The sequence below is a fragment of the Lissotriton vulgaris genome, unplaced genomic scaffold (assembly GCF_964263255.1).
Source record: "Lissotriton vulgaris unplaced genomic scaffold, aLisVul1.2 SCAFFOLD_797, whole genome shotgun sequence".
Lineage (NCBI taxonomy): Eukaryota > Metazoa > Chordata > Amphibia > Caudata > Salamandridae > Lissotriton > Lissotriton vulgaris.
In genome coordinates, this window is record NW_028255715.1 from 1 (window position 1) to 144,179 (window position 144,179).

The following is a 144,179-nucleotide window of genomic DNA, read 5'->3' on the forward strand; positions in this document are numbered from 1 at the left end:
AGGGATGAGGACTTGACGGGCAGGAGAGTTGTAGGGTGATGGGCACAGAGGTCCCACCAAGCATATGGATACCTCTGAACCACCACACCACCGCCAGGGAACAGCGGTTCTCTGGCGGAGTTAGCGGTCCCAGGGCGGCACGACCACTAGGGTCGTAATCTGCTGGTTATCAGAGGACCACCAGACTCGTAATTATGCCCAGGATGTTAAGGTGATGCTGAGACTCAAACCTGGTTCCCTACCCCCAAAGCATCTCGGATAGGAAGAAGTGTTGAGGGTGATTTAAAAGGGAGTGGAGGCAAATGCCTGGGAGGAGCGGGAGAAAGAGAGATCTGCAAGGTTGCAAAATTAACAAAAAAGAACTAGGATTTGGCTTGCATTGGGGCGCATGATCTGGAGGATGAAGGAGAGAGAGAGACAGATAAGGAGAGATGGATAAGAAACCCAAGGATTGTGGGGAATGAAGCACGAGAAATAATGAGAGGCAGAGATACACCGTGGGAGAGAAGGTGGGCAGCGAGCATGTGGGAGCGAGGTTTGGCAGAGAGGCAAAAAAAATATGGGAGAAGCCAGACAGAAGGGGAAAGGAGGGTAGAGGAGAAGGAAGAAGTGTATGAAGGAAAGGGCTGGAGCCGTGGGATGTGGAGCAGTGCCACAGAGCAGCCGGTGCTGCCTTTGTGCGGCATGGCCCTGGCTGTGCTTGCTCTGGCACCACATAACCCTGCCAGTGTTTGCCCGCCGTGCCCAGAATGCTAAAGAGCCCCTGGGCCATTGTGTGATGACGGATCTTGGGCAAGTGTCAGCCCTCTTCGCTAAGGAGTGGGGAGCTTAGCAGTGGGGCTTGGGAAGAAAGAATGAGTCTCGAGGACACATCTAGTACAGCCTCGGCCTGAGCAAGGCCGAGTGTGGCACCGATGCTAAGAGTTACTGTGCCCATGTAAGGGCCTGGGCCTCTCTGAGGATTGCACCACGTGACCACTCCCAACTCTTTCCAGTGACGTTTTTCTGCCTCAAGTCTTTACCGAGTGTGGAGCCATCACTGCCACTACCAGTTCCCTTGCCTTGTTTTTAGAGCACTTCATAGGTAGATTTTAACAGATTATACCTTTGATAACATAGACCATGGAGATGTGAATGCCCTATTTAACAAGGAAGCTTGAAAACCAGGTGTCACAACATCAAGAAGAGAAAATAAAAAGATGTTATTCAAATGGATGTAAATGAATAGACATCAGAATAAAAATATTCTGAATTTCAGACAGATCAATTACTTTTGCAAAGGTAGGAAGGAGGGTTAGAATACAGCTATCTACAGTATGGCCAAAGGTTTAACACAGAGCCAGCATTGCAACATCCGTTCTAAGCCTCCCACTTATCTGAACGCTTCACTGCGTTTGCATGTTCCTTTTGGGGTCCAGCCTGCTCTCATTTATTATAATGGCCACCCTCAGGCGTTCTGCATTTATAAAGACACACACTGTCTCCCTCTTTCCATGGTCTACCTGAAGCCTCCAGTATTTCTGAGTGGCACTGCTCATGTCTAGTGTCGTGGCCGTACCCTGGCATGCGGGTCGCCCTGGGCAACCCTTTGGCCATGGCCGCTCCGGGTCCTTCCACCCACAGCGAGGCTGTGCTGCATTCATGTGCTGCCGCAGCCATCCTGAGGCGTTCCACTTCACTGTTTTCCTCCAGACAGTTTCAGTACCTGTCCTCAGACCTCGCAATTCTTTAAGGGACTCGTGGCCATCCCTAGGCCTCCTGGGTCTCTGAGGGCCACTGTCGCATGGACCGCTCCCAGGCCTCTGGCTTCTGGGAGGGTGCTCCGCTCCGGTCAGCTTCCAGGACTGTCCAAGGCCTCCCGCCTCTGAGGACCGTCCTGCTCTGTGGTCTCCATGAGTATCAGAGGGTTGAACGGCTCCCATCTGTTGCCCTGGCTGGCCTGGGGTCTTAGCCCCCTCCTCCCTGATGTTGCAATCCTCTCAGCCCTGCGCCCCTCTGTGGTAATAGCTGCCTGCCTTCTGGCCTCAGCCTCCCTGTCCCTCCGAGTGAGCGCTGTTCGCACCTGCCTTGGACTCACCTTAACTTTTGCTCTGGGCGTCCTTTGAGGGCCTAATTAATGACTCGCTTGCAATGGGTGCCCTCTGGCCTCAGCCCCCCTCTCTGACGTCACTTGGGAGTACTCCGAGCACGTGCTACAGTTGGCGCCCCCTGGCCTCGGGCCCACCTTCCTTCTCGGCTCCCTTACCTGTCCCCACAGGCGTCCGCGGGCCGCCGTCCTCACGGGGCTCCCCGCTCCGGCCTGTTGCCAGGGCCTCCGCCCGTTCCAGGGGGGGATTCATCCTTTGTGGCAGCCCGGCTGTGCCTGCCGGAGCAGTCATTTGAAATGTACTTTCTCTTGGGCGTCTTTTCAGTGGTTTAATCCAGTGCAAACAACCTCTCGCTGGTGCAGGAAAGGGACGTCCGGTTTAGACAAGGGAATGAGAGCTTAGAGAGCTCAATCTCAGTGGCGGCTGGTGACATTTGAAAGTGGTAGGGCGGAAAATGCGAGCGAGCGCAGCGAGCAAGCCCGAACCAAACTGTCACCCCATAAGCATAAAAAGAGCTTTTGTCACCTCTTGTGCCCAGCTATAATTTTCTACTTGTTCTTGCTAAGGTGTTTTGGGGCATTGATTGCCACATCTTGCACATGACTACTGACTTTTTCCAAGGAAAATACTCTTTAGGGAGGAATGGGAAAACAGAAAGTTGTAGCTGGAATGCATGAATTCATCCCAGCCCTTGGTAATTACTCTTAGTTGAATTCCAGTCCATTATTTTTCTTAGTCTCTGTGTCACTAGAGACAAGGTCCCACTCTATGAAAATCGGTCCAAGTCTTATTAAAAAAGGGACAGCCCGAACTACTGGACTCTGTCCCTTCTGATTGGGAACTGAAGACCAAACAACCTCACAGATGTTCCAGTTTTATTTGGCTTAATCATGTTGGCACACCTGACCCACTTAGGATGACTCACTGAGAGTTAATCTCTGGCACTTTCCAGAGTTTTTTTCTTTTTACTCACTGTGTCACAAAGATAGGGACACCACACCACATGCAAATCATTTTTGTACACATGCTATGTGTGTGAACACAAGAGACCCCAAACTTGTTTCAGCCTTGTTCGGCTTGATCAGTGTGGTGCAGCTAGAGACCTGTTCTAGGCCCAGTTTAGTCAGAACCCCTATATCCGCCTATTTACAGTTCCGCATTGAAAATATCTGAAGTGTAGTGTGCAATTATTGAATTAATCTCAGCCAAATGTAACTACCCAGGGACGAATTCTAGTCTATTGCTTACTGTTCCAATACACACAGCAAGCCCCCTATGCAAATCAGTATAGGCCACACCACAAAAGGGACCACTACAACGAGGCCTACTATGTATTTCTGTGGTGTGCATATGCCGTCTGCCCTCTGTTCCACTTCGAAACATAGCACCTGACCACACCCCAAATGGCAGTTTAAGTATACTCACTGTCCAGAATGTGAATCGGAAACGCAACCTGTGAGAATAGACGAATGAGACAGTCTGCATCAAAACACAAGGCTAGCGCTGAGTAGCAGCTCCCCCCTGTCCCTGGAATAACATGTATCCTTGGGAAGCTAACCATATTCCACTAAACAGCCTGGTGATAGGCACACAAGTACATTAAATGGCTAGGTGTCACGTCACAACAAATGAATCACCATCCTGAGATTGTAAAGCAACCACCTTTCCCATCAATCATGCCTCATGGTAGATGCTGCACTTTGCCGTTGCGAGTTCGCACGCCAGTGCGCCACGACCCCTACGGAGCATAGAACATATAGAATTCACTGCCAAAGCCTGAATTGCCCTGCATGTATGAGGCACAACACAAGAGAATACATCATGTTACATATAAGTTTGTGAATGTGTCAGGCCTGGGTAGCTTAAGCACAGACGGCAGACCTGTAATCTGCCAGTGTGCCAAAACCTGAGCTGACTCTACCAGATGTCCCACTGTGACCCCCGCTCAACCAGAAGGTTGGCTCCCACCTTCATCAACAATTTTATCTCTTGGTTTACACACTGCCTGCCAACAGATGTCACGTCCAGAACAGACAACAACTTTTGTATGCAATGAGAAGGCTTAAACGATATAAAAAGCAGTATCAGCTCAAAATAGAAACAAAAAGCAGACATATTACAACCTCTCAGACCAATTTCAAGATGAAAAAAGTTTGTTTGTGCAGCTTACTTTCGAGACTGGTAAATCAAAATACCTGCTTGCACATCATATTTTTGAAAACAGAAGACAGCGACGCTACATTAGAATGCAAGTAGTAAGGACTCCAGTGAAGATTACATGTAAACAGCATGCAACACAATTGCCACTGCAAAAACACCATACTTACAGCTTTCTGATGAAACAACACACCAGAAGGAAAATCATAAGGAAACGTTGTTAGTTTTACAAAAACCCCAACAACTGCCACATTTTCTTTTTTCGGACATCAGCTGCCTTAGAATCAACTTATAATTTCCTGACATTATTGGCAAAGCACAACCTGCAAGAGGGTAGCCTGCTTGCAAGGACTAAGAATGTTCCACAACAAGCGCACATTAGAGAGGAGGGGTTTGTGCAAATTATCATAGCGTAAACGCCGTAAAGGAGACCAAAGAGGAGACAGCTTTGTTAACACTGAAGTATATTTAGTCAATTTTTTTCTCTAGTAAACCATGGGCAGGATGACAGAAATCCTACAAGATAAGACGCAAATACTAGCTCTTGTTTCCCTCTACCTCACACCTCTACCACCACGGCTATCTATGCCTGATGCTGCGGTGCCACTTCACAAAATTCTGTGTCACTCTCTTCTGTGGTGAAGGAGGGGGGTGAGGGGGTGGTGGGTGAGGAAAGGATTTTCCTGTGCCGTCTGTCCACAGTGGATTATGTTCCTGAGTGGGTATGTGTCGCAGGACTGCTGTCAGGACATCTTAAACATTGGCATGCGAGGGCGAAATGACAGCAGCGAGTAGAACGTGTCACTAGATCTCACCCGAGGTAAGGGGTTACCCAGTGGCCAGGGCAGGGGCAACGCAGGCCGGAACCGGCCCAGTAGACAGTCTGAATAGTATCTATGATTAAACTATAACTCGCGATATCACGGGCCACGCTCTCTTGTTGTGCACAAATTCCCTGCGCCGAGTATTGGATGTAAGATGAGAGGCCTTAAAGGGGGCAAGGGAGGCCTCCTTATTGGCACGTATTCTGGACGCGAGGTTTGGTGTTGTGATAGGCCTGTTGCGAGAGGACTCTTTTGTCGCTGTTATTACGGGCAGGCGTGGTCAATGCGCACGCTGTGAGCAGACAATAGTATTGTGGTACGTGCCGGTTTTTACTTGAAATGCAGTCTAGCAGCATAACGATTCACCTCTCCCCAAATAGGTTGTATGTAATTATAAGAAGCATAAGCATCACACATGATGCTCTAATTTCTTACATATCAGTGGAATGTTGTTTCTCGTCACAATCCCCAGACTACCCAGTTTGTCAATTTTCGAATATTGATCGATATGCTGTATTGTAGTGCTGGGTCCCTAAACCAGGCCTCCTGTTGACACTCGGAAGTCGGCACCAAGTCACAAAACAAAGAGCTGAGCTACACGAACCCACACGACAGGCGCTGCTGAATGAAACTAAGCAAAAGGGTAATTTACCTACCTGACCGCCGTCCGTCCGTCAGCTCCGCATCCTGGGACCTCCGACCTTGGCGCCTTCATGGAAACCGTTACCCCGCCCTCCGTCCTCAGCCAATCCTGGTGCTGGAGCAGCACCAGGATTGACACAGGGCATGGTTGCTTTCTGCCCTCCTGCCCATTAGGAGAGCGAGGTTTCGCTCTTCTAATGGGCATGCAAGCAGGCACAAGTACGCATGCGTGGGCAAGGATGAAAAACGTGCCTCCGTCCCCATTCATGCGCACCTGTTTGCTGCTGCCTGCCCCAGACAATGCCTTATGCCTGTCAGTCAGCATGTCACAGGACCGCCCACCCCCTTCAGACTCTGAAGGGGGTGGGCGGTCCTGATTCATGCTGACTGACAGGCATTGTCCCTCGGCGTTTTGAACTTAAGTAAACTGAGAGTTTACTTAAGTTCAGAGCAGTACGCAGAGGGAGCTGCGGGTGCGGGCGGGGGGGCAACGCCCCAACGCCCCTAATGGACGCACCGCCACTGCTCAATCTTTCTTCACTATCTATCGCCCTGTCACCCCTCACCAGTACCGCTGCCTCTGCAGGGTCAAACGGCTGGGCCCACATTCTGTGACCGCTCTTCAGACACCCGGGTCTTCTGTGCACTTCTTGTTTGCTTTTGGCGTTATTGTGGCGCTCTGCCGACCGCGTCAGAGGGTCCTGGCCTCGTGCCTGACGGTAGTTCTGTTCCCTGCTGTGTTGGGCCATCAGCTGAGCGGCAGTGCTGTGACCGTCTCCCGGTGGCCCAGTGATAGTATTATTCTCCTTTTTCCATCTTAGTTGCAATGCCGTCGCCATGGCTCACTTGTCGTTTTTTGGTGGCCCACAGTGGTGTAATGGTGTGTCAGTGGTTCAGTAGTAGAGTTATGTCTACTGGTCACACGGTTCGTGAGTTGTGCAGCTGTAGGACTTCCCAGTCCTACAGCTGCTCGGTGATTGTTTAGTTTACTCTAACAATTATATAGTGCTATCTGCCACTAGTGAAGCCCCAAAGCGCTAACCAGTACGGTTCTAACAAGCATGGTATGTATGTTTTGCAGAGTCAATGTTTATAGCATGACCTGAGTGCTAAGCATTGGGTGCCATGAGGGCTGGGGTGGACTCCAGTCATGCCACTGCGAACTTGGCGCTGCACTTGTATATGTTGGTGAAACAGAAGGATGCACCAAGCATTGAATTCACAGGGCGGTGTCTTGTCTGCTGTGTCTGGTTGGGTGTGCTTATAACCAGACTGATGGAGGATTCATTGAGTGTGGTGCGTGAGGGATCGAAGTGTGCTCCGCTGCGCTTGTCTCGACCATGTCGCACTGGCCTCCAGGATGAACCGGCTCAGTTTCTGTTTCTTGATGGACTATGCTTGTGGGTGCAGTGCGGCTGCTGGGGTTAGACCGTGATGGGCCGTAAGAGTTGGTACACAAACTGAGCCAGACACTTGCAGTGGGCGAGGGCTCTGCCTCTGCTCGAGGGTTTCTTGGAACCTCCAGCCCCAAACTTCTAGCCAAGTCTTCAGGTGACTTCTGGTTTCCACTGACGCTGTAACCTCATGCCCCAAAAATGAAAGACAAAGCAGTGACCTTTATGTAAAACCAGCGCTTGAAATGAAAACACAGAAGTGAGGTACCCTGTACCAGAGGACCTGCTCATTTCTGAGAGGGCCGGTGCTATCCAATTAAAAGTATTACGTCTCCCTTAAGAAGTGCAGGTACTCTCTCTCCTCCTAAATAAAAAGTGCCAGTACTCCGTACTGGACAGTACCGGCCCATTTAAAGCACTGTGTAAAACAGGAAAGGGAAAGTGAAACCCATCTCGTGGCTTAATTGCACAATGTGAAATAGGAAAACCCGTAGTCCAATCCCAGATTCCCTTTCTGACCAAATTGGATACAACTAGGCAATATTTTATTTCACTGTTCCTCCCTTTTCTTCATTCCCCCGCCTCGAAAAACAGGAGTTGAAGTAGTGTGCTGTACAAAAACTTTGGTAGATTGATGTAACAGAATATACTCACTGGTGATCATGCATAATAACATAGGGCCCTGTGAGGGGTTAAATAATTGACGTGGCTGTTGTTTTGATAATGGCATCTGCATCAGGTGCGGGGAGAGGACAGCAGATGTTTCTAAGTTCATGTTTAAAAATTATCTCTTCTGGGAAATGCCACTCTCAGCAATATAATCTGATGTACAAAGATATAATGTTTCTACATGTTAAAAGAACACTCTTTTGAACTTTTAAGAGATGTTATCATGTTTGTATGTGATGTTTACTGCATGATTTACATGCCCAAAAATGTTTGTAGCTCGAATCGTGCAGTATCTGATTAGAATTACTCTTGGAGGAGTAGTGTTATGTGCTCTCCCAGTGGCTGCAAGCCCAGGCTGGCTGTACCAGGCACCAGGCGTCTTCCCTGTAGGCTGGCTGGGTGGGGCTGGGCCCGCCCGCTGCACCTCAACACTTTACAAACTATAAAACCATTTGTTTTGCATTGAGTGTCTAGCAAATCAGCTCCCTTCAAAACATTTGCCTTTGCATTTAGTATGTTCCTGCCTCCTGCAGCCTCTTCACAGCAGGGAGGGGGGAGGAGGGAGATCTGCTGCTGCTTGGCTCTGAGAGTATATACATATATGGTTAAGACTCTTTAGAATGGTATATTTCTTTATAGTGTAACAGTTGGAAATCATTTCATTTTTGTATATTAAATTATATCATTGCATTGAGTGAAAATTGTTAGAAGTGATTCTTACCATGACCATAGAAGTATTCATGCCCCCCCCCCCCCGCCCTTTTCTGAAGGCAACGCTGATAGTGAGCCAGGAGGGCAGTTAGTTGTGTTTTGCCTTCGTAAGTCGCCTAGGGTAGTTACTGTAAATGGAGTACCATTACAGTCATGAGTTTTTGTGCAGCGCACTCCCTGAACTGATGTATTTAAGGGTGCTTTCATGTGAGGATGAATTAAAATTAGGCACTGTGAAAAAAAGGTGATTGCCTTGTATCACACAATGTTGTCAAGCGGAAGCTGGAACTGATGCAAGGTTTCGTGGTTTCATGTTGTGTAGTTCGCCCACTACATGGTTATCTCTTTCTCTCTCCTGTTTTAGATTTGTGTTTAATTAATGTTAGGATTCTCGGACACATTTTTATAACAAAGCCTGAACTGGTTTGGACATGTTCTCTTACATATGATATGTTTTTAATTGTGTATTAAATGTCTTTTGATTATGATGTTGAATTGTGAAACAGTCATCCTTTTGATGTGCTTTATGAAGTAATTTTTAAGATTTTGTGCCACAATAAATGTTTGGTCTTATGTATATCAGCTGATTATATCTTACTGGATAGTAAATAGTAGAAAAACATTTTTTTAAATTGCATTTACTTGGTGAATAAAACATTTATATACTTCTCTTTGGCATTTTCAATAATTTGACATATGAGTTTGGTGTGAATGAGGTTTGAGTTCCACTGTATGCTATTGAGGAGTCCCAAAGGGAATTTTCTTTGACTTGGTGTGAGGCTATATTGACACCAGAACACCCACCCTCAATCAGTGCATCGAGACCATTTGTTCCACGTAGCTTAACGTCTGTATTCAGTGTCATCCATTGTTGAATTCATTCATTCACCCACTCCTCACCCATTCAATGATTCATTAATTGAGCCATGCAGCCACATCTCCAATCTCCAGCAATCAATTCCAATGATTGTACAAGGTTCTATAATACAAAATGTGTTGTAAAATGCAACATATTTGCATTTTTTTTTCAAAAATGTATTCGGAGAGAACCCCCCAAACCTAATTTGCAGCGGGCGGGCTTGCTTCCTGTGCTTGCTCGCTGTGTGGTGTTTGAGCACAGCTCTGACAAAACTTACTAGGCCTGCTTTTGGTTCCCAGTCCAGCTCTGTGTGGCTGAGTGACAGTACTATGCATACTGCCTCTGTTGCTTGGTGGTGACACTGTGTGTTGCAGCCACTATTGCTCAGCAGTCTTGTTTAGTTTGCCAACTCAGATGAAGTTCTGTGCTTCTTAGCACTGTTGCTCTGTTGAAGTATTGTTCATGTTGCGACTGAGGCTCGGTAGTAGGGAGGCATTCCCTGTGAATGATACAGACACACTTTCACCCCTGTGCACCCCTCTCTTGCTTTCCTGCTCCTCTTCATGCTTCCTTTCATCCCCTGTTCTGCTCTTACTTTTCAGCCAATCATTGGGAAGTCTGGTATTCCCCAAGGCCCATCTGACCAAAAGGTGGCTGTTGTGACGGTGGATGATTGCGACACAGCGGTGGCCCTGCGCTTCGGAGATGAGTTGGGGAACTATTCTTGTTCAGCACAGGGGACTCAGTCTGGAACTAAGAAGTGAGTATCTTATCCAACATAGAGCAACCTCTTTGTCAGTCCTCTTTTTGAATTTGAGGCACTCGCTCCATAAACAAGATTGGCGTTCACGAATACACAAGTTCCCTGAAATTATGCTACAAAGGAGCGCAACATTATTCCTCAAGAAAATGAAGTTTTGTCTTGCATGGTGTTAGATAAATCCCTTTTTATGTTTAACACTGTCCTTCATAAAATGGTACAGGTACACCACACAGGCTCCAACATAAACTGGGTGCCTGCAAATCACCATTTCGAACAGAAAGGCAACATGTTAAAACTTCCTGTCTGCTCCAAAGTCCCTTTTCGTGCTGACAATTCATTATTTTCCAAAAAGTGGATACTCTCACAATCACATAAGTATTTTGACAAATCCGACACTGTTATTATTATCATAATTGTTGTTGTTTTATTGGTGTGGTGTGCAAAAAAAATGGATTGAACTCAGATCTGTGACTGGGGGTAAATGTTTGATTTGTTCAGTATTCCGTTCGTCATCTGTTCTTTTTGCGTTTGTCGCCCTCAGTGCGCCAGTAATGCCCAGATTTAGGTCACGTGTTCACTATGCCACCAGATTCAAGGTAACCTAGCTGATGAGGGGTGATACCCCGAAACCAGTCCCAGGATGCTTGTTTCTGGTCCAGGGAGGGCCTGGCCTGGCTGTTCCGGCTGAACTGTTCCCCTGGGGCGCAGGGTCAAGACTGATTTGCATATGGCTGGGTCTATACAGGAATGGCGGGCGTGCAAAAAAAACAATGGATTTAACCCAGATTTGTGACTGGGGATAAATGTTTGATTTGTTCAGTATTCCGCCCTCAGTGCGCCAGTAATGTCTAGATTTAGGTCATGTGCTCACTATGCCACCAGATTCAAGGTTACCTGGCTGATGAGGGGTGATACCCCGAAACCAGTCCCAGGATGCTTGTTTCTGGTCCAGGGAGGGCCTGGCCTGGCTGTTCCGGCTGAACTGTTCCCCTGGGGCGCAGGGTCAAGACTGATTTGCATATGGCTGGGTCTATACAGGAATGGCGGGCGTGCAAAAAAACCAATGGATTTAACCCAGATCTGTGACTGGGGGTGAATGGTTGATTTCTTCAGTGTTCCGTTCATCATTTGTTCTTTTTGATTTATTTTATTAGCAGAGCCTTTCATGCTCGTTTACCCGTTATTTGTTGTATGGTTACGTAGAAATGACACACTCCTGGTAAAATAAATATACATTCCCAGCAATGCAATTTTACTCCTGCATTTGTTCAGATTAATAGACCCTCTTGTTTATCTAGGGCGTTAAACTAACAGCAGAGTAAGTCCTTGCGTGGCACTGGAAAGGTTCTGCTTGGCTGTGGAAGGCCTTTGTTGGGCATTGGAAGGCAGCATAAGAGAGTGCTTGGAGTAGGTCACCACTGGGTATTGCCAAGCACTGAAAATAGAGGGCCTACATCAGGCATAGGAAGATGAGTGCTGGCCAGGAGAAGGCCTTTGAGTGACAGGACCAGGCCTTCGCCGGCATGCGATTGTCCTAGGTGGACAGAAAAGAGGTGCTCCTCTGCCGTGATGCAATGGAAGTATTTTTAATTAATCAGGTGAATTTAGCTTCCTGGTTAAATCTATAGTTTGCTGTTTATCCAGTCTTCATATTTACTTTAGGTCCAATTCTGAGGCCATTTCTACAATACAGCGCCGGCAGTGCTGAAAAGCGCATCAAGACTCCTGTGGTGAACCTGCCAAGAGGCAGAATGAAGCCCACTGGTACAAGGAGAGCAGTTTACTGAGTGTAAAATGGACATACGTTTGTGTGACTTGACACAAGTATCTTCTGGGTCGTCACAGGTTTTGGTGGTGATTCTCATCATAAGGTGGAGGTGTAGAGCATTATTATTGCTACTAGGATATTAGATGACTCTTGTCTCCACACACCAACATTTTTTGTTGGGTTCTTTTAAGCAGTATAAGCGCATTTGCCTGGTCAGTTTATGTCTTTCCCATACGTTACAGGAGGATGAATAGGTTCTTCTTCAACATTATAATTTCATATCCTACACTTAGTCCTGGTTACTGCGCTTCACAGCTCATATTTTGACAAATGCTGTAGTTCCAAACATCCAGAGGATGAGGAAAGACTGTCTTTCCTCTGGAAAGGGGCACAGTCCTGTGTGACCATTGCACACTGGACTGTGTCCCTACCTTAGGCTGGTGGTCCTGGAGTGAGCTAAACCTGATGTGTTTGTACAGTCCCGCACGGAGAGAGTTGTATTTTGAAGTCTCCTCCTAATTGGAAACAAGAGGCAGATCCACAGCTAAAGGCCTCTACCGTAGCACCAGCTCTTGTTTTGCAACTAACCTGGTAGTTCATAAATGTAGACTGTTTTCGTGGTAGGCCTATGGAAAGTGACAGAATCAGTCTCAATATTCTGAGAGAGCATATAGGGTGCCCAGTATAAAATGCAGGGGTGCGAAACGGAGTTCCTAAACTCTGGGAGGGATTAATCCCCACTCCCTGAGTCATCTCTGCTTGTGTCCCTGGAATCATAGGTCTTGAATCACCAGCAACTCCTAAGATTTAGGCTGTGGAATCAACACTTTGTTTGCAAGCACACAACCACTGTCCAGAGGAAGACCTATTGTTGCACGACACCACCCTGGGGCTTAAAGTAATCTTCCCAGCCTTGAAGCAGGGCTCGTGGTCAGGGGCATGGTTTTTTACCCACTGCAAGAAGAGCCCATTTCCACTCAGAAGGAAAGCGTGGTTTTCTGTCCTTTCTCTCATTTGCTCCTTGAAGCTCTGACATATACCCACATGACAGCTTTGTCTGATGACATGGCCCTTATAATTCAGAGAGTTAGAGCTGTTGTGTCAAAGTGTAAGTTTGAATGGACTTGTTCTGTTTTTCAGACCTTACATGGTGTGTATCCTCCATCTGTTCTCGCTGTCTGTCTAGTTTGATTCCTTCCAGATGTACATCTTTAATAAGCAGATGTGCAGAAATACTCAAATCGAATTTAACTGCAGTTCCAAGGAGAGTTTATTTCTTTTGTGATGCAATTAGACTTCATTTTGATGAGGCACATCAACATTTCCTCCCTGTAGTAGAATCCCATATGTAGTGAGATTTAAACTGTGTTTTCTAATTCCCCTTTTAAACAACTGTGCGCCAAATGGTCAGTGCGAAGGCTGCTTAATGAGCTTGCTGGTTCCATGTTCCCATCAAATTGATTTGTTTAGCACCTTTAGGTCTACCCCACTTGCATTCTGCCATTAATATTCCCCAGACAGAAAGATTATGCAGATACTTAGTGGACACATGCTGTTCTCAGTCTTTTTTGGTGGGATTCTTTTTTTGCTGTTAATATTGGTGGTCCACTTGATCTACTTTCCACTCATTGGCAATGGAGAACGATGGGCTCCATCATGAGGAAACAATATGCAACCATGTATTATGGTTTGTGCTGCTTATCCGAAGGTTTCAGGAAACCTTTGGACAGCCACTCACTGGACTTGAAGCTCTGTTTAATGACAACCACCGATTGCCCCATGTTAAGAACCTGAGAGCTATGGTACTTAGGAGGACAGCTTTTAGTGCATGTGTGTTATTGGCCTTAGTGCTTGTATATTTTGCACATTTTTTCAGCAACACTTCCCTTATTGTGTGTATTGGAGCCACAGACCAAGGAGCTCAAATGTGACCACACAAGTGGCCCTATCACTGCAGGTAATGTTTCTTATTTCATCACATACAACCTTCGGATTCATGAAAATGTATGTCATTGAAGGTGGTGGATCTGTTGACTTGCCTGTCGCGCAATTGTTGAAATCCATGAAACTACCCCCTGTAGAGGGTGTGGCTTCCCTAATCAGCCTGCAGCAGAGGTGGTGTGCCAGTAGTTTGGCTACCTGTAGAAGTGCTAAATCCATGGCTTGATCTCCAGCAAAGATGATAGATCCCTTTTATGGCGTTCAGCGGAGCTTTGTGGTTTCATGGATTGGACTTCAGCGGGGCTGGTGGATCCATGCATGTCCCTAGCAGAGGATATGGATCATTGTATCACATGAGTATACGACATGGACCAATGTATTGGCTTCCTATAGAACTAATGCAATAGCTTCTAGGAGGGGTTCAGACGTTTTGTTGCCTCATTTAGATCTATCCGTTCCCCTATTGTGGAGTTTGCAATGAGGCCTCACTGAAACTGATAATTTCTCGCATAAGGAAAGTTGTGCCTGCGCGTCGAGTCGTGTGACTGGCTAGGTAGCCTTCTTCTAAGTGTGGGCGTACTCTTGAGCCTTCTAATGGGATTGACAGGGCAGGTTAGAGAACTAAGCCTGAAAGAAGAGGGGGAAGCAGAATTTTTTAATGAGTAGGGCATTATGGACGGACAGTGGCCGCCACCTTGTTTAATTTTCCCTCCCTGGTAAAATTTTCTTCCTCCTTTTCCTGAGTGAGAATCTTCTCTATTGCCATGAGGCTGTTATGTGAGATTATTCTAAGGTATTGTTCATAAAAGAGCTGTGCATTCGAAAACAAAGCACAGCCAGATCACTAAATAATTTAGGCTCAGGTTGATACTACAGTGGCGTCACAGGTACAATTTCATGGAACCACAGGAAGGAACGATAATGTCTTTCCCCGGGCCCATCCAGTTATGACTGATGCACACATCCTACTCTTTTTGACGGATTGTGCCGGAGACCAGGGCTGCGTAGGAGAGGATGCACATCTAGCTGGCATTTGCCAAGGTGTACCCAGTGCCCGCCCTGGCGCTTCATGATGCCCTTGTCTGTTTACTAGCGCATTGCACACACATTTTCCATGCATGTTTTCTAACGTGTAGTTCTATTGCCTTTCACATTCTATAAGTTCCCAGCTGGGGTCCCATGTGAGTACCCCCTTTTTTTTATCTTCACTTCTCTTGGGATCACTATTATCACTTGGACAGTCTAATCCTCCCTCGGGTATATGCTAATTCTGCTCAGTTGTATATCATCCCAGCGACATTGCTTGTTCTGGCCCCACATGATTTATTATAATGTATTACTATCCACAGATGTCCCTGCATTGATAGGTCCTGAAGAGACCACTGACAGCTAACTGGATTGAAACGCTGTTGACAGTATTGAAAGCGAACCATTTACCAGTCTCTATTATTATGTCAGATGGCTGGGTTCATCTTGTACTAAATCAATGGTCGACTTTGTCATTATGGAAGCTTTTTTTCTATGTCACAAAATGTCATGCACAGTGTTATGAGTTCCATGTTCACTTGGGGACACTATGCACCTATATGGAATACTACTATACATATTAATGTACATAAACATTCTGAACTTACTGGTATTACGCTGTATTTGGTCTCCCTTCTCTTTTTGACATCCTCCGCTACCCCTATTCTATTGCTATTGTGCATTGCAATATTGTGTATTGTCTACAATTGTTTCCACAGTAACCACTGTTTCTGGTTGTAGTTTATGTACCCGGGTCTTTGTGAGTCGGGTGTCCCTTGTTGTCCTTACTTGCCTCCTCCGTCAGCAGGGATGATCTGTGGTGCTGCTGTGAAAGGTCACCGCTCAGGCATGTGTGCCCCCTGGTCGGGTGCCGTGAAGATGCAGCGCCTCGTGCCTCCAGGGTGGTGCTGAAGTTCAACTACTTGTTTTCCCTCTCTGATGCTCACCTCAGCAGGCTCCCTCGCGTGCGGGCGAGCTGCGCGTCTTACATTCCGCCCGGGAACCTAAGGGGGCCTCTTGATGGACGGGCGAATTATCCTTTCATAAATGTTTACCAGGAATGGTTGTGAAAGGAAACCGAACGGCGATGACCTGACAGGGAACCTAAGCGACCGGTTCAGCCTCAGAGCCTCACGTGCGAAGTCCGTGGCTGCTCTGTGTGTTTTGTGACTTCACTGTTTTGAGAAGGATTTAATGCATATTGTCAATCTTCTGGCAGTTCATTCGCAGAAAAGGTGTGTGTTTTATTACATGCTTAGTTATTTGATTGATTTAAAAAGTCCCTGTCAAAACCAACTGGCACCAAATTCTTTTTTCCACTTGTCTACGTTGTTTGCGGCTGTATTTATGGGCGAATTAATTCCTTGTGTACTTGTGCAGGGGTTGATACAGAGAAATCCAGCTTGTCTACCACCTCATGGGCTAAGGGCCGAGAAACTGAATTGTCACCTTCAGCAGCAAAGGTTTCCCTGTGAGCAGGTGGTATTCATGCCCACCTGGAAACATTCACACTTGAACCACGCTGAGATGTGTTGTGAATGAAGCACAACTGGAGTTGTGGATGAATGTGGACTTGACTGGGCAAGGGTAATGGCCGAATCACCTTCCCATACTGTTTATTTACACCACAAAATGCGCACCTCCTGGTAAAGTGTAGGACATCCACTGATGTTAAGATTATCAAATACATTGGAACTGGTTCCACAAGCACTGGCAAGGCCAATAGGTCTGATTTGTGTTTGAGTCTTGACTGAAATATTAAAAACTGCTTACTGCAGGGGGAAAAACCTAAACTCTCATTACTTTCTTTATACAATGCGTCTATAGGATACATTGGATTTAGTATTCAGAGTATTTGTGAGATGCCAAAGTATCATGCATTGCAGAGCAAGAACTCCGTAGGAATGACACACCAACCTGCCAATAGGATGAGCTGAAAGAGAAATACTCCTCTGGGTGGAGATGGAGCCCAGTCTGTGTATGTTTGTGGTCTGATGTGACAGCGCAGCTGTTGCTAAACAATTATGTGAGCATTACTAAGAGGGACTGTGGCTCTGCCCTCATGTTGGGAGCCAGGAGTACAGGTTTTGATTGGGCAGAAGTTGTGCGTTTCCACAAAAAAGTGCTTGCCCTCCACACACCTGTGATCAATTTGTTTATTTATCCAGCTGCCTGAGCTCGATCTTCAGGAACACACACATGACATTGTAAAGCTATTAACGTGTTTTAGCGCCTTAACCGTAGCGGCAATTCCGCCGCGGTACAGACGTTATAATGAGTGGGCGGGGCTGCGAAGGTCGTTGGCTGTTCACAGCACCAGGCCGACGGGAGCACGGAAGAGGTTAGATAACTAGATAATTTATTTTGTTTTTCTCTAGCAGCAGCACAGATGGGAAGAGGGCAGTCTTTAACCTATATAGATTTTTTAAGTCTGGCTTGACAGTGCAACTGTCACCTAACTTTTTAACCTACACCAATATTATTCTACAGCTCTTTGCTTCCACACAATTACACATCCATTCCATGTTATATACTTGTCATACTTCACATTACATCACCATACATTTCTTTAAAGCGAGACCTATTGGCATTGCTAATGCTTGACTTGTTTATTTATCTAGCGGCCTAAGTTTGAACTTTAAGGAGAACACACATGACATTGGAATGCAAGTGAAGTGTCTTAGATAACTGGCTAATTTATGGTGTTTTTCTCTGGCAGCAGCACAGATGGGAGGAGGACAGTCATTAATGTACATGGATTTTAGGTCAGGCTTTACAGTGCAATTATAGTGTGACCTTTTAACCTACACCAATATTATTTTCCAGTACTTTGCTTCCACACAAAATACATATTTATTCCCATGCTAGTTACTTGTAATGCTTCACATTACCTTACAACGTCCCTTTTAAGCCAGACATATTGGCATTGACAATGATTGTTTAAATTGTATTGGTAACAGTAGGTCTTGTAGATCGGTTCTGTCGAGCAGGTCTAAAACTAAGCAATAAACGTCGGAGAAAATACGAACGTGGAAGAAAAGCTGAGTCTGAAAGAGCAAGACCTTTGTGGGCAGAAGGATAGCGTATTATTAAGGACAGAGTTCTTGTGGGTAGTGGTGTAGTAGAGAGCAGGATGTGAAGGAGAATGGCTTGGAAAAACACAGGAGAGGGCGAAGTAGTGAGGAGGGGAGCAGTGGGTGCAGAGTAGAAGTTATGTGGCAAAGTTAGAGTTTCAGAAGCAGGAACTGCATCATATGCAAGCTGCAAGTGCAGCCAACAGGTGGACTCTTTTTTTGGCCTCTACTTTAGACCTTTTGAGTCCCTCACCCTCCAGTTTATAACTTATTTTGCCTCCAATTTTAATGATTTCCAACTCTTTTTCCATCCTCAGGTCTCTGGATCTGACCGGGCCTCTGCTGCTTGGTGGCGTCCCCAACTTGCCTGAGAGCTTCCCTGTTCAGAACCGGCAGTTTGTGGGCTGCATGAAGAACCTATTGATTGATAACCGACCGGTGGACATGGCCGACTTCATCGCCAACAATGGGACCGTGCCGGGTATGTAGCAATGAGAGAGCAGGGAGATGGATGCGAAGTAATTGTATAGCAAAGCAAATGGCTTTAACTTAATAAAAGGGGAGACCTATTGCAGGTTTAATTCTTGCTTTTAAGCCACGCCCTTAATTACATTGGCCACGCCGCTTTGAGAGACCCCCAGTTTTTTCATCCCACTTAAAGCCTTGCCCTTGAACAGAACTACTAACCATCACACTGCTACAAGCGTGACAATACTGACCTTTTCAGGTCTCCGAAGCTATAGGAATGACTAGGGCCGCAGGTAATAGTCATTTTTAATGTACAGTGAATTAATAATTCACTGTTGTGGTCATCTCTAAATTAGCCAGACAGCGCCACCTTGTCACAAACACTGGTGCTCACAATTAAGTGCTGTGTAGCACCAGAAATCACCGGCTCAAATTAAGCAATGCTGTGGTAGTCAAACCAACTAAAACACCAAGCACAGATGTTTGTATAAGAGTAGGTTTATTAGCCACTGCCTCCGACAGCCTCCAGCAACAACTGCCAGAGGTAGAACATTTGTCAATACAACCATCACCCACATCCCAGACTCCTGGGCACTAGAGGCTGGAATGTGGAAGCCATGGAAGCAATCCCCTTCATATTGACTGAGTATTATGAATTTACCTAAGACCATCTTCAACCCATCATCTTGTGGCTACCATCACATGGTCCCCAGAAAGGGTACCTTGTCTATGTGTGTGCAAATAAATCTTACATTCATAACACTCAGGGTGATTTAGGGGTCTTAGTTATGAGAGACGGGACACATTTTAACCACAAGTAAACTGTAGTTTCCTTTCACTAGGGACACCTGGCAAAGAAAAACAGTACAAAATCATTAATTCGGCAGCACAGAGGTGCAGTGAAGGTAGAGGTGGGCGGAATTTGCGTAGTCGTGCTATGCAAAGCTCAGCGAAACATTAAAAAATCTCTGCAAGCACGCAAAAGTTCCCTGGACCCGCGGAATTGCTTGTTCTGCCCGTTCGCAATGCTTTTTTCCTGTTCGCGAACGCTGTTTGCTTGCTCGGGGAGAAATATATCACAAACACGCATTTTGAAGGAGCGAACAAGCAAAAAATACCCCGAAGCCACGGATCGCAGAATTTTTGGCAATTCTATATTCTCTGCGGAACGCAAAATTACCCAAATTCTGCAAGCGGTACGGAATTTACCGCCCAGGCCTAAGTGAAGGGGTCCTCCAATTCTATACATGCACACAGCATATCATGGGCGGTGTGCTGAAAAATAAAAGATTTTTGTTTCTAATTTTGGAATATGCTTCCAAACCACCAACTTGATTGTTCACTATACAAAAAACGTATTTGCCTCGCAATTTGAACTGACTATATTAATGGCAGATGCTGTGTCCAATGTACTACTGCAAAACTTTCACTCTTTCTGTAAGTTAATAAAAGTATAACATTATATTAAATAGCAACATATTTGGGTCCAGCATAAAGAGCACTCTAAACAGGCTTTAAGAGTGAGACAGCACACAATGATCCAATGGTAATTACTAGTTGAAGGCAAATCGCATATAGAGCATTAGGAACTATACACTGCAGTTGTTTACATTGATTCAGAAGGCCCTTGGCTGCATTCAGCACATTAATATCATAATTCAGTCTCTTTTGTGAGAAGTAATACCTTACATCCTAAACAGCTGTTTTATCAGAATGTTCCCGACTTTAAAAAAAGAGATGCCTAAAATGTTGGCTGGGAGGCAGCATCCTGAATCAGGCTGTATGAATGTCACTTGATTGTTTAACTTAAAGAAACAAGCTCAACTATAATCAACTCCTAGCCAACGCTGCAACAACATTCTGCCAGCTAAGCAAGCTGAGCAAGAAGGGATGCAACTACTGCAAATCCATAAAAAAATAAAGCATACCCTAAAGTGTACCATCTGTACAGTACAGAAGGACACAGAACTGAAATGCGGTTGCTTTATGTAACAAAAAACGTTTTATTGCAGTAATGCACAGTAAACGCACATAACATTCAAAAGTCAACAGCAACTTTAAATAAGGCAGGGTCTGCCTTTATTCCGACATTTCAGTATTTGGCACAGCATGTAAAAATAGGAGTCAGATATAAAGATACCTGTTAGAAAAGCCTTTAGACTCGAACACAAACTCAATGATGTGTTATTATAATAATGCCCCACTTTGCACCTAGTCACTGATCGATACAAGCAAATTCCTCCAACACAACGTATTTCAGCTTTCTTGTAATGCAATCTTGTTATTTAGATTAACAAGTGGGACATTCTGGTATTAAACATTATTAGTGAACAAGGTGTTGTTGAAATGAGGTGCTTCTATTAAAACAAGCAATGAGATCCGGCCAGATTCACCATAAATGTACGTAGAAATGTATATAGGCTATAGCTAGTTAGGGATATATTGTAGACCTGATTTAATGATTTTTAACTGCACTCCCCACTCCCCCCCCCCCCCATAGTGCAGCACAGGATACAGCATGCAGCAAGCAGTATGGTTGTTTATACAGAAGAGCACATTAAACTAGATATTGACCTTTCATGCACTATCCCTACAGTCAACCACTAATTTGGATGGAATACAAAACCTGCCTAGGCAGGTTTCCAGCAATATTCGGTTATGTACAGTAGTCTAGATCTACACCCTCACTATTAGGCGGAATGAATGTCTGCCATAAGTCTTAACATACAGACCACTTAAAACAAACTGTTAATGCCGCTCTGGTTGCAGCGGAGCAGGTAATAGCGCGCAGAAATGGATCTAGTACTGTGAGTTTAGTTACTGCAAAATACGTATCGTCGCTATCACTTAAATATCTTGTATGGAGAAGTCGATAATTCTAGTGCACATTGAGCAGGCTAAACTTACAGCTACTGCTCCAGGACTTGAGCAAAGACTTTATGCTCATCTAAAAAAACAGAGAATCCCGGAGGCTCAACATGATGCTTCTGGCAGCCACAGCGGTGGCAGCAGGGGCCCCTGCTTGGTGTGGTGGGAATGCCTCGTCACACGATGGCCTCTCCTCACAGGCGTCAGAAGCAGAGCTTTAGCTTCCGGCGTCGCTGCTTCATTGTCATGCAGTAGCAGAGTGACGCACAATTAGAGTAAAAACGCTACTGAATGCAGATGAAGTCCCAAGTACAAAAACTCTTACAAGTTTACAGAGAGCGGCCTGAAGGGCAGCGTCACCTTTACTCGTGCTGTGACGCAGCGGGGGCAAGGCTCGGGATGCGGTGGTGAGATCGGGCACTGAAATGCAGTACGCAAGGCTGATTTTGTAGGTAATTGTGTTCGTAAGCGGCCCTGTGCTGTCCTGAACTGCAACCTTCAACTTGTTCCTGTAACTTGGCGGAATCAAAATGGATTAAGGAAATGACACCGGATCCACATGAATCCTTTCGAAAGCAACTGGCGAAAACAGTTACAATCCATTCCGCACTGCTCCCAGCACGAACAAAAAACAAGCATCAATCTCTTGAATTTGTGGGGCCCTGTGTTTCTAATTAGAAACACATGGCCCCATAAAGATAAGAAAGTGCTTTGTGACAGCAGTAAAGCAGGCGACCCAGTCCGATCGGAGGCGGAAGGGCGTCAACAAAAAACCCTCATTTCCAATGGCAGGCCTCCGTTTAGCATAAACGGTGACGCAAGCCCATGTAAAAATAAGGGGTGGGCCATAGTGTCCCTTTCTGAAAACCCCTCATCCACAAAATCTCCTGCCGAGTGAGCAGCGCTTTGCGCTACAACACCATGCGAGACCTAAAAATGTAACTGCAATGTGCACGGTTTATTTACAGTGCAATAATCCTACATTAGCAATGCGGACATGTTAAGGAAACAGCTCACATGTAGACTCATGTCATGACTGGCCTTACCCTCACCGCATACTTAGTACCTTGGGCGAAAGAGGACCCATGCCAAATAATTATACACTGCTTCTCTGCGATGCAGTAAGGCCTGTTCTTATACAGACCTAACAGCCATTTCAGAGATGTCCCATGGAATTTGATGCAGGATGCAAATTGTGACAACTTGCATCTGTTCCAGTCATGAGCCTGCACTGCCCTAATATGCCAGAAACAAAGATCTTTAAAAAGCTAAGAAAACGAAAGACTAAAGGCAAGTTTCCCATAAAAAGGGGGTTAGGAAAACAGCATGTTGCCACAAATCACTGAGGGCTAAAGGTGGCTGTGTGGTCAACAAACACAAAGATCTGAGCTGAGCTCAGCTGAGATCTTAAAAGTCTATTTAGACCCATTCTCCCCAGCAACCCTTCGCCCAGAAGTCAGGCAGTAGTGGCTGTTGTAACCCCAGCACTAAAATGTTATTGTTTAGCATTAATGATGCCTTCGTAGGTTTCTAAAATCTCTCTCCTCTTACTGAAATAATATGAACCAGACACTATAAGGTACATTGGCTAATCAAGCGGTGTCTCTAGCACAGCTGTACCCCCAAAACTGCACTGAACACATACAACGGGGGACCCGGCGTGAGACCCCAAGTCAGAGAAGTCCCACCCAGCCAAACCCAGAGTTACTCCATTCCCCAAGCACTAATTGTCTGTTTTGTCTGATTCCTCCTAGGGTGCGCCGCCAAGAAGAATTTCTGTGACAGCAACACCTGCCTAAACGGTGGCACCTGTGTGAACCGCTGGGGCAGCTTCAGCTGTGAGTGCCCCCTAGGGTTTGGAGGTCAGCACTGCGAACAAGGTAAGAGATGGCAAGGAGGCGGGCACTGGTTGGACTGTGATGCTAATGTATAGCGTTCTTGTCATCCAATCAAAGCGTGTGCTTGGGGGATTCTAAATACCGCAGTGGAAGGGTTGAAATAACTTGTGCTACTTGTGTTCAAGAGTTGCATGGAAAAAAGAGAAACCTTTTAATATCCGGTGATTGTCATACTACTTGCCAATTGCATGACTTCTGCCTGCCAATTGCATGACTTGTGCCATCTTAGTGCAAAACAATACATTTAGCACAAGTACAGTATGGTGGTTTAGTTGGTTTGACATTGTATTAGTATTCATATTGTGCTTTGACACAGCATTTGTGATTATTTTGTGCATGTTATATTTATGTATGCCCTGTGATCCCAATGTGTAATTCTCAAGGGAATTGTTTCGTACTGTGGGCAATAGCATAATTGTAATATGTAGACAGACTCAGTTTCTATTGAGATTTTATTTATGCATTGTTCCCATAATGACAAGTATTCAAACTCCAGCGTTTGTTTTTTAACGAAACACGGGGAATCACCCATTCTGTGGGATTTGTGGTTGGACATGTTTGAAGCATATATGGAAGTACTGGAAGAGGATGAATGTTTGGATGAAAGACATTTGTCTTTATTGTAACACAGATATGGGGCTTTTGGGTTGGGCGAGTTCTAACATTTGCCTCCTGTGGCGAATGCAGGCCATATTGATGTTTACCAGCATGCAATTAAACAAATGCAGGAAAGAGTTGTCAGGAAGATCAATGTGGTCATGGAGTGTTGCAAATTTTATTCAAGGGTACAGAAAAAAGATGAAACCATTGATCAGTTTGTCGCTGCTTTAAGGGGTTTTGTAGTAACTTGTGAATTTGAACATATATCAAATGGCCGAGTGTTGAGGGACTAAATTCTCCTGAAGATTACGTCAAGAGAAGTTATTGTTGTGTGGGGAGATTACATTGAAGGCGGCAGTGGATGCAGCCAGAAGCATTGAGGTATCGAGAAATGTATACAAACAGTAAGAAGTGAAAGTAGCAGTGTGCCCTCATGTAAGTGCTATTAGTGGAGAAAAGGACACCAAAAATAAAGGTAGACCTGGAGAGGTGAAGACAAATGAAGGGGGACATACACCTGGTAAAGGGTTGTTGTGTTTCAGATACAGTTATAATAGCCATATGGCTAATTCTAAAATGTGTCTGGCATTAAACAAAGTATGTTGCACCGGCAAGAAAAAGGACCATTTTATCAGATTGTGTAAAAATAGGAGTAAAAAGGTGAATCAGATTGTGTATAAGATAATGAGTTTGGGATGAATGAGAGTATGTGGTGGGGTGCAAGATTGAGGAAACCACTCGCACAATTTGATGATTATCAGTTAGGATAATACCTTCTTGTATTATTTTATGATTGTGGAATTATATCTCAGTATGCTTGGGTTCTTTTTGGTAATTCAAATTTAGTTATATTGTAGTGTGTTACATTTTATATTGTTAATGGGAGAGGTGTGTGGGATAGAGGTAGGTAGAACAAATAGAAGTAGAATGTTCTTGTGGGATAGAATGTAGAACATGGAATGAGGGGACAATGGTTCTAAGGAAGGCGGTTAGCAGGGACAGTTAAAGAGTTGCCTGCTATGTAATGCCACAGGCTGGCACCCCTCCTTGTGAGGATCTTATACATAAATAAATAAATCTGCCTGAATCCTCAGCTGCGTTGAAGACTTATTTTTTTCCCCAACACAAAACCAAACATGCTCAAGGCTTGTTTTGCAAACAGAAGGTGTGCATGTTATGGCAAACGTTTTCACAAGCATGAAGCAGTCAGCTCCGCAAGACATATGTTCAATTCAGATTGGCTGTTTATGTATGTGCCAGGACACGCAGGCATGAAAGGGACAACTGGTGTACGTCACTAGCTCTGGACATGTCTCGCCACAGGAGTAGTGTCTTAGATGACCTGAGACTATCCTTTTAACACCATGCGCGCTAGCGGAATTCCGCTCTCATGCTGTGATTTGCGAAAACGCATGTTACGTGACGAGCTGGGCTCGTCATCAGCGTGCGAGGAGGCTACGCCATGACGAGCCCAGCTCGTCATCAGCGTGGAAGGGGTTAAATTACCTCCACCAAGGATGTCATCTCGATACTACATATGGTTAGCAAAGCATCAGAATTCCATGGATGGCACCTCAACAACACACAACTGCCTATTGGAATGCTGGTATGGTTAACAACGCTCATGCTGTAAGAACATAATCTGCCCAACCTGCATAAGCAGAATCCCCAGCAAACCTAAATACTGAGATGGCAGCAGTCTTCGGCACCCTATCCAGAAATGAAGTTCAGCGTACTCACATGGTCACCTACATTACAGGATACCTACTACACCACTGACCACTCCGTAACACAGACATACTCTTCTTTCTGCACTACAGCACAACACAAGTCATCCAAACCACATCACAGAAAAATACACCCATGTCCACATCAGATACACCGTGGCACAACATTGCACCCATCACAACACATAGCACCATATTATATTACAATATAAAACATGGCTTCCACCGCATCACAATTCACACACCACTGTCAAAACACACCAAAAATACAAATACAATGACACACAATTCAGAATCACACCACAACGTGCTACATCTCACCATGCCTCACCAAACCCCAATATACCATAATATGTCATATCATTCTAGAGTCACTGAATATAATTTATCACAGGGCCCTATACCACACCATCCGTTATTGCAATGCACCATAGCACACATCAATAATCTGCTCCAACCAGCATCACACCATACTGCACCATACTACTTAATGTCAATCTAGACACCACACCTCCTCAGTATACCACAGACATCCATCTCAACAGACTTGAGCACACTCAACACAAGGTAGACCCGACTAGACAGATGATTTCGCCTCCCATTATACAACCCAATAGCACACCTGCATCAAGGTACACCATGACACACATCAACGCAACACCAACAGAAGAATTCGCCATATCATAACGTACCAAACTAAACTAAACCACAGTACTCCAGAACGTGCAATCCACACCTCACCACACACACCCAGTCCTCACTTCACCCTGCCCCATATTCTACCATCTAACACCAGAACATATCAAGCCACAGAGCACCATCATCGCATCACATACTCAACAAACAAGTAAATGTTACACTACACTTTTGGTACATTAAATGGCCTGACCATAAAACAACAAAGCACACAATCCCATCCCACCACACACTATTCCACTCAATATAATACCATGCCATCATACAATCACACCTCTTCACACAACACACAGAACAAACAAAGCATACTATCACAATACCAGACAATACCCTGACACAATATTACTAATAAGGACCACACCATTCCAATATGTCAAGGCAGGCCACAACTCTACAAGACTGCATCACACAACTCAATGTGACACTACTTTACACAGTATAATATCATATCACAAGATATCACTATAGACCTTAAAAGAACTGCTACCACACACAACTTGTTAAACTTCCCAAAAGTATTGTGAACAATATATCTACATGCTTCTGCACGTCACACTTATCAAAACACCTACTAAACATCTACTATAGATGATCACATTGACTTGACTTGACTATAGAAAATCACATTTTAACTAGAAAACCCTGAAGTTTAATGCTGTGGCTATAGCAGTCCACCACCTGGACCATGCAGTACATCACACACAGAGTGAAGTGGAGGCAAACTCAAGACATCTCAGTCTCTTGGTTTGGTTTCAGGAAAATCATTGCTTGTCAGAGCTGGTCTGAGGTTTGGTTTAGTATCAGGGATTTTCCAGTTTCTTTTGACATCTTTTCTGTTAGTGCCAGCATTTCTGGAATTTGAGGTATTCTTGTGGCCGCTTCTTCCGTGGAAATTCTGATATGAATGATCCTGTGAACTTTTATAGTCCTCTGAGCCAAATACTACTGCCTGTCTGGGTGCATTATTAATCAGATGTTATCATCGCCAGAGGTATTAATCACGATATTCACATTAAATGTAAACCTGAGGAGACACCGTGGATCAGAATACACGCTTCTGCATTGCATATAAGGTCAGCATTGCCTCACCTTGGAAACACACTATCACGTTCATCCACTTGCATTCTGCTCATGTGCCCACACCGCCCTCAAGGGCATGCTACCTCGAAGATGGTCCTAGCACAGACCCAGCCACACTTTCTACATTGACCTTAGGAGTTGGCAATAGAGCTATCCGAATCATGCTCCCAATGCCCTTTATCCCAAATTGACTGCCCTGTCCCTGGCCCACAGTAATGACAAAAATTGTCTATAAAAATGAAAAGTTCCCTGAAATCAACCACTATTTAATAACATAATAGTACTAACCTACGAAGAAAGGTTAACTAACTTGTTTACAACACACAATTTGCAGTACCAGCCACAGGGGTCTTTAAACCCTGAAACTGCCTTCCCTTTGCTTCACCACCTCATCTCTCACCCCACAACGGACACATTTGTGGGCCCTGCAGCACCTCTTACCCACAAACATACGTGCAGAATCTGTAACAGTGGAGGACAACATGACTACCAGGTCGTCCTAACTTCCTTGGCTAGAGTTTGAGGACAAAGAGGACCGCTGCCTGTCCGTTAAATAAGAGCACAGTGCTGTGCCAGGATATTGTAAATAGCGCCTAGAAACAACGTTTAGCCAAGTTCTGATTGTGCCAGTGGGGAAAGGGGAGAAGGCCAAGTGGGGTGGCCATAGAAGTCTGATTATTCAGAGAGGGCAGATGAAACCTCAAGTTGTAAAATCATTTAATGAATTATGCTTTCTTACGCCATAGTTTCACATACAGATTTGGGTAATGTAACCTCAGATGGAGTCTGCTGTGCACCATGGTGTTGTGTGCAGCCCGAGTGCCAGTCATTGTAGCCCGTATTAGATGGAGTCGTAGGGAGATCTCAGATTGGGGCGTTGTAGCATCAGACAGGCCGCCTACATCAGGGAGATGGATGTAGCCTGAGGTGAATTATTGGGTACCACACCGCGGTGCAGATGGAGGTGTAGTTATCGCTTTGCCAGGCTTTCAGTCTCTCGTAGTGGCATTGCTCTGTGAGGAGTTCATGAATATATACTCATGTATCAGAACCCCCTTCGGTCACTGCAAGAAAGTCTGGGCCCCTAACTTTCTGTGACTTGGAATTTAAACCCCTCCAGTGTGATGAACTGTCTTGTCGAGGAGTTGGGAAGATCACAAGCCTTTTACCCGCAGTCTTCCATCCATGTAAGCCTTTAGGCGTTTCATAGGTCAAAGGTGGCGGGCGGTCCGACGGACGCCCCTTGCACGTTTTGCACCGTCTCCATACAGTGTTTTGCACTGCACACTGCGATTTTAGAATTGCAGAGGAGTCACGGGGAACGCCTAACGTTCAGCGTCAGGTCACCTGGATACTAAAGGTCAGAAAGGGTCTTAGACCAGCAGTGGATGGTCATGAGAGGGCGCGGCTGAGGTACATTGGCAGAGTTGTGGTCGCGTTGAGGGGAGATTGGCTACAGGAGATACTCCCCGCGGAGACACAATTTGTGTTGCGATGCTTTCATCTTCCATGTTGTTGTGCATTGCTGCCCCCAGCACTTGGAGAGCTCGTGCTGATAGACATCATCACACCTCCATCACGCCCCCATCACGCTGCACTCAGCCTGCAATTGTGGGGGCGGGACAGCAATCACCCTGTGTACTCATTCACCTTGCGCGGTGTGCAGGGTGTCTGCGCCCACCTCTCTCTGACCCCCGGGCCCTCATCTCTCCTCCTCCCCCTCACTATCTCACGTAGACGCGCCTCGCACTCTCAGCTTGTGACATGTCGGCGGTATCTTGGCAGCATCTGTGTTAATTGAGAGCCCCAGGTACACAGACGGGGGCAGGTAATCCCTTCACGGCGGAGACTGTTGCGGAATGTGGGCCGCCGGCCCAGCGGAGGCTTCGGCATGCCCGAATCTGTATCCGGGTGCAGTGTAAATAAGGCGGCTTGTAGGCCGCCTCGTCGACCGTGGAGCAGGCCGGGGCGGCGTGAGGTAACACAAGCTGCGGCTTGGCACCCGAGCGGGGCAGGGACTCGCGCGCCTGAAAGCATGCACTTCATGGAAATATGTGAACAAAGTCCCCGTGTGTTCCTCCCCTCAGTGCCAGTCACTGGTCCTACCAGAGGCGAGCATTCCTCTAATGTGAAATCTTAGTTCCCACAGCCCCAGTGCTCCAGCCTCACAGGTAGGACGAGCACGGCCTGCCCCTACCAGCGCCGCCGAGGAAGGGGTATTATTTCACCAATGTGCCACCGATTTCAACACCTCCCTTCACACTGACAGATATTGTAGTTGTTATTAACATAGCTTTATTGATGATTTAAAATTCATACACAATCCAGGTTGTCAGCATAGGCAGAGAATGCATTAAAATAGTAAAAACACACAAAATGTAATTTTATACCCGTACATTCGAGAAAGTTTAGAAGGAGCTTTGAACACTAATTGAAAGCCACGGCATATTAAAATTCTTAAAATGAGGGTAAAGTCCAAAGTAACGTTTGGGAAGGGTGCAAGGCAGGGTCAATAAACTACCTGTCTTTAACTAAATGTACAAATTAATAATTAAAGCACGTTTAAAATAGCCTGTTTAAAACTTTGTATTCCATAAAACTACATTGTTCCAATTTTCGCTCTTACGATCGTGAGAAACCAAGAACAAGTATTTAAACAAACACACTTCCTGACATCATTCTGTGCTACATGTTGGAGGTTGTACGTATACTGCAAGGGGCGTTGTTTCTAATTAAAATGTAAAATCAATAAAGATACATTTTAAAACTTGAATAAATCATAAAGTACCAAGAGTCTATATGTTCCTGTGCATTAACAGAGTGGTGTTGATTTGGGGGAAAAAAGCATGGTGTCGAAGTTACCCTTGCTGCTATGAACTAAAAACTTGTCACTCACCATCTCTATCCACCATCTGTATTTAATTCCAGGGATAAGGGTATTTTCAGAGAAGTGTATGTCACTGGCTTGCTATTGCTGTCCTTTCTCGGACAGTAGTTCTTGCTGTGAGAAGAAATATTTAAACTACCATTTTAACCCACTTGGTGACAGCAATTACCGGAGTAAGACCAGTGCACCCTTCACCAATGTAAATATTTGTCCACAGCTTCAATGTATTGCGTCCCTCTCTCTGATAGTCATTTTTACTATTGGAAAATTTCCAAATGAAGGCACTTTTGTTAACACAATCTAATTTCTGTCTTTGAGACCTAGTCTTTGGAGAGGAACGTAACGTTCACCGAACAAGTTCTGTTCTCACCTCACCATCCTGTTAAGTCCCTGTTGGCTCATCCCAGCTATGAAATCCTGCCTAATAGAAGTGGGAGTTGTGCTTGTGGTATGCACATCCTTTGCCCTCAAACTATCTAGGTATTCCTCTCTTGAGCGTTGCCCTCCAACTGATCTGTAATAATTCAAGCAGCCAATAAGAACAACTCAGTAAGCTGTCTGGTTCTGTAGACTTCCAATTGAAACCGGGTTTGTAACATTTGTGGCTAAGATGCCACTGGTAACATCAGGTCCAGGGAATCTGCTGTTGTCAACTCACAGAGACATTGCTCTGATGATTTAAGTTGTTCCAGTGGACGCCAGGGTCTCCCTGGTATATTGAGGCCTCTTGCTTGGCTTCGAATCTCGATTTACAAAAGGGGGTGGTGATGAACAGAGTGTCTGAGTTAAACAGACCACTCTTACCCAGTCCAAAGATCAGGGCTTGATCCATCACCGTTATTTATCTCACTGCCCCATCCCAGCTCAGAACCTGGCTATATGCAAATCAGTCTGTCCCTGGCCCAGTGTATCATGGGAACAGGGCAGACTAAACTACCAAGCCAATTCTTCACCAGAAAGGAGACAAGCTACCGGGGACCGGTTTCTGGCATTTCAGCCTTCTTCGGCCCGGCTTGCTTGAATCCTGATGGAGCAGTGAGAAAGGGACTCATGTCTGAGTATACCCTGCCACACCTATAGTGGCCAAAAACGATTTACAAAAGGGGGTGGTGATGAACAGAGTGTCTGAGTTAAACAGACCACTCTTACCCAGTCCAAAGATCAGGGCTTGATCCATCACCGTTATTTATCTCACTGCCCCATCCCAGCTCAGAACCTGGCTATATGCAAATCAGTATGTCCCTGGCCCAGTGTATCATGGGAACAGGGCAGACTAAACTACCAAGCCAATTCTTCACCAGAAAGGAGAAAAGCTACCGGGGACCGGTTTCTGGCATTTCAGCCTTCTTCGGCCCGGCTTGCTTGAATCCTGATGGAGCAGTGAGAAAGGGACTCATGTCTGAGTATACCCTGCCAGGGAAGGGTGCAAGGCAGGGTCAATAAACTACCTGTCTTTAACTAAATGTACAAATTAATAATTAAAGCACCTTTTAAATAGCCTGTTTAAAACTTTGTATTCCATAAAAATACATTGTTCCAATTTTCGCTCTTACGATCGTGAGAAACCAAGAACAAGTATTTAAACAAACACACTTCCTGACATCATTCTGTGCTACATGTTGGAGGTTGTACGTATACTGCAAGGGGCGTTGTTTCTAATTAAAATGTAAAATCAATAAAGATACATTTTAAAACTTGAATAAATCATAAAGTACCAAGAGTCTATATGTTCCTGTGCATTAACAGAGTGGTGTTGATTTGGGGGAAAAAAGCATGGTGTCGAAGTTACCCTTGCTGCTATGAACTAAAAACTTGTCACTCACCATCTCTATCCACCATCTGTATTTAATTCCAGGGATAAGGGTATTTTCAGAGAAGTGTATGTCACTGGCTTGCTATTGCTGTCCTTTCTCGGACAGTAGTTCTTGCTGTGAGAAGAAATATTTAAACTACCATTTTAACCCACTTGGTGACAGCAATTACCGGAGTAAGACCAGTGCACCCTTCACCAATGTAAATATTTGTCCACAGCTTCAATGTATTGCGTCCCTCTCTCTGATAGTCATTTTTACTATTGGAAAATTTCCAAATGAAGGCACTTTTGTTAACACAATCTAATTTCTGTCTTTGAGACCTAGTCTTTGGAGAGGAACGTAACGTTCACCGAACAAGTTCTGTTCTCACCTCACCATCCTGTTAAGTCCCTGTTGGCTCATCCCAGCTATGAAATCCTGCCTAATAGAAGTGGGAGTTGTGCTTGTGGTATGCACATCCTTTGCCCTCAAACTATCTAGGTATTCCTCTCTTGAGCGTTGCCCTCCAACTGATCTGTAATAATTCAAGCAGCCAATAAGAACAACTCAGTAAGCTGTCTGGTTCTGTAGACTTCCAATTGAAACCGGGTTTGTAACATTTGTGGCTAAGATGCCACTGGTAACATCAGGTCCAGGGAATCTGCTGTTGTCAACTCACAGAGACATTGCTCTGATGATTTAAGTTGTTCCAGTGGACGCCAGGGTCTCCCTGGTATATTGAGGCCTCTTGCTTGGCTTCGAATCTCGGCTGGCCTGGTCCGCTGAGCCTTCTGGTGCTTTGTTGTGCTGGGGCACCTGTCAGTTTGCATTTCATATCCCTGGTTTGAAGATCGGGGCTGTGTTGACAGTGGATCTGACATGGAGGAAGCGGCCGGATCCACTGAGGTTTACACAGCTCAGTGCACAGACCTGCCGACAAAGCTTGTGGACATGCACTCAGAGAAAGTTAAAAGAGAAGCGCTGTATTCTTTCTTAATCCAGGGGATTTAGTCGACACTTTTAATTAGAGATATGGTGCCAGAGATGGGGATTTTCTGTGACCTTTGTAAAGCACAGGCCAGCCAAGTTCGGTTGTCTGGCGGCGGAAGCGCTAGTTCACAGGGCACCATGTCCTGTAATCTTTTGTCCTAGGGAATTGACACACCTAATTCCACATGGAACATGGTTGTGAAATTGGAAAGGTCAGTTTACGCAGGGGCAGCTTCCAAAGAAAAAGTGAACTTTCAGCTTTTGAGATACAGCCTTCGTCATCAGACTTTATAACCTCTTCCCTAACTACCCAAAACTTAATTTTGCACCAACTTTTAAACCTGATCAGTGGTTCATATTGTCCTTGTTACTTTCTGTATGAAGAATAAACATGAAAAAGATTGTGCCTTGTTATTTTCAGAGTGTGTGCAGTATAGGGCTTACAAAAAAAGTTCTTATGCGTAGTGATGTTGTTGCTTCTGATTTAGTTTAGTGTCGCATTGTCCCAACTGCTGCTCCAGGGAGGGAGGTAGGTAGGTAGGTATGAATGAGTGGTGTGGTTGTAGATCTCATTCCTGCTGTCGCACATTGAGGGATGCAGCATAGAGAAAACAATTAGGAGATGCTTGATGCCCAGGTGGTGCCACCCAAAGTCAAGACAGATTGACGGATGAGTCTGAGGCTCTAATAGAAGAGTACGGCTGAGGCAAAGGCAGTGAGATGTCCAGCTCAAACCAGATGCTCTCTCTGAGACTCCACAGTTTTACTCTCAACATCAGTTCTACCGCTCAGGTGTACTAAGCTCTGTTAGAGTGGCTTCCAATACATCTATCCTATCTTTACTTAACTTATTCAAAAGACCAAGCAGCGATTAGTTTCCTGCACATCTTGATGTCTGTGTGACTAAGTCATCATCTAATGTGGGACCTGTGGCCTTGGTTCCCTTGGCAAAAGCCAATCTGGAATACGCCTTCCTTAATTACTGCCACTATTGACTCAGACTTCAACTAAAACCTTTGCTGATGTGCCAATAGTCTCATATTTTAGAAGACCCCAACAGCTACCGAAAGAGGCCAAAGGATGTCACAAGTGTGGTTTTCAAAGGGCAAAGAAATGGTGAAAGGAGCGCAGTGTTAATTTGGAAGTAGAATAAGTCCAAGGAACAAAAATAAACCTTAGTGGTCAATTTGACTGGAAGTGAATGTACATGACAACTCTCTTACCTGGCATGCATACTGGAGTACAGACTGTTCATTAACTCCAAATTTGGCAGAAAAAGGAACTGATGCGGAGCGAGAGAGACTGAGTGAGAGATAAAAAATGATTTGCTCAGAATTCACAATTTGGCCAAGTGGGGATGCTAGAATCACTAATGTATTTAATTTTCCTAGTTAGCAACAAGGCCATTTCTAAATAGCTGTTTCAAGACTGCATATCCCATCAAATACAGAAATTGTGTTTTTTTTGTTTGCGGCTTCATGCACGACTTAACTGTGCTACCAAAAGAACTCTTTTTATTACAAAAAAACATTGTAACATTGGAATACTTAGACAATTTTCTTGAAAATGATAAATTGGGCTGAGCTTGGCATGCAGCCAGTGGGAAATGTTAAGCCTTTGCAGTAGACATGGCGTTCCCTTCATTGATCGATGGTTAGCTCTAACCAGGTCACATTAAAAAGTACTGCTCTTGTACATTTGCACGGTATGTGCTCCCCTGGCATGTGTGGGCTGCAGGATGTAAGCTTCTAACCGGAATGTTCTTTTTCCCTATCCAATTCCTAAACATGGTGACCTGACTGCATCATGGCCCAGGCATCTGATCTGTTTGTGTTTTTTTTCTTCCCCTTCTCCAGAAATGGCAAGCCCTCAGCGGTACCTGGGAAGCAGCCTGGTAGCCTGGAACAACCTGGCCATTACCATCACCACACCATGGCACATTGGGCTGATGTTCCGCACACGCCAACCAAACGGCATCCTTCTGCGGGCCTCTGCTGAGCAGGCATCCACCATCACCCTGCTGGTAGGTGGTTTATGGTGCAACTGCGGGCACACGTGGGTGGGTAGACTTCTGAACTTTTAATCTGGAGATCTGTTTGCCCTCTACGATGAAGCTTGCTGTAGCCTGGGTTATTAGTCACCCCCGTCCAGAGCACGCGCCACAAACTGAATTGTCTTGTACCTCGTAGGCAGTTGTTCCCTTTACCCTGCTCAATATAACAGTGTATCGACTTAAGAATGATAATTGGCAGTATCTGGCTCATCAGGCTTTCTACCCTGTGTCCTGCAGGTTCTATAATGACATTTTCAGTGAGCTGTCCCACCAGTTTTCCTAGGAGTATACCACAAAAATTCGCACTCCAAAATGGCCGCTTCGATTAGTGCCCTGCCCATCCTGTGCTTGTGACTCCTGTTCCAGGGCACATGTACCCCAATGCCGCCCACTCATGTCCTTGCAGGCAGAGGCCTAAACAGCACTTAATTTGAGCCAGTGGTTTCCGGTGCTAGGCACCAGCACTTAATTGTGAACACCTCACTTATGATAGTCTGCCACGTGGTGGCTCTGCTCATCATATTTAGAGATGAGCAGAACAACCGTTGTTTATAAAAACAATATACATTAAGAATAACTAACACCTGCCTCCCCAGTCATTCCTTTAGCTTTGGGGACCTGGAATAATCTCAACTGTCGCACTTGCAGGCGAGAGAGTTGATTAGCAGTTGTTTTGGTTCCGTCATTTGCAGCGATGCAGTCGGTTGTGCCAGCTGCAGTGGCCTCCTGGTCACGGCCCTGGCACTTAGTATTTCACAAATTGAGCACCGAAATCGTCCCACGCATGCCCTCTCTGTATCCGGTACCCCTTGCGGTCTAACCGGGACGCCTTGAGCCCGTCTCTGCATAGTGCTCCGCATAGGCCCTGGCCCAGCCCCACCTGTGATCGGCTCCATCGCACGGTTGATTCAGGGCAGTGCAGGCTGCAGTAAGGACTTTGTCAGTCAATGGGTACATACCCCCTTTTTATATCCTACAACCTCTGCCTCCTCCATCATACAAGGCATAGATTCCCCCAGTGTTTGTCACCTTCATCCAGCTATTGAGAGGCAGTGCTATATGTTCTTGGGCTCTGTTCTCCCCCTGTGTCCCAATGTTACCACCACTCGCCTCTTGCTCCATCGCACTCACCATAGATTCCCCAGAACTCCTCTGCAATCGAGCACTCGGTGGGCTTCTTGTATTCAGTACTGTATGCTACAGAGAGGACTGCAGTGCTAGTAAATCTGTCAATCGTGGCAAGTGCGGAGAAATCATGTCTGTTACTGCAGCGCCATCTGCTGGACATAGGCTAGATCTGACCAACACTGGAAATGCAGTTCAGCTATAAACATTACACTGCTTTCTCATACTTGGGATTGGTCTGTACGTTTTTATTACTGTAACATAAAAAGCGCACTAGAGCCATGTGGTCCAGTCTGCACCTTAGTAAACTCTTACATAAAAATAAATAATGACTCTCTCCCTCGGTCAGGACATATAATAAGTTCATTCTGCCACCTCGAGTGTACTGCTAACATTTAGAGTAGGATGGGATTCAGACTACATTCCTAAATTACTTACTCAGAAGCAAGGAGTGTTTAGTTACATGGATAGTAAACAATTTACATTTTAGATTAAAGTAGAACTACTGTTTAATCTATAATAATTAGCATGCTCATGTATTACCTTTACTGTTGATCTCGAATTCGGTGTTCCCTGTGATGTTTTGTAATTATCCTCAAATGCGAATCGTCGTCCTAAATTTTCTACTTTTCGAGCACCAGTTTTCTGTCATTAGCCTCTGTGATGTCTCCATGCGACTCTGTGTTTTCCACACAGCGAGGCTTGTTCAAGCAGGTGGTTTGTGATGGGAGTAGACTGGCAGAATACATTTTTTTAGATGTGCAATTTTGTGAATTTTCAGCATTTAATTCTGTCCAATTTCCAGTCTATTGTATACTCTAAAGCCCTATTTATTACAAATGTGCGATACATTCCGAAGTGTGCATTAACTCATTTTACTGGACATATTGAAGTTTAGAAGTCATGGTTGCACCTATTCTTCCACCTCCCCCGAAATTTCACCAGCAAATTTAATCAAGACAAATCTGCCGATATTTACTTGGGGAAATGCACGTTTAAATATCATACATGCAGTATTCAGTTTAGTAATACCAGATTATGCCACAAAGAAAGACAAATTATGCTGCTTAATCTAACACATACTGTCCTAGCGGTAATTCCTTATTTTGACATTTTTACATGCTAACATTGCCTGGGCAAAGGTTTCAGGTCATTAGTACCAGTTTAACATCTGTGGTCAAATCAACCTTTGCAAAGGGCCCTCTACTGCGCGGCAAAACATGTTGCTTTGTTTTTAGTAAAGTTTGATCCATTTGAGCTAGAAACTATTTTTTAAATGTTGAAAACATTGTTTAAATATAAATCTGCAAATGGCGGAGTAGATTATGTGGCAAATAAGCCATAATAATGCATAAAATCGCAGCCTTAGCGGGATAACTTTGCTGAACTTTGCCACTGAATCCCTGTTTCAACGGACTTTCGATCCCCGTATCCTGATCAACGAGGACCTTGGGACACACGCGGACGCTGCCGGGGCCGGGACTGCGAGACCCAGGGTGCCTAGCGCTTTAACACCTGAGCGCTCCTGGCGTCTCTTCCCGCCCCCAACTCTCCTATATTAACGCATTGGTGAACGCACACGCGGGACGCGCGCGGGACATAGGCCGGGGCTAAGACCGGGCCCTCTGTGGCCCTCCGAGGCCTGAGGAGGCCGGGCCGGGCCAGAATCCCTGGTCGAACATTGTACTGTCCTGGACTATTGGAGTAAGTTTTAGGGGGTCTAATATCATTGTTTATTATGTCTATTGAAATCTTAACCCCGGAGCATGTTGGCCCTGATAAACCAGTGAGTTTGATTAATGGGAAATTAGATAATTATTTTAAGAAATCTGTTATGGACACCCCCACTACTCCTACCCTAGCAGAACGCCGGGCTGAGCGCCAACGCTCGGTAGAAAGCCTAAAAAATAGATTATTAACTGATTCACCTGTTCTGATTACTTCTACTTTGGAGGGTACTTCAACTGAGAATGTTTGTACTCTCTCTCAGGATAGCGTTCCTTTAATATTCAGAGAGGGTACGTCCACGTCTGTTATTGAACTCCAGGATATTATCAATACCACATCTAATCCTATTAATCCCAGTATAATTAAAACCACAGTTACAACTAAGGCACTAATAACCCCTACCCCTAGGCAAATCAAATCAGCAAGAAATAGGGCAAAGAAAGTCACGCCTATTAAAATGTATGGCCCCCCACCTAATAAAAAAAGGCGGAAAAGGTCCGACCTACCAAAGAGGAAAATTAACCATGCTGATTTTGGTATTAAAAACGATGCTAGTATAGGGGGAGAGCGGGTACTAGCAACGCATAAAGGAAGGATAGCTACATCACCTATACATTCTTGCCCCACCCCTAAAGTAGTGCAGGTCAGCTCTATACCAGATAACTCCCCTGCTGTTGTGACACCACAGGAATCCCCAAACGGTGTCCTAATTGATAGCATAGAGTCCATAATAAGGACCTATACTCTTGCTATCGTAGATAGACTCAATAAAATGGACGATAGGCTCGGGAAGATAGAGCGCGAACTGGGTAGCAAGTTAGCAATTACTAAGGTACCTTCTAATCCTACTCTACAAACTTCCACTATACCAACCCCTTCAAGTACTCCAGTTATAATCCCTACATCTGTCCCTGCCCAGACTGCAGCCATGTCACAATCATTACATACCGTGAGAGAAATTATACCTAAAGCTAATCCTGTATTACCAAAAAGTAAACCCACACTGCCCACCGCTGTAACGGCTAGCGGACCGACGAAGAGCTTAGGTCAAGCTTCTGGGAATCAGAAGAGGGATAGGGGAAATGGGCGACCCACTCGGGGTAACTACAACAAGGGCCCCCTTCCAGAACTTCCACCGGAAGCAGTGCCTTTCGTGGTGGTCCTTACCGGGGTGCCAGAGCTAGAGGCGAACAAACGTGAGGGTTTTGCCCAATTGAAGAATAAAATAATGCATTGGTTGAGTATGTATAGACCCATTGCAAATAACATCAATGGCGAAATCGTCCATGTTCGTCGTCTTCCCTGGCTGGGGGGAAGACCCAAAGACATAGAGGGCGACATAGTGGTCATAAATTTTAGAGATCAGAATGCTGTTCATTTTATACTTAACTGGCCCTCTGATCACGATAGTAATCATATCACCCCTCGCCCTCTCACATATTTGTATCCTCGCTTAGTGGTGTTCCCACCCCATCACCAATTCCCGTTAGCCCCTCCCCCCCCTTTGCTGAGGCAAGTGTATCCAAATCCATACTGTCCACCCGTCTACAATAACGGATTTACATCCAATGGTCATTATACCACAATAGCAGCTGACCCGCATGGGTGGAACATTTTGGCCCCAAGGCATAATTCCTCAACACATAGGAGAATGGATCATCTTAAATCCTTCACGCCCCTAGAGACCACCAATAGGTTTGACCTGTTTAGTGGCCTGGAGGACTGTGATTGAAGCCAACTAGTCACGGGGGAGGTGGGCGAGGGAACATGTGGAGATGCAGGGGGGGATGTGGGTTCGTGTATGGTGGAGAGAGGTTCTACTATGGACAAACTGCTTAAGGGGTATAACGCTGCCCGTTATTCCAGTTGCAATAAATTCAATATTGGGCAGATTCAATGTAACCCGGATTCCTTTACCTCGGGAGATGGTATCATAACATCCATAGGCTCATCGATGTGTGGTAGTATTCCCCGGTTATTCGATGACCCCATGATCAGGAATGTAACCCCTCTTCACATGAGCCCTCTGCCCAACGAGGCTGCAAGTTCAATAGAGAGAGGTTATAAGCTGGGGAGTTGGAATATTGCTGGGTGGAATAACAAGATGGATCGTTTAGGGTGGCTAGAATTTTTAACCCAATTCGACATCTTATGTCTCCAGGAGACCTGGGCGACCGAAGATGTCCACCTTGATGGTTATGCTGCCTATAATTGTCAAGCCCAGCCATCCAACATGGGTAGAGCCAGTGGCGGGTTGGTGATACTGCTTTCTGTGAGGCTGCCGGTACAAGTGAAAATCCATCTGACTGTTGGTCTGCACTCGCAGTTATTATGGTTGCAACATAGGAATGGGCGGAATGTCCTAATAATAAATCACTATAACAATGTTTTTAACCACTCAAATACTGTTATGGTTGAAGAACTTGATGCGGAGGTCGATAGGCTGTGTGGCCGTAGTAGAGTGTCTTTTGAAATTCTGTGGGGAGGCGATTTTAACATTCACATGTGTCCCTTTGCCGGCATGAGGGTGTGTGGGTATGGTGGGCAGGTTGGGGAAGATCAGGCCCACTTCCTACATTCGGCCTATGGTGACTCTTTAAACACTCTCATGCTCAAACTGGATCTATGTATTATGTTACCTGGCGTAGACAGTGAGGGTAATCCGGTACCAACCTTTACAGGTAGGAACTGTGCGACGGTTATTGATTACCTCATCGTCTACTCCAGTATTATGGCTTTGTGTACCTCCCCTGTAATAGTAGACTTAGCCCTTAGTGACCACAACTGCCTAACTATGTATCTTTCTTTGTGGGGGGATAAGTCAAAGGTGTCGCATATTACAGTGACAGACGTAGTTCCACACAGATCAAATGGCCCCAGAATTAAATGGGGTAGGCATAATGAGGAACGCCTACTAAGCACCATAGTGTCAGCCTGTTTAGATGAGGTAGAATGCTGTCTTGTACCCGACAAAGGTAGTGCCGACATATTAGCTAATTTTGATACCATTAATAAAAATATCGCAAAAATCCTAACTGGTAGAAAACCTAAAGGCACTAGGACTACTAGTGGATGGTTCAATAAGGAATGCACTAAATCCCTACAAAAATTAAAAGCCGCTCTTAATTGTAAACCTAGGGATAGGGAAGCAGTTAGGGCCCTGAGGAGGGATTATACAACTCACCTGAAGGCCAGGAAACAGGAATTAAGGAAAGAGGCCTGGAACAACCTGACTATGGCAGTGGATTTTAAGGATGCCAAGCTATTCTGGTCCACGGTCAATAGTCCTTTTCTTCAGAAGGATGAAGCCCCGGTATTGTCTGCCCAGGTAAGCGAAGAACAGTGGGTTGCTCATTTTTCCAGCATTTTTAACCCCAATGGATTAGACGCAGGGAGTGATAGGGATGCTGTGGTTGCCACCCCCCTACCCCTTAACATTACAGTCACTGAGGTTGATGCTGCCATTCGGTGTAGTAAGGGGGGGGAAGGCACCGGGCCCCGACGGGGTACCCGTCGATCTCTATAAAGCTGAGGTATCCCTATGGAGTCCACTGCTGACCAAGGTGTTTAATGCAGCAGCAATGACCCTGGCCCCACAGGCCTGGGGGGAGTCCATCATTATCCCTATTTACAAAAAAGGTGCGAGAGGAGAGGCAAAAAACTATCGCCCAATTTCACTCCTTACTGCCTCCCTAAAAATCATGAGTAGGGTATTATTGAGCCGTTTGGAGGACTGGGTTGAAGAAAAAGGTGTCCTTGCGGACTCCCAGTTTGGATTCCGCAAGGGGTTAGGCACAATAGAACAGTGCATAAACCTGGACCTCATCATAGGCAAATATACACGTGCTAAGCAAGGCTCGCTGTTTCTTTGCTTTGCGGACCTCTCCAGTGCCTTCGACCTGGTTAACCATGGTCTCCTGTGGTCAACTCTACTGGATATGGGCGCTCCACGGGAAATCATTTACTTCCTGGCCCAATTGTATAGGAACTTATCGGCAAAGATACGTTATGGGCAATTAGGTGAGTGTTCCGCCAAATATTCCGGTAGGCTCTGGTATTAGGCAGGGATGTGTCCTTGACCCTCTTCTTTTCTCCCTTTTTATTAATGCCATTGAGTCTGAACTACGTGCCGACGGCATACCCATTCCGGTATTGCTTTACGCTGATGACACGGTTCTACTTTCGAGAACCCCTCTTGGGCTGCAGAAACTCATGAACAAATTTGTGGATTTTATCTATGGGAGAAAATTAAAAATTAACAATTCAAAAACCTTTATTATGGCCTGTGGTAAGAAAGTCAAAAACCTAAGACCTTTTACAGTTATGGATCAAATAATACAAGTGGTTGACAAATTTTGCTATTTAGGTATCACTTTTAATAGTGGGGGGATGTGGGCGTCTGAAATGACTAATGTAAGAGCTAAAATGGGCAAGTGTGCCTTTGGCGTATTTAAGTTTGCATCTAAGCAAACTGTGAAGCGCTCTGATACCTTCGGGTCTTGTTAGCGCTATAGAAAACTTCTAAATAAATAATAACTAAGCTAGGTTCTAGGCGGATACCCGACATGTTGTACTTATATCGCCATAAATGTGTTGCCCTGGCCCTCTATGGTTCAGGTGTATGGGGCCATTGTAATCACAATATGCTCCAGGTGGAGGAAAACAAATTTGTCAAAAAGCTTTTGTGTTTACCACCCTCTGCTTCAACCAAACTGATCCACCAGGAGGTTGGTCTGGAACATCTCTCTGATTTGATCAGTTTAAGACCACTTTTAGTATGGAGATCTATTTGGATCAAGGAGCAGACGGGGTTCACAAAAAAGATCATTTTAGATTGTCTCCACATGGATAAATGTTCCTGTATCGCCTGGCTCAATTATATTATTCGTGTATTCAAAGATGTCTTCAATCTATTTGTGTGTGATAACCCACTCTGTGTTATAGACATCCCGATAGAGAAAGAGCTTAAACATGTATTTATGAGGGCTAGTATTGTAAAGCGTAATGCTGCCACCGCTCAGTATTCTACACATGTTTTTTACGATAGGTATAACATGTTAAAACCGGGATTCGCCGGATACCTTAAAATGGTTACCATTCGTTCTCACCAATATGTACTGAGAAGATTGCGGATGGGGACTGTTCACTTGCTTGTTGCGTATCCACATATTAAGACTCACACTATCGCCCCCTGTCCATGTGATGGGACTACAAAGCAAAGCTCGGAGCACTTTTTATTGTTATGCCCTTTTTATCTTCATCTCCGTAAAACCTATTTGAAACCACTTTTTAAAAAACACAATGTATCCACTATTGAATCCGCCATGAGGCTTTTATTTGGACTTGATTCGCAGGACATTTGCTTTTTTACTGCTGTATTTATTTTAAAGTCGGTACACCTGAGGAATAATATGTCCTTTGATACATGATTATTTTTAAATCAGCTGTATTTATATGTATTTTATCGACTTATGTATGTATGTACTTTTATGATTATTATCAACAAATGATCGAATAAAGTTTTTGAATTGAATTGCATAGAATTCCACAGTCACAGAATCCCGTAATTCCAGTGGCTCTGCCTATGGATGTGTAAAACCTTGTCAAAAAGTGTACGTTTTATCGTGTCCAGATTTTTAAGTATTTGTCTCCGATAATCACCAGGGTTTAACATTTTTTATATTGCATAATATGGGTGCATTCAATGGACGGGGGTGGTGTGGTATGATGTGTAAAAGACTTTGCGACCGATCTCTCCTTTTCTGTGTCCCTCTTCTTTGCCTTGCCTCTCCTGTGCAGTTAAGTGACGGCCATGCGGTGATGACCCTCCACCGCACCAGTAGTCGCGTGTCGATGCTGAAACTGGACCATGTTAAGGTGAACGATGGAGACTGGCATTACCTGCAGCTGGAGATGAGAAGCCGGAAGGACAGTCCAGAGGCCCATGGCGTGGCAGTCATGACCTTTGATTACGGTCTCCATGAGGTATGAGGAAAGGAGGGAAAGAGCGATGTGCAGTGGTTTACGTAACATTAGCCCCCGTAGCCCGTGTGGTGTGAAGGGGGTCCCTTCTGGCACTATGCATGAGGGGCAGGCCCCTGGCCTGAGAATTCCTGACTGGGTCTGGAACTTAGGGCCCCCCATGTACTTTGTAGGGGAGCCTCCTCAAGTTTTGTTATGCCACTGGCGATGTGCAGCACCTCTGAATGTTGAATATTCCTGTACTGTCACCCTATTGCTCACAGCTCCACCACAGCATCGCCCAGTTTACAGCAGCATTCTATTTCAGTACAAGGATCCCCGAAGGCGTCTGTCTCGACACCTAGGGGCCCATTATGATGTCGGGCGGATTGCCCCCGCCAGGCTGGCGGTAGCCACTGCCAGCCTGGCGGGGGTAATCCACCCGACATCCACACTCTTTCCCCCCCCCCGCCATATTAGTATGGCGGGGGGGACCTCGGCGGACGGAAAGACCGTCTGCCGCTTTTCCGCCCCGGTCGCCTTGCGGTCTGGGTGGAAAAGGAATATTATGGTGGCGGTTACTATCAGACACCGCCACCCATATTATGATGGGCGTCTGTAGGTGCCTTTCCGCGGCGACGATGCCGCCACGGAAAGGCATGCGGTCGTCACTCTGGGGGCCCCCTGCGGGCCCCCAGAGTGAAGGAGAGGTGGGGGGTGCACACGGGGGGTAACTGTGGTACCCCGCTTAATTTGCATAAACAAAGCGGCAGGCATCGCGCGGTGCCTGCCGCTTTGTTTATGCAAATGCTTAAATGCATTTTTAGCATTGTGGCGGGCGGTGCCGAAAGCACCGCCCGCCACAATGCTAAAAATGCAGGATGTGCCCACCACTGTGGCGGGAACATCCTAATACCCCCCACGGGACCCCCACCCTTATGGCGGGTGGTCCCGAATTCCGACAGGATGGTGGGCGGACAAAGTCCGCCCGTCATCCTAATGAGCCCCCTTGTTTCTGATTGGTAGCATCCGGATATCTTAAGGATTTTAGGGCCCCTGGGCCAAATGTATTTTGAGGACCCCTGTTCGGAACAGCTTTGGATTTATAAACAACTTTCAATTCTTTCATGTCCTCTTTGGCCAGTTTACTGACTGTACACAGATACACTCGTCCAAATACTAAGGGAAATTTTTACGAAATAGTCAAGCAGAGCAGCAAGTCACCTTGTGCTGCACTGCATGACAGGGAAAGGGCAGGAATGCACTGTATTTAAGTCAGTATGGCACATTCCTGCCTTTTTCCCTGCGCTGGCGCCCATTTGGCAGCCTAGCACCAAGGCATGCACCCTTGCACCAGATGCAAGTGTGGGGTGCCTCTTTTGCATATAAGATTGTTTTTTTGCAGGAATGGGCACCTTCCTGCACAAAAACAATCCCCTAAGGCAGCACACACAGAAAGGGGAAGTAATGAGTAGATATAAAGACATTTCTCCTCGTTAACACCTCCCCTGGTAAGGCATATATTTTTGACGCATTCCCAGATTTACCAGAATCCATGGAAGTTGCATGTGAACATCCACACAAAGCCCTTAAAATACCTTTTCAGGGCAGAGCAAGGTAAAGCATCAATTTGTGCTCCGTTGCTTTACTCCAGATTAATGGAGCCACCCAGGGCCACGCAAATAGGCCTTGCGTTGTTTCATAAATCTCATTAAGGTTTGTGTTCTGCATGTACCAGGTTGTGTGGTGCAAGCGCAAAGCAAACTGGGTCTTAAATATTCCCCTCAATGTTTTTAAATCTAATAATCAGGGATAACAATGTGTGTTTTCAATATTGTAACACAGCAGCCGCTCACTAATATTACTGCAAATAATCTCGGTGACATCCTTCCTTTTCTCATATGTGAGGCCTTGTTTTGATCTAAAAGAAACTGTTTAATGGATGTTGTATGAAACATAAACACATTTCTCTGCAAAATGTCTGTAACAGACTTTCACATATCACTCACTTTATAAATAAATGAAAGAAAAGCGGTATTTAAAACAATCTGTTTAAGAATTATTCAAGTTCATCAGGGCAAGACTCTGCAGAATGGAGCTGGCTCTATCTGGGGGCCTTCTCAAAGACTTTGGCCCTGGGCCAGAGCCCACTTTGCCCATGCCTTAAAAAGTCAATTCAGAACAGCACTGGCTGCTGTTTCAGTACTGAAATGTACCTGCAGCTCGACTGTGCACGTGCAGCCAGATCAGCAGCATTCTTAGTGCTGGTTCCTCGCACACAGGTACAGTGCACCAATAGCTGGCTCACAACACTGTTGTTTCGGAGCTGGCCCCCCCACCCAGTTGTTCATTTTTGCTCTTTTTCCTGTAGGTTGTCGTGGACATGAACACCGAACTTCATGGAATTAAACTGCGTAACTTGAGTGTGGGAGGTGTGGCCAGCGAGGGCGGCGGAGTCCAGCAGGGTTTCCGTGGATGTATGCAGGTGAGGAAGGGGTATGGCCTGTTCTTTAGCAGTGTACCTGCACATAATGGGCTTATGCAAGTTGCTTCTAACCTGCACGTGTGCATGACATGAAGCACGCTACCTCCTAGCTGGCTCAATACTATGTTCCACTATAAAGGCAGTTGTTGCTAATGCTGTGTGAGTGTTCTCTATATAGAACGTTTTTACTGTATATGTCTTCTGCTAAAATGTGAACAGTTTCAAATATGACCTATTTTCAAAAAAAGTGCAAGTCTAATGTGCATTTTTTAGGTGATCTGGTTGCACAGAGGCCCAGTTCATCTGTAATGCACCCAACTAGTCCTGGCTTTTTAGCCAACACACAGTGCATTATGGGACCTGCAATTTTGGTTTTATCATGGCTTTGAAGTTTATATATCTCACACTTGCCTGGGTAATAAAATAATGCACATCAGGGGGGGGTGTTGGGAAACAATACAAGCTAATCTACATTAAAATGAGATTTACACACATACCATTACATTACATTCCTATAATAATTACATTACAATTCAGGTATTTACAATTTTACCATTATTAATCACAGAGAAATAAGTGTGTTGCCTAAAATCACACGATTTTCCGGAAAGAGCTGAAGCCAGGCGTTCTAAATCTGGTCCCAGCCTTCCACAATAAGTAGCTTGGTTTCTAGATCACATGTCCTCCCATAGACCACATATCCTTCCTTAAGTCAAAAATCGCATGGGAAGTGATGTTGGCTAGAAAGCCCGGACTGACTATAGGTGTCACACATATTATTAGACTAAATGACCTCTCCGTGGATATCTCTACGTCATGGATGAGAATGAAATCATGGAGCAACTCTCTTTCATAGACCTGCACTCTTCACACCTTGTGGCGCATCTGGAAGCTCATTCCTGGCACTTCCTCCGCTTGGTATGTGTTCAGGAATCTAGGTTTATTCCTTACGAGATGGGAAAGGTTGCATGTGCTATCTTGTGACTAAGAGATGCAACTTCTTGAACACCTTCACTCCCCTCACAAACTTGCAACATGGCCTTACTCACTTTTACCCTTTTCTCACACAAAGTGACAGACTTCACTTGCACTTTGCTGGCCTGTCCCTCATATTGTTATTCTTCTTTCACACAGTGAGCTTCTTTTCACTCTGTCTCAGCAGAACCACAATTTGTGTTTAACTGACGGTTTTCCCTGACATTGGCCCCTTCCTGTCACACGGAGTGACCTCCCACTAGACTGCAACCATCCCCCCGGTTCCACCCACTCACCTCTCCGTCACCTCGATCCTTCACCATCTTTCTTTGGACATGGTCAAATTCCTCTCACTCAATGACCCTCAACTCGCTGTTTAACCCTCCCTTCACAGTCACCTAGCAACACATACAACTACCCTAACACACTGACTCTTCATTTGCACAGTCACAACCATGCAGTGACCACACCCTTTCCCTTTACACCTGGTGACCCTCCACACATTGCAACTTTCCTAAAAAAAACAGTCATTTATAAACTAATACAAAATAACTCCCCGCCCACCCAGTCACCCTCTTCAAATACTTTTTTGATGTTTATTTAGTCCTCTTCTTTTTTTTGCCTGATGGACAGGGAGTGCGCATTGGTGAAACCTCAGCTAGTGCTGTGGCCTTGAATGTTAACCAGGCCGAACGAGTGAATGTGGAGCGTGGCTGCAGCGTGCCAGACCCCTGCGACTCCAGCCCCTGCCCGGACAACAGCTACTGCAACGACGACTGGGATAGCCACTCCTGCAGCTGCGATCCAGGTAAGAAACGTGGTCACCGAAGAACGAGAAGATCCAGGTACTGCGTGTGTCCACAAATTGGCCCCCATGCAACATGTTAGTGATGGTTACAGTTTTAACATCACTTGGTTCATCTAGTCATTCACATCTCCAGAATTCGTAAAGAACTGCCCTACTCTGAGATGTTCAAAAGTTGCTTCAGACACCTATTTGTTATGGCCAAGGTGCTGTCTCTGTAGAAGTCTAAAATGTTTCATCTCCCAGCAAGCTTCAACTTTCCCTTGGGGAATGAGGTGTCACCCTTGGAAGAGTCCAATCTGATGCCTTTATCCTCCTCTCAGTCACTTTCACTTCTGAACATAAAATGATCTTTCAGGGAGGGAGATCCCGAGTTGTGCAGGAAATGATCTGTGATGGACACTTGCCTCACATAGATGCCAGCACAGCATGGACATGTCTTTACTTTTTTAAACTTGTACTTTTCGGACATTGTTGTCTACTTTTTCATTCATCCTTCCCTGCTATTTCATTGGCCTTCTCAACCACCCCTGAGTTCTCTCTTATTTGTTTATGTCATAAAATAAGGGAGAAGAGAAAGAGTTTGAAGGTGATTTTATCATCTACCGCAAAGATAATACCGCAAGGATAAATATACAATACACTAGACAAGGACCACTGTCTGCACAGACATGAGGGGAACAATAGAAACCCTATGCGGTCATTACAACTGTTCGAAGAAAACCCTAAAGGACATTGCTTCATCCCTTAGATGGGCCCTTCCGTGCTGTGTCGTTGGCTTCTCTCAATCACCTCAGTGTTCTCTTTTATTTATAGCTCTGTGCTTATTGTCTACGTTTGAGAGTCAGCAGAGAAAAGTTTAGATTTAAGTATGAGTAAAGAACTCAAGGGAAACGGTACACTACCTACAGCTAAGAGTAAACTTTGTATCTAAGAGTACATAAGAGTAAACGTTGTATCTGGTGTTTCCTAGTTGGAAAGCCGTGGGACTGGATGGAATACGCAGATCATTTAATATGTATTAGGAAGGGGAAATCCATGTTTTTCATGTGTTCCTTGAAAGTAAAAAAGACTAAAATGCACCAGACATATTTTAGAATTCTAGTTCGTACCCTTCATGCTGAAATATATGTATTATTAATACCGATCTAAAATAACCTGTAATCTGTTTCTTGAAATGAAAAGACATTAAAATGCACCGAAGTATAGCCTCAGGCATAGAACTGGCACAAGTGATCCAAATGCCTGATATTAAATTAAATATTATCAAGACTTCAAATATGGCATGGTGCCAGAAAGCAGAGGAGGGAATTTATGGAGATGAAGCAAGAATAGAGCAATTTGGCAGTCTGAGGATCTGGGCATTGTTGTGCCATGGCGGAATGCTTCAAGCGGATTCTACGCTTTTAATATATTTAAGTTACACAGAATTTGGATGGGGGACTGAGTGAAAACGTATCAGCTGCCGGAGACGTACTTCTTTGTAAAATGCATATATAGCCTCTGTTTTTATTATTTTTTTAAACTGTATTAGCAGATAGTCTAACTTGTTTTTAAACAAATCTTGAGAGATTAATAGCTTCGTATAGTTTAGAAGCAAGACACGCATTGGAAAAAAATACCTATGCAAAGTTAAAATAATGCAAGACACCATTACTGGGCCTTGCTCATGCTTCATATAAACATCTGTCTTTTTTATTCAGATTTGGTCATACTTTATGCCACTTGTATCCTTTACCTTGGGCAGCTTTCCATTAAGCTGCAAACTAATTTTTCTTAAAAAAAAATATATATTTGACTATATATTGTGAATAACAGACGTGACAATGATGCTTTATAGGGTTCAAAAAAGTGACCAGTTTGTGAAATGCACACAACCACAGGAAGTAGTTGACCAGCTGTAATTATTTTAGGCCTGAGTTCAAAGCGCCCCTGAAATATGTAGCAATTGAATTTTTCTGTGTGAGACAAAGCATAGAAAATAAAAAATACACATATTTGGTAAGCAGCTATTTAAGTTTGCAGTGTCTGTCTTCCCTTCAAGATTTGTTTAACGAGTAAAATTTGCAAATCTGTTCAATAACCAAACGTAAATGTGCTTGGTATGTCCACTCTACACTGGGACATTACCTTACACATTTAAAATGTTTAACAAATGTATTTTAGTGCATCTGTGGCACAAGAGCTAAACAATTGTAGAAGCTATTTAGAAAGTAATGCAAACAATAAAGACAAATCACCGCTCTCTACTTCCTTTAAAAATCCACTTTAAGCAGAAAACGATAAATGCTGCACCTTTCACTCTTCAAACCTTCCAAAAAGTATTGTAGCAGTGCAAATAGGTACCGTATCTAGCACTCCTAAAACTTCACAAATCCTTTTCTCCAGACAGGCTTGTTTGTCGCACTGCTGAACATTGAGCCGACATCGCCCATGATCGAACTCTGCATCATTGGCGAAAAGTCTGAGGCAACTCTTTGCTCGTGGAGTTGCAGTTCATTTCATACGTCAGCAGCACGTGCAGTGGCTACATCACTGTGTTGACATCCCCAAGTGGTCGACTAACTGCCATCCTCTGTTCTCATAAAACTTGTTATGGCTCTGTGCGCAGTGTTTGTCTCCAGTCTTTAGCTAAGCTAGCACGCTAGTTAGAATCCGGAGCAGATTTTAATACTATTTATTAGGCACATGTGACACAGTGACCAAACTGACTGTAAAAGAATATAAGAAAATAATGCAAACAATAAACGAAAATTGTCTTACTCTGCCAGTTTACAAAATGGATTTTAAGCATCATAAGGCTACGTATTTCAAAAACAGTCAGTGGTGCTGCAACAATTTTCAGACGGGGGGGTTTCGCCATCAACTTCACAACAACAAACCCACCGGGATTCTGAAATATCCAAGAATCACTCAAAAAACAAGTGTAGGATATGAGCCACGCCCATTCAGCAGGAGAGTGGTAAGGATGTAGTTTGTATCTGGTGTTGCATTTTGAAGCCCACCGTCACAAATATATTATTAACCCCTTAGCTGCGGTGGCTATTCCGCCGCAGTGCTAAAGGGGAGGGGGGCCGCGCGGCGCTCCCGTGCTCATGACAAAACTGCTCCGTCACGAGCCTCGGGTGGGCTGTGCTTGTGACGGAACGGTTCAGTCACGGCACCGCATGCTTAATAGAACGCTCAGCGCAGGCGTGGAATTCGCACCGCGCAGGCGCGGCGAGCGGGCCGTGACGGAACCGTTTCCTCACCAGCACAGCCCACCCGAGGCTCGTGACGGAACGGTTCCGTCACGAGCACGCAAGGGGTTAAAGTATGGTGTGGTTGCTCACTGTCATTACAGAGAGCACAATATCCATTGAATGACCATTAAATATGCACTGACATAATGCTTTACTGCTAAAACCATATAGCACACAAATGATAACGTGTGGAAATTGAGTTTCAGCTAATATTTATAGTTTGCACATCACCAAGAAACATTTCTTGGTTTATTTTAATCTTATCACAATCGGTTTGCATCACATTCCAGAGTTAGAAAAAATGGCTTCATTTGTGCTTTCCTGTTTATTTAGTTTGAAATATTTGTACAGTTAATTTATATTTACATTTTTTAGTGCTTTCGAAGAAAGACATCCTATAGCCTTTACTTTTACACCTGCAGGATTGTCATAGTTCACTTTACATAATGCTCACACTTGGCAGTAAAAACAGAAAAGTGAACGCCGGCCTCCGTCTGTCTTTGAACGCACAGCAAATGTGTCAAGATAAAAAAGATAATCGAAAGTCATCTTTTAGGCTCGTTCACGGATATTTTGGGGGTGGTGCAGTACGACCCCACCCTGTGAAAGCAGAACTACCATTCCCCTAAACATCCTAAATGTAAACATTGTAAAAGTGTATATATATATTTTTTTAATTCTTTGAATACCATGCAGGCAGAGAATATTCTCGAGTGATCTGATAGAACCACTGGTCTAACTCGCGACCTCTCGCTTGGTTAGAGAGCTGAAGCAAACCCAGCACCCGTAGAGCTTCAAGTGCTTCCATAACAGTGTAAGGAAATACAGCAGCAAATCACTCTGCTGGTTTTGCCAGCTTGTCAAATAGTTCACACACAATTTCACCCTTATGAAATGTGTTCTACCTCTATAGAGCTGAACTTTGATCTTTGACTAAATTAAAGGTGCCAGTTCAAGGTCCTGGGTGGGGTAGATGACAGGAAAGTGATGATTGGGAAGGGAGAGCAGGGGAAAAAAAGAAGTGACAGCCAGGGCCACTGGGAGCCTTGTAGGGTGTATACAGTGGCATGAGAGACATCAGAGAGGATGGCTGAGAGGGAGGGTGCGGTAATGTACTGAAAGCAAATGAGTAGGATGGGAGCATTAGAAGGAGGGACAGCAGGAGTGAAGGGAGAAAAAGAGAATATAGAAGCAAGGCCAGTGTTGCATGGAGTGACCAAAACAACACACAGGGTAAAGGATGGTTAGCCCGCTATGAGTGCTAAAAGTGAACTGATTTTAAACAATGAACACGAAAGGAAAAATAGTTCCCGGTCTTCAGCAGTGGAAAGATGCAACTCATCCGTTCAAAACGCAGTGAAATCTAAATGCTCCTCTGGGCGGCATAATCACAAAAGTAGGAAGGGAAAACTCCAAGTCGGAACCAGGGAGCTGAAACAGACAAAGCTATTAAATCATGAGCTTGGGGCAAACCTAAAGCACTCACTTCAGTACATGGTAAAGTATTAGAAACAACAGGTCTACAACAGCCGCTAAGGAGAACTGTATGAAGGCGTACAACTGAGTTTTAATGTGAGCATACCAAACAGCCAACTTACTATTGTATATGTGTTTTTTGTGAGATGTTCTATTTTGAGCTCATTTGGACCATTGATGGCCTAGCACCTTCTAGATGAAATTACTTGCTTTTTGTGCTCCTAATTCTCAATGCTCCATGCATCATGGAAATCTGCTGTAAACAGTTTACCCCTTTCGTCCATAACAAATGCCCATTATGCGTCAGTAGTGCTAAGAGACCTACTCTTGATTGGACTTTGCTGCACTCTAAAAAGCATGTCTGTTGTGTTCTGTTCGGACACCATAAAGGGTGCAATCCATTTCATTCTAGGTAACCCCCTCTTCTTTCTGTCTCACAGGTTACTATGGTGACAGCTGTTTGGATGTCTGTGCCTTGAACCCCTGTGAACATCAGTCCCTTTGTGCCCGAAAGCCCAGCTCATCACACGGGTACACATGCGAGTGTCCGCACAGTTACTTTGGACCATACTGCGAGAGCAAGTGAGTGAAAGTCAGCTGAATATTAGGGCAATGGTATAAGATAAGATAAGACCTCTTTCTCAAGTTCATTGCAGATAGATATTTTTTGGCCAACCAATAGATGCGTCCTATCTTCTCTCCAGGAAATGTTCCTGATCATGATAGTGGCAGAACCATCTTGAACGTGATACGTATAATAATGTGTCACAGTCCAAAATCGCCACTTGCTGTTCTTTTCCCAAACTTGTGTAATATTCCGCAAATAATGAATCCAACAACATTATAACATCTGGTTGTTTGTATGAGAAATTAAAGTGCACACTTTTTGATCCACAATAATGGAATATGTTTAATGAAGGTATATTGCATGCAGGCAAACATGTTAGGTGGAATGGTCAGATGAGGCAGAGGCAGCAGAAGAGGTGAGTAGTAATAGATTTTGAGCTCTGCTCCTGTAAACATCCTGGTAACTTCAGACCGGCTCTCTGTGGTGCTGCTCACTTTAGGATCAGAGTACTTTCGCACAGTTGTTGGGTTTGCATCCAGAGCAAGAGTCCCTCGAGAGTTGTGAGCAGAGTTGGACAGCAGAAGGATGCTAAGGGCAGCTGCTTGATATGAGCAGAATTGGAAGTTTGTGCCTTTTGCTTTGTCTATGATGGTAGGACACATTACTGTACATGCTGAGGTCCTGTTGGTGCCTAGTACTGTGCTCCTGCTGTTGGGAAACACTGGCACTAGTGCTGTACCTGTGCAGTGGGGACACTTTAGTGTTTGTGCTGTCTCTGTTCAGCAAAGATACAATGCTGACCGCTGCTGGAACTATGTGCTGAAGACACATTTCTTTAAGTGTTGTACCAGTGCAATGGCAACTCATTGGTGCCCAGTAATATATCTGTGCAGTGACACCTTTCTGCTCTATGTATTGTCCATGTGTACTGGAGACTCCACCTCTAGAGCTGTACCTCACCATGATATCCAGTGACGTACCTGTGCAGTGAAGAGGAATGCGCTGTACAGAGCTGTAACTGCAGTGGGAACACATGCTTGCATAATACTGCACCTGTGCAGGGTTTTTCTGATGTTATCTATTGATGTGCTTGTGAAGTGTAGATACCCTGTTGTCTTGTGCCATACCTGTGCAGGGAGGAAAGACTGCTGCTTAATAATGTACCCATGCAATTGGCACAAATTAGTATCCTGTGCTTTACAGTATGTTTATGGAATTTCTATAGCACGAAGCTAGGCAAAAGGCAGTGGTGCGCTGTACATAGTCAAAGACAAGCAGCACAAACTCAACGAGTAACTGGAGATGGAGCTGTGTTGAGATCGGTGGACATTGCTTTCATTGTTGTACCTGTGCAGTGTGGACATATTTCTAACCAGTTCTGTGCCTGTACCGCGTGATACTTTGAAATCCAGTGCTGTACCTGTGCAGTGGGAATTCTTTGTTACCCATTGTTGTAAATGTACAGTGCAGACACATTGTTATCTAGTACAGTTGGGTTGTCTTGTTGTCTAGTGCTGTAACTTGTTTGTGGGGACCTGTATTACAATCGCAGGCGATGCTGTAAGCTTTTTATTCAGTTTTATTGTTCACATTACAAGTAACTGGGTTAACATTATTGTCCTGAGTTTCTTTGCTGGGGTTTTTCTGAGAACCTGCAGGTTTTCTAATGTAGGCACTGTTGTGCTATCCCGTGCTCGTACATACACACTCTTGTCAAACCGGGTTTAAAAACTTCTAGTCTGTGTGTTTAAAGGGGTTTATTAATGCATATCCAACCCATAATCCTCTTGATGACTGCCTGTACCCTGAACCCTCTGCATCAGACGAGTCCCGCCTGTGCAGCCAGTAGAGTGTACCCACAGCTTCCAGATCCTCCAGCTTCCTTATTTTCACGACTAGCCACCTTTCTTGAGTGAATGTGTTTTAACGCTTGCACTTTCTCTTGCAGGATTGACCAGCCCTGCCCACGTGGCTGGTGGGGACACCCAATGTGTGGTCCTTGTAACTGTGATGTCGGCAAAGGCTTTGACCCTGACTGTAACAAGACCAGTGGAGAGTGCCGCTGTAGGGTGAGCGCCTTGGTGTGGGACAGGCTGTGAAATTTGTGATACATTTGTGATTGATGTGGGGTGTAAGATGAGGTCTAGACAGCATAGAGGTGTGTAATTGTGTTGAGGGGAGGAGAGGAGTAATGGGCACAGTGCTGGTGTTTCCTGGGAAGGGAGGTGGTTGGTTAAGTGCATAGGTTGGATAGTGTAGAAGTGAGGGATGGCTAGGTGGGACCAGTAGAAAGGTACGCAAGTTAGAAGCAGGGTATGACATTGCTGGTCCTTAATGTGGAGCCGGATGAAGTCAGGAGCAGTGTGTGACCTTGAGGGATAGCTGGCTGATGTGAATAACATAAAGAGTGAGGCAATGCGTTGGCTGATTCGGAAAGGGGAGTAGTAGGCAATGTAGAACTGTGCAGAAAGTGAACAATTCGTGTAATGGATGGGGTGTTTTCTGGTCGAGGAAAAGGCACTGTCTATCAGTGTGACATGCAGTATAGAGTTGTGGGCAAGAAGAGACAATGGCAAAATGTTGCAGTCATTATTAAAGAGGTGTGACAGCAAAGTATGACAACAAGATGGGCAGCAAAGAGCAGCTGGTTGAGGCGAGTTGCAGACAAAGTGTGACAGATAATGCCAATACGCAAGTCACTAAAGGCATGGGGCTAACTGTACTGGAGGGAACATACCACAATACACCAAATATGTAGGGTTCCTCTAGTAAGCTTTGTTGGTGACACAACCTGGCATCAGTCCTTCTCAAGGTGCCAGGAGCAACAGCCCACTTTGGAATTCCCTTAGCCTTACAATCTATCATGGAACCTACACATGGAATGCATGCAAATAGAGTAGAACTTAAGATGATGTACTTACATCAAAACACATCCCCTTCCCTTCACTCATAAACAAAAGAAAATAAAGAGAAGGAAGAGAAAATGAAAAGGGAATACAAAACAAAAACAAAGAACAGAGTAGCTTATTCTAAGATGTGACAAAATCCTTAAGTTAAGCAGGCGGTCTCCGAACTGTAGAACCACATACAGTAGTTGGTACATCACCCATGGAGGTGGGACCAACTCACCTTCTTCCAGCAAAATCCAAACCAGAACCAGTACTGTAGACACCTCTAACTTTCTCATCCTTCATTAACATCACACCTGAACACCCTTCATCCCCCATCCTGACACAAACTCCTCCTTTCTGATATAATGCCAGGTCACAACAAAGTTTCCCACTCTGTCAACACGGAAAGGACCCCTGAACTTAGAAAGCCCCCTCACAATTCTTCCTGACTTTACTTTTACCCAATCTCCTATGTAAGTTCTGTATTTTTCACTTTCAACGAGACCATTTATTTCTTGACCTTCATTTTTCATCCAATCCTTCAACCAAGCTGGCACTAACTTGGTTTGTGGCATCCCCCCACACATTTCCTGAAAAGGAATTTTCTGCTTAACGCCATGAGCAGTGGTGCGATAGGCCCAAACGCTGCTGGTCACCATTTTCCTTACATCACAATGGTTGGTAATGGCTAGTTGTATGGTATCCTTCACCAATCTATTGGCCCTTTCTACTATACCATTCTTTTGCGGGTTGTACAATGAGGTGCTAGAGTGTTGTATGCTAGATAGTTTAAGAAAAGTCATCATTTTATGTGAGGTGACAAACCTTAAAACCCCCCCGGACATATCTGCCATGGGTCCAATGAAATCCAAGCATATAGTATGCCAGGGCCTTCCTGGGTCTTCAATGTGCCCCTCTTCACCTCTGCATCCTAGTTTCAACTTTTTTTTCACTCTCCTTACAAATACAACAAGACTCCACCCACCTTTTGACTTGTTCATCAAGACCTGGCCACCAAAATGCCTCTTTAAGCCTCCTACTGGTCAAACCTTGACCTAAATGGTGTTCATGGGGTAAGTCAAACAATCTGTGTAGTTAACCTACAGGAGTTATCCCCTCATTACGACACTCTGACCACACAATGACATTTCATCTACAATTTAAAAGTATGGCCGCACAGCATGCTCTCTCTTGATGCTCCCTGCTGAATCAAATTGCCAACCTCTTTGAGAACACCATCTAATCTCATTTCCTACTCCCACTCCACTAAGGTGAATGCTCCCAGGCCACAATGTACTGCATCCTGCACTGAAGCTACAGCACCCTCCAACTCCCACACTGCTACACCATCAACACTTTCCCGATCTAAAGGCAGTCTAGGTAGGCAGTCTGCCTGTACATTCTTCCATCCTTGTACAAATTCCACTACATGAGGATATTCTTGAAGCCTTTCTGCTAACCTACCTAGCCTAACAGAACCTTTCCCCGCTCCACCAGATGATAGTATCTTTATCATGGGGTTGTGATCAGTGTGCATGGTAAAAGTAGCTCCCCACAAATAAACACGAAAAATTCAGCACCCCAGGCAGCAGCTAATGCCTGCCTTTCTATAACTGAATAATGCCTTTCAACTTGTGTAAGAGTACGCAATGCAAATGCAACTGTTTTCTCTTTCTTTCTGTGTATTTGGGATAACAAGGCAGCTAAACCAGTTGCACTTGCGTCAACAGTCAAAATGGACCTCAATTTATTATCAAACAAAGCCAAAATTCCAGCATCACAAACTTCTGTCTTTATATTGTTGAAACACACATGCTGCTCCTCTTCCCAAACAAACCTCTCTCCTTTACGCAGTTTTCTTAGACACTCAGTTTTATTCACAAATATTCATCGAGTCCTAGAAAAGATCTTAGTTGATCTTTTTCTGTTGGAGCAGGTGCCAATCTTATAGAATCCAACAAAGAACGTTTTGGTTTAACACCACCATTGGAAAAATTTACTGGAGGGAATATACCACGATCACCAAATATGTAGGGTTCTCCAAGTGAGCTTTATTGGTGACCCAACCAGGGGTCAGTCCTTCTCATGGTGCCAGGAGCAACTGCCCACCTTGGAGTTCCCTTAGCCTTACAATCTATCATGGAACCTCCAACATGGAATACATGCAAACAGAGTAGAACTTAATATTATGTACTTACATCATAACACTAACCACTAACCGTGAGTACCAGAACAGCATGCTTACCAGCCTAAAGCACTTCAGTGTCTCTTCAGGGGTAGTAAGCTCTATATAAATGCAATTACAGTGCAGATGTAAGATGTGGTCAGCTTGTGGGATGCAAGAAGCAAAGTGTGACATTTGAGGAGAATCTAGGTAACATGAGCATTTGACAGATTGTGAAAGTGTGATAGGCTGTGAGGGGTTGCTAGGTGAGATGAGTGTTGAGTAGGGAAGGTAGATCCTTCTCACATCTGACTCCTAGTCTGTGGAATTCCCTGCCTATAGAAATGCACCTGCTAACTGATGAACTGGCATTTATGAAAAAACGTAAAACTTGGCTCTTCCCAAAACATTCTCTACACCCTGACTGCACCTTCTCCTTAGCGCTGGGAAGCCTTCGGGCAGCCATGCGCTCTATAAATCCATAAACATAAACATGGGTATTGAAGTGTAAGTGGGTGAAGTGAGCAACAGGAACAGTGCCACATTCTTATAAGCATGACTGAATGCTTTGAATAAAATGACATATGGCAATGTGAAAATGAGGGATGGGTTGGTGAGGAGAATAACCATCACAACTGATGGACATTGACGACTGGTTGGGAAAGAAGAGTTTCTGGTAAGTGTGTCTGTAGGATAAAGGCTTTATACACGAAACAGTGGTTCCTGAGTTAGTGGAGAATGTATCTGCAATAAATATAGCCTCAATAAGTACTGTATTTTAGCCAATATCCAGCCGAACAAGACTGCGAATTAAATAACAGTGGGAAATAAGCCTGTATCCGTGGACCCACATATCAAACAAACAAAGTAAAAGGCTCAGGCAGTTTGCAGTTGTTTCCAAAAGGTAATACGTAATAGAAAAAAACAACAATTATGAGACGCTCACCTTTACACAAATTGCACATAAGAATCACTGTGTATAAGGTTGACAACGATGTTGACGGTGTTTCGATCCTTAACTGAAGGATATAGGATCATCATCATCAGGACTTTTATATATAGTGCCTGAAAACAATTGCATGTAATTTACTTCAGCGTGGCCCTGTGGGTAAGGGCTTAAATGACTGTGTCCGGATTGCAAGCGAGACCCATGAACCCTGGAATTAGGAACTTGGAACGTGTCACAGGAAGATTTGAAATAGGCGAGATGGGTGTCCTCGCAATAACAATACCTATCGGGTTCCTTACATGGTAGTCAGGAAGTATTCGTTCTCACAATGGGAGCAATGCTGTACTGGACCCAGGTTGGCGTGCAGTGTGAAATTGGACCTAGTATGGAGATGCTAACAGCATACTGGTGTGGATGCAATCCATGGAGAGGATAAATACTGACATATGCTTTGGAGGTATGATTTGTAGGTCACTAAAGCCGAGGTTTTGATGATATAGGGTACTAGTGACTTTTGCATGCCAGTTGAGAAGTCATCTGACTTTGGGAAATGCAAGTGAGGATTGGGGTCTGTCAGAGAAAAGCCACACCACCACCCTTATGTTTCCATTTGGGTTGATGAGCCACATTTTTCCATAACGACTCTCTCTTTTTTTTAGGAAAATCATTACCAGCCTCTGGGGACTGATCGTTGCCTATTGTGTGATTGCTATCCCACGGGGTCGCTATCCCGCACATGTGACACGGAGAACGGACAGTGCCAGTGCAAGCCAGGTGTCATCGGTCGGCAGTGTGACCGCTGTGATAACCCCTTTGCTGAGGTCACCTCTAATGGCTGCGAAGGTCTGGATTACCTTGCTCAGTAGCCTTAATGTTTATGTAAAGATCAGTTACCCTGTAGCAATGGTTTGTCAGTAGGACATCTTCTGTCGTAGAGTGATATGATTATGTAATACCACACAGCATCATGTGAACCTTTCAAAACACCTTCAAGCTACTACTTTATTAGCCAATTCACATCATATAAACTGAGAATTCAATGATTTCTGATTGAATCAAATGTCAAGTGGCTGCTTTGCTGATGTCACAACAAGAAAAAGAGACATATGTTTAAGTAATTTTATCTACTACAATGATAAAGTAGATAGGAAGCAAAACAGGTGAAATGAACAATAAAGCTATGTAAGAACGTACAATAGCAAACTCAAGTTGCAAAACAGTACATTGATCGAAATCGTAATGTTAAAGAAACATGTTTTGAAACACTGTAAGTGGTTGACGCGATAAAGAGTAGTTTGTTATTGAGACTGTTCTTCTAATTAGATTTTTATTTACTGGATGGTTGTGCAATAGACACTTAAATAATACAAAGCAGAATCGTTGCACATTTTTTTCCTCTGTCCTCTAGAACTGTTATTGTCTGCTCAACCTCCCTTTAGTGCAGTAGTAAGTAATTGAGCGTAAACCCCCACTCTTCTGTATCAGCCATTTCTTTATATTGCTTATTTCTTTCACTTTACGACTTCGGAAGCATTAGTCTAGGCTGCATGATTTGTAAAGCTGTGCCATGCTGCTGATATTCTACTGAGTGTGAAGCAAGGTGGATCCTCACAAGAGCTGGACTAGATTTAGGGGGTTTTGAATTTTGCTTCTCTAATGTAGAGGAGGAAGCCAGGGAGATGAATAGGAGTCCTGAAAAAGGCAGTATTATTAAAATATCAAGTTTTTTTTATTTCGACTTAGAAAAATATCGAATCCATAATATCAATTGTCAGTGTATAATTTAGGTAACGTTTTCTTGGTCAGTGTAAGTTTTCTCTTTTTAACTTAGTACTGGTGTATCTTTCCTTTATAAATATATTGTCACTTCATCTTTGCAAGCGTACTCTGTGTGTATTCCCCTTATCTGATCCCAGCTTGAATCTCTTGAATGTTTCATCCTTTCTTTCATTCTCCTGCTTCCAGTGAACTATGACAGCTGTCCACGCGCAATAGAAGCTGAGATCTGGTGGCCAAGGACCCGCTTTGGACTGCCTGCTGCTGTGCCATGCCCAAAAGGATCTTTTGGTAAATATTGTTTCATGAGCTCCTGCTGATATCTGACATGGAATGCAAGGTGGTGAGTAGTGCTGAAGCCCAATGTATATGCTTCAGAAATTATTATGCCGTAAAAAAAAATCTGGGGTGTATGGATACCTTATAGAAAGAATCGCAATGTGCGTAGACCCAGGAACCAGTCTGTAGTTCAGTGACATAGTCCGTACATCCTAGAGTTTCTTATTAGTTGCGAGTAGTGCATTTATGTTGGTTTTCTCATTATGTTCTCATACGTTTTAGTTCTACTTTTCTCACTAGAAATTCAAATATTAGAAGACAAAGAAACAGCTAGGGCAGAATGACATGGACTAATTTGAGATCCTTGTAACCCAGGGCATAGAGTTTAGAGTGTGGCCTGAGAGCCTGCTTTGTATTTCATGGTTCTAGAAGATGCCATATAGCTCTTGCAGCGAGAAAGTAAAATATAAACTAGGGCACAGGGGATGAATGAGTGCACAGGCTGAGCATAGTGAGGGGAGAGTAGATTTTAAATCCAGTATGAAGGTATTTGATGCTGAGTAAATCAAGGACCCAACTGATAAAAAGTAATCCTGCACACAGAGTGTAGAACCTATTGAAAAAAGTGGCTACCATAGTAAACACTGTTCTGAAGCATAATGCACTTCAAGAGCATTCTCAGCGCAAAGCTGCATTACCTGATTGACGCTATAATTAGAGTAGCACTCTGCACTATAAGGAATCTCTTAAATTAAGGTGTTTGTAAATAGGATCCCGCCCATCCTCATGTTCTGCATCCATATCTTGGTATGTATGTGTACAGCATAATTGGGAAGGGACAGTCCAAAAATACTATTGCTTGCCAATGAAACTAATTGAAAGCTTTCAGAGTAGAGCTAGGAAGAGTTCCTTTAAAATGTACTCTCATGGGCACGGTCATGATACAAGACCATATTGCTCCTGCTAGTTCGTTTGCATCTAAACTGCCTTAGGATCGTGTTCCACCAACTGCATGACATACAAGATTGAGGAAGTGGAGAACGATTTCAATGGAATGGAAAGAGAATGCAAATCCTGACCAAGCAGGTCGAGCATAGCCCAAGGACCCAGTGAAAGAGAACAGGCCATGGGCACAGTGGATAGGCAGTAGACACTAGACCCCACAGGTAGCATCGAGCATGGTCCCAATAGGATCAGGGTAGATTGCGCAAGCAGACACTGGAGCCACAGATGAAAGGCCACTCCTGCTGATTGCTCCTCTTTGTTTTCTTTTCAGGTACAGCAATCCGTCATTGTGATGAGCACAAGGGTTGGCTCCCTCCCAGCCTCTTCAACTGCAGCTCTGTGGCCTTCTCCCAGCTCAAGAATTTGGTTAGTAGTCTCTCCTTTTTTGACCCGCAGCCTAGCTTATCCACACCAAATAACGGGTGGCGTTGCAAGTGATGAGCCTTTCATGTTCTCTGAGGATTCTTAACCTTAGTGGGCACTGTGATTTCTTGTCACCATCATCAACGTTCTGCTGGTATTTGAATCTCACAGCTCAGGTGTAACAGAATACTGTAGCAAAGGAAATATTATATGCCTGTGTGCCACTTGACTAAGAAGAAAATAATTCGCAGACTGTTTGTACTGCATAAACTTGCCAGGTGTATTTATTTTCTTATGTGATTAGACTTGATTATATGGATACATTACTGACTTCGATTTATAGGTACTGTTGACACTCAGACTTACTATTCATACAGCGCTAGCAACATAGAGCATAATAGATACATTTAAAAGGAAAGAACTTTGTCATCAATATGTTATGAATTCTAAGCAACTAATGATCTCGAATATTTGTTAAAACATGATTAAAAGAGCCCTGTTTTGAATGATGTCTGGAATTTCAACAGATGGCTACATCATGTGTATGTTTGAGGGCTTAGAATGACAGTTTAGCTCCTTGAGAGCCCACATTGTTTTGCTTAACAAGTTCAGTCTCAAAAGTGAGAGCTCTCAGAAGAAAGGTTTTTGGTATTGACTTTCCTAAAGAATCTTTGCTAAAGTTTTTAAGATATCTGGACTCTTGCCAGGTCTGTCTAGTCAAATGACTTGAATCAAGGTCTCAAGTAGTGCCCAAAGTCTGATCCGTGGGCTGAAGCACAGCACTCTCTCAGATGGAGGCATGTTGACAACACTAGCATGAATCCTCATAACAGAACTGAGCAAGATACGAACAAAACCCAAAGGTACCACCATGCCCACTTTCAGGTATTGTATTTCTAGAAAAAAAGCATATTTTGGCCTAGTAATTACACAAGAGCAGCTGATACTGCTATTCCAACATGCCACAGGAAACCTTGATCTCTTAATATTGGCTAAAACATTGCTTCATGAAGTTTCTCATTATGTAATGGAGTTTCAAGTGCTGCCTGATTACTCAATTTTTCACCTGGACACAATGCGTAAAACTGTTTGGGAGCTGGAAATTATACAATAGAACAGTTAGCCCTGCTGCGTTTTGGTTGCTGAATTCCTGCTTTTCAGTAACTTACGGTTGAATTTAAGGCCATTGTAGGAAAGTAGCCCCTTTTCACATGGTCACCCCCAGTTTGTTTCTGGTAACTGATGTGATTTCGCCTAGAAGTGACCTGTGTTCCTGCTAACCAGGTCCCCAGTGCCAGAGCTCTTTCCCAAAACCGTACAATTATTTCCACCAATGGGCAAAACCTTTAACACCCTCTGTAAGTAGTAAATGGTACCCATGGTACCTAAGGCCTGAGGTGCCCCAAGGGCCGCAACACAAAATGTGCCACCCTAAGGGACTCCTCACCAAACACATGCAAGTCTGCCATTGCAGGCTGCGTGTCGTGGTGTTGACAAAAGTGAAAACATGACATGTCACACATCCATGTATGCCATGTTCCCTAACTGCATGTAATATTTGTAAGTCACCCCTACAGAAGGCCTGATAGCCCTAATTCGGGGTGCTGAATATTACATGCAAGGGCATACCTGCTTGAGCAGATATGCCTGTGTGCTGGTCAGTCCTATTACTGCCTGTCAAGTAACCAGAGAAGCCATTTTAAAACATATGCTGGACATTGGTGAAAATAAGAATTCCCCAGCTATATGATGGCTTCACTGAAGATGGGGATGTTTGGTATCAAATATCTCGTATTGATAAACCCACACTGATTCCAGTGATGGAATTATCAATACAAGCACCCAAAGGGCACCTTAGAGGTTTCCCCTGAAAACCTACCAGCCTCTGGTGTACTTTCTGACTGGTTTCTGCCAGCCTGACACCGAGACACTGTTCTGGCCTCCTAGGGTGAGAGCATTTAGCTCTCAGGAGACCCAAAACAAAAGCCTGTCCGGTAACCGGGTGTACCACCCCCTCCCACAGGATGACATGCTGATTAGCCTCCGTAGGCCGGCAAGTTTCAAAGAGCTGCCACCATTGGAATGCACATCTGGCTCCCCTCACAGGAGAGGAAATTACCCCCTTTGTCCAGAGCCCCTTTGGCACCTGGATATGTGAAAAAATTAGCTAGTTAGGTAGGCGTACCTCCCCAGGCTAGTATCACCATTATGGTGGGCTAACCTGAGGTGGACACACATGTTCAAAAGTTGTCATCTTTGTGATGGCATCCTTAGGAATTCTGTTGACCTGAAGAAAGAAGATGGATGGGAAGAGTCGCACTGCAAGAACAGAAGACCCAGCAACTGACTTGGTGCCAACCCTACTGGCCTGCCTGCTGCCTTCGCCTGTTGCACCAAAAGTTGACTTGTCCTGCAACTGCTTAGTCCCCAAAACTCATGAGACCTGACTGCCTTTGCTCAGCAAGCAAGACCTCCTGAGGGACAGCAGACCTGTCCCCTAAATCCTGTAGACAGCTAAAGAAAGACCAAGGGGACTCCGGCTCCTCAAAATCCAACACTGCCGAGCACCACTGCACCCGAACCACCAGTCCGTCTCAAAGTGGGCATGTGGTGTCAGCGTGGCCCCCAAGGTACTGAGTCTACTGTGGAGTGACTCCTCATGACTTCCCCGACATCGCCTGCACCACTGTGTCCACTTTTTGAACTGAAAAATATTCCCATTTTAAAATGTACTTACCTAAACATTTTTCTTTTGATACCTAAACATATATAAAGATACTTACTATTTTTTAGGTTGAGCTTACAGGCAGCACGCATGCGCTGCTCGCTGGCTCTGCGAGGCTGTACTGGAGTATGCACTGGAAACCCTGCCCACTCTCCACCCATATTTGTCATTGACTTGTGTCATTGTCCTTCGTAAGTGCTGGCTTTTGATTCGTAAATAGGCTTATTAGTCTCTCCTTGGTACCGCTTTGTCTGCATTTGTTATCTTTTTTTCAAAAACAAAAGGGAGAGCTAGGACCAATGGACAGCCGTCCACGTCCCGACAATAAATGATAAACCAACTTAGACGGCCGTGTATAGAAAAGAGTGTGTATAACGGAAATTTCTGGCACCTCTAAGGTTTTTTAATAAAACCCTCACACACCAACCTGGTTGGTGTCTTGTTTCATCATCGGGTCCCAGCCGAGTAGCCGAATGCTACTCAGCTGTGCTGCGACACCTGAATACAGTGGAGCAGGTTTTGAGGTGTACGTGGGCGTGATGAAGTGAAATGTGAATGTTAAAACTACCTCTGGATTACACCTGTTAAATTTATTCGTGGCCATCCTGGGTATATTAAAACTAGAGAGTGGAAAAGCAGTACTATGTGTGACTGTATGTTTTATCCAAAGATGGTCAACATGTTTCAGCCCTCATTAAAAAGTAGGTGGGGTTTCTTGTCCGCGACGAAGCGTGCACCTCGCATTAGTTATCTGGGTGTGCTTCCAGAGTACTATTTAGGCTTTAATCCTAATTACAAAAAAGATCAAACATTTTGAGAGCAAGGCATAGAGCAATAACATTTCATTGTGGGGATTATGTTCCTCTGGAGATGATGTTTGAAGAATGGACATGTCTCAAAGAGGCGACCTGATCCAAAGCTGAATGAATCCCTCAATAATGTTAGTTTGTACATAAAAGTATAACATCAAGATACAGATGGGTGCTTCTCACAAATGCAGCAAAGAGAGCAATTTTGTGGAATCCTGATTGCAATGAGTTAAAGAACAGGATTCCAAAGGTCATCGCCTTGATCAGTCTATTGGAATGAACATATCTAACATCTAAATAGTGGAGGAAAACATGTGAAGGAAAAGCCTTAAAACTAATGTTCCGCTATCAGAGGGCTCCAACAAAGATTTATTTGTGGTTTATGTATTCTCCAACAGAAAGCACCACTCTTAGGCTTATAACATTAATCAGGACCTCTCTCCATTTAATGGGCTTTAAGATCTCTATCCGAATAGTAAAAACATTTGTGTACTGAATTGTCTGTAATGAGCAGCCACTGCCATTGCGTTCACCGTTTCCTGGCAGGTTGAAGAGGAGTCCTTCTCTGCCAAGAGCATTATGGGAAATTGCAAAAATGTGTGTTCGTGGAGAGAGACTGGGCATTGTGAAATGTCCTGATACAGAGGATGAGAGGCAAGGGGGAAGCATGTGGATATACAAGTAGAGCACACACATCACAGTTTAACACTTTGCACCAGTTTGCATAGCGTTTTGTGTTTTTCACATTGGACATACAGAATAATATTGGTATCATGTTATATTTCATGCAACAGGTGGAGAAATTGAACCGGAATGATACTCGGTTGGACACAGGGAGGTCTCAGCAGACTGCTCTACTTCTGCGAAATGCCACAAAGCACATTGCAAGCTTCTTCGGCAGTGATGTGAAAGTGGCCTATCAGCTGACCTCGCGGATCCTGGAGCATGAGAGCTTGGAACAGGGTTTTGGGCTGGCTGCAACGCAGGATATTCAGTTCACTGAGGTAATTGGAGGCCCTTGGGGTGAGGGCATCATTACTGTGGTAAGCTGGCCAGAGTTAATTCTCCGTGTCTGCTTCCACCACTGTGCTCCCTTGAAGGATTACCGTCAGGCTGCCTCAATGACAATTTCATCACTGCCATTTTAAAAGGATAACTTTTAGATGCTTCTCTTTTCCTGCTGTGTTTCCTAGTGGCTTAGTATAGAAAGAGGGGCAGGGATCTTGTTTCAAGGGGGACGTAGTTGCAGGGTCTGTAGAGATGGGCCTTTTTTTAATGGCATCCCCTTATGTGACTTCTCTGGTCCCTAGTGAACCAGTGTACTTATGACCATAGCTGCTGATTCCCAGTGAAGAGTAGCTCAGGAGAAGGCTCCTCGGTAAGTGGAGAGTAATAGACTGCAAGTGAAACTCTTCCCCATCCTGTATTTCCGAGGGCATATTGATCCTTTATTTTACAAGCTCAATAAACCCTTACAGGAAACAAGCAATCGAATTGAGGTCTTCTCTTGCGATCAATGTGTTGTGGACACTGTTGCACCAGGGTTGGTATCGTTCCGGCATTAAAGATAGAAGCATTCCTCCTCCTTGCAGCTTCAATAGTAGCAGTTGTGTGGAGGCTGCTGGAGATATGGTGGTTTGTCCTCAGTTTTATGATGAAGCATGCCATGGCATGGGAAATGTTCTTTAGTGGGTCAGAGTAAAGTTAATAACAGCTGTGAGCCTGCTGTTACAACAGTCCCAAGGGTTAAGTTATTGGAGCTTGGACTGCAGTTCTGAAGTCTGCTTCAGAAAAGTATGGTTTAACTTTGTGTATGCTCTTCTTAGTGTTTCCTAGGTAATGCATATTTTAACACAAACATTAGATGGTGAATTGTAGTGCAAATCAATTTGAAGGGACAATACTGGACCTGGACTTGCTTGATGTGTTTGGCAATGAGAATCCATTGCATCTTGGTCATGTCATGGACAGGGTTTCTTTTTTACCACAGAACCTGATTCAAGTAGGCAGTGCAATTCTGGACCCGAGCAACAAGAGGCACTGGGATCTGATCCAGCAGACAGACGGGGGCACTGTGCAGCTCTTAAAGCACTATGAGTTGTATGCCAGCACCCTAGCGCAGAACATGAGGAAGACCTACCTTTCGCCATTCACCATCATCACCCCTAACATAGGTAAGCTGATGTCAGTCTCAATCTCCTACAATGCCATTGTACCAAAAAATGATATAATGCTATCAGTTTCCTTCTCCACTTTTAAAGAGGGAGTCAGAGAGGCTGCAAATCATGAACTGTGCAAAGATCTCTTGGAGGTATTGCTGAGGCAACGATGCCCTGGCGTATCTCAAACAGCTTTGTTAACGTATCTAGGTCCTGACTCGCAACACTCCAGCTACTCCAGTTCGGAATGCCAACAACAGCTCTACAAACAAGCACTAGCTCTCTCCTGCTGCATTACCTTATCCTGCAGTACTGTGACCTCACACACAGCTGTGCTAGTATTCTGCAGTTCTGCCCTTCAGCACAACGTGTTTTCAAGACTCTGACTCTGCACCCAGCTTTGCCTGTGCTTTACAGACTCATATTAGCTGTACTGGTAGCTCTGCTCTTGGTCAGTCAATGCATCTTAATCCTGGGCAGTTCAGTACAGAAGATATACACAGCTCTGCCAGAACAGTTCTACACCAGGATCTCATTATCAAAAATCTTGTCTGACATAAATATTGTGTTGTAAATATAATTTACAAAAATATTGTTCATTGGGTGTTGAATTTCCCTCAACTCCAGTGGGGTGCTATTTTTGTAACCAATATTGAGAATACAGTATCTCTATCAGACGAGATTTAATCCACAATATTCTGGTGGCTTGCAGACGGAACACCATGGTATTAATCTGCTGGTCCCTAAAAGCCCTTTAGTGAAAACAGTACACTGCTCAGCCAATTAACTTTAATCCTCCCTGCTATTGCAGTAATTTGAACACAGTCATACCCCACCTTTGCTATGCTTCTAGTTTGTATGATTAATTCAGCTTTTGTTTCTTGTGCTCAGTGATTTCTGTTGTGCGCCTCGACAAGGTGAACTTTGCGGGTGCCAAACTCCCAAGGTACGAAGCCCTTCGTGGAGAGAAGCCTGCAGACCTGGAAACCACTGTGATCTTGCCTGAGTCTGTTTTCAAACCCACCGAAGTGAAGTGTAAGTCTGTTTTCTTATTTTACTATTGTATTAGTGAGACAACAAGATTTTCACTGGGACCAAAGAACATACATTATGAGCCATAGCAATCTGCATCTTTTCACACACAAGATATCAAGCACAGCCTGTAGCAGTGTAAAGTTCACACACTGCAAATACTGTGCTCGTAGCAGTTTTTCAGTCGTCAGCTCGACATGAAACAGGTTACGTAGTAGCAAATGCAAAGAACGGATACCACATGTGCACTAAAGGTGCATCCTTGGAGCAGTGCAGGCTTCCATTCATGCATATCTAGATCAAGTATAGCATTGAAAGCAACGTGGTGATATTTCTTCATTCACAGTTTGGGTACAGTTCGGGAAGTAGCAGTGCAAGCACACCCCCTCACACCCCATCAATTGATGCTTTATGAAAGCTCTTGTCACACACAGGAAGAGCAGCACAACCTTCCCTTAAATCAGTACAGCACAAGCTTCCCTGAGGCCTACAGAGTAGATACATCACAAATAGCAGGACTACCCTTGGCTTTGCATGATAAAGCTATAGAGTAATGATCATTTTCACACTCTAACTTTAGAGAGATGTGCGGGTCATTTTAAATAAGATAGGAACTGTATCAGTTGATCTTAAATCCTGTTGATTTGTGAATTCATCTAAACCTTTCTGCAATACTGTCTGCTGCCACTGATTTTCCCCATCACAATAGCCATGTTTTTTAGTCCTGTGCTGCACCATATCTTCACATCTTCTACTTTCAATCTTGCCTGTTTAGATGTCTCCACGCCTAAAGACTGGCAGCCGGAGCCTGACGAGGTACCAGCCTTGGTAAACCGGCAGAGACGCCACCCCTCTATGAGTGAGGGTCAGGCTATTGCAAGTGTCATCATCTACCGAACATTGGCCGGGCTCCTTCCAGAGCACTATGATACTGACAAGAGAAGCCTGAGGTAAGAAATTTGATGGCTTCAGAAGATAGTTTGATTTACTGACTCCTAGTGCCATAGAGTGAGCAGATACCCAAGGGTTAGAAATATGTCCCTCTCTCTCGCTTGCACACTCCTTTCACTTTTTTAAATCTCTTTTAACCTGTGCAAGCTACGCCATATGCAAAACCCTGTCTCTAAGCCACTGGTTTGATCAATGACCCTGGCCACCTGAGAGAAGAGGTTTTGTTTTGTTATGTTATTTAACAGAATTACAAAAAGTTGCCGTAAGCTGAAGATTGCTTACATTTAATAGTAAATAAAGACATTGGGCCTCTAAAGCAAATCCTTCCATCTCTTCTTGTCTTGCACTAGCTGGGTCAAATCTTAGCAACATTTTCATTTTACCTCCTCCTGCTTGCTTTCATTTTTCATCATTCTAATTATTGTTGTGAGTTATATTTTGAGCAGGATATAGAGGATGATTGAAGCAAACCCTTTGTTCTTTACTTTGAGCAATAGCCTTCAAATGTGCTTAACCCTCAGGCTTTCCGTCTTTTTCTTCTCATTTTTTAAATTAATTTCTCTCTTACTGACCTCCATCCATCTATTCTCCCTCTTTTCCCATTCCCATCCGAAACCTATTTTTGACAATTACTTCAGTTTCCTCTCCAGTATCTTTGTGCCCCCTCTCCTGGTCCTCAGTGTGCCTGTTCCTCACTCCAATTATCCCATTCTCACAGGATTCCAAAGCGCCCCATCATCAACACCCCAGTGGTCAGCATCAACATCCATGACACAGAGGAGCCAACGCAGCGTGCGCTTGACAAGCCCATCACCGTCTTGTTCCGTCTCCTGGAAACCGAGGAGCGTTCCAAGCCCATCTGCGTCTTCTGGAACCACTCTATCATGTGAGTAAAGGTAGTGAGGGAGAGAGTTGAAATCAGGCCCAACTAAAAGAAAACAGCTTCCCACTGCTCGCAATCCTGAATTGCTCTTCTCCCACAGTGTGCAGTCCTCCATGACTTGAAAATTATTTTTGCACTATGCAGATCGTAACACATGCAGGCAACAAGTCTGAGGAAGTGGTAAAGGAGCTCTAGCACCACAAATATAGAAAAGTAATGTTTTCTTTAATTGTATCCTTAATTTCTGTTGCCCAGAGCTGAGGTAGGGATTGCTTGCTTGTTGATATTTTGTTGTCTATAAACAGAGTCCTTTCTAAGCATATTTCAACATCCAAGCCTGAGGTAGGTCCTGATTGTTTTGTTGCAATTGAGTAGGCAAATGTTTACAACATTTTCCTGAAAGTGAGACTTTTTTGTTTGTGGAGTCTTAGGTGGAAAACATTGGTGTTAATGGTTTTGGCCCTTTCTGGGACACTGTTACATTCACATTGTCTAGGTCAGTGATGTAATGGAGACCCCAGCCTAGGAGACGTAAGTGAAAGGTGATGATACCTGTGTCGCTTCTGAACCAGGGAATGTGTCATTGTCTAGCCCTGCTATTATACTGCGACCTTTGTTTGTGGCGTGTTTGTGTTGTTAAGTTTAGGACATCGAGTGTTTAGAATTATTTTATATTTTGTGGAAAATGGTGTGGAGGAGACTATCTGCGTGTTTTTTGAAAAACTGCATTTGAGGCATTTTTCTGCCATTCAGAGTTTAGACTCTTCCACACATTTATTTAAGCTGCCATGGGTGTTCGCTAGCTGGCAGAATAGGCATGTTTTTATTAGGTTTTAGTTTAGACTAACACATGAAGCTCTAATTATGTTTTAGGATGCTCATAGGTGGACCACAAAGAGACAGTGGCGACTCTTGGAAGACCCCACAGATCGCAGTTGTAACTAAGAGACATGGTTGATCTCATTTATGATTTTATTGGAGCAGAAGCAAAGAAGGGTTACGAATAACTACACACCGCTTCACCCTAACTCATTATACAGAGTCAGTGGGAAGCTGTTCAAGCGCCCCATTGGTGACTGAATGTGAAAAGTTTGTCAGCCAGACAGGAAAATTGTATACCTAAAAATAGGAGTTTGCCAGACTGAAGAACTTGTACAATTGGCAAACAGTTTAAAAAGCTGATAATTGATATAACAGATGAGACAGAGTACAGACCAACATCAAACACTGGAGATTGACTTGTCACAATAGATCTTTGTTTGAGATAGTTTTCTTGGTGTATAGCCTGATGCTGCACAAGCTGTCAGTTCTGTTGAGGTGATGAACCAGTGAGAAATATTTCTACATATTGATGCAGAATGAGATAAACAGTTTAAGTGTTTTAATAGCATTGTACCTTAATAACAAATGAATCCCTAATTCAGTACTGCGATGTGTAAGAATCTTCTCATTGTAGTAATCCATTTGTCTTTTCCTTTTCATAGGGTGACTGGCATTGGTGGATGGTCAGCCAAGGGCTGTGAGGTTATATTTAGGAATACAACTCATGTCAGCTGTCAGTGCCACCATATGACCAGCTTTGCGGTGTTGATGGACATTTCCCGAAGAGAGGTGAGAATGAGGATGCCTCATATGAGAAGGTTTACGAGAGGCATCAGAAGGATGCTGTTTAGGAAATAGATGAGAGGTGTGTGGGACTCCTGGGGGCGTCACAGAGGACTGATGTTTAAGAAAGAAATGTAAGGCAAGGGGAAGGTTGCACACTTAAATTGGTACAGTATTTGGTGTCGCTAAGTGCGAGAGCTTATTTTACAAAGTTGAAACATTTTATACTTTCTGCTTGCCCGCACGTACAGAGAGGTAGTACATCAGTGCGGCCTGCTGAAACTAGAGAAGGCAAAGACTTTTCAAACGATTATATAACCAAATCGTGCTGTTCCTTCAGGCCCAGGCTTGAGATATGCATGCCGATCACAGCTTGTGACTTGAGTCAGCTTATATCCTCAAATCCTTCGCCATGGCTGACTCAGGCGAGCTAGTTCATGTGGGGATGTGAGGGCCATGCACATGTGGATATAGCTCGTGATGCACCATATGTCTCTGCGTGCTGTGTCCCATTCTCTTTTGAAACAAACTGGCCATATTTTGGCACTGCTTACCCTGTTCCCTGAGATGGGCCTGGATTCTGGACTTCTGACTTGGCACTTTGAGCTACTCAGTTGCCTGATATCTCCTGCTCACTCCTGTGCCCTGTGGGTGGCAGCTTAGTTGACTGCTATGACCGTCTTTGGATCTGCTCAACTACTTTTCAGTGGCAATGGGTAACTGGGGCGGCACTGTACTGTCTGCTGACCATGGTTGTACCTTGTGCTCAGCATATCCTATTCATGGCCGAACACTGTACATAGTTGTTATTTCTATATGAGGGATTGACAGAGATCAAGGCTAGACACCAGGCTAGGGGGCCAAGTCCTGCTGCATATGGTCAAAGGCCAAGCACAGTGGGTAATATAGACACACACTTTTTCAGTAATATGTGTTTAATTTCTTATTTAGTCTCTTCTACATCAGACTAGAATAGTATTGCCTGTGCTGGTGAAAGAATTTTAATTGTATGGCAGGGATGTCGAGGAGGAAGGCCGGTTTCAAGCCATGTTGCACCTGTCACTGACAAATGTTGTTGATGGACCCGCACCACGTCTGCCACTGGTGTCATGAACATGACCATGACGCCAAGACCTGCGTAAATTGGCGTGTCCTGCACCCCAAGGCCTTGATGGACTGAACCCTCAAGCTCCTTGCTGCTCGATGTGTGACATTGCAATGGTCTCAATCCCGGTCGAGAAGAAGGTCCCGGGATCGGTCGCGGAGCCATCAATCTTTGTCACAGTCATCTCACTCTGGTAAGTCCCACAAGAAGAAAAGTTGAAGAGGTCGTCAAATTCACTCTGTTCACCAAAGTCATGCGACGAGACGAAGGAGCGTCCTCTCTCAAGGACTGGCTCCGGGATTGAGCCTGTGCCTGGGTCCTCTCTGCGCCTCCCTTAATATCCCCAACTCTGAGAATTCTATGATGCCAAGCTGCTCATATTTGAGTGGCCTGTCCCAGCTGGAGCACTTTGGCTCCGTGGTTTGGGAGGGGCTCCTACTATTTCCCCACCGGTGGGTCTGCCGCCGGTTCTTTTTAGGCCTCTTAGATCCATGGATGTATCCAGTACGGCGCCGGTTGTACGACCTCAACCTTCCCTGATGCTGGTCCCAATGTCGATGCTTTAGGTGCCACTGACTCCTTTTGGTGGCACTATCCCCTTTCTGATCCATAACTCAGACAGGGAGCCACAGGGGTGTCTTCAAACGCTGACTCCCGCCGGCTGGAGCCATCCACTCCAGACCGGAGCCTGAGCCCTATTCCTACCGGCGAGTACTTGGGGAAGATTGGGAGGGCCACTGTACCCTGAAGAATACCAGCCTCTAGACCTAAATATGGACTGGTGTGAGAAATCGGCGAATGCCAATGGACTCACCAGATACTGGCTTGGTCTCTCTTCCTACAGTGGCTATAGAGGAGGGAGCCTCTTTTGCTCATGTGGTGAGGAGGGCAGCTGGGAACCTGGACCTTAGCCTGCCCTCAGTGGCAGTCAATACTATTGTCTTGACAGAGGTGCTTCAGTCAGGAGTTACCCCTCAGAACCGTGTCTCCCATTTCATGAAGCCTTATGGATGTCCTGCTCCGGGCCTGGACCAAGCCTTGCACAGGGGCCCCTGTGAACAGGACAACTGCATGCCACCATTGCCCTACCCCAGTTTCCTCACCCAACACCGTGCCATGGAGAGCTAGATGGTCTACTTCCTGTGTAAATCCTGGTGCATTCCCTATCACCCCACTGGATAGGGAATACAAGAGGCTGGACACCTTAGGCATAACAAATGTTTCTTCCACCAGTCTGGCACTAGGATCCATGAACACCACGTGCCTTTTGGGCTGTTATTCCCATTTAATTTGGGGTTTGTTTGCACAGGTGCTGCCCAGGGTGCTGGAGGAGGCAGGGGCCGTACTCTCCTGTGCTACGGCAGATGGGGGAGACACTGCTAAGTTCTTGATTCAATGTGGGTTGAACACGACTGACTCACTAGGCAGAGCTGTTTTTTGTCAATGGCCGATGTGACACCACACTTGCAGAGGACGACTGGCTTTTCAGGGGATGTCCAAGCTTTTCCTATGGACATGTTATTTGATGGCTCCTGTCTCTTCGGAGACAACGCAGGCAGCCAGAGGTAGGGGCAGCCCCCTCACCCCCAGCAGCCTCAGCCTCCAAACCTCCTTAGTTCACCTTCCAGCCATCATGGGCAACCAGTGGGAGGCAGGATATGGCATCACCTGCACCACTTGAGAATGTTTGTCAGAAGGGGCTACTCCCTCCTCTTCATGACTACCCCACCACCCATGCTACCCACATGTGACAGGCTGACGGAGGATCATCTCTCATTGCTCTGCCAGGAAGTAGTGGCTCCCTTCACCAAGGGAACCATAGAGAGGGTGCTGACAGTAGAAGTAGGTCATGGTTGTTATTTTCGGTACTTTCTGGTGGCCAAAAGGATAGATAGGCTTTCTTCCTATCCAGGACCTCCATCCTCCCAATTTCTTCCTGAAAAAAGGAGAAATTCAAAATGCTTATGCTTGCTCAAGTTCTGTCTGCCCTCGACCCAGGAGACTGGTTGGTAGCTTAGGACTTGCAGGACGCATACTTCTACATTCCCATCTTGCCTGCCCACAGGCGTTACCTGCAGTTAATGGTAGGCCACAAGCACTTTTAAGTTGCCATGCTTCATTTTAGTCATATCAGTGCCCTTTGGTTGTTCACCAAGGTGGTACCAGTGGTTGCAGCTCATCTGTGGAGATCATGGGTACCAGTCTTCCTCTATCTCGACAACTGAATATTGAAGGCGGGCTAACCCCAGGCAGTCGTCTCCCACCTCCAGACTAATGCGGACCTCCTGCACTCACAGGGGTTCATTGTCAACATGCCGAAGTCACACCTGACTCTCAGACACTTCCTCTCTTATCGGAGCTGTTCTGGACACAGTGCAGTTGTTGGCTTATCTTTCCGAAAGATGAGTAAAGAGTGTAAAGAGTATTCAGGCTATGATACCTATTTTTCAGCCTTTATCCTGGTTTTTGTTGAGACTGACTCTGAGGCTAATGGGCCTCATGGCTTCCTGCATCCTGCTTGTGACACATGCCCGCTGGCACATGTGGGCTTTGTCGTGGGACCTGACGTTCCAGTCTCTGGCAGAATCAGGACTCCACATCAGCCTGCGGGAGCTCTGAGTGATCCGGCTGGCATTGAAAGCCTTTCTACCCTTCATCAAGGGATGGCTAGTGCAGGTGTACACAGACAACACCACTGCTGTGTGGTACTGTAGCAAACAGGGCGAGTTAGGGTCTTGGACCCTTTGTCAAGAGGCCTTGTGGCTCTGGACATGACTGGAACATTAGGGCATATCCCTGGTGGTTCAACACCTGGCAGACTCTCTGAACAGTAGAAAAGACAAACTCTGCCAATTATGCCTAGTGGATCACGAATGGCGTCTCCATCTTTAGTGGTGCAAGGTCTTTTTCAGCAGTGGGGGTAGCCTTGTCCAGATCTTTTCGCCGCAACCGAGAACGGGCAATGTCAGCAGTTATGCGAGCTGGAGTTGCCAAGGCGGCTCTCACTCTGAGACTTATTGTCTGGAGGGGAGCTCAGGACTCCTGGATGCCTTTCCACCCATACCATTCCTGCCCAGAGGTCTTAAGAAGATCAGGAACAACTGGGCCCAAGTTATCCTTGTACCTTCAAACTGGGCTCAGAGAGTTTGGTGGACTGGGCTCGGAGAGTTTGGTATTGTGGGCTGTTGAGCATGGCCATCGGTCTTCCGATCAGGCTGGTCCTTCAGGAGGATCTAATGTTGCAGCAGCAGGGTAGAGTTCTCCTCCCAAAGCTGACAAAGCCCCGCCTTCATGCATGGAGATTGAGTGGCTACAGTTGACAGCTTTCGGCTCTCCGTCTGACATCTGCAATGTTATCTTGGCAGCCAGGCATCCCTCCGCCAAGACAGTATACGCCTGCCGTTGGGGCAAGTTTGTGGCATGGTGTGCAGTAAAACAGGTACCCCTGTTGATTCTTTCTCCTGCCCGGCAAGGCTTTGGGCACCTTAAAGGGCTATCTTTCTGCCATCTCAGCCTTTCTGTAGTTTCCAGATCAGCCAATCCTGTTCAAATCCACTGTTGTAAAGGTTTTTGAAGGTCTTCAACATGCTCCCGCCTTCACCCTTCATCATGCCTTAGCGGGACCTCAATTTAGTACTCACATTTCTGATGTGTGCTCCATTTGAGCCATTGCACAACTGTCATCTCAGGTTCCTTACAAATAAGATCGCCTTCCTAGTGGCCATAACATCTGCCTGGAGGGTCAGTGAGGTCCAGACTAAGCATTCCTACCTCAGCATCTTCCCAGACAAGCTGGTCCTTCACATCAGAGCTTTCTTCCTTTCAAAGGTGGTTACTTACCTTTCATGTAGGCCAATCCACCACCCTGCCTACCTTTTATGCTTCGTTGCATCTACTGCCTGGACAGTCTGGTCCATTGGGACAGGCACTTTACTTGTTCGGTCCTGCAGAACCTTTTGGTGTGAAATGGTTTTGCAGACCATCCTCTTGGAATGTATAGCTTGGGTATCTATTCCTAGGTAAGGGATTTGCGGCTAGAAGTCTCTATCAGATGACCTAGTTACTTACCTTCGGCGATGCCTTATATGGTAGAGAGTCTGATCTAGCCCCCAATTCCTTACCGACCCACCCATTCTCCCTGCTCGGTGGATGGATGTCTAGGGACAAACCTTTCCTCTTTCAGGGCCCTAGTTTTTCACTCCAGTCGCCAGTGTTCTTCGTAGCTCGGTGCCCCTGCTGTGGAAAAGTTGCTAAAAGAAACCAACGTCAGGGCCCTCGGGTGACGCTTATATAGGCACCTTGCAGTTCACTTCTGGAGTGGATGATGCCACGTTAAGCCAAACAACGCCACCTACTGGTGCACAGGGGTATTGCTCACGAAAACATTTCCGGATCCAGTCTGACACCTAGAGATAACTCTAAGGTAATGAATCAGTGGCTAGAAACATTCTCTTCTAGATAAGGTGTTACCAAAGGTAAGTAACTTGTTCAAGAGGGGTGGAATTCCAGATAAAGGTCAAGGTAAATGTATACATGCATTCCAGTTCCAAAGAGAAGCCACAGGGGCATAATTTAGTCAGCCATCACAGACCAAGAATACTCTTCAAGGCTGAGGAAAAGGCAGAGGGCAGACCTCCCGAGGATCTGCGACTTGCACAAAATGATTATGCTCAACATCCTGACTATACTCAACACCAGTAGAGCAGCAGAATAATAGCACTCGTAGGCGCATGGGGGCCCACGACAACAGATAAATGGGTGCTAAGCTTAATTAGACATAGATATTGCATAGAATTTATACAAAAAACCTCCAACAATAAAGTCCAGATTACAAAAATACAAAAAGGAACACATACAAGTTCTTCAGCAATAAATACAAAAGTTGTTGCATAAAGAGACAATAGAGGAGGTACCTCTTAAAGAAAGAGATGCAGGAATATACTCATTGTACTTTTTAATCCCAAAACAAGATTCAACATAGCAACCAGTATACGACCAATGATTGGTGAACAGATTAATTTACCCACAACTATTCAATATGACAGTTCTCCAGGTTTTCATACTGTTGCTGGAGTAAAAGGACTGCTTGGTGACAATAGATCTGAAAGATGCCTAATTTTATCACAGGTTTGAGATGATGGATGTGCATTCCTAGTACTGAATGTTAAAATTTAACAAAGTCAGCACCAAGAGTATTTACAAAAACACTAGTTATAGTAGCGACTATCTTCAGAAGGCAAGCCATTCAGGTAAAACCTTACTGAGACGACTGACTGGTAAAGGTGCCTAGATTCCAACCGTGCCAATTGAATCCACAAGCAGTGGTGAACCTGTTGCATCAGTTGGGATTTACAGTCCATTGGAAGAAATCTACACCCTTCCTGTAAAAGGAAACAATATTCATAGTGCAGAATTACATCTCATGAGGGCAATTGCCAATCCAACAATGAGAAGGGTGAAAGCATTGCAGGGTGTGATTCAGACACTCCCTTTCATCTGAGCTGTTCTGGACACAGTGCAGTTTTGGGATTAACCTCCCGAAAGGTGAGTCCATGGTATTCAGGCTATGATACCGATGTTTCAGCCTGTGTCAATAAAGTTTATTTTAATGTCTGATTTCATATTTGTTGTGATTTGTTCCCAAACTGATTGTTCCTTTTTCTGCCCATTTGCAGAATGGAGAAATCCTGCCTCTGAAAACCATCACCTATGCTTCCATTGCTGTGTCGCTTGGAGGAATTGTTCTCACTTTCCTCTTCCTTGTCTGCCTGAGGTCACTGCGTTCCAACTTGCACAGCATCCGCAAAAATCTGATGGTGGCCCTCTTCTTCTCCTTGCTCATCTTTCTTCTTGGAATCAACCAGGCAGACATTCCGGTAGGCAGTGGATCCTTATTCTTTTATTGCCATTTGAATGAATTTCCAGTCCTGGGTGTGATATGTTGCTCTGTTCGGGTACAGGACTGCCATTTACCACTCAGCAGGTGCACCTTTCTCCTGCAATGCAGCAGCCCACACTCCCATGTGTACCGATGCAAAAGGAAACTCAGTACAAGCATCTCTGATCACACTAGTACATGAGATTTCTCGTTTATCTTTTGTGCATTAATTGCCGCTGTGTGGTGAGGAGTGAAACTTGTTAGTGTGAGCTCAAGGGTTAAAGTCACTGCCTATTTTACTTTTAAATGTAGTGTTTTCTAATAAAGTGATCATCATGCCTCTATAGTTTCCTACTGATGATACACATTCTTGTTTTTTGCACCGACTGATAATGATAGATGCGTTTTATTATTGTCCAATTATTATCCCTTTATTACCCATTTACCCAATGCTTAGTCTTTGCTACTGACAGGAGATCATGTGATCAGTCTCTTTGTATGATAATGACTGATGCTGATTGCCTTTTGATTTATGAGAATTCATTCTGCTGTTCTGCACCTTCTCGGTCCTCACACAATCCTTTCTCTTTTTCTTAGTTTGCCTGCACAGTCATTGCCATACTGCTCCATTTCTTCTACATGTGCACTTTCTCTTGGATGCTACTGGAAGGGCTTCATATTTACCGGATGCTGACCGAGGTGCGGGACATCAACTATGGCCCCATGAGGTTCTACTACATGCTGGGTTGGGGAGTGCCTGCCTTCATTACTGGTAGGTAAAGGATGGTCCTTGGTTGGGCTCTGCCAGCATCATTTCACAACCATGCTTTATGTTAAAGGTTGGGATGGAGTCAGTGAGTCAATCCTACAAGGTTGTTCCATAAGGTGGGATTTAAGTGTGGTGAGGAATTGGGGCTTGTACCTTTCAGCTCAAATCTTGTAGATGTAGAGTGCATATTAGGGCTGTATTAGGGGTGTCTGCTTGGTGGGCCTCATTGAAAATTCGGATTGTGAGGTCCTCTGTCTAGTCAGTGCCAGCTGTAGTTGCATGAGGCTAGTTGTGCCCACCTTTTATGGGATGTGTGGTACGTTGCTCCTCCAGTGCCTACGTGTGGCTATACCGAGATACCATTCAGCGGTGGTTCAGCTAGATGTTATAGTTCTGATGTTAAATTTAGAATGTACTCATGCAGAAATTTGTTCACTAGGCCTGGTATCGAATTGGTGACTGTTTCCAGGGCTTTATTCTGAGATCCTTAGTCCTTGGAAGATGTTACTCTACCGTGATGAGGTCCTAATCCTGTAATTCCCAGGCCCTAGACTCTGTGTTTTAGTTCTGCAGTGGCACCCCTAATTCCCAGGGTATGGTATCTCGTTCTTCGGGCTGTTATACTACCTCTGCATTGGCAGTGAATAATGTTTGATGTTTGGCAGGGCCTGCTTCCTGCATAGTAATTGAGTGAAGTTAATTCTTTGACTGGTGTATGTTCAGCTTTAGTGGTGGTTGTTGAGATGCTCCAGTTTCACGAGTTGTGGGTCGTGTGGTTGATATATCAAATGCTGATTTTTTACATTGTTCTGCCTTCCTTTGCTAAGGGTTTCTTCATCCGTGAATGTGCCCAGGTGTTAGGAAGCAGGACACCCACAGAGGAGGAACATAGTTATTGATCACAATCAGAGGACAATCTAGAAGACATTTATTCATATCCCCTCTGTATTTAAATCAATGGTAATCCGAAAACTGTGTGTTCCGTCACATCATTTGACCCAATCAATGTTTATTCAAAGTTCATCTATGCCCAGAAGGAATCCTACATTCATGAGGCCCGATCTCTCTATTGGACAAAAAAGGGTATTCTTATAAACATTTGTCATCTCCTACGCCTTCTGTGGGACCAACGAGTAAGCATGAAAAAATGTATTCCCCGCCCCTTTGTTGGAGCTGAGGGTAACCTAAAATTGTCTGGCCTTCCCCTTCTTTAGTGCACTTTCCTATGCTCTGCACCTAAACAAATTAATGCTCCACAGTATTTGGGCCAGTGTTTTGAATCGGACTTCTGCTAAAAGGTATTGAAAATAAACAAAAGTACAGAATAATACTAATGGGTGTGGGCTCAGTGAAGTCTGTGTCTAAGTAATAACATTGATTTACAATACGCTATTTAACTTAGAAGAAAGATCACCTTTTCGCTCACTTTTCTTGCTAGGTCTTGCAGTCGGACTTGATCCTGAAGGGTATGGAAACCCAGATTTCTGCTGGCTCTCCATCTACGACACTCTGATTTGGAGCTTTGCAGGTCCCATCGCTTTTGCAGTTGCGGTAGGTACAGAAGATGTAGGAGAGTGGGTGTATGTGTGGCACCAAATGCTTTAAAGGATTTCTGAATTAGTGTTGAAACCTCGACTCCTCAAGACACAATTTACTTCATCTTTTTCCCCCCAGAAAAAAAAATCAATAATTTGACAGGAAAACAACCATAATAATTCAAGTTAAGCAATGTCATTTGACTATAAGCCATGCACTAGTGTGGAGCTATTTTAGATTTCCATGCTATGGATTATTTCACCACCTTATGATCACGCTTGGAAATAATCTTGTGCTCACTTTCTTTTTTTTAATTTCTTCGGGGTATTTCCTACCTTTGCCTTCCCTTGAACATTGACATGGGCAGCTTTATGGGGCGTTGCTCTGTTTAACTTGTGACAGAAATGTTAAACAAGTTGAATTTCCTATCATTAGATGCCCTCTACTCTAAAACCACCTTTGCACATGACAACACATGCCCTGATTTAAAGATAGGCTGACAGGGCTGTCCGTTACAAAAGCAAAAAAGTACAGTGCTCGCCAAACCCTCTGCACACCAGCCTCATTTAGAGATGGGTGGACCATAAGTTTTCTGTCAGCAAAGCCCCCGTTGGTTCCGCCGATGCAATACTCCCACCTATGGCCGGACAGAGTAGGTGTCCTTGGAAAGAAGTACAATGCACCGTCTGCCCTATTTATCATGGATGATGTAATGCTTTTTTTCCTGACCATCACTGCCAGGGAAAAACTGGCACTGAGGGCCAGAAAAAAACATCATTAATGACTACCCTGGAAGAAAGCAGCTGGGGAATGGGAGGTCAATATTTATTTTTGTTTTTCACACAGCCTTGAAAAACAAAGCCTTTGAAAAGTTTGACGGGCAGCTGTCATGGCTGCTAGTACCATCCATCAAACCTTTCCTATATTGACAGCAAGCCATGATGACAGTTCCTCTCAATGTAGAGAGATGTGCATGAGACCTGCGAATGTGTCTAGATTTGGTGGACAGGATGTCCATCAGGGCGGAGAAGTAAAGTACTCCGTTGACCTGACGAGTATTAATCTGTCCTTAAAACTTCAAATCAGGCCCATAGTCAGTGGAGGAATTAAGGATTGTGAGTTAACACAGCTGGATCATAGCTTCCCTTAAGTCTTTTGAACATTGATGGTGAGATGCCTCTCAGAGAAGCTTGTAGTGATAATAATATTAATTTAAAATGCAGCACTACGTAGCACCCTTCTGCCGTTTCTAATTCCTGTAAGTAACCGGTGATACCCTTATTCAATTAAATAGTACTTAATTTGCCAATCTCGAAATTATGGAAATATGAGTTGAGTTGAGAGGAATAAACCTCATGTTCTGGAGATCACAGGATACATGAGTAGCCAATGGGTAATCCTTGGTCTTCTACCAATGTTGTGTGGGGAACTTGGCTGCTCCATTTTTTTGCTGTACTTCCTTGCATAAGAAAATATGGGCGACCCAATAGACCCATGTAGGCTTGGGCAGTAAACAGTAGAGGGTAAGGGGTGTCTACAAGGGATCTCGTTTGTCAAATGATTCAATTTATTTATTAGCATAAGTCATTGAGTATATTGTCACCAGTCTAACTCAAGGGTGTCCACAGGACAACAGCAATATGTATCAACATCGATCATCTGGCTAGGGCAGGGACCGCCAACGTTTTCTATAACGAGAGCAACTTCTGATCAATGAAAAAAATTCCCAAGCTACTAATGACTTTGATCTTTGTTTCAGTAGTGACTGCATAAGATATATCCATAATAGTGACCACCCAGTTATAGGTTATGATATTGAGTGACAAAATACAGAGCGATAAAATCATCAAATCACTTACTCCGAATACAATTGATAGAGTGGACCTTGCAAGTTGAGACAGTTGTCACATTGCAAGCCTCGTTGGCTGTCACAGTGTGTTTTTGTGTGTAAGCTTATGGCTCTGATATTGGTTAGGCTGGATGCCATTATAAAGGTCTAAAGAGGTGTAGTGCTGCCTCATTCATTGTGGCTAGACCCTCTAAGTTATCTACTGTGCTGGACTCCACTTCTAGGAACTACTTTCAGTGGTATGGCAAGCTACTAGCAGTTCCCAAGCTAACAGCTGGAGACCCTTGCTCTAAGGTCTGTCAGAGAAGCTTGCAAAGTTGCTTGCTGTGTCATTCCTGTTTTCTGTATCAGAGAGAAGCTTGCACTGATGGGGTCATTGATGTCTGTCCTCAGCAACTGCTAAATGAAGGACTTTGTTTCAAAATCAATATTCTCAAATTCAGCCTCTTTAATGAAGAAAATATGAATAGTAAGAATTTTTTCCTTGATGCAAGTCTAAATTCTCTGGTTAGGGAAGCCACTAAAACCAGAGTAATATCACTTACACTTATGAGAGGAGACATGCATGTCCATCACATAGATCACTTGAATGGCAAGTGGCCCTGACTTTGACGTGAAAGGAAGGGTATATAAAGGTAATCTGTTTTTTATTATTTCATCACATACATTTTGTTTCCATTTGCTTTCTAACAGATGAGCGTTTTCCTCTACATACTGGCCGGGAAAGCAGCCTGCTTGGCACAGCGCCAAGGATTTGAGAAGCATGGAACAGCGTGAGTAACTGCATCTGGGGTAATGATGTGTCCTTTGTGTTATCACAGGAAGGGATTGAGGAAAAATACAGCTGTGGCAAAATAACCCAAACTATGTAGAATCACCTGCAGGGTGACTGTTTCAACCTGTAATTTTCCAACTGAAGTTATTTTATTCTGTCGTTCAAGAGTGGGCGGAGTAAGATATAATGGGAGAAAGCCTCACCCTGTGGGTGATTGTTCGATAGGTGGAGTGTGCCTATGATACTTGTCTGTCAAAATGGGTTGTTTTGAGCCGATAATAGATAATTCATTGTTTGTATTGAGTACATTGTGTCCATTACATCTCAGACGTTCCCCATTGTTTTTTTCTGAATACATCGCATATCTCTCATAGTTTGTGAAGAGTTGATCTTGAACTCTTCCCATGATTTGCTTACTGTAGATCTGATAGTCTTCATAGTTCGAGTGTGTATATCATTGCATTCATATTATTTACCCAGATGAGATAACATACCCTTTCCTTTGGCTCAAGTAGATTTGAGTGACCCTGCCATTCATTAGTATAGCGTAGATATGAGACCATTTCCATTGTATGGAGTAGATCTCAGAACCTTTACATTTCTAAAGCATAGTTTTCAGACCCACTCTTGTAATTGCTAATGCATAAGAGACTCAAGATCCTCCCCTTCCCTTGGTATTTTGTGTATTCAGTAGACCCAAGAACCTTAGCTTTGCATTATTTTGTTCACTGGATTATATATACATCCCCTAACATAGTGTTTTGTTTTTTAGCAGCCCAGACTGCGGATCATTGATAAACTATTTTTCCTTTCTTGCTTGTTACAGGTCTGGCCTGCAGACAGCTTTAGTGGTACTGGTGTTGGTCAGTGCCACTTGGCTCCTCGCACTGCTTTCTGTGAACAGCGACACCATTCTCTTTCATTACATCTTTGCAGGAGCTAACTGCATCCAGGTATGTTTGAAAGCTTAGTGTTGCAGAGCTGATAGTATACAAGTTCTACAGAATTTCTGCTCCACACGCTGATTGGATCTAAACATTTATCTGAATTTTCAAGGATCTCATTCTGTCCCCAACTAAAAGCGAAAAAATCTACAGAAGAGTCTGATAATAGTAAAACACCCAGATGTTGTGGTGTTGAGTTGTAAGAGAATTGTCTAAATATAGCAATTCAATGAAGATTTTTATTTATGTATTTATTGTATTTACATAGCACAGACCTAGCCACATAGACAATGTAGCTAACTAGAAAACAGTACAGTGATCGAAAGTTACAGGTTAAGAGGGTGTGGAGGAAGTAGGGACTGTTGAGGAGAAAGGTATGTCATATAGGTTCTGAATATGTGAATTGTCAGGTTCCTTCTGAAATGAAGAAGGTTGTTGAGTCTTTGGTCCTAATGGGGGCTTAGTATAAGAAGGCCTGGTTCAAGGATTTGGATTTGTTTGTACTTCTGGATTTCAAGAATCATCATACAAGATTGTTCCCAGTTACTTCTGTTCCCTCTTGCATTTGTTATTCAAGTAAGTGGGCAGACCTAGATGTATGGCGGTATGGGTGATGCAAGGCATTTTAAAGTGATGTCCAGCACCTCATGGGAACTAGTGGAGGTCTTCCAAGCTGGGGGTGATGTGATAAGAATGTTTGTGTGCATTTGACAAGGCGAGTGGCCATGTGTAGGTTGGTGATGAGAGGGGTGAGCTTAGCCGTGAGAAGCCAGCAAGAATGGTGGTGCTGCAGTCGAGGATTGAAGGTACTAGGACATGAACCGTGATCCTGAAATCTTGAGGAAGGATACAGGATCTGATTTTCTTTAGGAGCTGGAGTTGGAAGGATGCAGCTTTGATTAGACTGGAATGTGTGCTGACACGGATATATTATGGTCGATGGTGAACACTAAGGAATTAGCATAGGGCAGTATTTTGGTGTGAAGCAAGAGGAATTCAGTTTTAGAGGGGAAAAGTTTAAGAGAATACACTTACCCATTTTGTTAGGTTGTCCATGAATAATTTGAGGGTGAAGATGTCTGATGGGTTTGATATTTTGGGATATATTTGTGTGTCATTGGCGTAATAATGGATTGATCTTCCCACAGAGTTTCTATGTAGAGGTTAAAAAGAAGAGGTGATAGGATAGAGTCTAGGGGCCAGCAAGAAAAAGTGTAGGGGGTGATCTGATTTTGTCCATTGTCTCAAACTTTGATGTAGAAGTGATGAAGCATTGTGTCGTCTACCCCCATTTCTGGAAAAATCGTTGGCAGATGAGCAGGAAAATGAAAAGGTGCCCAACATGTTAAAGGAAATAAAATAGACTAGAAAGCCATATTTTAACAAGATAAGGTGTATTCCTCCAGGAAGCAATCACATATTTTTGTCAATATGTTTAGTAACCTGTTTCTTTATGTATCATTTTCCTCTGCCCTTATGCAGTTTTGGGGCTTTGTAAAAATGTGTTACTATTATTCAATTGGATTGGCACTCTGTAGGAAAGTGCCTCTTTTTATATTATTAACCCCCCACATTTTGAATGGGGTGCACTTTGTAGTGCACTGCTGTCCAGGCATCAAGGCATGTGCTCAGACCCCTCAAGCGTATGTGACATTGGCTAACCCCTGATTGGCATAGTATGTGGTACGTTCGAGGCATATGAGCTGCAGATTGTACACTTAGCAATAGATCGCCACCTGGTTTTTGGCTCGGATGATTGCAGGTTGTTGTCTTCTTGGAAGAAGTCTTTGTAGTCATGAGATAGGTGACTCCTCCCTTGGACAATACTGCGCATAGTCATCAACTCCATCCTCAGATTGTTTTTTTCCGGCACTGGGTTCGGATGAAAGTTTTCTGCTCCGGCTAGAAAATACTTTTTTCAGCAACTTCAAAGCGTGAAACTTTATATGAACAATTTTTGACATCGAATAGACTTTTCGACATCACCAGCTTCATTCCTGTGCGTCGACGCGGGCCGTTGGGCCTATCGGCGCCGTACGGCCTACGCCTCATGGAAAGAACTCCATTCAAGAGATGCCCGGTATGTCGAGTAAAATTCCCTCATAGCGACGATCACGAGGTCTGCAACCTCTGTCTATCGCCGGAACACGACGAGTCGACCTGCACAGCCAGTTCCTCCTTCCATCGAAGAAGACCATTCGGGATCGGAGGACCCGTCGACACGAGATGAGGAGATCAGCGCCAGCACCGGAGGCCATCTTTGAGGAGGAGATCGTCGGAGAGGACGTCTCCGGGGACGAGGATCCACTCGAAGATATTTCCAAGGACGAGGCTCCACTCGTCGCCGAGGAAGACTCGCCTGATCTCCAAATCATATCGGGGGCAGAGGACTCAGACGACTCGATTTCATCTCGACAAACCGTGAGTACCCCTGCCCCTGCACAACATACACTACCCAAGACAAAGGAAGCGGTCGGCACTCCGCCCATGGGGCCCAGTCGAGACCGAAATTTACCCTCAGACGCCCCGCCTTCGGGCTCGGCTACGGGAAAAAAAACTACTCCTTCTGGTGCTTCGGCACCGAAAAAGCCACATGTGCCAATTCCGCCTCCTCCATCGGCACCGAAACATCCTTCGACAGCGAAGGACTCTTCGACACCGAAGCCAAAACGCCCTTCGGTCCCCAAAGACAAAGACCCTTCGGCACCCGAACCATCGGCGCCGAAGCCAAAGACTGTACCGGATCCGAAAGTTTCGACTCCGAAACCTTCTGGTTCCATAAATAAAGATGGAAAGACAGATTCCGGCACCGCAGGCCCAACGAAAGCTGTCTCCACGCCAAAATCTCCAACATCGGTACCAAAGACTCCAAGGCCTGATACTGACACGCCTAAACCCTCTGACAAGCCTACCAAGCCAAAACCACCTTCGGCACCTAAGACTTTGCCACAGGACTCGATAACTCCTCCTAAAGCAAAGAACACTAAACAACCCCTATTGGCACCGAAAAAATCGACGCCGAAGAAGATTGTAGATGACGAAGAACTGTTTAGACCAGATCCTAAACAGAAAAAGGTCTATATCAATTCAAAAACTGGACATGTGGAAGCAATTCCTTACAAGAAAAGACCAGCAGACACACCACTTCCACCTGTGGTTCCTGCCAAAAAGAAGGATTGAGCTACTTCTCCAATGCAGCCTTACTCTCCTTCACCTTCTTCCTCTCCTATCCCTCCTTATATTGAACCTATAACTTCTCCTGTTCAATCTCCTACATCTTCACACCACACTGACGAGGAGTATGATCTAGGTGGGGGAATGACGTACCAGAGCCACATGCATACCCTTTAGATGAGGATGTCAATCCAGAATATCCTAAGGATGACGCCATATACAGTTTTCCACCACATAATGTGCCAGACATTCCTGATCCCCAGGACTACCCAACAAAACCTTCCCCTCCAGAAGATAGTATTGGGTTTAATCATTTATTAAATAGAGCTGCCCTTTACCATGGAGTCTCAATGCACTCTGATTGAGGAGGATTTTGAGCAGTCGCAAAGGGCTACACAAATACTACCCATGATCAAAGGGGTCATTAAACATGCTCCAGACATATTTAAAGACCCGGTACGATGTAGGGTGTTAAATCCCAGAATAGAAAAAAAGTATAGACCAGCACCATCTGATCCAGTCTATATTAAGGGACATCTACCACTAGACTCTTTGGTAGTGTCTAATGCACGTAAAAGAGCCAATTCCCAAACCTCTGGTGACACGCCCCCGCCTGACAAACAATCTAAAGTCATTGATGCATCAGGGAAACGGATTGCTGCGCAGGCCACAAACATATGGCGCATAGCAAACACACAAGCCTTACTCTCACGCTATGACAGGGCTCACTACGACCAACTAGAAAAACTAATGGAGCACCTCCAAGATCAATACAAGGATCAGGCAGCAGAGATCTTACAAGAAGGCAAATAATATCCAATGCCTCAATTAAATGTGCACTAGATGTAGCTGACACAGCATCCAGAGCAGTCAATACTAGTGTTATACTCAGACGTCATGCATGGTTACGCATTTCAGGTTTTAAACCAGAAGTACAGACTACCATCTTGAACCAGCCCTTCAATCAGAACCAGTTGTTCGGGTCGGAAGTAGACAACACACTAGAAAAGATGAAGAAAGACACGGACACAGCTAAGTCTATCGGTGCACTACAATCCACACAGACTAGAAGTTATTTTCGCTGCTCCTTTTATCGAGGAGGCTCCAAGCAGACCGGCGCAGATACAACATCATCTTTTAAAATGCACACACAGACCTCCTCTAACAAAGGCTACTTTAGAGGAGGATACAGAGGCAACAATAATAAAGGAAGAGGTAGAGGTAATAACAACCGCTCCTCTTCTACTCCCAAACAGTGACTTTCCTCTGCCTCCCCTACAGCATTCCACTCCTGTGGGGGGGGGGGGGGGGGCAGATTATCACAGTTCCTACTTGTCTGGAATTCCATCACAACAGACAGGTGGGTAAGACAGATTATCCAACATGGCTACTGCCTAGAACTCACAGCAGCCCCCCCAAACATACCACCCAGGCAGCGTCCAATGTCCACAGAACACATCACTCTGCTTCAACAGGAAGTTCTAGCACTTCTACAAAAGGATGCTATTCAAGTAGTTCCCTTAGAGGAAAGGGGAAAAGGTGTTTACTCCCTGTACTTCCTAATTCCCAAGAAGGACGGGACATTAAGACCAATTCTCGATCTCAGGCCCCTCAACCATTACATACAATCGGATCATTTTCATATGATCACTTTCACAGGAAGTATCTAAGGTTTGTCATACAAGGACAGCACTATCAGTTCAAAGTCTTTCCATTCGGGGTCACAACAGCACCACAAGTGTTTACAAAGTGCTTAGCAGTAGTAGCAGCACATCTCAGAAGACAACGGATACATGTCTTCCCTTACCTCGACGATTGGCTCATAAAAGCAAAATCGTTCAACCAGTGTGTACAACACACAAAACAAACAATTCAAACATTGCACGACTTAGGGTTTACAATAAACTACACCAAGTCGCACCTAGAGCCTTCGCACGTTCATCAATATCTAGGAGCTACCATAGACACATCTACAGCTCTAGCGTATCCCAATCAAGCCAGGATACAGAGTATTCAGACCTTAGTCTCCCTTTTTCAACATCAGCACTCTCTCCAAGACAGAGTGTTCATGAGATTAATAGGAATGTGAGCGTCTTGCATCTTCATAGTTCCTCACGCAAGATTGCAAATGCGCCCATTACAAGAATATCTCGCACAACAGTGGAATCATGCTCAAGGTCAGCTCATAGACCTGGTGTTGGTAGACAGCCGTACATATCGCTCTCTGCAATGGTGGAACACCAAAAACTTGACAAAGGGACGGCCGTTCCTAGATCCTGTTCCACAGATCGTGCTCACGACAGATGCATCCCTCACAGGATGGGGAGCCCATCTCTTGCATTATACCACACAAGGCCAATGGAACAACCAACAAAGACAGTTCCATATCAACCATCTAGAGCTGCTAGCAATTTTCCTAGCACTCAAAACTTTTCAGTTACAAGTACAAAACAAAGCTGTCCTAATCTGGACGGACAATATGACAGCCATGCATTATATACAAAAACAGGGGGGGGACACACTCTCTGCAACTGTCCCAGCTTGCACAGAACATTTGGAGATGGGCCATTCCTCAAAACATACACCTGACAGTAGAACACATTCCACAAATTCACAATCAGATAGCAGATCACAACAGATTCACGAACGGGAGATACACCCACAAGTTTTTCAACCATTCTTCCAAATGTGGGGGCATCCACAGATTGATCCGTTTGCCACCCACGAGAATCCAAAATGCCCAACCTTCGCCGCCAGGTTTCCACACCCACGCTCGGAGGGGAATGCAATATGGAGGAACTGGTCAGGCAGATTTGCGTACGCTTTTCCGCCTCTCCCACTCATTCCACTAGTAGTACGCAAGCTCAGACAACAGTCTCTCAAACTAATACTAGTGGCTCCCACATGGGCACGTCGGCCGTGGTTCACCACACTACTAGATCTCTCACTGGTTCCACATCAGAAATTACGGCTCACGCCATCCCTGTTAACACAGAACCATGGAGAAATAAGACACCCAGAACCAAGCCAACTGAATTTGGCGATCTGGCTCCTGAAGTCTTAGAGTTTGGTTACTTAAACCTACCACCAGACTGTATGAACATAATTAAAGAAGCTAGGAGACCACTACCAGAGCATGTTATGCGGCTAAGTGGAAAAGATTTGCAATATATTGTAACAACAATCACATTGCTCCACTGGATGGTTCCATCCAAAATATTATTTGCTACCTTCTACACCTATAAAGGTCCAATTTGGCTTATTCTTCCATACGCCTACATCTGGCAGCAATTGCAGCCTTTTTACAAAATAGGCAACTTATATCTCTCTTTAGAGTACCTGCAATAAAAGCATTTATGGAAGGATTAAAACGAATAATCCCACCTAAGTTACCGCCTGCTCCAGTATGGAACCTAAATGTGGTCCTTACAAGACTTATGGGACCCCCTTTCTAGCCCTTAAATAAGTGTGAATTGCAATTCCTAACATGGAAAACTGCTTTTCTTGTTGCCATCACCTCTCTCAGAAGAGTTAGTGAAATACAAGCATTCACAATAGAAGAACCATTTTTTCAGATACATCCTAACAAGGTGGTTCTTAGGCCCAATCCTAAATTCCTACCAAAAGTTATTACTCCTTTTCACCTTAAACAATCAGTAGAGCTACCAGTGTTTTTTCAAAAACCGGACTCTGTTGCAGAAAGGGCTTTACACACATTAGATGTTAGAAGCGCTCTGTTATACTACACAGACAGGACTAAATCCTTCAGAAAGACAAAACAACTATTTGTATCTTTCTCTCCCCCATGCAAGGGCAATCCCATCTCTAAAGTAGGAATTGCCAGATGGATTGTAAAGTGTATTCAAATATGCTATCAAAAAGCTAAACGTATATTAACGGTTCCTCGAGAGCGCACTCCACTCGCAAACTAGGAGTCTCTATGGCTTTCTTAGGAAATATACCACTAGAGGACAAATGCAAGGTAGCAACATGGTCTACAATACACACCTTCACTAAACACTATTGTGTTGATGTACAAGCCAAGCAGCAAGCAGCAGTAGGCCAAGCTGTCCTTAAAACACTATTTCAGTATGCTGCAACGGATACAAGCGACCACCGCTAGGGGAGAACTGCTGCACAATCGTTGCTAAGTGTACGATCTGCAGCTCATATGCCTCGAACGGAAAATGCTACTTACCGGTATGCATTTGTTCTTGGCATGTAGAGCTGTAGAGTCGTACACGCCCTCCCGCCTCCCCGGGACTTGCATCCGTTCCAGTACTCATCTTACTTAGATGCACACGCATGGACATCCTTTCTCTTTACTTCTACTAACTCCATCATTTCCCATCATGGCGAAAAACAATCTGAGGATGGAGTCGATGACCATGCGCAGTATTGTCCAAGGGAGGAGTCACCTATCTCGTGACTACAAAGAATTCTTCCAAGAAGACAACAACCTGCAATCATCCGAGCCCAACACCAGGTGGCGATCTATTGCTAAGTGTACTACTCTGCAGCTCTACATGCCAAGAACAGATGCATACTGGTAAGTAGCATTTTCCTTCTTGTACCCAAGGCTAGTAAGTTAAGTGCCACCTGAGGATTGCAGCACTTGCTTTGCCACCACTGTTATGACAAAGTGAAACATGGCTGTAGATCTGTAATAGGAGCCTACAGGTCTAGCTTCTAAACTGGCAACTCAACATGCCAAAATAACCCCTTTTCCCGAGTCAAAACCTTTCTTTTTATATCTATAAGTCTTCCCTTAGGAAGGCCTTATAATGACATAAGGCAGGGTACTATATATTAAAAAGAAGTGTGTGTTCCTCTCGTGTTAGACCTGCCTTGACAGCGAAAACAAAAAATTGCCTTTTTTACTGACTGGTGCCCTCATTGGCTAACTTTGAGTTACACTAGCTACTGCTTTAGGTGCTAACTTCCATTTAGGACTACTAAAACGTTACTCCTAGGTATCAAATTCAATGTTACATTAAACCCATCTCATTTCTGAGGTACCTTTTTAATAGGAAGGTGACTTTAGAAAGTCACCACTCTGTTGCCTGAACCTCTGGTAGCCTTTTCTGACTATCTACAGTAGTTGTCACCCAAGACAAAAGCTCCTCCCCTGCTAGGAAGTGTGAAGCTCTCCCAGTAACAGGAACAAAGAGAACTTACCGGTGGGAGGGGGGTTGTCCTCCTTAAGCAGGGTGACTACTGTTCGGTGGCCACAGATGGCCCAGCTTTAAAGAGCCTACTGCCTCGATGAGCAAATGCTGGTCACCCCTTAGTCGGTCCCCTCCTTTGTTTAGGCCGATATACTGGCATCTCCTTCAACCCGGATTCCAGGAGGAGTGGCTCGGTATGCTGGGTGCACCCTAGGGGCATGGGCAGAGCTCCCCACAGGAGAAGACCTGAGTCATCTTGGCTTCTGGAAGAGAATGGTAATCTGGGATTGTTTCTGGTGGCCCAAGCCATGTCAAGTTCTCTCTTCAGTCTTCTGCTTTTGCAGCTCTTCATGTTCTTCTACGTAGGTCATCAGGATCTCTTTCTCTGATGCCAAGGGATCCCATAAATCCTCAATCAATTTAGGGACACTAGGGGAGTGTAGGGTAGTGGCCAATGGGCTACTGATCCTTGGGGTCACAATGCACCCTAAATGAACCCTTCCTGTGGGAAGTGGGCATAACCGTGTCCCAGAATTCCTAAGTATGCCATTACAATGATGGCTACTTCTGAATATTTGTGTCCAACTCACAGTAGCCCACCTTAGGTGTGCCCGAATAGCTAAGTTCCCCGCCAAGGGGACCGTGGACAAAAGGGTTGGCTTCCTCTCTTGTGAGGGGGAGCCATATTCTCATTTCAAAGGCGGCAGCCCCTTGAGGCTTGCGGCACAAGGAAGGCTAATCAGCAGGTCATCCTGTGGGAGGGCGTATTACACCCAGTGTCTCGAGTGGTAGGCTGGCAGAAGTCAGTCAGCAAGCACACCAAAGGCTGGTAGGTTCTCGGGGCACCGCTAAGGTGCCCTCTGGGTAGATGTATTGGTAAAATCATCACTGGAATCACTAACGGTTTATCAATATGAGATGTTTGATACGAAGCATCCTTATTTTCAGTGAAGCCATCATGTAGCTGGGAAACTCGTTTGCACCAGTTTCCAGTACATGTTTTAAAATGGCTTTACTGTCCACTTGCACTGTCAGTAATAGGACTGACCAGCACAGGGGTATATCTGCTCATGCAGGTATGCTCTCACATGTAATATTCAGCACCCTGCCTCAGGGCTGTCAGGCCTGCTGTAGGGGTGACTTACAAATACCACATGTAGTGTTAGGGGGCATGGCACAATTTGTGCTGCTGCTCTTACGGACCCTCTTTCGTATCCCAGGCACCAGAGGTACCATTAACTAGGGACTTACAGGGGGTGCTAAAGGTTTTGCCAATTGGGGGGAACAATTGTACAGTTTTTAGTGAAAGTACACTGACAATGGAGACCTGGTTAGCAGGAACCCAGTACACTTCAGTCAAAGTTGCATCAAATACCAGGTGAAAAGTGGTTGGCTGTTTCCTACACAGATGTATGCCAGTGAATAACAACACTGAATTGTCGAGGGTTGCAGTTTTTTCCTGCCCTCCATATTGGACAAAATACTCCTATGCTAAGAGATTAATGTCAGATGGGGAACCGTGATGAAACTTTGGTTCTTTCAATAGACTTGGAGACTCAGAAAGATTGCGGTCAAATTCCAGTCAGGTGGCCCTAAACTGAGGACATACATAACCAATGTTTCCTATGGTGCCGTTTGTCCTTATTTTCCCTACGCTGCTCCTGCTTGATGAAGAAGATGCACCTCATTTTCTTTTTGACAGCTCAGTCTTCCTAATTGCTGTCATTCCAAGGACAGTAGCATTTGCACCACCTTGGCTTTATTGCCCATGATATGCCCATACGCCGCTCATGTAGAATAAATGGCTGCTGCTCTCTGTGAGGTACAATCTGTTCATCATCACTATAAAACATTAACAGCTGTGGTAGCAAACACTATAGAAAAACTGTTTTTGTATAAAAATTACATAATTTTTGTCCCCACTCAACTCGAGATATAATCAAAGAAAGAGTGTTCTTCTTCACTAATATAAGTTAAACCGTGAGCCAGAAAGGTAAAACAGTGGTCCAGGTCACAAGAATGCATGCAGCTCATTGGACTGGATCTCAGTTTCATGCTCTATGAACTAGAATTCTCCTCAGCCCTATAAACCGAACCCCATCTCGAGAAGAGCAGAAAATAGCAGAGAAACGTCACACTGAATAAAAGGCATATTTTTGTACCAGAGCAAAAGTGGAAACATTAGTGGAAAGGGCCAGGCTGTCTTGAGACCAGGCTGCGTTTAAATGTTAAATGTATCAAAGTGTTCTCGGGACAATCAGGACAGGCATCCCAGGGCATGCTGGAAGAATTAGGGTGATGGTTGTTCATATTCCTCTAGTCTGTGAGGATCTGCATATATTTTGAGGGAGACGGGAATACACCATTTCTTGTGGTTTCAGCTGCTCTTTCCCTTGTATGTCGCCAGAGTACCAGTCAGCAATAGTTGCTCATGTTGAAACAAAATGTCCCTGCCTATTGATGCAATAAAACATTCAGTTGGCTTGGCCTTACTTATGTGTGACAACCATCCTGAAAGACGAGGTTTCAGACTCTTAACCAATGACAAGTCTTTATAATCCAAACAAATACTTTAAAAAGCACAAGTTGCTGTTTTAGAAGGCAGGTTTCTGCACAGCATGTGGAGCAAAATCAGGAACAAGCTACAAATATGTGGTTACAGCTAAGTAACTTTTTCCATCAGTCGTGGTAACTGTGCATTTTAATACACAAATGGTAAATTATTTTGTAAAGAGGTGTGTAAACAAATTACGTAAGCATTGTACATTAAACTATTTGGTAATACTTGTGAATTCACTTCAATAAATAAGGAAGTGATTTGTTTTATGTAAGTATGTATGTTTTATTTGTATAGTACAAACCCAACCAAAAGTAAACATAGCACTGTTCAGTATCAGAGGTAAATCTAGAGACAAGTGGTTGGAGAGGTAGGTGAGTTCTGGGAGAAAATGTGGAGTGTTACTGCATCAGGATGGTTATAGAGATGCGTCTTTGGGTCTTTCCTAGATTGGAGCAGCTTCTTTTTCAGACATGCCTCTACATTTTTAATCTACGTTTAAACCAGGGACATAATATATGTTCTAAAATGTATTGCAGATGTGCTGTATGAAGCACAAACTTTAGGATTTGGCAGCTGTTTGTAGGAGTTTATGCTCGGTTTGGTGTTGACGTTTTTTTCTTGTATGATTTTGTGCAGGGTGTCTATATGTAGGTTTAAGTGTTATAAAACCAACTTTATAAAGCCAATGTAATGTGCAGCACCCAATAGCTGAGAACACAAACTATCCCTTTTGCAGTACGATTACAAAATACAGGCCAGTTGCATGAAATACCTGCATTTCTCGTGGCCTGTTCCAAATAGTTATTGCCTCTTAGTCAGTCCCCGGAGCATGTGCTCAGGGTATAACCCATGTAGCATTGTCTGTTTTTCTCTGCTAAACTCTCAAATTCATTATTTGACTGTTTGGCACTCGCATCGAATAGCTGTCTGGTTAATAGTTACATGCTTCTTTTTACCTTTCGCCCCACACAGGGTCCATTCATTTTCTTCTTCACCATTGTCTTCAGTAAAGAGGTGAGGAAGGCTCTGAAGTATGCCTTCAGTAAGAAGCAGGAGCCCAATGTCACTACCAAATCAACTCTGACGTCTGTAAGTAACATATAATAAGTGTACTCCAGTTCCACCCCAGTCTCTCTGCACATATCTTCCTCCCTACTTCCTGAAGGCTCACATTCACATGGCTAGAGCTCAAGACCTTCGTGTTGCTGGTCTGAATGTCTTGTACCTGCGTATGTGTGGATGTCTTGTACCTGCGTGCATGTGGTCAAACACTACATAAGCTCTAAACTAAATAATACTTGGAGTTTATTGTTCGGATAAATGCAATAAGAAATTTACTCATCTTGATAGCATGTCTCTAGGCCCTGTAGTGGGTCTTTGCCAGGCCTGATTCTGAATATGCAAAATGACTGTATAAACTTGGCCAGCAGACTTGTTTGGCTCAGATTATAAAATACACCAACACCATCTCTGATCTCTTATCTTGAATTCCGCCGGCCTTTCGATTAACCAACCCACCATAGGCAGGGCCAGGTGCACACACATGCTCAGCGCCAGGATACCCTTCGGGTGATATTAAGCTTTACAAATGTAACATAACACCAGACTATCATTTCTATTTGGAAGGTGAAGTGGGAATACTTTTCATGATTTCTATTTTGATGTCCTGGATGTTTTTTCATGCCGTGCTAGAGCTTTTATAAAGGCACATGTTTTCCTTCAAGTGTAACCTGGCACTGCCTTTAATTAGAGTTTATGCTTGGTAAATATTCAATAAAGAAAGGCGATGTTCAAGAGTCGGATTTTCGCTTGAGCTTTGATTGCTGATGGAACCTCCATGATGATTTTTGGTGTTGTTGTTTGAGTCATTATGAGGACGTTTGGTTTTGCTGTACTTTTAAATCTGTGGGCTCAGTTGGAGTTGTACTTTGAAAGAATGAGGCTTCACCACTGACTTTGCTGTTTGCTGTGACTTGTCTGCAACAACTCTAGCACCAATGGCTACTTCTGACAAACTTCAGTTGCTCTTTCGAATTAATCAAGCTAATTTTGATTTCTTGTCTTTTATCCCTCAATGACTTACAGTCCTACAACTGCAACAGCACATACGTGGACGGACGTCTCTATCACATGCCCTTTGGGGAGTCCACAGGATCGCTGCATAGTACTATCCACTCCGGCAAGAGCCAGCACAGTTACCTACCATTCGTGCTCAGGTAAGAACCGCATCATGGCTCAGGTTGTACAAAGCAGAGTCGTTTGCAGCTTCGTATATTACTGCTATGGTCACCACACTCTCCTGTGAAGTTCATTTAACCACATACTTTTAAACCCAACATGAATGGAGTGCACGTACAGTCATGGGCATTGGAAGTAGGGGCTCTGGGGGTGCTGTAGCTCCCTCGAAATAACCATGCTGGAGTTCAGAGGGCGAATGAGCAATAAAAATGCAATTACATTTTGTTTTCATCTTATCACATCTGTTTTAGAAATCAGAGGTTAAATGTCAGGCTTTGTCTTCTGTCAAATTGCTGCTTATTCTTTTAACATGAAGACTGTTGCTTACTTTTCTTTCTCTGACATCAAAGCGAGAGCATATTGTAAAGTGAACTATGTGACAAGCTACAGTGTGTGTGAAAGGAAAGGCTGTAAATTTTTTTGTAATACACAACAACAAAAATCTCTGGGCCCAGAGATAGTCAGAGAGCCCTAAGAAGCTGTGAAAACAGATAATGGCCCCATGAAAAAGACGCTGACAATTGCGCGTCGATTAACACGAAGTATCGGCGGGTTCCACGAATCCACCGCCAAATGTTGGCAAAACCGGCGGCCCAATGTTGTAAGGAATACCTAAAACAGGCTGAATAACCAGGAAATGATTAGTGAGCACTCAACTAAAGAACATACAGGATAAGAAAAACAACCCCAGAAAAAGAAAATAAAAGGTGCGAGCACACACAATAAGAGGACTGCCTGTGTAAGAGACACCAAAGGCAGGTAGCAGAATAGAAGGACACCCTTCCGTCATAGAAAAGAAAGCGAATCTGTGGATCGACTGTTGCTGGAAAACAGACAAGTTAAGAACAGAGCCCTGATGAGAACCCGAAAATTGACGTGAGAGGGTTCGAAACGTGTCAGGCACATTGAGAAGCAATTGACTTGGAAGTCCTTTAGACTAATTAATTCATGTGTGGTCTTATAGAGCGATTTGTTGCTTAGAGTATTTTTTACTTTTTCCTTTGCATTAAGTTGTTATGGATAGTAAATGAACTTGGTGTCAAGATAGGGCACCCCACAATAATTGATGCCTGTTGATGAAATTGTCTCTATGTGATGAATTCCATCTCTATATATTGTTTAATGTTGTAGAATATATATGTTGTTTTGTACAAATTGTAAATATGTATGTATAGTGTTTTTTCTTAGTTGAAACAATACAGAAACATTTAAAAATAATGAAATAAAATAGGTATGAACAAAGTATACCTTACAAACTCCAATTGATATTGGTTTGTAGTTCTTAAATGTGAGACATGAAAGAAATGTGCAGCTGGTAATTCTTTGTATAAGTATTTAATGATGGTCCATCCAACTGCACGTCCCAGGACCTAACTCCTTATATTGAAAAAGCTCTAACCAGTGAGCCACACTTCTCCACTCCAATCTTATGCTAAGGTTGGCATATTAAACAGGTGCCTTATGTGGTAGATGATTCATGTGCTTACGGGGAAAAAAACAACTAATGTGTGTATTTACAATCAAAGTTGATGATGTTTGTGAGGTTTACAGTACTGTGAATGAGTTTGATACTTTGATAATTTGATCTTATAATACTAACAAACATCATATCTGTTTTCCCAGAGAGGAATCCGGTCTTCATAATGGTCAGATAGACCCCAACACCCTCTTTCTGGAGACCAAAGGCCAGCATGGTGGTAAGAACACTTTCTTTCCCCCTCTTCCTCAATACTGATCTTCTTAGAGCAACACCTCCCACTTGAAAAATGCAAAGGACAGCTGCAGGAACCAACTGGGCTATATGCCTTTTTGTGACAGGTGGATCCCTGTGTTTATTCAAGGGACAGAACTCACAATACTGGTAATTATGAAAAGTAACCAAGAGATGGATGTAGACTGTTCATTATAGACCTCAGTGTCTCCTCACATGGAGACTTTTGTCTGTAATTCATGTGAGATGTCTGAGATGGCCCAGGGGAACCACTTTCTCACCTATGCAAAAAAAAAAAAACCAAAGCTTAGCACAAAAATCCAGTTTTTCTTAATGTATGTGTCTTATTCATAAATGTAGATATGAAGCACTCTCTTTCAGGGTAAGAGATCTTTAGGAAAGACCTTTAGCATAAAACGCATATTAGTTGTTGAGAAATGTTAATGATGCTTGACACTGTGAGAAGCTTCAGCTGGTTCCAAATCTGTAAGACTTGAGATCCAACCTGACGGTTGTTTACGGGCAAGACAATGTGGTTGGGAATTAAGTGGATTTCTGGTTTTATTTTCCATACAGGGATTGATTTTCATGTGTTTAAAAGTGAGAATTATGCCGTCTGTTGTTTAGGGGCTGCTTTCTAGGAGTATACAGGGACAGGTCTGTGTTCATCTTTTGGAGTACTGCATCATGGTCCTGAAGTATTATAATTCACAGAGGGTTGTGCAGCTGGATCACGTACTGGTGCAAGTTAACCTTAAACTTCCACCAAACAAAGTACAAATGCACATCCACTTTTTGCTTTACTCTTTAATAACTTGGGGCCTGATTTAGAGCTTGGCAGATGGGAAACGCCATCATAAAGGTGACGGATATCCAGTCTGCCTTATTACAAGATCATTAGGATATAATGCACTTGTAATAAGGTGGAGGGGATAGCCATCACGTTTGTGACAGAGAAACCCGTTCAGCAACCTCGTAATTAGTGACAAATCCATATAAATGTTGCCTGTTCATGCTGTTCTTACACCAGGTTTTCTGCAATAATTTTGACTTTTGTTGGTCTGCAGGGCCCGACTCTGATTCTGATAGCGATCTCTCAATGGAGGATGATCAGAGTGGCTCCTACGCATCGACACACTCCTCTGACAGTGATGAAGATGAAGAGTTTGCAGGAGAGCCATGTTGGGAAAATCTGCTATGCTCCAACAACGAGAAGCAACCATTAAACAGTACACCAAAAGGTGACAAGTGATGTGTGAATCAGAAAACCAAAACATATCTTAAGTACCTCAAAGACCTAATTTCTTACGTAATCTCTCTTCTTTCCTTTCGCCAGTGGATAACCTTACAGGACAGCCTAAACCCTACTGGCCAGGCGAGTTTGTGACCACAGCGAGTGAGAGTGAAGGGCAGACTGGCTCTGAGAAACTGAAAGTGGAAACCGTAACCAAGGAAGAGTTGCCACCAGAGAAGGTTGCCCTTTTGGAAGAGAAGCCCAAAGAGAATGGGGATATCAACCACAAAGACTGTACGCTGGTGACACAGGCCAGTGTCCTGAATCATCCCCAGAAAGGTAAGTGCACGTCGATAGAATGCAAGTCCTGATGTGTGATTCTGTGTGTGGGCAATCCATCCAGAGGTCTTACTGCATTTTGGCATCTGAATTTGGAACACTGAGGGGACCAGCGTATCTACTTTTGAACAATGTACAGTGAACTATGTGCCGCAGTCCATGTAACTTAAAAACAATCTAGGTATCAGCCTGTAAGGATTACATAAATTGAGAAATAGGTCTCTTGTTAGATGTGAGGGTGTTGATCTCTTTGACCGGATAAATATCTCTGCTATGATCTAAACTTGTAAGTTCTATGTGGCCTTAATTTCAAGGACTTGAAATATTAGTATAACTTGAGTAACATTGTGTAAAAATGACATTGGCCTTTGCTTTATAACTACTTTTGCATGTTGATGCATATCTTGCTGTCCTGAACCAATAGTATCTCTGTAAGGTGGCTTTCTCTGCTAAATCTTAGCCTGCAATATCTATGCATCCTTTTGGGTTGATTTACAATTCTAGCTAGAATCCCAGAGAGGATAGGAAGGCATAATGAAATCCTGGCATTGAGAAAAATACCTGTATGAAGACTTCAGGTTGACTCTACTGTTTGATTAGACTTGCATGTGGAAGAACAGGCCTGCTGTAGCTAAAAGAAGTGCTGCAGTGGCAGTCCGTAGATTAAGGGCTAAGATGGCTGGTATGAAGTGGTGCTGCTTGGCATTTTTAGAAGTGAGCAGTGTGCCCAGCCCTTGCCTTTAAAAGTACACTTTACGGCCCAAGGTAGACAACCAAACCACATCAACACATCACAATCAATCAGATATGTATAAAAGATCTTGAACCCACATTTAAGTGATATGATGAGGCAGGATAAGATACCCAACAAGATGGGCTTAGGGGCTTTTCTATAGCAGTTGTAAACCTCTGCCCCCTACCATTTCATTTTTTCCGTCAGGTGGCACCAACAAATGCTTTAACCATTGGTCTCAGGTTTATCTTGTGGGAGTATTGCCCAACAACACTTAGTGTGTTAAAATTAGTGTCTGAAATCTAATTCGAGAGGTCACTGGAAGGCAGTGCATTTTTTTGGTAAGTGGAAGAGATGTGGGCAGGCTCACATAGATTGCTGACTGCTCATTATGCTGAGGTTTATAAAATCCTGCAACTTGATAATATTGTACAAGCCTCAACCTGCAAGGCACTGCCATAATACCTCTTTGAGCCAATAATAGATCTTGTGTTGGTTGACCTGTGGATGGTAATTTTATGAATGAATGAATGACATAGTTACCCTATCCTTTGAGAGGCGTTCAATTTTGGAGGTGGATTTGGATCAGGGTCTGACCAGATTAACTGGAACTACACACTGTAGTAAAGTACCCCTTTTTGAAATGGTCACCCCCACTTTTTGCCTAGTATCCAATGCAAATGTGACAGAAAGTGCACTAGGCTTCTGCTAACCAGGTCCCTAGTGCCAGATCTCATTCACTAAACTGTACAACTGTTTCCCCAATTGGCAAAACCTCTAGCACTCCCTGTAAGTCCATTGTAAATGATACCCCTGGTGCTAGGGCATGGGGTAATAAAGAGGGTTCCTAAGGGCTGCAGCATGCATTGTGCCACTCTAAGGGACCCATCACCAAACCCATGCAGACTGCGCTTCTTGGTGCAGACAGCCCTGTGTGCCATGACTGCAGATACAGCATGCAGTATAGGTAAGTCATTCCTATATCAGACCTTAGATCCCTAAGGCAGGGTGCACTATACTACATGTAATTGTAACTGCATTTATATAGCACTTATATGCCTCTGTGCAGACCAGCTCAATTACTGCCAGTACAAGTGAACAGGGAAGCCATTTATGTGCTGGACACTGGTCAAAAATGATTTCCCCAGCTACTTGATGGCTTCACTGAAATGAAAGATGTTTGGTGTCAGAAATCTTGTATTTGAAAAACCTACACAGATTCCAGTGAGGGATTTATTAGCAGAAGCACCCAGAGGTGCCCCCTAAAAACCTACCAACTACTAGTGTGCTGGCTGACTTGTTCTGACCAGCCTGCCACCACAGATTTGTTTCTGACCCCCAGGGGTGAGAGCCACGCCCTTGGTAGGTCACGAACACTGCTTGCTCTGGCAGGAGGTGTTTACACCTGCTCCAACAGGATAACCTGTAATTTAGCGTTCGAGGCATATGGGCTGCAGATGGTACATTTATGAATAGATCGCCATCTGGTGTTGGGCTCGGATGATTGCACTTGTTTTTCTTCTGGAGATGTCTTTTGTCGTCACGAGACTGATGACTCCTCCTTTGGGTGCTAGTGCGCATGGGCATCGGCTCCATCCTTAGATTGTTTTTTTCCGCCATCGGGTTCGGATGAGGATCGAAGCGCTCCGGATCGACTTCGGGAAAAAAGTGATATTTCGGCGCGTATTCCCTTTCCAATTCAACGGTATTATTATCGAACGCGAGTTCATTTCCATTTCGACGTCAACAACAAAATTTACAACTTCTACGTCGACGAGACCGGGAGGCCTATCTCGACGTAGTCCAGCCCTGAGTCCATGGAAAGGACTCCATTCAAGAGATGTCCAACGTGTGGTGCTAAGTTCCCACACAAGGACCTACACGAGGTGTGCAATCTCTGCCTATCACCTGAACACGAATCCAGGGACTGTGAAGCCTGCGCAGCATTCTCCTCCAAGTCGACGATTAGAAACCGTCGAACTCGACACGAGGTGTCGAGAATGCAGTCGGAGGCAATCCCGGAGCTGTTCGAGGCCCAGCACCCCGAATAAGAAGAAGATGAGGACGAGTCGGGGTCGGAAGTGGACGAGTCTGATGTAGAAGAAATCGACGCTCATCAAACCGTGAGTGACGACGTCCCCTTACCAAAAAACCGACCCCGTTTGATGTCGACCCCGCCTTCGAGCCCGGTCAGACTACCGAAAAAAGTTTCCGACGCCCCGCCTTCGGGCCTGGCAACGAAACCGAAACATTCGGCCTCCCACCATGTCGTATCCGAGAAGCGGAACATGACAGCAATGTATTATATTCAAAAACAGGGGGGGGGACACTCTCTCCAACTATCCAGACTAGCGCAGGACATTTGGAGATGGGCCATTCCTCAAAAGATCTATCTGTTAGCCGAACACCTACCAGGAGTTCAAAATCAGATAGCAGACATCTTAAGCAGAGAGTCAGAACAAATACACGAATGGGAACTGCACGACCAAATACTGCAGCCATTCTTCCAAAGATGGGGACAACCAGAGAGAGATCTCTTTGCCACTCATCAGAACGCAAAATGCCAAACCTTCGCATCCAGGTACCCACACCACCTGTCGCAGGGCAGTGCGTTATGGATAAATTGGTCCAACAAATTTGCATACGCTTTTCCCCCTCTCCCACTAATTCCATTAGTGGTTCGAAAACTGCAACAACATTCAATGACAATGATACTAGTAGCACCCACGTGGGCACGACAGCCGTGGTTCACCACGCCCCTGCAACTCTCACAGGTGCCACATCAAAAGTTAAGAATATTACCCATGCACCTTACACAGAACCATGGAGAAATAATGCACCCAGATCCCAAACAATTGAACCTAGCAATCTGGCTCCTGAGGTCATAGAATTTGGATACCTAAATTTACCTCCAAACTGTATGGAAATCATTAAGCAAGCAAGCCGTCCTACCACCAGTGCATGCTATGCAGCAAAGTGGAAAAGGTTTGCTGTATACTGTAACAGTAACAACATCAACCCCCTGGACGCATCCACTAAAGAGATTATTTGCTATTTACTACACTTACAGCAATGGAACCTTGCTTACACCTCTACTAGAGTACATCTTGCAGCTATAGCAGCGTACCTGCAAAACAGGCAACATCTCTTCCTGTTTAAAGTGCCAGCAATAAAAGCTTTCATGGAAGGCCTCAAAAGAGTCATTCCACCAAGACTACCGCCTTCCCCGGTCTGGAATCTCAACATAGTACTTACCAGACTAATGGGACCACCTTTCGAACCTATGCATAGGTGTGAAATACAATTCCTTACATGGAAGGTAGCCTTTCTTATAGCCATTACTTCACTCAGAAGAGTAAGTGAATTACAGGCATACACAATACAAGAACCATTCCTACAGTTACACCACAAAAAAGTGGTTCTTAGAACAAACCCAAAATTCTTGCCTAAAGTAATTTTAGCATTCCACATCAATCAACCAGTGGAACTACCAGTCTTCTTTCCAAAACCACAGACGGTAGCAGAAAGGGCCCTACATACATTAGATGTCAAAAGGGCAATATTGTACTACATAGAAAGAACACAAACTTTCAGAAAAACCAAACAATTATTTGTAGCGTTTTCTCCAACACATAAGGGAAATCCTATCTCTAAAGCAGGCATTGCCAGGTGGATTGTAAAATGTATACAAATATGTTACATAAAAGCAAAAAGGACATTAACTGTTCCTCCTAGAGCTCACTCTACATGTAAACTAGGGGCATCTATGGCATTCTTAGGAAACATTCCTCTAGATGACATCTGCAAAGCAGCAACCTGGGTTACACCGCATACCTTCACAAAACACTACTGTGTTGATGTGCAGGCAACACAACAGGCTAGAGTGGGCCAACCTGTACTAAAAACTTTATTTCAAACTGTTGCAACAGACCCTGGTGACCACCGCTAGGGAGGTAACTCCTGTATAGTCTATTCATAAATGTACCATCTGCAGCCCATATGCCTCGAACGGAATATGCTACTTACCAGTATGCATCTGTTCTTGGCATAGAGGGCTGCAGAGTGGTACATGCCCTCCCAGCCTCCCCGGAAACCTGTGTCTGTTCCAACACTATCTTATTTAGATACACTTACATGGGCATTTCTCTCTGTATTCTATCATACTACTCCATCTAACTCTAATTTGGCAAAACAATCTAAGGATGGAGCCGATGCCCATGCGCACTAGCACCCAAAGGAGGAGTCATCAGTCTCGTGACGACAAAAGACTTCTCCAAGAGAAAAACAAGTGCAATCATCCGAGCCCAACACCAGATGGCGATCTATTCATAAATGTACCACTCTGCAGCCCTCTATGCCAAGAACAGATGCATACTGGTAAGTAGCATATTTCTTTCTTTGGCAGGGAACTCCAAAGAGCCCACCGCCTTTGGATACAAATCTGGCTTCCCTCAGAAGTGAAGGGATGCCGACGTCTCCCTGACCAGGGCACATTTGGCACCTTGGCAGGCAAGAAAATTAGTAGTCAGAGAGGCGTGTCCACCTGCAGGCTAGTGCCACTCCTAAGGTGGGGTACCTGATGTGGATGCGAAAATGTAAAGCTTGCCATCTTGGTGATGGCAGAATTAGGAACTCTGGGACAGAGTCATGCCCACACCCCACAGGAAGTGATCATATAGGGGCGTAGTGACACTAGGGGTAAGTAGCCCATTGGCTACTACCCTTCACTCCCATAATGTAGTATTTAGGGGAGCCTCTGGCACCAGGAAATCAGATCCTTGCGACCTGAAAGAAAAAGGACCCTGAAGAGCCCCAAAAGCAATCACAGAGGAGCAGCAACTGACTTGTCGCCATCCCCTGCCGGCCTGCCTGCTGTCCTCGACAATTGAACCAAAAAAGATAACTCGTCATGCAGCTGCTGTGTCTCCAATAGCCTGGGAGGACTGCCAGCACTTCACCCAAGATCCAGGAACTCACATGGCGTAGCGGAGCTGCTCCCCTGTATCCTGTAGGCACCCCAAGAGAACTGTGAGGACTCCGGACCGCCAAAACCTGACACCGGAAAGCACCACTGCACACATGCCCACTAGCCCGAGTTGAAGTTGGACAACAATGCCACCTTGGTCACCCGACCCTCGAGAGAGGAAGCCCACCTTTGATTTGTCCAGAGTGAACTCACCGAAGCCGCTTGCAGTTTCTTTGTGCAGGCCCCTATACCAAGATTGTCTCCAGTGACAAAAACCTGATGCCTCAAAACACCTCTGCACCCAGCCACCCCAGCCCGAGGAGAAGAGGACCACAAGTGTCCCCAAGTCGCTGAGCATCATGAGACCTGAGCCTCCTTGTTGGTTCAACCTGACTGGTCTCCCAGTCTGCAGCCTATTTTCGACCGGACCAAACCCCATTGACTGACACGAGGCACCAGACGCTGAGAAGCATCTCTGGATCCTGCTGCCCAAGGTGACCTGTTCGTGCTGCCTTAGACCTTGCCCCCTACTTACCTACTTACCTTAATTCCAGGAGATTGGTCCCATTAGTCGCTCTGAAGTAGGTGTATGCAGTGTATGTCTTTCCTCCATAGGATAAGCTTCAAACATTGCACTGTCCATTTTTTAAAACTGTAAAATTCATAACTTGAAACATGCTTGCCTTATTTTGATGATCATGGTGCCTAAAGTTATATGAACTATGATACGTGTTATTTTTGTAAATTGGTGAGGATCTCCTTATCGAGTTGTGTGTATCATTTATTGACTGTGTGAATGGAACAAATGTCTAACGCTCCGCTGTGATATGCCTAAGGCTGCTTGACCACACTACCCCCAAGAGAGCACCTTGGGATTGCTAGAGCATTGCCCCTGTCCACTTATAAGGGATACCTGGACTCTGCACAGTACACCTCTTTTTGGTATACTATATATAGAGCCAGCTTCCTACACACACGTGGGCCGTAGTTTTCCACCCTCCTCTCATTCTGGGGAGCTGCTCAGTTTTTGGAGATTAGCTCTTTGGCAGTGGGACATGGATGTTCAATGAAGGCAGAGGAAGAAACAAGGGAAGAAATGACAAACTGCGCTGCAAGGATGTATCTAACAAGGGTGATTGAGCTGTATGTTGATAAAAATCTGATTATTGGCTTCGCAGGGGAGCCTGTAGTTCTGAACAAAAATTGCACGATACAGAAATTATCATACCAGACATCATTGAATTGAGAATAATGGAATGTTCTAATGCTTTGTTTGCAGACCACATTGTCCACCTTTCTGTTTCAATGTCTGTGATTGACCATTTTGCAACCCTCTCTCTTTACAGGAATTCTGAAGAAGAAGAAGACCCTGCCCACTATCTCCGAGAAAAACAGTATCAACCGGATACACAATGAGCTGTCCAACCAGAATCCTGGGTTGGTGTCGTCCCGGGCTTCCTCTGGCAGCGATGGCAGTCGCAATGCAGGCCTTCCAAGGCCCAAACAGAGCCTGCAGGAGCAGCTCAATGGCATGACGCCCATTGCCATGAGCATTAAAGCGGGCACTATGGATGAGGACTCTTCAGGCTCAGAGTAAGTATCTCATTACAGTAACTTGCTACTGACTGGATCTCTCCTTTACCTCAAAACCCTCTACTGTTCTCCTTTCTTGATAGCAATAACACTTTATCTGTACTCTTAGCCGCTGTTCTTAAGGGGCTGAGGGGAAGCATGAAAAATGTCACCCTGTTAGTTCAGATTAAGAGCACCAAAAGAACCAGGACTTCACTAGTTGGGAGATTGCTTTGGAATTCAACTTTGGTTTTAGAAAAGAAAATTACAGGCTTTTAAGAAGATGATAAAGGTTGAGGTTTTAAAAATTGTGTTTTCACCAGCTCTAAACACCTAACTGCATTTGGATGCAGGAGTCATCACATGCAGTTCACTACTGTCTATACCATTGTTGTCCTTGTTCACAGGTTCCCTGTATATGAATAAAGCAGCATTGGTACAGGTGTGGAGATATATTTACACACACACAAGCATATGCTGTGGTTAAATACCTGCGTGGCCAATGCAGTTGGAAATCCAGCATGACATAAACTATGCATGCAGATGCACAGAGTGAAATATGCTACTTATTACCATTGGAGGATAGGAAGGACACTGTGCCACGTGCACATATTCAAAACATTTTAAAAGAGATAGGTACCTGTTGCCTGTCTAGACCATAGTTATTTATCCTGTGGCTGGACTGCTCCAAATAACAATCAACTACGTGGTTACAGCTACTTTTCAACTTGTGGAAAATCAAACAATCAACACAAACTCCAGCAATTTGTAAATGGCTCCAAATCTTTACTGTGCTACATTTTCAGAACTAAATGTCCATGTTCCCTCAAAAATCATCAATGTGTTGATTTAAGTCTGCAATCCTGCATAGGAATTGTTGTTCAGAGCTTATCAGCAGGGCCTCGATATTGCCTAATTCTAAAACATACCTTTGTATTCCCCAGCATAATTAAAAAAAATAATCATTTAAAATTTGCGCTGGTGGCAAGCAGCATAATAACATAGCCATACTTGAGCGTGTCAACCTATGTATAGTTATTCATATAGGGCAAACTTATTTAGGGAGCAACAGAGCGCTGTTGGGAGGCAATCATGCTAGAAACAGGAGTTGAAAAAGTGAGGGATATGAGCTAAACAAGATACAATTTCGGGGACATTAAATGCGTGAAAAGAGGAGTTTGTGAGGGAAATAAGGATTTGAAAGAAGGAAGGTAATGTATTATTTTATTGGTCACTTGTGAACAGCATATGCACCAACGTTTCTTGGATCTATGATGACCTAGCCCATAGATACAGCAGTTGTAGAAACTAACTTTAGGGTAAAATCGGTTTTTTTAATACGTTCTGAAGCATGTGAATGATAATTTAGATTCAATAGTTAAAGATGATGAGTTCCACTTCCTGACGGAGGCCAATGAAAAAGTGTGATCTCCATAATTGACTGTTTCTGTTCTCGGGAAAGTAAGAGGAGGTTGATCATTAGACCTTCGGTTATGGTAAACCTTGTGTGAGTTCAATGCAGCAGCAATAAACTATTAGAAATACTGATGGAGAGATGGGTGGCCAATGACCATAGCCTTGAAAACAATTCTTTAACAAACTGGAAGTCAGTGTAATTGTTTAGGAAAGTTAAAATGTGATGGGATCTAGGATCTAAGCACCTTACAAATACAGCATGCCACAGTCTTTTGAATTAGTTGTGGTACATTAGATTTGCACTTCTATTGGGTGCAAATAAAAGAGTGTAGTTTCCAAAATCGAGTCCGGATTGTATGAATGCAGTCATGATGTGGATGTGCAATCTGTTGTTAATAAATGGGAGGATATTCCGAATTGTTTTGAGCAGGAAAAAAAGGGCTTGAAACGTTAGTGACAAGAGGGCAAAAAGAAAGATTGGTATCAAGATGCAGGCCTAGATTCTGCACTAGAGAGGAGAGGGAGCACACAAACCCATTACTGTGGGGCGGACACAGATTGACATTAAATGCACAGTTGCAGACAGTTATTAATTTGGTTTTGATTGCTTCAATGTAACATAGTCTTGCAACATCCAGCAACCTACAGGATATGAGCTATGGGATAGAGCGATGAGTAGCAAGTGGGTGACATCTACGTACATATAAAATCTCACCCTGATTTGTGTTAAAAGTTGGGTTAGAAGATAGATAGATATATTAAATAAAAGGGGAGATAGTATAGAACCTCGTGGGACAGCATAATTGAGAGCTTCTGGGTTAGAACTTCTAATTGATAGGGACACAATTTGAAGACGATTTACTAAACAAGATGTTAACCATTCCAGAGCCACGCCTGAGATTCTAATTGAGGTGACTTTGGTGATTAAGATGGCATGGTCGATGCGCTTTTGAGAGAACCATTTTATGGTCAGTGTTTAAGAGCATATGTGAGTGAGATTGGGATAGTAAGAAGAGTGTGTGGAACAGAAAAGAGGATCTTGGAGCGAAAGATATGTGAAGAAGGGAAGACTAGAAGCTATGTGAAAGGATGATGTGCCAAATGAATGTATAACATAAGATAGTTATTTTACTGTCAAGAAGAGTAGTGTTTTTTTGTAGAGAGCTTAATGCATTTGAGAAGGTTAGAGGGTTTAGAGTATGGACATAAATGGTGTGGAAATATAAAGTATGAGAATGGACAGTATATATAGAGAAAGGCCAGTGGAGGGATGAGATAAGAAAGTGCGAGTATCATGCTTTTAAGAAGAGAACAAAGGAAGAATGATAAAATAAAATGTTTGAGAGAGTAACTATGAGAAGAGAGGACAGTTTGAGAGACACGAGAGCAAAGGCAATTTTGGGAGAAAACAATATGAGGCGGATGCCTATGCTGCCACCAGCTGCTTGGATCATAATACCAGTACAAGGAACAAGTGTGGCACCGTTGCTAGAGTGGGTGACACAGAAAATGTACCATCAACTAGGATAGCAAAAATCCCTGTGCTGACTCTAGATATGCAGAGGGAGATTGTAGTAATAGGTGGAAGTAAGAGAGAAGGTAGGCAAGAGAGAGAGGAAGTACGAGTGGGGGAAAAGAGAAGTGTGTCACAGAAAGGATCTATAATAGATTAAGGTGAAATAGAAGAGGGCAGGTGTGAATGAAGATGTGAGAACATGCCTCTTTTTGCATGGTTAGCCCCCACTTTTGCCTGGTTTTGATGTGGTTTCAATTGTAGTGCACAGGGTCCCTGCCAACCAGGTCCCCTGTGCCAGTGCTTCTTCCCTACCTTACTGACCGAGCCACGAATCTCGTCTGGCATTTGAATTCTATGCCAGCCATCGATTCATTTAAAAGAGACTGTTTCAAGCAGCTTTAAAATGTTTCTACACGACTAATATTTTTGCAATGACACAAGGTCATTATTTTCCGGACCTACAGATGCCCCAGAGGCTGGTCCTTGAAAAAATAGATTTTTTTTATAACTGCTTGGTACATTGAGTTTACTGTTACCACTGTTCAAATTGAGGTCTACTACAACGTTTGAGTGACCTACATGTTGCCTAGTGATTTTGTATAGCCAATTGGACATACAGTTACTCCATCAGACCAACGGAGGGGTATGACCACGATGGAGAGGGAATAGGCTCTGCTGTCGCCAAACCGTGGTGCATATACCTCTAATACGGGTGGCCTGGCTATTATGTTGGTGGGAAGGGAACTAATTCGCCAGTGCGATTGAGTTCCTTCTTCTCCAACATATAAATAGGATCTTACTTTCTGAAATTTTTTCTTGTAGGCAATCAGGCTTAAATAGCCCCATGGGCCCTTCCAATGCACTGCCCTTACTACAGATGGGCTAAGATTAACACTTCATGGGGAAAAAACAGCATACAAAAATTACATTATTTACCAAAACAATGAGACTCAATGCGAGCAGTAGCAGCTGAATGTGTCTTAAGAGATCCTGTAAAAGGAAAAAATAATATTCTGGTACTCCTCTTCCTGAGCCAATCTACAGCCTTGTAGATTGGTGGTGTTATTTAGGTGTAGCAACCTGCATCACTACTGTGATGTGTTCTACCTTGAATAGGTACATCCCCTGAGGGCTGCAAAAGGGGCATCGTGACCCACACTAGGCTTCTCTTCTCATGGATCAAGAACCCTCTCCACACTCAACAATGGTAATACATAGCATATTAAACTAGGTGCCTAAGCCGTCATGAACAGAGAAAAAGAAAAGGATGCTATTAGGGCAAATTAAGCAAACTTTGAGCCTTCTGCTTTCTGTTTTTAAAGTGTTGACACCCAGAGAATATTGGGATTTCTAAAGACGCTTTCTGTCTATGTTAAAAGAACTTGCAGGAAGAAACAGTTATAGCCTGGTTTGTGAGTGTTTCAGGAGAAAAGTAGCGTGGGGGGGGGGGGGTGCAACAGATTGGAAATTTACTAAGAAATATTATGCAGTACTAAGGGACAGAGACTCAAGGGCCCCACATTTTGGTTCAGCTCTCCCTCACTGAACAAACCAATGGTTTTGACTTTGCTAACCTACTTCTCTCTCAATCTCTCCTTGTTTATTTTCTGTCTCCATCCACCACTCAGATTTCTTTTTTTTAATTTCCGCCATTGACATGTGAGCTCAATTTTGTGTTACACCCATATTGCCTTGGTCTGTGCCAGACATGCATACCTCCCAAGTCCTTGCAGTTTGTGCATGACTTCTCTCAACTATCCCCTCCCCCACCCACGCTGCATGTCCACTGCCACGCATGCTTCATTTTTTCCCCTTGTGTTTCTTGTTTTTGTTAACCCTTTGCATAGGAGCGACGAAACATCCATCTGAGCACTGATCTTGTTCATCCAGATACTGTATGGACTTGCAAGGACATGGTCTGCAGTAGCCTTCCAAACACTGGAGAAGACTGCACCGATACCTGCACTGCAGTTGGGGATTGTGAATCCCTGCTTTGTACAGAGGTGGGATTTGTTCTGAACCTCATATCAAGCTTCCAAATAACTTGAGTGCCAAAGGCTACCGTCCTGATGCTCTTTAGTCCACTATGGGGCCAGGAGAAGAGACTGGCACTGCTGCTATGGATGCTCTCTCGAGATCCCTAACCTGGAAGGGCTGTGAATCTACACATCGCACTTACACCACAGACTTGAAAAGTGCTTGGGGATAACTTCAGGAGTAAGCCGAAACTTTGTCTAAACTGCTGTAGTGTTTTCCTGGGAAAGAAGTGAATGGGAAAACATTTAAAAAACGATTGTGTTTTACCTTTTTGATGCGAGAAGGGGTGACAACACTGCTTTCTCCTTTCGGCTATTTGGAACATTTAATGGTGTTTTCTTCATTCCCCACAAGTCTAATGGACAACATCTAAAATTGTTTCTGATATCTGGTTGTTGGTTTGGATGGAATTTTCTGCAATAGCGGAATACTTCTGTCGCTAAATAAGAGTTCCCAACTCTGATAGGGCAAGCTCTTTACAGCATCGTATTCAGCCCAGCCTGCTTGCAATGCTGAACAAAAGAAAAACAAAATAAAGCCCCGTAACTCTGATTGCACTGGTACCTTCAGGTCTATGCTGTTAAAATCCATGCTATGATATAGACATAAGACTTTGAAAGAGAATGTAACAGACCTCGTTTTCAAAAGGATCAAAAAATATCTTGGGGTGATCCAGGTTGCCGACTATGACTGGTGGCTAACAAAATGGCCTCATTTTCTGGGTGCTCGCAGTCATATTTGGAACCAGGCATCAGGAAATTAGTGGCTGGATCAACGACAACACTGGACTTCAGTATCACGTGGGGTTCCTGGTCTGTTTTGCCAGGTCCTGCTAAAGTAATGGATTTTTGAGGCAACATCATTTAAGTGCTCCTTGATGGCATCAAGAAACGGTGGACTGTAAGAACCACTGAGGCTGCGGAGGCGATTGTTCCATCGTGACAGTGTTGTAGAAACTCCGGCCCCTTATTCTGTTTTTCAAAGCTACACAAGTGGAACCTTCAGTATTTTGATCCTGCCTAACTTCAGGAATTGGCTTCTGTTTCTAAAAAAAATAATATTTTTACAACATTCACGACGTTTTGTTGTTCAAGGGAATTGGGAGAGGGAGGAAGGATGACAAGCCACTGTTGACCTGCAATTTTTCAATTCCATTTTGCCAGAAGGCACTTTTATTTAAAGAAATGACAAAAAAACAAAAAAAAAGACGCTGACAGATCTTTTTTAGGCGTGTTCATATTGTATAGTTGGAAGCAATGTCAATTTTGGTTTTGTGAACTTTTTAAAAAAAATAAAAATTGACCCATGAACATATTTTGAATACTGCAGTGCACGGAATTATGTTCAGATCTGAAAAGTGCTTCACATCATGCTTTATTTTTAAAGTAGCTCGTAGACCACACTAGTGTCACAGTACTTTATAAGAAATGATAGTTAAGCATTTCATCAACATCAGAAGAATGGAAGGTGAGTTTATGACTTGCGGGTTAAGCAGATTCCTGCAGTAGGAGCGTCATCCCACATCTTTATCCTACAGGTTTGTTGAGACCAGAGCTTCCACATCAGCTTTCTGAGAGTGTAAACATTCCTTGATGTTTTTCAAGACTGTAGACATGTTCTTCCTTCTCACATTGCATTTAAGAAATATTTCGTAATGGTATAAAGAAATACAAAATAAATAGAAAAATATTTCACAGTCTTTGCAAACCCTTTGTGGACACGAGAGCAGATTTATCTACCACAAGTTGTGCTACTTAGTGCCCACTGGAGAAGGACCTGTTGTACGTGCAACTCTTCACCATCTTTAAGGTTGGAAAGTTTCAGATGTCACTAAAGATCTCTATAACCACTGTTGGGAATAGCCATTGCAATGCTGTATCAAGCCCCTTTTATAATAGTTCTGACCTTTTTTCAAATGCATGAAGAAAATAAGACAACACAAAGGGGGAGATTTACAAAAAAACGTCACGCAACGCAGCACAACCCCCCGCGAGGCTGGGCTGTGTTGCGCGACTGGGAGGAAGCAGGAGAGTGCCATATCTTCAAAGATATGGCTATCCCCTTCCCTTACGCTTGCGCTGATTACAGCTGCGGCTCTCCATGCACTCACCTTAGCGCCGCAGCGCTAGGGTGTGTGCATGAGTCTAGCATAGGTTTTGTACAGGAACACTATTCTTCCTGTACAATATACTATGCTAGGCAAAAGGGAAAGCTTTTCCCACTTTGTATGCGTGCTGCACAGTACAGCACGCATGCAATCGGAAAAGGAAGGAGAAATTAAAGCATTTCTCCTTCCTTTCGCCTAGTTGAAAAGGGCGCAGTTTTCTCATGCTAAACCCAATCTACTGTTTTTAGTAAATTTGGTTTAGCGTGAGAAACCTGGTTGGTTGCATGGGAACCCTTGGTACGCCCCCAGGGTGCAAAGTAACGTGAAGCAGCGCAACGCGCTGCTTCGCATTACTTTGACATTATTTCCAGCTTTAAACAAGTTTAGCGCTGTAAAGTAAATTATAAAAAAAAGGTTTTGCGTCATTTTGCATCACTTTTGTGACGCCAACACGGCGAAAAAGCTTAGTAATTCTCCCCCTAAATGTTTGTAACAACTATACATACAATATTTGTTCTACTAGCAGGAGCACACTCTAAAACCGCTTTCTAAATTTCATAATTTATTTTCAGCGTTTCATATTTGCATTACTATATATTACATAATGCAAAATTAAAATCAGATTTCAGATTTCAACAGAAAAGGTTCAGAAAATCACAATATTGTTCAAGCTTCTCTCGTTTACCTGCAATGGGGCTGAAGTTCACTAGGATAGGCCGGGGCAGGATGTTGCTGTAAATCTACTCATGAACTAACAAGCTAATTTAATAGATGGGGGTTGATTTTTAATCCCCTGCTCACATGGAGTGGGGAAAATCGACTAAATAAACGGAGGAAAGTAGACAGGCTACCAAATTTCTAATGTCACACTATGATTTCGATTAGAATTGTGCAATAGAAACATAAAAATCATCAATTCTTGTCTGCATGGCAAGCCCCTTTGTGTGACTCCGCATCTTCATAATGTTCTCCTATTAAGAGGCTTTTACAGAAAGATGATTAAAATCAACAGTTTAAACATGAATCAGTACTTTTTTTCATCAAAAAGTTTGAGAAGTAGGAAAGTCAAGTCAAGTCAAGAGATTTATATAGCGCGCTACATACCCAGAGGGTCTCAAGGCGCTTGAAGAAGGGTGGGGAATTACTTCTCGAATATCCACGTTTTAAGTTGCTTTCTGAATGCTAGGGGGTTTTGAGTAAGGCGAAGGTGAGTGGGAAGTGAGTTCCAGGTTTTAGCTGCCAGGTAGGAGAAGGATCTCCCTCCCATGGTGGTTTTGTTGATGCGAGGTACAGTGGCAAGGGCTTGGTTTGAGGATCGTAGCTGGCGGGAGGGAGTGTAGAAGGACAGTCGTGTGTTGAGGCATTCGGGTCCAATTTCGTAAAGTGCTTTGTGTGCGTGGGTTAGGAGACGGAAAGTAATCCTCTTATTGACGGGGAGCCAGTGGAGGTTTTTCAGGTGACCAGAGATGTGTTCTTTACGCGGGATGTCTAATATGAGCCTGGCTGAAGCGTTCTGGATGCGTTGGAGTTTTTTCTGGAGTTTTGCGGTGGTACCGGCGTATAGGGTGTTTCCGTAGTCCAGGCGGCTCGTGACCAGTGCGTGGGTGACTGTTTTTCTAGTTTCGGTGGGGATCCAACGAAATGTTTTTTTGAGCATGCGAAGAATGTTGAAGCAAGATGAAGAAACGGCGTTGTCTGTTCATCGAGAGTGAGGAATCTAGGATGACTCCCAGGTTCCGTGCGTGGTCCGTCGGGATGGGTGCTTTTCCAAGGGCCTCTGGCCACCAAGAGTCATCCCAGGCGGAGGGGGAGGTGCCTAGGATGAGGACTTCTGTTTTGTCTGAGTTCAGTTTCAGACGGCTGTGCTTCATCCATTCGGCTACTTCTTTCATTCCTTCATGCAGGTTGGTTTTGGCAGTGTTAGGGTCTCTGGTGAGAGATAGGATCAGTTGAGTGTCATCGGCGTAGGAGATGATGTTGAGGTTGTGTTGGCGTGCGATGGTCGCGAGGGGGCTCATGTATACGTTGAAGAGGGTGGGGCTGAGTGAAGATCCTTGTGGTACGCCGCAGATGACTTCAGTGGCCTCTGACTTGAATGGTGGAAGGCGGACTCTCTGGGTTCTTCCGGTGAGGAACGAGGTGATCCATTCCAGTGCTTTTCCTTGGATTCCGACGTTTCTGAGGCGCTGTAGAAGGGTGCTATGACAGACTGTGTCGAAGGCTGCGGAGAGGTCGAGGAGGATGAGGGCGACTGTGTCTCCATTGTCCAGTAGAGTTTGAATGTCGTCTGTTGCTGCGATGAGGGCGGTTTCAGTGCTGTGTTTGGCTCGGAAGCCGGACTGTGAGGAGTCGAGGGATTTGTTGGTTTCGAGGAAGGCGGCGAGCTGGTTGTTGACCGCTTTCTCGATGACTTTGGCCGGGAATGGAAGGAGCGAGATAGGGCGGTAGTTTTTGAGTTCGGTGGGGTCAGCTGTGGGTTTCTTCAGAAGGGCGCTGAGTTCTGCGTGTTTCCAACTATCCGGGAAGGTTGCGGAGTTGAGGGAGCAATTGATGACGTCTCGGAGGTGTGGTGCTATAATGGAGTCTGCTTTGTTAAAGATGTGGTGAGGGCATGGGTCTGTGGGGGATCCTGAGTGGATAGAGTTCATCAGACGGATGGTGTCTTCAGTGGAGATTGGGTTCCAGTCATTGAGGATGTTCAAGGGGGGTGGGGGTCCTGCAGAGGGTTGGGTGGGTTGGTCTTCGGGTCGGTTGTTGTAGCTGTTGTGGATGTCTGCAATTTTGTTGTGGAAGAATGAGGCTAGGGAGTCGCAGAGGGCTTGAGAGGGGGTGATGTCGTTGGAGTTGGCTGAGGGGTTGGTAAATTCCTTGACGATGTTGAATGATTCCTTGCTGTTGTGGGTGTTGCTATCTAGTCGGTCCTTGAAAGCGGCTTTCTTGGCATTCCGGATCAGTTGGTGGTGTATGCGGGTGGCGTTTTTGAAGGCGTCCTTGGTGCTGGTGTTTGGGTCTTTTTTCCAGGCCTTCTCAAGGGAGCGACAGAGTTTCTTGGATTTCTTAAGATCATCGTTGAACCAGGAGGCCTTCTTGCTGCCTAGTTTGATTTGTCGTTTTTTCAGTGGTGCTAGGATGTCGGCACTGTTGGATAACCATTGGGTGAAGTTAGTGGCTGCTTGGTCGGGGTTTGAGGAGTGGGCGGGGGGGTATTGAAGAAGGAGATCTGGTCGATGGTGACTTTGTTCCAGTTTCTTCGCAGAGTGGGTTGGGGATGGTTGTTGGATGTGGACTTGTTGTAGGTAAAGTGAACGCAGCTGTGGTCAGTCCAGAGGAGAGCTGTGGTGTGGCTGAAGGAGACATGTTTGCTGGAGGTGAAGATAGGGTCGAGTGTGTGACCTGCGATGTGGGTGGGGGTAGTGACAAGTTGTTTAAGTCCGAGGTTGGCGAGGTTGTCCAAGAGGGAGGTGGTGTTGCGGTCATTGTTCTTTTCAAGGTGAAAGTTGAGGTCTCCCAAAAGGATGTAATCCTCGGAGGGGAGCGCGTGTGGAGTGATATAAGGGGGAGAAATATAAAAAAATATATTTTAAGGGATCATAATACACAGATGTGTTTTTCTACCTGCCCATAACAAAGTATGTATGAGCAACAAAAAAAAAATCACAGTGTGGGTTAGAAATTTCGTTATTTTAGCCTTTTTCAACAGCTATTCTGCTTCTGGAATCACATCAGAAAAATAAAGTTAATTTTACACTAGCCTTGAACCGACATTCTGACTGATAAAAAAAAAAAGTATTTTGTTCTATGACCAGTTCGGTGGCAATGCTGTATATGTACTCTTTTTTCCTAATGTCACTAAAGAAATTTCTGGTTACCAGTCCAATTTACATTCCCAGGTGTTGCAATTAGGAATGTATGTGCTGGAACTTACAAAACGCATATGTGGCTAGGAAGAAGTGGTGCTACTATACGATAATGGTTTAAAAACAGTTCGAAGATTGTGTACATGTCTGTGGTCTGGAGGGAGAACATTTTGCTCCCAATGCCTAAGCTGGTGAATTTTTCTAACAGATAGGGTGAAGGGTTGCTCACTACTGACTTGTAGACAACAAACATCTTATAAACTGACAGGAATGCTTCTCAACTGTTTCAATTTCTTTTTTTTAATATCTCCCTTCAAGCCAGATCCCAGGCCACTACTTTTTGGAATGCCTCATGGCTCATCACCTTCAAATGTCAACGCGGAGCCTCCAATTCTGTATGGAACACCAACAAGACTAATTATCAACTAGCTGGGCCAGAATGAATATTATTATTACTATTATTATTTAGGAGTTTTATATGACGCTGGCCAGACCCGAGGGTATTGGAGCGCTTTACAACAGTCTCATTGCAAAGACCACAAATAACAAAACACAATGAAAGTATCAAACATGAACAATGAGTTTCAGCAGGTTAAATAACCAAGGGGCTGTGATGACATGAGGTGCCTTCGCTGAGTGACAGTCCTGGGTTGTGCTCCCTCCAGGGAGTAGCCATTAGCACCGTTGCGGCTCAAGTCTCTTCGCTAGGGAAACGTTCTAGGAAAAGGTTTTTGAGCTGTCCTTTGAATTTTGCGAGGGTGGGGATAGTTCTGATGTGGGGGGGGTGGCGTTCCAGATTTTGGGCGCGTTGCCCGCGAAGGACCGGACCACGGTTTTTTGTTTGTATGCTTTTAGCGGTATGAGTAGAAGAGTGTTCGAGCTCCGTAGGTTTCTGGTCTGACCGGCTTTTTTGAGTTTGAAGGCCAGATATTCAGGTTTGCCTGTGTGAAGGGCTTTATGGGTAAGGCAAGCCATTTTAGTTCTCTGAGTGCAGGTGAGATATGGTCGAATTTCTTCACTCCTGTGACCATTCTAGCTGCTGCATTTAGCATTGTTTTGAGGGGAGCAAGGTGTGCCTTTGACGTGCCTGAGAGGGCTGCGATCCCGTAGTCTAAACTAGATAAAACCAGTGATTGGGTCGCTAGTTTAAGATCCTTGGGTGGGATGAAAGATTTTATTTTGTTTAGTAGCTTTAGGTTGAGAAAGGCGCTCCTGGCGGAGTTCTTAATGTGTTTGGTCATGTTCAGTTTCAGGTCTGGAGTAAAGCCAAGTGATTTTACAGAGTCCGCCAAGGTCATGTTTCCATTGAGTGCATCAATTACATTTAGCCATTCCACAATTTGGGGATTCTCATCTTTGTTTGAGATGAGGAGTATTTCAGTCTTGTCTTGATTAAGTTTTAGGTGGTTACATGACAGCCAATGTTGGATTTCTCTAAGCGTATCATTAAGTCTCTGAATGTCATCACTGGAAGTGGTTTCCAGGTAGATGTGTGTGTCGTCCGCATACAAGTGGAAGGGGATATTGGCTTCTCTGAGTAGGGTTGTGAGTGGTTCCATGTAAATGTTGAAAAGTTGCGGGTAGAGTACAGAACCTTGGGGAACTCCTCTGCTAACGGACGCAACATTTTAGATTTTTTTTTTCTTTGGGTGCAATTGTGGAGGAAGGAGGAGAACCATTGAAGGACCACCTCTTCTAGACCTGCGCTTTTCTTGAAGTGCCTTAATGAGGAGTTTGTGGTCGACCATATCGAAGGCTGCCGATAGGTCTAGGAGAATGAGCAGGCAGCATTTGTCCGCATCCAGTGATTTGTTGATGTCGTCAATGATGTTGAGGATAGCGCTTTCCGTGCTGCAGCCCTTCCTAAAACCAGATTGTTGAGTGTTGAGGAGGTTGATGCTCTCCTGGAGTGGAGTTAGTTATGGGCAGGGTATTCAGATGATGTGCTGCATGAGCGAGGAGATGTGGTTTAATTGCTGCCCAGCTCGGATAAAATAGGTCATAGTGATGTGTAGTGCACACTTTGAGTCAAAGTGCTAGCTGGAGGAGAAGAGTATGTTTGACCCCACCTGAGTGTAAATTTTTTTTTTTAAAGCAACCCAAGTGTGGAGATTCAGGCTTTAGTGATGGCTGCTCAATTCCACTTCATTAAGTAGTGAAACTCATTTTATCTTCTCTTACATCAGAGAACATTAAAAAAACAACACTATCAGCCATCATTGCTTCACAATATGCCTTCAGCAATGAAATTAAACTAGCCCTGCCTAAAGCCTTGATAAAAATCTTCAATCTATACAAAATACGGTTGTGTGTAAGAATGATGCTAGTCAGACAAACGTTTTGCCATACCATTACGATTCTATGAATTCTCTACTGGCTGGCCATCGAGGCTATGATCTTTTTTTAGGGCACTGTGCTTAGTCCATTCTTGTATCCATAGGCATGTCCCCTCCTTCTTTAAAGTTGGATAAAGTAATACTCCTATGCAACATCCCTGTATCTGACCTTGATTTGCATTTGGTGCCATCTTTCAGTCTGTGCTTGTGTGGTGGTTATTGCAGGTAGAATTTCAACTCACTTCCTTTAACCAGCTCAGCATCCTCAACTGATTTATACGCAGAGATCAACATCCCACTCCTCATGAAATGCCTATCTGCATAGCCTTTTTTTGTTGAAACAGCTTTCATTTGACTTGACAGTGCCATGAAATCTCCTGGGGTCAACAACTTACTTAAACAAAATCCAGATAAAATAAAACAGAAATAGCACGGAAAGTGTTAAAGCTCATGCACACCTCCAGGGGCATCCAATGCATCGTAATGCTGGTCTATTACAATGAAGGTTATTTAGTTCAGGTTCATGTTCACCTTCAGGGACTGCCCCAGTCTTGGAGTACCACTTTCCTATTTCTGCTCGCCAGATTTCATTAGGGTGCTTGCTTACCTGGCCCTATTGATACCAGTTTGGACTGGCTTACTTGCTATCTATTTCCACTCAGTCTGATGGGCCATTGTTACGAGATGTGGTCACAACATATTGGAAACTGTGGAAGGGTAGGGTTTAAACCTGACAGGGTAATCCTTCTCCATACAAAGGACCTGCCGTGGCTATCTCCAATACCACCCAGCTACACTAGCTACAAATAGTGCAATACGGAAGTAGTACAGGAAGGTTGGATTGCTGAGATGGCATACAGCTAATATCACCCCAGTTAAATCCTTAATTCCTTTTATGACCGCCTCATCTACATTTTTGACACTATAGGCCCGTGCAGAATAGTTAACCACGCTCACCTAGGTTGCCACCGATACTCCACTGCTTTAAGACAGGAAAAGAAAATAAGGGCACTTTGAAATAGCTTGGTGTAGGTCTTCCACTGTAAAAGATAAAGAAGCCTATTATAAACAACTGTATCAATATAGGTAAAGAGCGAGAAAAGCTAAACGTGAATATTAATCTCTGAAAATCATCAATGCTCCTAACATGCCAAAAAAAATATTTAAAATAGTTAGCAACCTGAAATATTTCAACCCCTCCAAGTAATTCCTTATTGAATCTGGTGGATAATCTTTCAAACGTTTTCATAAAAAACTCAGACCAGAACTAACCAAGGACCAGAAACCGTCTTCTTATTCTTCCATTACCCTTTCCTCTCCCACTACTTCTTATAGTCAAACGTTGGGGGAAAGTGGTCAACCTTCAGCTTCAAGGCTTTGCTGTAAAGGAAAACATTCTAAACTTAAATAAACTAGGTAGGAACACTGAGATAGTGGTGATATCATCAATAGATGGCTTGCAAAATGTGTAGGTAAAGGTCTCATCCGCTTCCAGCATAGTTGACCATCCCAACCCTATGAGTGAAACCCTAGCTATTGACGTCTCACTGGGTCACTTTTTTTATCAGATCTCAAATCATTGTCTTACAACACTACTCCTCTGATCACCCAATTTATTTTAAACTCTCTGCTAACACACTCAACTCAGCAGCTGAACTTGGTGCTAAGCATTATGTTAGACTGGAAGACAGATAACTTGCTTAAATTGAAAACCATTAAAGACAGAAATTCTACTGGTCTTAAAAAAAATCTTTAAATGGAATGACTCTTTGTGGCCTACAGTCTTGGGTAACTGCCCCATCCATGCCAGCTCAGCAGGAAGTCATTTAGGGATCATTTTTCATTTCCGTCGTCTTAGTATAGACAAACAATTAGCATCTAACTTTTGCTTGTTTCATTTGAGAACTCTCAGGAGAATATCACCTTTTTTTTATCATTCTCTAACAAAGTGGCAGACACTAATGCTTGCTTCACCCCAAACTTGATTATGGCAATGCTGTTTACTTTAGCTTACTAAAGAAATCAATTGAACACCTCCAACACATTAAAAATGCCATTATCAGGCTACTATTTAACCTAAAAAAGCATGACCAAGTGTTTGCTTACCTACAACAACGGCAGTGGCTTCCCATTGTCGATCAAGTTCAATTCAAAACAGCTTGTAGCTTACATAAAATGTACTATGGCCCCTGTTAGAATCGGGGGTCTCTGGTTGGCACAGGTAGGTACTTGTAACAAGCAGGGACCCTCTCCTCTAGTCAGGGCAAGAGAATTACCCTCTTAAAATAACCCCTGCTCACCCTCTAGGCGGCGTGGCGCCAGCAGTTAAGGCTAGTTCAGAGGCATTTGCGACCACATATAGTAACCCAGTGACAACACTACAAATGGACACCACACAAGGTTTTATATCAAAAGTAAGTGTAATTTATATAGAATTATCACAAGATCAATAAACGACAAAAAGAATCCACAGTACTATTAAATTTCAAGAGTTCTGGTTAAAAAGGTGTAAATTAAAGTTCTGCGCGAGTCGGTAGCCTTGTCCGGCTACGGCGTGCTGAAAGAACGCAGAGTCTAACAAATCCAGCGGACAGCGGCGGTCCGGGCCCACTCAAATGTCGGCAGACTCAAACACAGTACCTTTTCCTTGAGGCGGCCGGCACGGATGTTATGTTATGTTATGTTATTGGGGTTGCTTATATAGCGCACGGCTACTCCAGGGAGTGTCCCGGCGCTTTCTGACCCCACACTTGAGAAAGAAGAAGGAAGAAACAGAACATAACAAGTTACTGCTTGTACAGCCAAGTTTTCAAGGCCTTTCTAAAGGCAAGCAGATTAGAGGTACGGCGCAGATCAACAGGCAGGGAGTTCCATAATTTGGGGGCAAGATGTGTAAAGGAACGTCCACCTATCCTAGCCCTCCTAATAGGAGGAACCGTTGCCAGGCCAAGATATTCAGAACGGAGAGATCTGGTGGGTTTATAAAAAAGAAGCCGTTTCTGAATGTACGAGGCCCCAACCAAATGGAGTGCCTTGTGGGCTAAAGTGAGAGCCTTGAAAGTAATCTGCTTCTTCACTGGGAGCCAATGAAGGGAAGAAAGCAGCTCTGAAGCCCGAGCTTGTCGAGGTAGGCCAAAAATAGCCCTTGCCGCGGAGTTTTGAACTACCTGAAGTTGATGCAGGAGGTAGTCCGGTAAACCCAGGTAGAGGACATTAGAGTAGTCAATCCTGGAACATATCAAGGCCGGTTCCGTTGTTCGTCGTGGTGTAGAAAAAGAAAGCGTTGCAGGTCATGGTGTCCCTTCCGTCGCGGTGCAGGCTACGGCTCGCTGACGGCATCGGTGAGCTCAGAGCTTGCGTTGTTCGGGGCGGACGTTGCTCGTTGCGGTTCTTCCAGCTCCACGGTGCGGCGTTCGAGCCGCAATTCGGGAGTTGGCGTCCGTCAGTCCGGCCTGCGGTGCGAGTCGGGCGGTGCGCCGCAAAGTGTGCGAGGCGGTGTCCAACTCCGGTGCGGTCACAGGCGAAGTCAGCAGCAGTGACCGCGTCGGTCAGACCAGTTTGATCCGGTGTAGCGAGGCTTTGCACGTTGCGGTGTCCTTCCAGTCACGGTGCAGGCTACAGCTCACTGACCGCGTCGAGACAGAGTCGGTGAGCGCAGGGCTTGCGTTGTTCGAGGCGGATGTTGCTCAGTGCGGTCCAACAGGACACCGGGCCGGTCGTGAGAGTCGGTCACAGTTCCCGCCTCTGTAGCCACTGGAATAGTAGCAATTCACAAAGGCTGGTGAAGTCCACTGGTCCATAGACTTCAGTCAGGCGGCAAGCTCACTTCCAAACCCTTGGAGATATTTTTAGCACAAGTTGAAAAGCAAAGGTAAAATCCACAAAGTCCTTTCTCCTCTCTAGGCAGCCAGGCAACCACTGCAGGCCAATCGCCCAAGCAGCACTTCAGCTTGGGAATACACTCTCCTCAGTTTCTTCAGGTTCCTTCTCCTCAGAAGAGGTTTCTTCTTGTTTGTTCCAGGAGTGATCTAATTTCTTGGGATCAGGGTCCCAATATTTACACCCCAAAATCATTTGTTCTCTGAGGGGAGAGGGGCCTGTGCCCAGTCAAAACCAGTTCTGAAGCACTGTGTTTACCAGACTTCTCCTTTCCTTTGACAGCGCAGGGCAGGCACATCAGACGCCTCACAGGAGGTGGAGCCAGCATTGTGGAAGGCAAGTACAGTCCTGGAGCACTTTCTTGACAGTCTTCCTTCTCTTCTTTCAGTGTGCAGGGCAGAGACATTAGACGCACCACAGGGGATGGAGCCAGCACTGTGGGGGGCGGGCACAGTCCTATTCAGGTCCCAGGTGCACTTCTTCCCTCCCATCTAGATGCAGATCTCCCTTTTCACCACCGGGCTGCCCCAGCCTGTCTCTTGGAATTCCCCAGCCCGGTCACACACAAACCCAGACAAGGAATACACAACCTCGCAAAGGCAGGCTCAAATGGTTAGGCAAGCAAATGCCTACTTTCCAAAAGTGGTATTTGCAAACACAGAATTTTAAAATAAACTTTCCTAAAAGATGCATTTTATTATTCTGAGTCCAGGCATACTAAACTCGAATTTCTACCATGTTCTCTGAGCCTGTTAGGATTATAAAGTGTAACAATTCTAACAGCACATTCTGGCCTATGGAGAAAAGGTAGCCTTGCAATAGTGAAAAACGAAAATGGCTGTAATTCACTATTAGGACATGCCACACACATCAGGGCTTGTCCTACCTTATACGTACAATGCACCCTGCCCTTGGGCCTACCATAGGGGTGACTAATATAAAGGGAAGGTTTAGGGACTGGCAAGTGGGTGCACTTGCCCAGTCAGCATGACAGTACCAGACTACACACAGGCTCTGCAATGGCAGACCTTAAACACATTTTAATAAGGCTGCTTCTGTGGGTGGCACACCCAGTGCTGCAGGCCCACCAGCAGCATTTGGATTTACACGCCCTGGGCACATTCCGTGCACTAGACTAGGGTCTGACAAGTAAACCAAACATCCAATCATGGAACCACTAATAAATACATACATTCATTTACAGTAGGGAGAGCATATGCACTTTAGCACTGATCAGCAGTGGTAAAGTGCCCAGAGTCATAAAATAGCCAACAGGTCAGAAAAAATATAGGAGGAAGGCAAAAAGTTCAGGGATGACCCTGCAAAAAGGGCCAAGTCCAACAGCCCCAACCTGCATTTCCTTACATATAAACAAAAGAAACATCACCCTAGTAGATCCTTAAGATCTAAGGATAACATGCTGTTCGTGGTTCCAAAATATAGACTGGAGAACTGGGGAGACGGCCTTTTCCACTCATGGCCCAAAATTCTGTAACTCGTTCCGACTCATTCTATGGATATAACAGAATCTGCTGTGACTTAGAAAACAACTGAAGACCTGAATGTTTACAGTAACTGCTATTTCTCATTTGTATTATATTAACAGCACGTAGAGACTCTGAGAAGAGGGATAGTTTTCCACTATACAAATGCCAAAAATAAGCAGATACTCAGGGAGTACACTTTAGCTGCCCGCAAATTCACTGAAAGACAATGGACCATCCGAGCAGTGGAAATATACTCACTTATCATCCCAGTTCTGCATAGTAGGTATATTTGATAAAGTTAAAAACATTTGAATTTGCCTGTCTGAGACCCATAGATTACTTTCTTTTTATAGTACTAATGCCTTTGTTGGAGCCGTTATCTGAAAGAGACTATTAGTTATAGATTCCTTACCTTAGAATTACCTCAGGCGTCAGAGTGGAGAACGAATTTTTCCTCAGCAATATCCCTGAGTGTTGGTTGAAGGTGTTGGTCGACTTTGCGTCCATCGTCGTGGTCGCCGGGATGATGTTGCGGTGCCTAGATAGACGCCACCCCTGCACGCTGTTCGTTCTCTCTTTTACCGCACCAGCCTTGTAAAGATCCGAAGAGAGCTTGCCCCTTAGTCACTTTTTGCCAAAACTTTTTCGACTTTTGTCAACATATTTTTTGAGTCTTCGACTCCTGTTGCGCGTGGGATATAACATCGTCAGACCTGATTCAGGCCTTGTGACTTCTGTCACAAGCTGATGTCTGTCACAGATCCGCACCTCATGTGCCTCTGGGGCCTGGAGCGTGGCCATGACCCGAATGTGCGCTCTGACTATGGCAAAGTCAGCTCGGCGTCGCTCCCGGTCTCTCTCGAGGAAGGTCTACAGGCCTGTCGCGGAGCCATCACACCTCGTCAAAGTCTTGGCACTCATTGGGTAAGTCAAAGCACAAGAAGAAGGAGAAGAAGCACCGTCGCTCTTCGCCTTCTCCCCGTCAGTCGGCCGACGCGACGCGGGAACCGGAGCGTCGTTGCTCTAAAACTCCGTCTCTGGTGCCTGATTCTTGGTCGACTCCACGCCTTCCCCTCGTTTCTGAGAGCCGGGTCGTCCCTTGCCCAGCTTTATGCCTTTTACGGAGCCCTCCACTCCATCTTTGGGCAGCCAGACTCCGCTGGTGCCCCTTCGGGCCCCGCAGAGCTGGCTAGGGGCCCAGGGCCTTCCATGCAGGTGGCGTCGGTCCCCATGGATTCAGGCCTGGACCCATATTCACTCTGGTCGACCTTACTGGCTCCAACATCTCTGCGCCGAAGGGTACTTTTGTTCCCTTGTTCATCCCAGGTGTTTCCTATTGCCTTGAGGGTGGTGATGAGGGCTTGCTGGTCCCTTTAGTAGACCAGCTGGAAGAGCCAGACTGGAGAGAGGAATTGGGTGACACCACTGTTCTGAATGCCTCCAAGACTTTGACATGCTTTTCCCTCCTAGTGGCTATGGAGGAGGGAGCGCCCAATGCAGTGGTGGTGCGTAGGGCAGCCGAGGCCTTGGGCCTGGAGCTCCCAATAGTGGCAGTCAGAACTAAGTTCCTGACAAAGGTGCTTCAACCAGCAGCAACTACCTCTGAACCCCTCTTGCCCTTTAATGATGGCCTCACGGACGTCCTTCTGGGCACCTGGTCCGGCTCAGCACAGGGGCTCCTGTGGAATGGATGATTACCCGCCACCACCGCCCAGCTCCGGGCGATCCCATTTTCCTCTCCCAACACCCTTCCCCCAAGAGTTTGGTGGTCCAAGCCTCTTAATCCAAGGGTGTATTCCCTTATGCATCCCAGGATAGGGAGTCCAAAAAGCTGGATCACCTTGGGAAGCATATGTTCTCTTCCTCCAGCTTAGTGCTGCGGCCCTTGAATACCGCTTGCCTCTTGGGCTGCTATACCCATACAGTTTGGCATAAGGTTGCGCAGGTGCTGCCTCAGTTTTGGGAGAGATGGGAGTGAGGCTGCAAAAATCCACAATCCGCTGGGAACTGGACAACGCCGAGACTCTGGGCAGAAAAATTGCCACGTCGGTAGCCCTTCGGCGCTAAGCCTGGCTGAAGACATCCGGTTTTTCGGGGGATGTCCAGGCAACTTTGCTGGACTTGCCCTTCAATGGCCGTCGCCTTTTTGGTGACAGGCGATCTTGTTGCTCGAGCGTTTTAAGGATTCTTGAGCTGCGGCCATATCCTTAGGCCTCGCTGCATCCTTCCGTCCCCCACAGTCTGCCTTTCATGACCCAGTCCAGCCACTGGCCCACCCAAGCTGCCCAGTCTCTGCATGGCTGCTGACGTGCGACTTGGGACCCAGCGATGTGGGTCTGGGAACCAGCAGGCGAGCCAGTCCACCCTTTTCCCTCCTGCAGCAGCCTCTAAACCTCCTAGTCTGACCTCCTAGTCTGACCTTTCAGGCCCACTGGCAATCCATCATGTCAGACAGGTGGGTTTGCAGATAATCCAAAGGGGCTACTCCCTCCCCTTCAAAACTACCCCTCCCTCCATGCCACCGTCTCTCGATCGCATGTTGGAGGATCATTTGGTGCGTTTCCGACAGGAAGTTTCAACTCTCTTGGCCAAGGGAGTTATCGAGAGAGTATCTGTGCCAGAAGTAAATGTAAATGTAAATGTAAGGTGTTTTGTAGCGCGCTCAATTACTACCGGAGTATCCTGGCGCGAATGACCGCTGGGGAACCCGTCCTGGCTTTCCCTGTGAGATGGTCCCATGCTGGGTATCTCCAAGGTGAAGCCAGGCATCCCCGGCGTCTGTGGGGGGCCGTTGTAGCGATGAGGCAAGCTTAATGCCCAGAGTTACCGAGTGTGATCACTGCCCAAAGTGGGCACCGAGGCGAGAATTATCAGTCCGCTGACCCTGGTCCTCGACCCTGCCGCGTCGGGAATCGAACCCTGGTCCCGGGCCGTTCTCAGCCTCCGGGTCTGCCGCCTCTAACCAGTGAGCCACACCTCGCCACAGAAGTAGGTTGTGGTTGCTATTCCCGCTACTTTCTGGTGCCCAAGAAGGACAAAGGCCTGCGTCCTGTGTTAGACCTCAGGGCCCTCAAAAGCTTCCTCCGATAGAAGTTCAAAATGCTAACCTTGGCTCAGGTCCTGGCTGCCCTCGACCCTGGAGACTGGATGGTAGCGTTGTACTTGCAGGATGGTTATTTTCACATCCCCGTCCTGCCAGCCCACAGGCGTTACCTGCGGTTCATGGTAGGCCACAAGCATTTTTAGTTCACTGTGCTCACCTTCAGCCTTACCAGTGCCCCTCAGGTTCTCACAAAAGTGATTACTGTGGTCGCAGCTCATCTGCTCAGATCGAACGTTCCAGTCTTGCACTATCTCAATGACTGGCTGTTGAAGGCGGGTTTGCCCAAGGCGGTCGCCTCCCACCTCCAGAGTACGGGGGACCTCCTGCATTCGCTGGGGTTCACTATCAACGAGCCGAAGTCACACCTGACTCCATCTCAGTTGCTCCTTTTCATCAGAGCTGTTCCGGACACAGTGAAGTTTCGGGGATGGTATTGCTGGGGTATCTATTCTAAGGTAAGAAATCTGTAACTAATATTCTCTTTCAGATGAACAAGTCACTTACCTGCAGTAACAATGTAAGAGGCATATATTAGTTATAGATTCCTTACTGCCCCATCCATCCTCCCTGCTCTGTGAACCGCCTTCTAGGGTTACGGACCCCTTATAGGGCCCTAGTATGGCGCACCAGTGGTTTGTGTCTTTCATGGCTCTGCGCTTCTGGCGTGAAAAGTCATGTCAGACGTCAAAGCTCAGGAGTAGCATCTAAGTAGGCACCGCAATGTCATCCCAGCGACCATGACGACAGACGTGGAGCCAACCGACGCCACCTACCAACTCGCATGGGTATTGCTGTCGAAAAATTCTCTGGATCCAGTCTGACGCCTGGGGGTAATTATAAGGTAAGGAATCTATAATTAATATATGTCTCTTACAGATACATCATTACCATAGGTAAGTAACTTGTTCTGTGTGGCTGACCTTGTGACTCCTAGAAAACTGTCTGAATTTGCTGAGGCTGGTATGGATGATGCCTTGTATGTTTGTACTGGGATCTGTTAAAGCTATATATTTCCCCCAGACTACTATTCTTAGCGTCTACGCCACAGCCTTCATCTCTTTGTCTTCGAGTGGTCTGAAAAGAACATCCCAGTCCCAGGAAATAATAGTTTTGGAAATTTCTGTTGCACATTTATCTTGAGGGCAGTCAGATGTATCCATGCAAAGTGACCCTATGGCAGTACTCAGTTTGGTGAGTTTAAAGATGCACTAATTACCTGGTTTGATACCAGAGGATCCTCATGAAGGGATGGCGGAAGTATTTTGCCTAGTCCTTTGGAAATCCAGTTGCATACATTTTCATAGACAACCAGAAGGTTCTATCATATTCGCCTAGCAAAGCAGGAGCAATAGCAGATTTTTAAGCTCTATTCATCGAACATTTTACTGCCAAGAGCATCTTGTCTTTTGCCCTACATATCTGGGGCGATTGTTGTTTCTGGGGCTGAAATGTGATGCTTCCTCATAACTGACACAATAACTGAGTCCAGTTAGGGTCAGATCTTATAAATACTGTATCCAGGAGCCTGGATGGTTAATCTGCAAAACCCTATGATGTCGAGCTAGTCTTTGGTGAGCAGGCCTTAACACGTCGAATTTCGACATTGGGATCTTCGACCCTGATTCCTGTGCTTAGAGTAACAGTGTCTCCTGTGTCGACTCCTTTTCCTGGATTTCCTCCATGAAGGATTCACACACACGGGAAGAGCTCCTTCACTGGCCACTTCATGGCGTTCCTGTGCCTCACTTATCTACTGGCTCTTGAGGTTGTTCTCCAACCTACCTCTAAGACAAAAGCCCATACGGTACTCCAAAGCATGATCTCTCAAAAGAGGCATTGCTTCACTCTATGGAAGTTCAGCAGAAAGAGCTCAAACGAACTATGTGCATTATTAGCTGACTTTTCTTTCCCACAGCTGGGCACTTAACAAAAAGAGATGCAACTTTCTTGTTAACAAAAAGTGGATAACGTCAAAAGACACGAGCAGAAAAACATAATTTGTTGCAGAAAAAAGCAGGGGTTATACAGCCCTAGAAGGGTACAGCGATCCTAACAGCACACACCAGAAAAAAGCACTTTAGGTGCCTTATTCAACAACTGCATTTAGCAGAATGTAAAGTAGTAGTACTACTCACGCACTACAAAATGCAATTCACAAACCTATGGCTGGACACCCCCCACCTCTCCTATCCTTTCTGTGCAGAGGTCTCTCTGTAGATTTATGTTTTGGTAGTAAATATGGGAGAAACCTAGGCTGGCTAGAAAATAGGGAATAAATATTCCAAAATGGATATTAAATATTCCAAATTGGAGAATGGAGAATACAAATCCCCTATTTTAGAGCCAGCCTCCTCCCCCTGTACTAATAGGGAGGGGTTTAAGGAGGAGCCTATAAAGGGACATGTTAAAATAACACACATATCCACAAAAGAGACCATTGCAATCTACAAACTATACTTCTAAAGTGACTTCAGTCTTAAAATAATCTAAAATGCACAGCCTTGGAGTATGTCAAGTGGCAAACATAACCACTCACAGGTACTGTAACACACTCCCACAGAAACAGTGCAAGTAGGAAAATAAAATAACACCCCTTAGGATCTACTGGTGTATTGTACTTTCATCGATGTATTGTTTACTACCTTTGAGAAGGCATTGAAGAACTTTATGCGGCCAACACAATGCTTCAGAAACCCAAGGTTAGTAGTTGATCAGGTGGTTATTGGGATTAGTCTTGTGCGTGGAAGGAAAACATTTGATGCATTTACTCCAGATTTAAGGGCTAACACTTTCATAGAAGGAGAGGTTGTGATCTTTGACATGAGGCCTGGGCAATTTACAAAACAAAAACAATCGAGATTACAGCAAACATGCAAGTGATTTAGAGTAGGCTGTTCCCACAGAGGAGGTATGCAGAAAATGAAATATTTAGAGGGTTGTTTGAAAGAAGGAGAAGCAATAATCAAACATTTCAAGTTGAGATCAGTTTTTCATGTACAGTTTTTGAAATGTAGAAGAGGCTTTTTGAGGTAACATGAGGATGCAAGCCAGTACAAAGAAAAATCATGATTTGCATATTAGATAGGGCTATTTTAGATAGTTTGAGTCTGTCCCTTGATAGGCTGCTGTTAGACAACTTGTTCGGCAAGGACAGCTATCAGGTCAGGAGATGTAAGTGTAATGTAATGGGCGGACATTCTACAGCTCTCTGGAGCATTTTGGCTGGGTTCATGGTACAGAAATATTACATATATACATAGAGTTAAATTCAAATTGATCTTTATTTGGATAAAAATCCATAAAAGACACAAATATCATAAAATCATATTAATTTTCATAGACGTTCTAATTCTCTGGAAATAGAATGCCAACACAAGGCAAAATCCTTTCAAGATATCCAAACATATCCTAATTATGGGGCCGATTAGGATTGCGGTTTTTCCGCATCCTCCGGAGGATGCGGAAAAACCACTGCGGAGCCTCCAAAGACCCACCACCATATTAGGATGGCTGGTGGGTCTTGAATGCCGTCCGCCCTAATATGGTGGCGGTGTCTAACAGACACCGCCAGCCATATTAGGATGGTGGGAAAGACATGCTTTTCCGCAGCAGCTTTTCCGCCGTGGAAAAGCATACGGAAATTCACTTCGGGGGACCGTTGCGGGCCCCCTGGGTGAAGGGGGGTTAGGGGGTGCACATGGGGGGTACCTATGGTACCCCCCTGCATTTGCATGCACAAAGCAGCAGGCACGGCGAGGTACCTGCCGCTTTGTGCATGCAAATGTAATGCATGCATTTTTAGCCTTGCGGCGGGTGCAGCTTGAAGCTGCACCCGCCGCAATGTTAAAGATAGAGGATGTGACCGCCACCCTAGTGGTCACATCCTAATCTGCTCGGAGGGAACGCCGCAGCCCCTGCGGACGTTCCCTCCTCCTCAGGGGTCGCGGACGGACTCAAGCCCGTCCACGATCATAATCGGGCCCTTAATTCTTATCACAGTTTGCTAATTAGATATATACAATTAAGATCACTCCTACAGTATTTCTAGGTATGTGAGAATTTTCCTTTATTTTATTGCATATTAAATACATTTTGGTACTGCAAAGCACTCTTCCACAGTATTTAGATTACATACAAAGTCAAAAGCATCTATACAATGAATCTGTATGTTAGCAGTAAATAATGGTTTAAAAAATTGTCTTCCGAGATTCTAATAGCATTTGCAAAAAAAGGATAAAATGTTGGGTAGACAGTCTAAATTGGACATTAGGTGGGCAACTTGGCAGATTCTTGGCCCATGACCCCATATATGAAAATGCAACAATCAAGTGCAGACTGCTTAGCAGAGGCCTAGTACGATAACATCTATCCTGTGTATATGTTACAGTTGTTAAATAGCTCTGAATAATGTTCAGCACACAACAATTAAGGCATCTCTTTACAGATGGCTTAAAATGCTCTCTGGTTTCTCTCAAAATTTCTCTCTGGCCCATAATAATTTTTAGTTCTTTTTTTAACTATAATTTAATATACTGTATGGGTCATCAATAGTTAAAATAGTGTCTGTAATTTTTATGAGATCTTTCACATGAGCAAACCAAGGGATTTTATCCCTACTATGTAAGGCCAAATAGTCCTTAATAATATTTTTAGTAATTTGTGTTCTTATTTTAGCCCAAATTCCATACCAAGTCAAAAGATCACAATTCTAAATACTATCTTCTATATATGGGGTTGCAAGTTTTTTATGAACAATATATGCTGGAGTAGAAAGGGGTACAGCAAGCAGCCTGCATATAAAGGTATTCTCCATAATTTCTAGTGCTTTTGTTGTTGCCGACTTCCTCAATGCAGCCCCATAATTAGTGCTACTAGTGCATTTACTTTTATATAGTTGTAAAATTTCTGGTATCGGTTTATTTCCAAATTTTTTCTCAAATCCATAAATTGCTTCTACATTTCTAGAGAATTTCATACTTGCAATTTTTAAGTGAGCATTCCACGCATTCTTATTTGGAAAATGTACACCACGATATGTACAATTTTCGACCTCTGCTATTATCTTCCTTTTTAGCTGTTGAACCCTATTCCTTATGTTGCCTGTAACATATACCATCACAAATGTTTTAGGTAAGTTGAGTCTCCTATTCCTTTCTTTCCGAAAGTTGTTAAAACCTTTGACCAAGGATTGTGGGCCGTTTGCGGTTCGTGATAACAGAAACGCATCATCTGTATACAGTAGGGTTGAAACTAGCCCCTTTCCCATTTTGGGGGGGTCTGCAGCTATTTGTTGGAGAAATACATCATATATATATATATACATACATACTAGCAGCCCGTCCCGACGTTGTCCGGGTATGAATTGCTGCCGGCCAGTAGTATATTGTTTTGTAGGATTTCGTTTTGATAGCATTTCTTATCTGTGACAGGCCTGTGAAACGCTTCGATTCACAGTGCACTGCTGATGCACTTAAGAGTGCGCGTTCAGTAGTGTGTGAACTCGAGTTTCCCTACTTTATTTTTCCGTGCAATATTATATAGCGCAAACTCGACAACATGGCATGAGCACAATTTACATTACAGAAGAACACATTCATTTGTGGTAGGCACGGGGAGACAAAGTGATTTGCCTGGAATCACAGGATGTTGAGCTGATGCCGAGATTCGAACGTAGCTCCCCAGCTCTAAAGTTCGCAATTCTAGAACTTGTAGCGGGAGGTGTGTCTAAAAGTGTATGTCGGTGCTGGCCATCAATGAGAGAGACCTGTGCATTTTTCAAATGGGTGGTGAAAAAATAAGAGTATGTTGCTGGAGATGTGGCCGGAGTGCCACCAATGTACTTACCGGGGGAGGGTAAGCACCCATTATTCCTCAACTTTCTTTCCGCATACTTTCATTACGAAAGTACCATGACTCCGCAATGCCATTAAAACGCATGGCATTGCATTTTATATGCTTTTACCACGCATACATTTACAACAAAATTCGTTGTAAATGCATGAATGGTAAAAACATGTGTTTTTTTAATGTTTGGATAAGGTAAGTATGGGTATAGGGGTATATGTTTTGGGGTACTGAGGTATATGTTTTGGGGTGTTTGGGTATTTTAAGGGTTCAGATATAGTTTTGGGGTACAGGGGTAGTTTTAGGGTTTAGGGATAGGTATGGGTTTTGGGGTACAGGAGTATTTTTAGGGTTCAGGGCTAGGTTTGGGTTTTGGGGTATAAGGGTATTTTTAGGGTTCAGGGGTAGGTTTGGATTTTGGGGTGCAGGGGTATTTTAAGGGTTCAGGGCTACGTTTGGGTTTTGGGGTACAGGGGTATTTTTAGGGTTCAGGGCTAGGTTTGGGGTACAGGGGTATTTTAGGGTTCAGGGGTGGTTTTGGGGTACAGGGTTATTTTTAGGGTTCAGGGCTAGGTTTGGATTTTGGGGTACAGGGGTATTTTTAGGGTTCAGGAGTAGGTTTGGGTTTTGGGGTACAGGGGTATTTTAAGGGTTCAGGACTAGGTTTGGGTTTTGGGGTGCAGGGGTATTTTAGGGTTCAGGGGTAGGTTTGGGTTTTGGGGTACAGTGGTATTTTTAGGGTTCAGGGCTAGGTTTGGGTTTTGGGGTACAGGGGTATTTTTAGGGTTCAGGGGTAGGTTTGGGTTTTGAGGTACAGGGGTATTTATAGGAGTCAGGGCTAGGTTTGGGTTTTGGGGTACAGGGGTATTTTTAGGGTTTAGGGGTAGGTTTGGGTTTTGGGGTAAAGTTTATATTTATAGGGTTAAGATGGGTTAGTGTTTAAGGGTGTTCGGGTATTTTAAGGAGTAAGGGTGGGTTATGATTATTGGGTGCAGGGGTATTTAAAAGGAGCAGGGTGGGATTAGCACACAATGGCATGAAGGGCTGACCGTACCACACGCCTCCAGCGTTTGTCACGCCCCCAGCACACGCCCACAGCACAACGCAGACACCCCCACAAGGGACTACTTTGCTGGCACGGTTCTTTTACCTTTTAAGTGTGTATGGTGGGCGTCTGCATAGCCTATGTCCTTCTGCTGCAACTGCCCTTTCCAACGCTGTATTGGGTGTTGTGATTGGTGCTGTAGTTCCTGAGATTACCCGCCTCAAAGGTTTGGGTTCTCTCTTTATTATATTAGTATGGACATTCACTGAAAAAACCATAGGTTTCAGGGGCATTATAGTTAGCTGGACTTTTCACTCGTACAAAACCATTGAAATTTCCCTGTTGTAGTTAGTTCAGCTAACTAGAACTCATGCGCCCGCAATGCACTGCTGATGACGTCACATATTACATCACTCATGACATGGTCCGTGACATCACTCATGACATCACTGATAACATCTCAAATGGGTACCTTTTTGCCAAATTTGGTGTAATTCCATTCAGCAGTTCGGGCTGTAGCTGCGGCTAAAGGTTCCTATGGGAAATTGCATGGGGAAAACACATTTTGAGACCCCCCTTTTTTCTTTGCCCCCGCTTGATGAATCACCCCGAGACTTTCAGGATAGGAGCGGACCGGAGTGCCACAACAGTTTTGAAAATTTCCCAAAGATTCGTCAACCGGTGCCAAAGTCATTCCAAATAGAATGTTGCAAATTTCCTATGGATAATAGGTCCTAATTATAACTACCTACTGGCGACCTCCAGTAGGTAATATATATATATTTTTCAACAAAAGTTGGTTCAGGGTTTCCTCCGTATGGCGCTGCCTGCAGGTGCATAGCTTTTGCGGTAGAAACTCACCGCTTCATATTACAACAATGTATCCCATAGAAACTGATATTCCATAGAAGACCAAAAAAGCCGCCACTCCAGCCACTCGAGTTTTTCGTGAGACAACACTTAATATATTCTTGAATCCATTGACAGCATATTCACAGCATAAACAAACTCGTTTCGGTAGCTCCCCACTACCTTGATCACGGTTGTTCAAAACACTGTTTGCTGGTTGTGATTTTAAATTGGGAGTTCCCGCCCACCTCGGTCACATGACAACATCCATATGTTTTTGCACAATGGGATTCTGGGATATGTAGTTCAGGTACATTTCATACACAATCAACTCATTACTTTTGTACAAATGTCTTCAGATTTACAATCCAACTTCCGTTCTTATTTAGAGTATGCAGTAGTTAATTTGTTCCCACATTTTCTTTCATATTGACAACATGTTAGAGCTATTAATTTCATACGCTCTACAATTTTTAAATATATTTTTTTCATCACTACAATCCTTTATTGTTTATGCAATCCAATAGATGTGCAAAGAAAGAAGGAAGTGGCAGGGGGAAAGGAGGAGAGACAAGGTTATTTTTACCAATTGCTATCCCTATTTCCCATTTAAAGCCCTCAAGTGGGCTGACATTGATGATTTGAAACATCGGCGCTCATATTTTATATACAATCTCTAGTAGTGTATGAAACTGTTTCTGTTCATGCTACTTTCTCACCCACCGGTGGGTTTACTTTATCTTACATCCCAGATTTATTTTAGCGTTCATCCCCAGATGAACCTATTGTGTGGGGGTAGGGAAAAAGAATCATTTGGAGGTTTTTCGAGAAGTTCAATTTCTTTAGTCTTTCATATGTGTACATAAAGTTCTTCCGACTGGTTAAGTCCGAAGCGGGTCATCGTTCGAAAGTTCAAAATATGCCGTGACTCCTTTTGGCGTAACAATTTTTCTCGGTGTCGCCCTCTGTCTCAAATTGACATAGTTTCCAATGTTATACAGCAATACCGCAATTGGGGGCAGGAACCAGCAAAATGAGGGCTAAGTCAAAATTCTACCCTCAACTCACCCCAGGCAACAAAATTGATATCTTTGAGGAGGTAGTGATACATGAACTCTATAACATTTCAAAAACACACTACAAAGACAATTTATCCCAACAGGAACGAGAGGCATTATCCACTCTGATCAATGACCAAGGGTTGGAAATAAAAATGGCAGACAAAGGGGGCAACGTGGTCATATGGGATAAAGAACTGTACACCGCAGAAGCCATGTGTCAATTAACAAACCCCCTATACTACGAACAACTATCAAGAAACCCCCTTGATGCAATCAAAAGAGACATTGATCAAAGATTAATGACCTGGGAAAAGAAAAACTTAATCGATTTTGAGGAAAAGAAATATTTAACTGTAGACTTTCCACGCACAGCCACAATGTACTTCCTACCGAAGATACATAAAGATCCCACTAGACCACCAGGGAGGCCGATTGTATCGGCCAATGGCTCACTGATGGAACCAATGGCAAATTTTATTGATTATTTCTTGAGACCTTATGTTGAGGATTTAAAATCATACCTCAAAGACACAACAGACTTTTTATGCATGTTGTCGAATTTGAAATGGCAAGACAATTATCTCCTAATGTCCATGGACGTCATCGCCCTATATACAAATATTGACAATGACTTGAGCTTACAGGCTTGTAAACATTTCTTAAAACAGCGAAACATACACTATAAAGAACACAACGAGATGCTGTTTGAAATGATTACTCTAATGCTAACAAACAACATTTTTCTTTTTGGGGAACAACTCTACCGCCAGCGCAATGGGGCTGCTATGGGGTTCTCATTCAGCCCAAGCTATGCTTGCATAGCTATGGGCTGGTGGGAGGAGGAGGTGGCCTGGAATGCACAAAACTCAAGATTCACCCGACACATTATAAAATGGAAAAGATTCATTGATGATTTGTTTATAGTGTGAGACGGAAGTGAAAAAGAATTTGACCAATACTTCGAACTTTTAAATAAAAGTACTCCAGGATTAAAATTCACATGTACAAAGAGCAAAGAACGAATATCATTCCTGGATACAGAAGTATACATAAAAAATAATCAGGTGGAAACAACACTGCACAGAAAGGTCACGGCAACAAACGCCACGGCAACAAAGGCCACCCTTGAAACTTCAAGCTTTCATCAACTGGCCCTGATTTCTAGTATACCCTACGGAGAGTTTCTTCGAATAAAACGGATCTGTAGTGAAAACACAGAATGGGAGAAACACAGTGCAGGAACCATAAAAAGATTCCAAAAAAGAAAGTATGGAAAAAATCTGATAAAAAAATGTTGGGAGAGAGCAAATGAAAAATCAAGATCGGATTGTCTAAAACCACAAATAAGGGAGAAAACGTCGGAGGAACCAATCAGACTAATATTGGATTACAGTAAGGAATCAAAACAAATAATCAAAATCCTGAAAAAAAATTGGCGAATTCTAAAACTTGATCCAACCATAAGCCAGAAAATGGGAGATCATCCGGTAGTGACATATAGAAGAACAAAAAACCTAAAGGACCAATTGATACACAGTCATTTTGTCAATAAAAAGAAGACAACATGGGTAAATACTACTGGATTCACTAAATGCCATAACTGCAAAGTGTGCGAAATAGCAAAACCCACCAAAGAAATAACCATGGCAAACCAAAAGGTCTGGAAAATAAGAGAACTGATAACCTGTAAAAGTCAATACACCATCTATATGATTGAATGTCCTTGTCAACTTCGTTATATAGGAAGCACAATTTGTGAACTGAAAAAGCCAATCCTGGAGCATGTACGGGCCACTGTGAACAAGGACAGAGGAAACGCAGTGGCCAAACATATGGAGACACATCACAATGGGAATTGGAAACTGTTAAAATTCCTAGGATTGGAAACTATGTCACTTTCAGACAGAGGGGGACACCGCAAAAAATTGTTACACCAAAAGGAGTCACAGCATATTTTGAACTTTCGAACGATGACCCCCTTCGGACTTAACCAGTCGGAAGAACTTTATGTACACATATGAAAGACTAAAGAAATTGAACTTCTCGAAAAACCTCCGAACGATTCTTTTTCCCTACCACCACACAATAGGTTCATCTGGGGATGAGCACTAAAATAAATCTGGGATGTAAGATAAAGTAAACCCACCGGTGGGTGAGAAAGTAGCTTGAACAGAAACAGTTTCATACACTACTAGAGATTGTTTATAAAATATGAGCGCCGATGTTTCAAATCATCAATGTCAGCCCACTTGAGGGCTTTAAATAGGAAATAGGGATAGCAATTGGTAAAAATAACCTTGTCTCTCCTCCTTTCCCCCTGCCACTTCCTTCTTTCTTTGCACATCTATTGGATTGCATAAACAATAAAGGATTGTAGTGGTGAAAAAAATATATTTAAAAATTGTAGAGCATATGAAATTAATAGCTCTAACATGTTGTCAATATGAAAGAAAATGTGGGAACAAATTAACTACTGCATACTCTAAATAAGAACGGAAGTTGGATTGTAAATCTGAAGACATTTGTACAAAAGTAATGAGTTGATTGTGTATGAAATGTAGCTGAACTACATATCCCAGAATCCCATTGTGCAAAAACATATGGATGTTGTCATGTGACCGAGGTGGGCGGGAACTCCCAATTTTAAATCACAACCAGCAAACAGTCTTTTGAACAACCGTGATCAAGGTAGTGGGGAGCTACCGAAACGCGTTGGTTTATGCTGTGAATATGCTGTCAATGGATTCAAGAATAAATTAAGTGTTGTCTCACGAAAAACTCGAGTGGCTGGAGTGGCTGCTTTTTTGGTCTTCTATGGAATATCAGTTTCTATGGGATACATTGTTGTAATATGCAGCGGTGAGTTTCTACTGCAAAAAGCTACGCACCTGCAGGCAGCGCCATACGGAGGAAACCCTGAACCAACTTTTGTTGAAAAATATATATATATTACCTACTGGAGGTCGCCAGTAGGTAGTTATAATTAGGACCTATTATCCATAGGAAATTTGCAACATTCTATTTGGAATAACTTTGGCACCGGTTGACGAATCTTCGGGAAATTTTCAAAACTGTTGTGGCACTCCGGTCCGCTCCTATCCTGAAAGTCTCGGGGTGATTCATCAAGCGGGGGCAAAGAAAAAAGGGGGGTCTCAAAAAGTGTTTTCCCCATGCAATTTCCCATAGGAACCTTTAGCCGCAGCTACAGCCCGAACTACTGAATGGAATTACACCAAATTTGGCAAAAAGGTACCCATTTGAGATGTTATCAGTGATGTCATGAGTGATGTCACTGACCATGTCATGAGTGATGTAATATGTGACGTCATCAGCAGTGCATTGCGGGCGCATGAGTTCTCGTTAAATCACAACCAGCAAACAGTGTTTTGAACAACCGTGATCAAGGTAGTGGGGAGCTACCGAAACCCGTTGGTTTATGCTGTGAATATGCTGTGAATGGATTCAAGAATAAGTTAAGTGTTGTCTCACGAAAAACTCAAGTGGCGGCTTTTTTGGTCTTCTATGGAATATCAGTTTCTATGGGATACATTGTTGTAATATATATATATATATTCACTGAAAAAACCATAGGTTATAGACCATATATAGTTAGGAATTCGCATTTTCAAAACCTTATTTTACTCACACAAAACCATTGAAATTCCATATATAGTTAGTTGCACTAACTATATATCGCGCACCCGCAATCCACTGCTGATGATGTCACATATTACATCATTCATGACATGGTCAGTGACATCACTGATGACATCTCAAATGATGCGAATTCCTAACTATATATGGTCTATAACCTATGGTTTTTTCAGTGAATTTTCAAGGTTTTGTAAATGCTAATTCCTAACTATATATGGTCTATAGCCTATGGTTTTTTCAGTGAATATATATATATACATACATATATAAACATATATCATCTGTATATCTATATAAATACAAACATAAATGCATGCATACATATGCTTATATGCATACAGATGCATGTTATTTACATGAAAGTTGAAAAAACACTAATAAAAGCAAAGCTAAAAAGCCACCTAATTACAAACAGAATGGCTTTAACTTAAACGAGGGCGAGATCTATTGCATTTTCAATGCTTGTTTACTTTGGTTCCATCAAGAAGGCATTCAGATGTGTCACA

At 44.3% G+C, this 144,179-nt stretch overlaps 1 protein-coding gene across 1 annotated transcript; it reads left to right on the forward strand.

The window, feature by feature from the left end:
• Nucleotides 1-9,945: 9,945 nt before the first annotated feature.
• LOC147659027 (cadherin EGF LAG seven-pass G-type receptor 2-like) lies at nt 9,946-115,765 on the forward strand (the record flags this gene model as incomplete). Its single annotated transcript, XM_086952026.1, has 30 exons — nt 9,946-10,103; nt 18,233-18,396; nt 23,006-23,131; nt 34,779-34,945; nt 43,628-43,813; nt 46,161-46,274; nt 47,883-48,057; nt 53,213-53,354; nt 55,289-55,409; nt 60,004-60,187; nt 61,310-61,411; nt 62,676-62,770; nt 67,096-67,305; nt 68,292-68,475; nt 69,352-69,495; nt 70,268-70,442; nt 71,162-71,329; nt 72,811-72,937; nt 79,712-79,912; nt 80,512-80,686; nt 82,122-82,234; nt 84,762-84,841; nt 85,670-85,796; nt 97,662-97,778; nt 98,775-98,905; nt 100,551-100,624; nt 101,706-101,879; nt 101,975-102,211; nt 109,257-109,503; nt 114,262-115,765. Coding segments are annotated over 30 exons (4,440 nt in total), but the record flags the coding sequence as incomplete, so codon positions are not given.
• Between the last annotated feature and the right edge of the window lie 28,414 nt (nt 115,766-144,179).